This window comes from Euprymna scolopes, chromosome 24 (assembly GCF_053919585.1).
Source record: "Euprymna scolopes isolate OS-2025 chromosome 24, ASM5391958v1, whole genome shotgun sequence".
Classification (NCBI taxonomy): domain Eukaryota; kingdom Metazoa; phylum Mollusca; class Cephalopoda; order Sepiida; family Sepiolidae; genus Euprymna; species Euprymna scolopes.
Genome location: NC_136505.1, coordinates 64,045,505 through 64,189,683, shown reverse-complemented (window position 1 = coordinate 64,189,683; position 144,179 = coordinate 64,045,505). Strand labels below are relative to the sequence as shown.

Sequence of the window (144,179 nt, the reverse complement as noted above, 5' to 3'; positions counted from 1 at the left end):
TAAAAGTAGATAATACTATAAAAGTATATAATACTATAAAAGTACATAATACTATAAAAGTATATAATACTATAAAAGTACATAATACTATAAAAGTATATAATACTATAAAAGTAGATAATACTATAAAAGTATATAATACTATAAAAGTACATAATACTATAAAAGTATATAATACTATAAAAGTATATAATACTATAAAAGTATATAATACTATAAAAGTATATAATACTATAAAGGTATATAATACTATAAAAATATATAATACTACAAAAGTATATAATACTATAAAAATATATAATACGATAAAAGTATATAATACTATAAAAGTATATAATACTATAAAAGTATATAATACTATAAAAATATATAATACGATAAAAGTATATAATACTATAAAAGTATATAATACTATAAAAGTATATAATACTATAAAAATATATAATACGATAAAAGTATATAATACGATAAAAGTATATAATACGATGTAGATTTGCTTGCCCATCGGTATGTTCGATAACTTGTCTTAAGATATTAGACGAAGTTGGTAAAGATATTTTACTACATCTGCAGATTATTATTGAATAACAGGCGAATAGAAACTATGGATCTTCTCGAGATGTTTACCCTTATGTGTTGTGTACAGCAGAAATGTTGAGCCTCAAATAGTCCCAGTATGAGGTACATAATTTATGTTGGAAGTATGCAAAATGGTCGAACTTAGCTGACACCAGGACCTGAAAAACAAAATAACATTTCAATCTCTTTGTTTTTAATATGTATCTTTCTATCTCGTTGTTTCTTCGTAAATGACTTTGTCACATTTGGTTCAACTTTTTACGTCCTCTGCGGAGGAAGTCCAAATTTCAAATGAACTATCTCTCTTTTTGTGACGTGAGAGAGAGACACACACACACACACATAATACAGGAAAAACTTGTCTCACCTTTTTGTGAGCATTGCTTTAACTAGACAAAGTCATACCATGTGTTTTCATGGCACAATGATCAAATTTAAGAATCTCTTGATCTCTAGTGCAAAAGAACATAATTTTGATTCGTTTCTCTCACTGTTGTCTCTCTGAAAAGAAAGATCATTTAAATCCCGTTCTCCTTTCCCCTCTCCGTCGTTGAAAATCGCAAATTGTTCCTTTTTTATATATTTTTTTAATTTTTTACTTTAATATTTTTTTGTTTCGTTGTATGTTGAAAATCGCAAATTGTTCCTTTTTATATATTTTAAAAGAAAATTTTACTTTAATATTTTATTTTTTTCGTTTTTTTTTTTTTGTATGTTGAAAATCGTAAATTGTTCCTTTTTTATATAGTTTTTAAATTTTTTTACTTTAATAGTTTATTGGTTTTTATTTAATAAAAACGTTAATTCTCTGTACTTTTTATAGTCAATTAATTTTCAAGCTTTAAAATTTCATCATTATTTTTTTATAAAAACACTAATTTTCCTGAATTTGTTATGTTTTGATAGTGGGTGGTGACTATTCCTCTCTGCCTCTTGCGCATTTCCAAGGAGTTATTTTTTTTTAATTTTTTTTTATTGTCAGCTACTATTAATTCTATGTTTTGGGAGGGAAGTAACTTCACAATCAGAGTGTTCCTAAATATTTATTTCGGGTCCTGAAATGCGTGAGGAGGAATTGGTTATTTTAAGTCCTCCTTAGCCTGAAAGTCCGGTGAAAAGCTGACAGTGTTTTTGAGGCCTCTGCGCTATGTGTAAGTAGGTGGGCCACCTTAATTGTTTTTGTTACTTGCTTACGCTTTTGGACTGAAGTTCGATATTGTTGGGTGGATTCCTTTTTTCTTTTTTCTTTTTTTTTTTTTTTTTTGACCGTTGGAAACCGTCTTAACAGTATAAGCGGCAACTCTGTAACTGTAATAAAAACGTTTTGTTAAAGAAAATGCAGACCTGGATTTTATTTACTTATTTCCGCTTGTTTGTATGCATTGGCAATGTTACATGTATAGAGTGTGTATTGAACTTTATTTTGTGTGCGTGTATGTGTGTACTGAACTTTATTTTGTGTGTGTGTATTAAACTTTATTTTCTGTGTATGTGTACTGAAATTTATTTGGTGTGTGTGTACTGAACTTTATTTTCTGTGTGTGTGTGTGTGTGTACTGAACTTTATTTTCTGTGTGTGTACTGAACTTTATTTTGTGTGTGTGTGTGTGCGTGCGTGTACTGAACTTTATTTTGTGTGTGGGTGTGTGTGTATTGAACTTTATTTGTGTGTGTGTGTGTGTGTAATGAACTTCATTTTGTGTTAAGTTAGAATTTCCAGTTCCACTTTGTGTGTTTTAGCTCCTCAAAGACTAACGTCTTGAGGAGTGGGACCTGTGTGTGCATTCATATGTGTATCTACATATATATGTGAATGTGCATATACATTAGTGTTCTTGTATGCATGTGTATGCCTGCATATAAGCTTATGTATATATGTGTATACATATGCATGTACGTGTATGTGTATATGTGTGTCCATAAGTTAGTATAGATTCTAACATTTTATGAAAGATTTCATTTGATCGTGTTTTTCAGGGGCGGCGAACTTTAAATTAAAATATATCAAAGAAAAATATTTTTACGCTACAAATATGTGGTTTATGCTAAAGATTAATTTTTGGCGTTTTTAATGTAAATACAATTACGAACATATGGTCCGCGCGGCTCGCGCGTATATGGCGATTTTTAATTTTCACAACTCTATTCATTAAATTAGGCTGTATTTTAGCTACAACGTGTCGAATAGTGTCTTTTGGTTTATCAGCGTCGATATGGAACTTTGCATATCCCCCTAAAAAATCTAATTGAGTTAGGTCGCACGAATAAGGTGACCAGCCAGTTCACGGATCCATTTCGTAAAATTATTCATTCATCAAAGTAAATTGATCGCGTCACGCGCCATGTGGCATGTGTATCTGTTATGCTGAAACCACATGATGAATTACCAAACCAGGCTGAACTCAAAATAACCGATAATTGCCAAATTTGCAAATAAAGAAAATAAAGTTCACTGCCTCCTGGCTTGATGTAGTTGCTTGTCTAGCCGCACTGATGAGCTGTGAAACAGCGAAACAGTAGTGTATGTGGATGACTATATATATATATATATATATATATATATATATATATATATATATATATATAGTCATCCACATTACTGTTTCACAGCTCATCACTGTAGATAGACAAGCAACTGCCTCAAGCCAGGATCGATTAAACGACAGTAAAGACCTCTCACCATTACGCTATACGGCTGCTGCTGTACGGGTAGTGAATTAACACTCTTTTGACATCGTCCAAATGCCTAAGCTCGATTTGTTTACACAAAGAGCATCAATTAATACGCTGATGGCAATTTGTATATCACTTCCCAATATGCTCAACCCAAGATAGAGAGCATTATAGTCATCCACATACAGTATGTTTCGCTGTATCACAGCTCATCAGTGCGGCTAGACAAAAATTGTACGCTTCGCTAATGTTCGAACCAAAATTCATAATGGAGGAGTAATAATAGCAGTGAAACAGGTAATGGTGAGGTGGATACTAGGAATAAGAGAAACTGACGCAAGAAACGGATTTGGTTTAATCCGCCGTTTAGCGGGCATATCCAAAAAGTATCCCTAATGAATTTGACACAATAAATGATAATAATTTCCCGCCTGAGAATAGATTAAGCAAAATAATTAATAGGAACTCAGTAAAACTATCTTTATCCACCTCTGCCAACTTAGCCAACACTATAATAAGCTCTAATAACAGGAAAATAAGCAAAATAAGGAATAATAATAAGTCAGTATCGGATGAGCGGGTTTTAGAGAGAAACTGTAACTGCAGAATACCGGGAAATTGTCGGTTGGGTGGTAAATGCTTAACCTCGGAAATAGTGTACAAGTGTGAGATTAAAGCTGATAATATTAAGAAGGTATATCTTGGAGCCACGTGATGCGTCTTTAAGGAAAGGTTCAGAAACCATGTTGCATCCTTCAAAAATGAACCGGGAAATGAAACTAATAGAGAAGGTGTTAATGATAGTACAAGAACACTATCAAGTACAGGGATGGTACAAGAACACACATTAGAAATAAAAAGAGGAACACAACTGCATTAGGGAACTTCATAAAAACAAAAAAGGATTTTGAATTCAAATGGTCAATAGTAGATAAGGGTAGGAAGTGTAGGCCTGGTAAATCAAAAATATGCAATTTGTGTTTACTGGAAGCCTCCTACATAGTGAATTCTAAAGAAGAAATATTAAATAAAAGGCTGGATGCCATACAAAGATGTTTTCATACGAATAGATTTTTACTATCACGTCTAAAACTTAGTTGGGGGAAAAAAGGTTCTAGAAAAGTGCTTGAGTGTAAGGTCAGAGTTAAAATAGAGTTAAGTATCTAATAATGGAGTAAATTAGATGTAATAAATGATTTAAATTTAGCAAGCAAATCAGGAATCTAATATTCTACACCAGTAACCCATTAATAGAAATAAAGACAATGGATTATTATATACTAAATTTAGATCTATAAAAAGACTTAACGAAGATTAGCAATATTGTTTCAAAACTAGGAACACAATTTTAGTTATATTTATGGTTTTTAGTTATATTTATGGTTAAACTGTTTCTGGATCAATTAAATAGCTTAACAAAGATTAGAAATATAAATTTAAAAAAAAACAATATTATTAATTAAAGAATGGGGATTAATTGATATTGTTTTTAGATAAGTAAAACTTGAAAAATCCAAGCTTATTAAATAATATTCTTGTTTTGAACGACTAATTCCAAAAACCAAGAACCAAGGTGGACTTCCACTTTCATTAGAGTAAAACGTACATGGTGCTAAATTATATATTTATTAATAGAATATGTATTATAATTAGATAAATATTAAAGAACTTAATTCCTGAATTGATATTATTTGAAATAAAGCCATATATAACCTAAGAAAATTATGGCTGGATGGCAAACGTAGGTTAAATCTTTGGTAATAAAATCAGTATCACGATTAGGGTATGCATTATAAACTTATAATTTGAATAGGCTAGATTTAATTTGTTTTTTGTTTGTTTGCTTGTTTGTTTTTTAATTGATAAATACATCGTAAATGCATATAAGGAATTTGCCAAACTTAGAATTATGCAAAAACATTAAAATATCGAACGTATTGAGTTACCTCCCTTTCAACGTTATGAATACATATTAGGATTTTGGTAACTTATAATTCAACAAAAACATTAAATTTTCGAACGTACAGGGTTACTTTCCTTTCACCGTCTAAAACATCCGCTAATCGTAAATCTTAAGAGATAGGAACGAAAGAAAATTAAAAATTAATTTAGATCCTTAAATTTTAAATGAAGGATGAGACTGCACTGAATATGGAGTAATGTTAGACGCTTTTTCCTTATGGAATAAGTTTTAAAGAAACCCCTCTTTTTGAAATTACAAAAATAGGTTAGCCGATATTTTTGTAAATAAACAAAGCAGATTCCAGATACGAAACTAACATAGAATCGAAACAATATAGTTGAAGACTTAGTTTATTAGTCCGTATTAAAAAATAGTTTAAATTAAATAAAGAAATAAAGAAATTTAATTTAAGAAATTAATGAATAGTATTGTTATATACTGCTGTTATTTTTGAAGTGATGATGCGTTTATTTCTTCCTCGACCGGTCGGACATGATTTTGTATTTCAGGGATTCAAAGTTGTTACATGATTATTTCTAAAAACCTCTCGCTTCCAGAGGGTGCCTTGACAGAGAATCGGTCTGATTTCCTCTCCTTCTCTCTGATCTGACAGATCTCACTCCCTCTAACTAACTTCGAACTCTTTCCTATATTGAGAAATCACACGTATGTCTGGCACTCACAGTCGCACGCATGATACTATATATCAAAATCTACCAGCTCTACTCGCACTAATACTCACACAGCCCTCCTCAGGATGTCTTCTTCGACAGACGAAAAGCAACATCGTAACCAACTTCGAACTACACACGGAACTTATATTAATTCTTTCGATCCACACACTAAAAACATTATCAGAAAATCTTTTTTTTTTTAAGTCTAAACGGAAGCTCTCTGTTGTCTTCATTTATTAAAATTAAGAATACAAGAATACTGCTTAAATATACACAATTTAAATTACATGTATGTATATACATGTGCATGTATATAATCATTAAGGCTGTGACAACAACATATTCTTTACATTCTTTTGACTCTCGAGTATATATCCGACACAGTTAGACTAATCAACCGAGAACTACATCAATCTATATAAAAGCATATAAGATATTAACGAATAAATACTCAAGAGTCAAAACAATGAAAAGAATATTCTGTTGTCACAGCCCTAATGATCATATTGAAGAGTACTTCAGTTATATATATGTGTGTGTGTATGTATGTGTGTGTGTTTGTGTGTGTGCTCGCGCGTACATCGTTTTCTTTTGTTGTTTGCTTTACTTTCTTAGTTTCCTAACATTCTAATATGAAAATTGATGTATGTACTTTTTAGAAAAACGGAAAGACAGATGGACATCTTCCGAAATTACTGTGACGCTTCTTTGTTAGTCATTGTCAATTTTATTCCCGTCTGACCCATAACTGCACGGTGACTCAATGGGAAATAATAGCAAATAAGAACTCAGATAAGCGAATCGGGAGACAAATTACTTGAAGCTGAAAAATGTCGTCTACAATCCAGACAATGACACTTCATTCGTAGCAATGAGGTTTATGAAAATGAAGGTACTTTCCCTATATATATATATATATATATATATATATATATATATATATATATATATATATATAAATATATATATATGCATAGAGTGAGAAAAATGGAAAAACAGACAGAAAAACAGACATACAAGAGGGAGAGAGAATTTCGATCAAACTGCAATAATCGACTAAAGTAAAATAAAATATTCTTTATTTTAACATCCGTCTCATCTTCAGTGATTACACAATCAAAAAGGATTCGAATATTACAGTAAAAAAAAAATCTTAAAATAAACGAAACAAATGTGTTTTTCATATACACACCTTGCAATACACAAACTCAATAATTAGCGATCATACTTTCAATACGCGTGTTAACAATTTGGCTATTTTTATTTTCTATCTCCCGTGATCAATTAATCTGAAATCAAAATCTCGAAAAATTATTATTCAGAATCTCAAAATTATATTACTCAGAATCTCAAAATTATATTATTCAGAATCTCAAAACTATATTATTCAGAATCTCAAAATTATATTATTCAGAATCTCAAAATTATATTATTCAGAATCTCAAAATCATATTATTCAGAATCTCAAAATTATATTATTGAGAATCTCAAAATTATATTATTCAGAATCTATAAAATTATATTATTCAGAATCTCAAAATTATTATTCAGAATCTCAAAACTATATTATTCAGAATCTCGAAATTATTATTCAGAATCTCAGTATGATATTATTCAGAATCTCAGTATGTTATTAATTCCTGGTCAAAGGTACGTAATTCTATATAATTTATTATGTACTTATCTCTCTTGGAACGTTTTTTAATCAGAGGGATTTTTAATAATTTTAAACCTATAAAATGTCATAGAACAAATAAAAAACAAAAAGTATTTCCATATTGGAATATTTCTTCCTGAATTCATTTCAGATGGCGGTGTATGGCTGGGGTAATTGTCCTAATTTTATTTGCTATCTCGCTTTAACCCATAGCCTGAAATGTTGCATATGAGGGGGGGGGCAAGAAAAAGGTTAGTGTTTTACTCACTATCCTTAACGTGACAGAATAAAAGTGTGTATATATATATATATATATATATATATATATATATATATATATTATCTTTCGCTCTATAAGAAAGACACATATGTATTCATTTGTATATTATGTATGTATGCATGTATATATATATATATATATATATATATATATATATATATATATATGAATCTGTATGTATAAATATGTATGTGTGTATACTTCGATTTGATCACGTAAAATTTTGCAAGTCCTTTTTTTTTGCCTCCAGACAAAACCATTTCAAGTCGTGAAGAGAAGCGAGGAAGCATATTGCAAGTCACTTTAGACTTACATAGCTGCCTTAAATAAAGTCGGAAGGAAATACTGCATTCTATAATAATAAAAAAAACGTCAACGATGTTTATTTCTTTACGTAATCACAAATTATGATAATTTGTAAATGAAGATTGTAGTCAAATATCTAGATAAATATCGAGTGTAAAGACTGGTTTAACATATCTTCGTTTTCGTCATTTTTACGTTGAGTGTACACACTTACACACACACACACACACACACACACACACATATATATATATATATATATATATATAATATATACATATCTATATATATATTGCAATAGAAAAAATCGAGCATGAAAAGTAATATGGTTAAGCTTAAACATGGAAAAGAAAAGGACAAGATATTTTAGTAAAAAAATATAAATTTATAAATTAAAATATTGCAGCATTAAGAATTTTTTTAAATTCAATTTAATATTATATAATCAATTCTTAATGCTATAATATTTTTATTTATAAATTTATCATATTTTTTACTAAAATATATTGTCCTTTTCTTTTCCATGTTTAAGCTTAACCATATTACTTTTCATGCTCACATTTTTCTATTGTAATCCATGATTTTTGTAGGCTTCCAATAAATTCACTTTTTCTTTGTTAAAATTCAGTCTTATTTTTTTACACCCATAAACATAACATACACATATGTAAAACAATGTAGGGCATTCGTTTTCTTTCATTCTCTCTGTTTCACTTGTTACTTCTCTTTTCGCGAGAGCGGTGAATTAGTAGCAGCACTAGTCACTGAAGCTACATGGTTGCTATGGAAAACAGTCAGAAAAAAACGCCGCTCACCTCCTTACGTTTCTTACGATTTTGAACACCAGTAAATTCATCATAACTTTTGTTTTACTGAAAGAAAATTGAAAAATTAATCGTCACAATACAGTGGAGAACGTTATCTATAAACTGTAATGATTGCTTGAAATTTGGTCGGAAAATGAGTGAGCGATGAAGCTTTAAAGTAGTTCTAAATGACTAAAACTGCCACTTAACCATATATTCAAGCAATACCGTGTTTAAATGATAAATATACACACACACACACATACATATATATATATATATATATATATATATATATATATATATATATATACAGCACCTATCTAATTATACGATGCTATTTCTCACAGAAGCAAATGGCAAGTCACTTTAGTCTTATCTTGATTTATTAAATGATGTCAAAAAGAAATCCTGCGTTTTATAATAAAAATTCGACGGTATTTTTTTTCCTTTAAACAATCACAAATTAAAATTTATGTATGAAAATTTAAATTATGGACGTCATTCGATATTATATGAAGATTTTAGTGATATATATATATATATATATATATATATATATATATATATATATATAGCGAGTGAAGAGACTGGCTTAACATAATCTTCATTTTTACAGAGAGTGCGCAATACCTCCGTTCAGCTATGCGTGTAATCGTGAGCTAAGGATTGCACAATCCTCAACCACACTTCTGTTCTTCTAAATCGGCACTGCTTGGGTCCAGTGGCAAGAAGAACCCCAAGACTGGCTGTAAACAATGGCGAGATAAGCGTAGAATACATACGGCACTTGGAATACTCAAATGTTGCCAAGGCCGCTGGAAAAATGGTGGGATCTTTCTATCGATCAAGTAGATATCTCACTGCTGATGCAATTCTCTATCTATATAAGAGCCAGGTACGTCCAAGGATGGAATACTGTTGCCACATCTGGGCAGGAGCTGCTAGAAAGGACTTGTCCTGCCTTGATATAGTTCAAAATAGACTTCATAGCCTCGTAGGAGATGTCTTTTTCTCTTCCCTGCAACCTCTATCTCACAGAGAAGATGCTGCGAGTTTGTCTCTGATGTATCGTTATTTTCATGGAAAGTGTCATGACTGAGCTTCAGTCTATGGTCCCCCCTCGCCAAAATTTCACAAGAAACACTCGTCTAGCTGAAAACACTATCAATAATTCCCACCACTCTTTATCTGTGCCTAAACCTAAACATAGATTCCATGAACAAAGCTTCTTTCTTAGAACTGCACGCCTGTGGAATTGTCTTCCATTTTCCTGCTTTCCGGCTGACTACAATATGGTTGTCTTCAGTCTAACGTAAATAAGTTCTTGATGAGCATTTCCATATAAGTTAACAAATTTATCGAATTTCCATTACTAATGATTACTATATTGTCCAATTTCTACTGTACACTCTTTAACCCTTATCCTCGAGTGGCCTCTTGGCCTTGATAATGTGGTGATGCCTGTATAAAAAAAAATTCAGTACTGACCAGGTTCAACGTTGCTTAACTTCAGTGATCTGATGGCAATCGGTGCGTCACCGTGATTATGCCATATATACAGAGAGTGTACACACTAATTTGTGCAGATTTCGTGCTTATTATTATTATAATTCTCTATTGATATCTTATGTACCCAATATATAGTAGCGATTTCAAAAGTTTTTTTATATATATATGATTTGGGTGTCGTCAACTAGAATCGAAACCAAAACATATAGCTCTCCAGCCTTATTCCTCACCGTATGACTTAAATCCACACAAAAACCAAATCTTTATAAAATAACGCTGTTATGTATATTCGCGCATGCGTAGAAATTGCATGTTTAGTGAATTTACGCCTGCCAAATTCCATCTTTTTTATTTGAACCCCTTAGCTATTTGTGTTTTTATGTTTCTGTTTGCTTTTTTATTTTTCTTTCTTTTTTTTTTTTTGCAGTTGTGAATCGTTTTTTACTTTTGATCAGAGAGATTTTTAAGCCTAAAATATAACAGAAAAAAGTGTTTTCTTATCGTGGAGGGCTTCTTCCTGAATTCATTTATTGGGGTAGTTCTCTCTCTCTCTCTCTCTCTCTCTCTCTCTCTCTCTCTCTCTCTTTCTCTCTCTCTCTCTCTCTCTCACTATCCTTCTCACTGCAATGCTACTAAGTCCCAGGAGATTATCATCTCTTTGTATTTATCTCCCTAGCAGCTTCCTACAATGCAATGAAGTGAGGAGCATTTTCTCCGTCTTTCGTTTCTTTCATTTCAACATGGGCCACGGTCAGTAGATTTTTATATTTTCTTCATATCCAAATTTTCAAAGCATAACCATAGTAAACGGAGAGGTTTTCCATAGACAAACTTAACGACGCCAAAGAAGTCGTTTCTTGTTTAGTGTATGTTTGCCATGATTTCTTAGCTCCCATGTGTACCTTTTATCCGTCAATAAATAATAAGTCGCAAAGTGCAAACAGTCATTCCATTAGAAGAGAATGCATTGATGTAACATTATACTGTGAAGATCCCCACTTTTGTTCTTTCTTTTTCTTTCTTTTTTATTTATTTTGAAAGGCGTCAGTAATATGAAGTCCTTTGTGAATCTCAATTCAGCAAGCAGAGAGCAAACGAAAATAAACTGAAACTTCAATTATTTCTCCACAGATTTTCTGCGAGCAACACATCTTTATTTTCACATACGCCAACAAACCCCCTATAAGAAACGTCGTCTATCCGTCACGGTTCACTCGAATGGCAATTCAACAGTTAAACCGCGTTTTCAAAGAAAAGGGAAATACTCCTGTACTAACAGTTATCGCCTATAATCAATTAAATTTAAACTAGCGGGACCTGTGGAAATTCCACAGAGGACTCGTTCATATCTAATATATTGATGTTGGCATTCTGTAGATGTTCAGTATAAATAGAGACGCGCCAATATTACTGCAGCTTTTTTGTTAAAATTGCAAGAGTATTTATCTAAGCTAGCACAAGCGCCTGGAAAAGCTCGGTCGTAAAGTACGCTTAAATATGATATTTTAATTCTTGCAGATTTCGTATATATTATTATAGAGTTAATGTTCTATCGATTTTTATATTTTATAAAGTTGTGATTTCAAAAATAAAAATACATATCCATATGAACTGGGTTCGTTAGCTTGAATCGAAATCGAAATAAATTTTTATGAATATATATATATATATATATATATTATAATATAAAGCTGAATGTGTGTGTGTGTGTGTGTGTGTGAATGTGTGTGTGTGTGTGCCTGGTCCCGAATAGGCTCCTATATGGCTGACTATTTTTAAAAACTGATTACATATAATGATAGAAGATGTATCGAGACACAGGAATGTGTATGTTTGATCTGGCAGAACAGTGGTTCATAAAAATTGTGGGGTCTACGTTCGCGCTTGGTCCACAAAGTATGGAAATAAAAAAATTAAAAATTAATAAAAAAACGTTTACAAGGGTTTTTGATATAATGTGCATAATAATACTTTGATAAGTATGTTTTATCTTAAATAGGGATGGTATAATAAAATTGTGGGGTCTGCGTTCGCGCCTGGCCCCCATAGAATGGAAATTTTAATAAAGAATTTTCATATCTATCTGCGTAGGTATACTTTGTTTCAGTTTGAAGAAATATGATATAATAAAATTATGGGTTGTTCGTTCGCGCCTGACCTTCATAGAATGGAAATATGTCACAAAGTTTAACAAGGTTTTTTTTTAATATAGATCCACAGAATATTGTGATAAGTGTTTCAGTGTGAACAGGTATGGTATAATAAATTATGGGGTTTATCTATTTTATTTTTACTTTCATCATATTTTGCTTTAGTTCTGATACCCCCAAATTCGAAGCTATCTCTTTACAACCCTTCCTTTTCATAACCTATAATACTTTCATAAATCAGAATCCATTTTCTGTACACTGTTTTTGAACCCAGTCAACAACGGGTACTTTTGCTAGTATATATATATATATATATATATATATATATATATATATATATATATATATATAACAAAAATGGTAATTAGTAAAAACCTGAAGAAAGTGTTCAATATTATTGCAGAGCAAATATATGTTTTATTTTTTTATTACCGTTTTATCTGCTTAGTGACACATATTGTGGTTACTGAATCGTATTTAAAAAAAAAGGTTTCTGTAATGTCTGATGAAGATAATGGATCGTTAATACGATTCACTAACCGAAACATGTGAAACTAAGCGGATAAAACGGCATATATATATATATATATATATATATATATAACTACTTCATTTACTCACATAAAATTAATATACGAAAGTATAGATTTATGCGTAAACTTTAAGTATTTACTTCAAAAGTGCTCAATACGTAGATAGAGCTAGTTAGTAATTTATAAAATATATATGGCGATTAAGCTACACTGAATATTCGGCGTTTAATCCACTCTAGGATTCCTCAGGCTTATGCGCGAATTCTGTGGTTGTTTATCGTTTCTATATGGTCCTCTTCTATTGAGGATTTAGTTAGCCAATCAGCTTTCTAGTATCCACCGCGCCCCTTCCTATCAGCCATTGGGCATGCATTTTATCGGACAAAGGATCTGTTTTAAAACTAGGTTAGTGTTTTTTTTATTGTTAGTTTATATATAAATATATATATATATGTGTGTACACACATTTATGCACGTATATATACATATATATATACATACATATATGTGTGATCATTTATGTATATTCATGTTTATTTAATTTATTTATTTGTTTATTTTCTATTGCTTTTGTTAGTTTTAAAACTATTTTGTATCGCTATCCTAGAGTAAATTTTATTTTGTGAACACAGTTATTTGCTATTTCTCTTCTACAGTTTAATAGATGCTGGGGTTCTTTAAAGTACAGGATAGCAAATTTTTCATGAAGGCATAATCTACATGGGTCGTCTAGGTCCCTAGACGTGGTAGCTTGTCTTATTATTTTCCATTCGACTACCGGCGAATGTCCGCTTTCTTTGAGTTTCCAGTATTTATTCGCTAGTGTTGTTTTTATACGGTGTTTTTTATTGTTGAATGTACTTTTGTGGTCATAGTATCGGGTTTTGAAATCTAAAGAAGTCATGCCTACGTAATATTTCTTGTTATTCGGGTTTTCTTTCGCAAATATTGTTGCCTGATAAACTACGCTTTTAGTTAGACATTTCTTTTGAATTGGGCAAAGTGTGCGGTGTTTACAGTTGCATTTATCTTGTTCGTTATTCGTATTTTTATTTATAGTATGGTTGTTCTTGTCCGGGGTTGGTTTATTATTATTATTATTATTATTATTATTATTATTATTATTATTATTATTATTATTATTATTTCTGCTAGTGTTAGTTTTATTTTTGTCATGGTGTTTACTTTTTTTATTGTTTATTTTGTTGTTGTTTACATTGTTTTTATTTAGTATTTTGTTATTATGTGCTTTAATTATCACCTCTAAATTTTCGCAACAATTGTAGGATACCTTTAAGGTATTTTTATTGAAGATTTTGTGTAAGGGGATGGTTGCGGGAAAGTCTTTTTCAATAAGATCTAGAAATTTTTTGCCAAGTTTTGTTTTTAACATTTGATTGTGTGGGGTCGTATACCAAATTATAGTTCTTTTTCTTCTATTTTTAATTTTATTATAGTTATTGGTGCTTTGTTGCTTATATTTGATATCGATATTTTTGTATTCACTATTTTTTAGGGCTGTTTCGCAGATATTGGTTGACCTGTTAAATGCTTTTTCATCGCTTGAGTTATTACTGAGTCTACTTACGATCGAGTTAGGAATTTGTTTTATAATTGATGGTGGGTGATTGGACTTGGGGTTTACATAAATTGGAGTAGCGTTATCTTTTAAGTAGGGTTCATGTGTGTTTTTATCTAAATTTAACGTGACGTCCAGGAAGTTTATTATTTTTATACTAGCTGATTCGTCTGCTTTTAGGCCTAATTTTTTCATTTCCTTGTGTATGATTTTCTTAAAGTCATCTCCCTTGACTTTGTTGGAGTTTTTTATTATAGCTAGTCCGTCATCTCTATATAGGCCGATATTCGTATTATCGAATATGCTTGTGAGGGTATATAGAATGAATAATCCCACAAGATATGATGTCTCTGCAGAATCCCTGGCACCCATCGCCAATTCAAACGAATTTTTCATTTTAGTTTTTATCTATTGGTTATTGTTATTTATTAGAACTGATTTTCTACATTTTTTAATGATGTTGATTTCTTCCGAGGATATATCAGTGTATGCCTCGGCAAATTCTAGGGCAATGTTAAAAAGTTCTTCGGATATCGAGGGATAAAAGTCTATGATGTCAAACTGTATAAACGTACATTTATCTTTGTTTTCTATATTTTTAAACCAGGTGATTGCTTCGGTAGTAATTGCCCACTGGTTTAATTCTAGGTCTTGTTAGATTTGTTAGTTTACTCTAGAAAGTATCGTTTTGCTAATTCTACCTATTTCTGGTTTAGTTGGGTTTATCAGGCGGTTGCTGGGATTATTATTAAAGTCCCATTTGTGGTCTTTAAGCAGAATGTATGCTTCTCTAGGTTTCAATTTGCCAACTTTTTCGCTAATTTTGAATTCATCGGTAATTTGTTTACTTTCAGTATTTATTATATCTATGTAGTCGCATTCGTTTGTGTCTAGTTTTTTGTAGGTTTTTGTAATATTTTCTGTGATTATTTTGTTATATTCTTGCTTATCTATTTTATAAAAGTTTCTAGTTTTATCTGCTTTTACAAAGATTTTAGTAGAGTTGTTTATGTTTCTAACGATTTTGTGTAGTTTCCGTTGGAAATTGTTAGGTTGATTGTGGAATTCTAAGTTTTTAATTACGTTTAAAAGGGCATTTTCAAAGTTTATCAAAAGGTCTACTGTTTTCGCATTTTTAAGGATTTTAAAATCATAGGATTCTTTTTTGTTTACGTTTTCATTTTTAAGGAAGAAATTTGCTCGCCATCGCATTCGGCGTATTAGTTAATCTGTTTTTTTGATTAATTTAATAATATAGCTACGCTTGCTGGGTGTGGGGATGTTTTTTAGCGATGTTTCGAAATTAACTCTTTCCATATCTATTTTTAATGTGGTGAAATAAATTATATATATATATATATATATATATATATTCCTTCAGCCATAATCGAAACCAAAATTTATGAAGAATTCTTCATAGAATTATTTATAAAAAAAATAGATGACTAGAGTACCATCAATTATAATCGAAACCGAAACCAAAACTTATGGAGAATTCTTGATAAAATTATTTATAAAAACAATAGGTGACTTAAGTGCTATCAGCTATAATCGAAACCGAAACCAAAACTTATGACAAGAAATGGAAGTACAATTAAACGACCCGGATGTAAGCGTGACACAGAAAATAACACACATGCTATCGTATTAATATATAGATTGTTCTATTATGAGCAAGCATAGAAAATGTATGTATAATCTCGCTTGGTGTGTTTTTCGTGCGTGCGAATGTATACTTGTTTATCGGTCAGTTTTATTTGTACTTTACAATTGTCGAGAATACGTTGTGTTTTCAATACCAACTTACAATTTCGGTTTATTTTGACAATCAACTCGTAGCTTGTGGTTATGGAGCGAGAGAGGAAGACGAGGATGACGGGTTGTAGAGACGGCGAAAGAATGTGGACAAGCCTGTTCACTGCTTCGGGTTCTCTTCGTTCACCCTGTTCTGTTTGTTAACCCCCAAATAATCCGTGTTTATTGGCATTCCATAAATCGGAATCCACATTGTTTCCTTTGACGTAGGTCATCTGGTCAGCAAATGGTAAACGACTACTACCTCAATATATATATATATATATATATATATATATATATATATATCCTCTATTCTATAATAAAGAGTCATTTGTATTTGAGTGTGTGTGTGTGTGTGTGTGTGTGTGTGTGTGTGTGTGTGTGTGTGTGTGTGTGTGTGTGTGTGTGTGTGCGTGCGTGTCTGTGTGTGTCTGTGTGAGTGTGTGCATGTCCTTCTATGTTAGATGGACAGATTTTATTTTAAACGCGCCAAACTATCTCTTTAAGACGATCTGCCGTCAGTTGGTTTGTCACAGTTCAGTTTGGAATAAAATGTCCATCGTTAAACAAAGATTGGGTGCCTCTAATTTATCATACGCCCAAGTATCAGTATAAGGTGTTTTGTCTGTCATTCGGTCTCTCATCACGTTTCATTTGAAATATCATGCTGGTCAGTTTGTCACACTCAGGATTTTTTATGTAACAATTCCCGTCGTTAAACAGGCTGATTGAATTGGTGCATCATGTTAGCTTCTTCATCACTTCCGCATCCTCCGTCCCCGCTTTTATCCCTACGTACTTGAAATGCGGAACCGAATTGCTGTGCAGCGCCCCCTTGAGACAGAATGATCAGACCGCAAACGCCGCCGCGTTAACTCCTGCGTGTAATTAACTTTCGTCGTTGTCTGCACTATTTTCTTTCAGATATGTCATCGCATTTCTGTGAGAATTTTTTGCTGCGTTCGGTCAATCGATCCTTTACGATTAAGTTTGTTCAAAACTCTTAAGACTTTTAGAGTTGCGCAGTCAAGCTTTAAATAAATTGCTTGTCAATTGCAACAATGTGAATTTTGTCTGTAACGCTGAAGTTGGAAATAGTATTTTCTTTTGCTGTCACGTATAAGTTTTGAAAATATTCTATTTTGTCTGTCACGCTTTAATCTAAAATAAATTTTTTGTGCATCAAATTTTAAGTAGTTTTTGTTGTGTTTTACGCACAATTTTTTAAATTGTCTGTCACACTAAAATTTAAAATAGTTTTTGTTGTCTGCAATGTTTAAATTTAAAGTAGTTTTTGTTACCTGTGCTACTTAGATTTGAAATATTTGTTGTTGTTTGTGGTGTTTAAATTTGAAATAGCTTTTGTTGCCTGTTATACTTAAATTTGAAATAGTTTTTGTTGTCTGTGATGTTTAAATTTAGAATAGTTTTTATTATCTGTTATGTTTAAATTTGAAATAATTTTTGTTGTTGTCTATGATGATTAAGTTTGAAATAGTTTTTGTTGTCTGTGATGTTCAAATTTGAAAATAGGTTTTGTTTTCTGTGGTGTTTAAATTTGAAATAGGTTTTGTTTTCTGTGATGTTTAAATTTGAAATAGTTTTGTTGTTGTCTTTGATGCTTAAATTTGAAATAGTTTTTTATTGTCTGTGATGTTTAAATTTGAAAATAGGTTTGTTGTCTGTGATGTTTAAATTTGAAATAATTTTTGTTTTCTGTGATATTTAAATTTGAAATAATCTTGTTGGCTGTGATGTTTAAATTTGAAATTATCTTCTGTCGACGGTCACGTTTACACTTTTAAACATTTTTGTTGTCTGTTACAGATAAATTTTAAACAGTTTATTTTCTTCTGTTATTTTTTAATTGCACATAACTTTTTCTGGTTTGTTTTGATCAAATTTGAAATAGTTGCTCGGCTGAACTTCAATATTTGGTCTTCCCTCTGCAATACATTATTAACAAACACTCATCTGGATACAAACACTGTCAATAAATTCCCTTACTCGCTATATGTACATAAAACTAAACGAAAATTCTATCGACCAAAATATCGCTGAAGATAACATGATCGTTTTCAATATAAACTACTTCTTATTGAGCCGCCCTCCTAAATAAAAAAAAATCCTACTAATTTCAACCACTAATGATAATCACATATGATAGGGCACACATACACACACATACATACATACATATATATATACTAGCATAGGTGCCCGGCGTTGCCCGCCGACAGACACACAGACACGCTCACTTTCATAGATATACTACCAGTTCCGCCCGGCTTTGCTCGGGCCCTTTGTACCGTTCATAAGGTTATGTGCAAATGTATATATTAAAAAGAGTGAATATGTAAAGTAATGCTTTTCTGCATAATAGTCTTCCTTAACTGCCATAGAGAAAAGACAGACAGACATTTTCACTTCTATAGATATAGATAGATAGATAGACAGATAGATAGATTGGATGCAATATATAGTAATGATTTAAAAAGTATAAAAAAAAGACTCAAGTGCCCCCACCGAGAATCGAAACCAAGATGATAAGCTCACGATTTATTTTGCCTCTGCCGTAAATGAGTGGGCTATGAAAATTAAAACATGAACCAATAGCTACTACGTTGTGCATTCATAATGCCGGCGTTCGACCTCCACCTGGCAAATTTCAAAATTTGATATACAGGGTACTGAGATTTGGGAAAATCTTTGTGATCGGTTTTCTGTCAGAAATGTGGCTGTTAAGGGGTCAAAGTTCAACGATTTGACCTTTGAGAACTCTACCAAACGCCTCCGAAATTTTGGATATAAACAATTGAAATTTTAGACATAGATTCCTTGGACATGGATCTAACTTAATAACAATCTTGCGGTCTCTACCAAATTACTTAGACAGTTTCTCGTTCAAACATTTGAAATTTTACATAAAGGGTATTTAGAGATAGGGCAAGCTTTTTCATCGGTTTCGGTCGAAAATTTTCAGTTACCAATATATAAATGTATGTATGTATGTTTGCATGTGTGACTAATACTTTCGACAAAGTCGACGGATTTTACCAAGATCAGTAGCATTTTAAAGTTCGACCTTTCAGACTATAAATATCGAAAAATTGGCTAAAAACATTGATATCTTCACCTTTAACTGGGAACTTTTCTACAAGGGGGTCGCTTTTTTCGCCTATATTTTGTAAAGGTATCCTCTCCTTTCGATTGTCTAGCCTTAATTTAAACATGAGTCAATTCAGATTTGGCGGTGGTCGTAACCGCAACGGTGACAGGTTTTCCCCCCGTTCTTTTCCTCCTTAGCGGTACGGGTTCGAGCCTGCCTTCCTACTACCACTTTTTTTTTTTTTTTTTTGCTCAACATACACATCCAAATACCCGGGCAACGCCGGACTGAAATGCTAATATATATATATATATATATATATATATATATATATATATATATATATATATATATAAGTGAGCGTGTCTGTGTGTCTGTGTTTGTACATTTCCCTACGCAATAACTCTGTCAATTTAAAATTTACAGACTCGAAATTCGATATACAGGGTACTGATATTTGGGAACATCTTTGTGATCGGTTTTCGGCCAGAAATTTGGCTGTTAACGGGTCAAAGTTCAACGATTTGACTTTTGAGAACTCTACCAAACTTCTCCGATAATTTTGGGGCTAAACACTTGCAATTTTAGATTTCATAGGTTCATTGGGCATGGATCTAACTTAATAACTTTATTGTAGCTCAAACCAATAAATTTTAAGGGGTCATAATAGGGGTCAAAGTTTAAAAAAATTGACAGTTTTTTTTTTTTTTTTTTTTTTTTTTTTGCTCAACATACACCTCCAAACATTCAGACAAGGCCGGGATGAAATGCTAGTATATATATAAAAGTGAACGTGTCTGTGTGTCTGTGTGTCGGTCTGTGTGTCTGTGTACATTTTTCAACGCAATAAAATCTGTCAATTTTAAGTCTACATACGCAAAATTTGATATACAGAGTACTGAGATTTGGGAAAATCTTTTTAACTCGTTTTCGGCCAGAAATGTGGCTGTTAAGGAGTCAAAGTTTACCGATTTGACATTTGAGAACTCTACCAATCTTCTCTGACAATTTTGGCTCTAAACACTTGAAATTTTAGATATAGATTCCTTGGACAGGGATCTCACATGAGAACATAATTTGAGCCCAAAAAATAAATGTTAAAGGCCATAATAAGGGATAAAGTTAAAAAATAAATTGACCTCTGCGGTCCCTACCAAATTACTCAGACAATTTCTGGTCTAAACATTTGAAATTTTACATAAAGTGTGCCCAGAGATAGGGCAAACTTTTTAGTCGGTTTGGGTCGAAAACTTTTAATTACCAATATATAAATATATGTTTGTATGTATGTATATTTGCATGTCTGCATAAAACTTTCGACAAAGGTGACGGATTTTATCAAAATCAGTATCGTTTTGTAGGTCGACCTTTCAGAAGACAAATATCGAAAAATTTGCTAAAAACAATTATATCTTCACCTTCAATTGGGCAGTTTCCTGAAGGGGGTCGCTCTTTCGCCGATATTTTTTTAAGTAATCCTCCCCTTTCGATTGTCTAGCCTTAATTTAAACATAAGTCACTTCCGGTTCTGCGGTGGTCGTAACAGCAAAGACGTCACGTTTTTCCCCCGTTCTTTTCCTCCTTCGCGGTACGGGTTCAAACCTGTCTCCTACTACTTATTTTTGTTTTTTTGCTCAACAGATACATCCAATCACCGGGGCAACGTCGGGCTGAAATGCTAGTCTATATATCTATAAAACTGAAAGTGTCTGTCTGTCTGTGTGTGTATCTGTGTTCCTCTGTGTCTTTGTGTGTACATTTAACTCTGTCAATTTTTAGTCTACAGACTCGAAATTTAATATACAGGGTACTGATATTTGGGAACATCTTTATGATCGGTTTTCGGCTAGAAATTTGTGCGATTAAGAGGTCAAAGTTCAACGATTTGACCTTTGAGAACTCTACCAAATTCCTCCGACAATTTTGGGGCTAAGCAATTGCAATTTTAGATATAGGTTCGTTGGACGTGGATCTAACTTAATAACTTGATTTGAGCCCAAAACAATACATTTTAAAGGGTCATAATAGGGGTCAAAGTTAAAATAAATTGACCGCTTTTTTTTTTGTTCAACATACATCTCCAAATACCCGTCAACGCCGGGCACCCATGCTAGGTTATATATATATATATATATATATATATATATATATATATATATATATATATATATATATATATATATAAGTGAACGTGCTTGTGTGTGTGTCTGTGTGTGTACGTTTCCCTACGCAATAACTCTGTCAATTTTAAGTCTACAGACTCGAAATTTGATATACAGGGTACTGAGATTTGGGAACATCTTTGTAACCCGTTTCCAGACAGAAATCTTACTGTTAAGGGGTTAAAGTTCAACGATTTGACCTTTGAGAACTCTACCAAACTCATCCGATAATTTTGGGGCTAAAAACTTGAAATTTTAGATATAGGTTCAAAACAATAAATTTTAAGGGGTCATAATAGGGGTCAAAGTTAAAAAAAATTGACCGCATGTTTTTTTTTTGTTTTTTTTTTTTTGTTTTTTTGCTCAACATATACCTCCAAACATTCGGGCAACGCCGGGCTGAAATGCTAATATATTTATAAAAGTGAAGGTGTCTATGTGTGTGTGTGTGTGTGTGTGTGTGTGTGTGTGTGTGTGTGTGTGTGTGTGTGTACATTTCCTTATGCAATAACTGTCAATTGTAAGTCTACAGACTCGAAATTTGATATACAGGGTATGGAGATTTGGGGAAAATCTTTGTAATCTGTCTTCGGACAGAAATTTGGCTGTTAAGTTCACCGATTTGACCTTTGAGAACTCTACCAAACTCCTCCGACAATTTTGAGTATACACATTTGAAATTTTAGATATTTAAATATAGGTTCCTTGGGCATGGATCTGGCCTAATAACTTGATTTGAGCCTAAAACAATAAATGTTAAGGGATCATAATAGGGGACAAAGTTAAAAAAAAACAAAAATTGACCACTCTGGTCTCTACCAAATTACTCAGACAATTTCTGGTCAAAACATTTGAAATTTTACATAAACGGTATTAAGAGATAGGGCAAGCATTTTAATTGGTTTAGGTCGAAAATTTGAGTTATCAATATATAAATGTATGTATGTATCTATGTTTGCATGTCTGCCTAAAACTTTCGACAAAGGCGACGGATTTTTACAAGATCAGTATCGTTTTGAAGTTTGACCTTTCAGACTATAAATATCGAAAAATTGGCTAAAAACATTAATTTCTTCATCCTTCACTGGGCACTTTTCTACAGTGGGGAGTTGCTTTTTTCATCGATATTTTCGAAAATCATACTCTCCTTTCGATTGTTTAGCCTTAATTAAAATCTACGTCATTTCCGGTTTGGCGGTGGTCGTAACAGCAAAGGCGTCAGGTTTTTTCCCCCGTTGTTTTCTTCCTTTGCGGTACGGGTTCGAGCCTGCCTTCCTACTACCACATTTTTTTTTTATTTTTGCTCAACATACACCTCCAAACACCCGGGCAACGCCGGGCTGAAATACTACTATATATATATATATATATATATATATATATATATATATATATATATATATATATATATATATATATATATAATATTAAGTAAGATGATTGATAATTTATAATTAAAATTAAAAATTAAAAATCGGTTTCCTAAGGAAGAACAAACAAAATCAATAAATTGCACGATCGTTTCGAAAACGATGTTTTTATTGTGATAGACAATGAGTCTTGGACAATGATTTTATCATATAGTGTTTTGAAACAAAGTCTCTTGAATTTAAAAGACGAACTTTTTTCAAATGCATTACGTTAATTTAGATTCGACAAATGTAAGCCGCCATAAATCATAAAATTGTCTTATGACTAATCTATCTTAAAATGTATAATTTATAAATTAATAGCTATTGTTATTTTTTCTTCATTATTATTATTATTATTATTATTATTATTATTATTATATTTGATATTTTCCATTATTTTCTATTTTATTTTATTATCTATTTCACTTTGAATTTATATGTTACTATTTTTATTAATGTAAGTTCTATAAATATTATAATTACTAATTTAAAAAATATTATTTTTATTTAATCACTTCCAATAGGATTCATTTATTATAAAAAAAATTCAACTATTAACTAATTAGTGGTTATCTCCCTTTGAACAGTTAAATCCTTTATTTTTCTATTTGAATAAAATTAGCTCCTTTTGTAATTGAAATATCTCCGCTAATTTTAGATTTAACTTCACTAACGATTTTAACTGTTAATATTATTTCATTGGCGTCTCCTTTGAAAGTTTGTATATATCAACATTTTCAAGCATTTATAAACTGCATTTACCATCCCAATATATGCATTGACGATGATACGTACGACTTTTAGAAGGCGAACCATTAAAAGGTATTTATATTTTTGTTAAAAATATTTAAAATTTACACTCTCTGTTACCTTTCAACCAGATTTTATTTTATTTTTATTTTATTTTCATTTAATCTTACTTTGTTTATCAACATCAAAAAAGTGACTATTTTTCTTTATATTTCAAATATTTTCCAGATACATCTGCCTTACTCAAAAAAATGCTAGGTTTATTTTTGGTGTCTTTAGAAAAAAAAACACCCAATATTTTTGCTGATGAGGAGACTTTGTTTCAAAAAACTATATGATAAAATTATTGTCCAAGACTCATTGTCTATCACAATAAAAACATCGTTTCCGAAACGATCGTACAATTTATTTTGTTTGTTCTTCCTTATGAAACAGATTTTTAATTTTTAATTTTAATTATAAATTATCAATCATCTTACTTAATATTAAAATAGCTCTAAGATATATCTGCCTATCGAGCTTATTATATATCTACATTAAAACAAGCACTGTTTTCTTTCCTTTTATTTTATTGTATTAATGAATTTACTAATACATTAAAATATACTCTGCTCGGTAGACTCTTTTTTCTAATCCCCTATATATATATATATATATATATATATATATATATATATATATATATATATATATATATATATATATATATATACATTTAAATAAAAGGGGCGGAAATCTCTCAAAAGCTCTTTCGACTATCATCTCGTCAGGAGAGAATCGATAGTATAAAATTAAATAACATAATGCCGAAATAAAGAGCAAAAGGGGGGAACGAGTAAACGAGTACTAAAAGTGCCAGAAAGACGATTAAAAGTAAATTTAATTGGTGAAGAGAAAAAAGCGTTTAAAATGGCACCGCGAGGGAAGGACAAAAAAAAAAAAAAAAGGGTTATCAAATTTCCCCGAAGAGATTCAACGCCTTCACCGTATCCTTCTGCCGGCATAAAGATGGTTTACGAAAGGCAATAAAGACAGATTCCAAAATTCTTAAATGATTTTTGGAGTCCGCTCTATGCAGTACCTCAAACCACTCTATTTTATACTGATTGGCACAACATGGATTATCAACCAAATGTTGGCCAATAGCAGAGTCCAAAGTTGTAGAGCAAGGGAGATTCATAGATCCTACTCTACCCTGTCTAATTTTAGAAGGAACGTGTTGGTTTATACGAGTCCTTAAATGCAAGGAGGTCCGCCCCACGTAACCAGCGTCACACTGGCATGAAAAACTGTATACAATGTTACCATTGAGGACGTAAGGCAAACTATCCTTGCAAAAAGGAGGAAACGCAGGTCTAACAGTATACACTAACCGCAAGGAAACAGCATGAAAGCAATTAGTAATGCTTTTAACAATCTGTTTGGTTATTTTCGTGGCATTATCCCCTATCCACAGTAATTTTAAGTAAACAGGGCATTTTAAAGGCCCGAATGGTTTAAGGGATTTGAAGTCAGCAACCTTTTTGTTTATACAATCATCAATGAGGTCTAAAGGATAACCATTATTGATGAAAATATCCCTGATCTTGTCCAGTTGAACTGTACCATTGTTTCGCGTTTATTAGATTGGGTAGATATGAGAATATTCTGAGTCTACGGAAATCTAAGTATTCTATTCTTGATACTCGATATTTTAGGCACGTACCGCAGTGCACAGTTAACAAAACATTGAATGAAAAACTTTTAAATTAGCATTGAATTCTAATGTTTAAGTTTTCTGTAGTTTTTCTTACCGTTTTAAAGGTGTCTTAAGAGCATTAAAGTCTTTTAAAGGGTTTAAAGTTTTTTTTAGGTTTTCTACAGAAATTAAGTTTAGGACTTTTGATTCTGAGTATTTTAGGTTTTTAAAATTAAGATAAATAGGTAAGAAGATAAAGGTTATATATATATATATATATATATATATATATATATATATATATATATATATATATATATATATATATATATATATATATATATATATATATAATTTTTTTTCTTTTAACTTTTCATAAAAAACATTAATCTTCACTTTTTCCATGATCTGGTGATTTTTTCAGGATTATACCCTGGACATTTATATTTATATTTCTGTTTCCTTATGGATTACCAATGGATTTTCAACGAACCTACTTTCCTGTTTTGAATTTACCGTCTTTCTCATTGGATTTATATCATATCATTTTACTTCCTTTTTCCTGTTTTCTGCTTTTATAATCTGGTTGAATCCCTGCAAAGTGTCCTTAACTGTTAAATGACTTTTTATGTATATATATGATGAATTTCATATTGTTTGTTTTCTCTAATACATTATCTTGCAAAATTTATTGTATATTTAGCAAACTTCTTTCTTCTGATGAGAAGAATTGCATTCTTTGAAACTCCATGGAATAGGAGTCTTTTAGTTTATTTGTACTCTTTGTCAAATAATTCAAATTTTGTATACTCTCCCTACAGGTTTTATTTATTATTTATTTTATTTAGCTTTTATTTAAAAATTTAAATAAATTTTCAATAACTAGATTTTTATTTTATATCATACATATATATATATATATATATATATATATATATATATATATATATATATATATATATATATATATGAATTATGAGATGAATTAGATCACAGATTAATAAATCTTGTGATTTCAAGTCTTACAAAATATTTTTGGAAGGTAATATTTTTATATAACACGATCTATGTATCTCTCTCTCTCTCTCTCTCTCTCTATATATATATATATATATATATATATATATATATATATATATATATATATATACGCACCCTCACACACGAAACAAATGAAGCGCAATAAGGCACGCGCACACTTTCGCGGGTGCGCACATCAATATCCAGTATAATACAATTTCCCTAAACTAAACAAACAATTAGAAATTATATGTATGTATGTGTATGTACACACATATGTGTGCATATATATATGTGTGCATGTGTACGTCTGCGTGTATGTGTGTGATTGTGTATACGTGTGTGTGTGTGTGTGTATATATCATCTGTTATCTATCCTCCATCTTGTTTGTGTGTGTACGTGCACTTATGTTTGGGTGACTGAATACATGTATGCTTATGTGCTTGGATTAGGAAAGAAAGAAAACTTCAACCAATATATATGTAAGGTAAGGGTGTATGAATATGTATGTGTGTGTGTGTGTGTGTGTGTGTGTGATTGTGCGTGTGTCCATATATATATGGGTGGGTAAATGTATACGCATCTGTATATGTGTGTATATATATATGTGTGCATATATATGGGTGGGTAAATGTATTCGTGTGTGTACGTGTGTATATGGATGTATGCGTATGTGTGAGCTCCTGCATATCTCTCTATATATATGCATGTGTGTGTATGTATGTATGTGTGCCTGCATACGTATGCAGATGTATGTGAATATGTATGTGCATACATGTATGTATATATATGTGTGTATGCATGTATATGTATGTGTATATATATATATATATATATATATATATCTTCTCCTACCTATTCTCCATCTTACTTGTGTGTGTGTGCATGTACTTATATTTGAATGATTAAGTACATGTATGCATGCGTGTTTTGATTGGAAAAAAAATTAATCAATATGTGTGTGATATGTTAGTGGGTGGATGTGTTTCAAACTCCCATTTAAAAAAAAAACTTTTTACGAAAATATCTGAAGAGAGCGAACCTAAGCTTGAAACGCGTTATAAAAATCTTTTAAAATAAAAATATGATAAAAGGCTAAAAAAGACACAATTGTTGATGGCTACACATTTTTAAATATATATATATATATATATATATATATATATATATATATATATATATATATATATAAAGACAGAGAGGAGAAGAGAGAGAGAGAGATAATTCCAAAGAATTTTCAAGGTTGCAAATTGAATAATCCTGTATACTTTAAACAAGTTTATTAATATTCTTTTCTCCCTCCAACTTTATTAATATTTACATGACAATTCTAACCAGATAAAAATACATTTTTTGGATTATTATCAACTTTCATGACTTCTTGCATATTTTATAGTTTTCAATTTATGTGTTAACCAGCAAGATGTATAGCCTACCTATGAATATCACTTTGCAAACTACTGAGAATAAGACCCATTCTTTGAAACAACTTCATAGAATAATTGAGTAAGGAAAATGTTAAGGTTTTGTATTCCTTGTCGAATAATAAACTCTAATTTCTAATTTACAAAGTTTTTATGGAATTCCTCATATATATATATATATATATATATATATATATATATATATATATATATCTTAAAGTTAAATTGTCTGTGTGTGTACATTTCGCTACCAAACTACTCTGTCAATTTTCAGTTTACAGGCTCGAGATTTGACATAAGGGATATTGGGATTTGGGAAAATTTGTTTAATTCGTTTTTGGCCAGAAATTTGGCTGTCAAAGGGTCAAAGTTCAACGATGTGACCTTTGAAAACTCTTCCAGGGTTCTCCGCCAATTTTAAGTCTAAACACTTGAAATTTTACATAAAGTGCATTCAGGATTAGGGCAAGCTTTTTAATTGGTATTTGGCCGAAATTTGGCTGCTAAGGGGTCAAAGTTCATAAGATTTTTACCTTTGCGGTTTCTAGCAAACTTTTAAGACAATTTTGGATCTAAACATTTGAAATTTTATATAAAGGTTATTTACAACACGTACATGAAATAATTTTCCCTTTCCTAGAACAGGTAATGTACAATACATATTTTAAATAATCTTACCTAGCGTTGGACTGGTAATGTAAATGCATGTATGAAACAATTTAACGTACTCTTGACAAGTATTGTACAACATATATGAACTAATTTCTCTTCTCATCAACGCCACCATAATTGTAAGAAAAATGAAGTCATTTTTGGAAAATGGATCATTAGATTTCCACTCTTTAAAATATATATAAAATGATGTAATTTTGAGGTATTTAACTGTTTCAGCCATTTCCAGGACTGACTCCATATTCTCCTTGCCACTCTTTAAAATATATATGAAATATAGCAATTTTGTGATTAGAAACTGCTTCCGCCACTTCCGGGACGGACTTCATATTCCATTATCCTCTCTTAAAAATATATATAAAATAAAGTAATTTGGAGATCGTAAACTGCTTTTGAAATTTTCTTAACCTACTCTACATCCCTCTTCCACTCTTTAAACTATATGTGAAATAAAGTGATTCTGAGATCGTAAACTGCTTCAGCCATTTCCAGGACTGATCCATATTTTAAAAATATATATGAAATAAAGCAATTTTGTGATTGTAATTGCTTCAGTCATTTCTATAACGAACTTCATATTCAACCCTCTCCTCTTAAAAATATATATGAAATAAAGTAATTTTGAGACCGTAAACTGCTTCCACTATCTCCGTGATTGACTCCATATAATCTCCCCCATCCCTTGTTCTTTTTTTTAACTTTATGTGAAATAAAGTAATTTTGAGATCGTAAACTCCTTAAGCCATTTCCGGGATTGACTCTATATCCCTCTTTTTAAAATATTCTCTAAAATGTAATTTTCAGATCATAAACTGCTTCAACCATTTCCGGGACCGACTCCATCTACCCCACTCATCTTAAAAATATATATAAAATAAAGTAATTCCAAGATCGTAAACTGCTTCGGCGTTTTTTCAGAACTGATTCCGTATACCACAGTCTTGAAAATATATTTGCAAAAATAATTTTTAGACAGTAAATTGCTTCAGACATTTCCGGCACTGACTCCATACACCCCCCCCATCTCTAAGTATATACGAAATCAGGTAAATTATAATGCTTGGGGTGTGGATTTGTGACAACAAAACAAACATTACTTCCCCTACCGCCGCCTAAATACAGAAGGTTTAATCAATTTCCGTGATTTTTGGAATATGACAAATATCATCAAAAACTATTTGATATTTGTACGTGATTTTTAGAATATAAACAATGAGGACGATAAACAGTTTTAGTACGTCACACAGAAAATTATCTTTGTATTTTCATACAAGTACTTAATTTCTTGAGTAAGATATTCTACAAATACCTTCTTTCTAATTTAAAAATTAACTACTCGATTATTTTACGTAATTTTCTTTTGTGCTAAATTTTCCGTGCGTCTAATGTAAGTGTTTGTTTGGTTTTTCATCTAGATACTAAAGTGAAGAAGCACCTTGTTTCTTATATTAATGTAATACTACTCGAATATATAACGTGATTTTCGATTTTAATAACTTTTATGTGCGTCACAGGTAGGATTTACTTTGTTTTATTTTTCATATGAATACTATACTGCACAAGTACCGTATTTCTTGGGTAGACTACTGTACAAGTGCCTTATTTCTAATTTAAAAAGAATACTACTCAGTGACTTTGCATAATGTTCTGTTGTGCTAACTTTTCTCTAAGTCACATGTAAGAGTTTGTTTGCTTTGACGTCAGAGTGCTATGGTGAAGAGGCACCTTATTTCTTATATAAATGTAATGCTACACAATTATATTAGATGATTTTTCGGTTTTGATAACTTTTATGTACGTCATAGGTAAGATTTTCTTTGTTTTTCATATAGGTACTATAGTGCACAAGTGCCTTATTTCCTGAGTAGACTACTGTTCAAGTACCTCATTTCTAATTTAAAAATGAAACTACTCGATACTTTTATATAATTTTCTGTTGTGCTAACTTGTCTGTATGTCACGGGTAAGAGTTTGTTTTTACATCACAGTGCTATGGTGAAAAAGCACCTGTTTCTTAAAGGTAATGCTACTGTGTTATATCATGTGATTTTCGGTTTTGATCATTTTTATGTACGTCACAAATAAGATTTTCTTTGTTTTTCATATGGATGCTATACTGTACAATTGGGAGTAGGATACTGTATAAGTACCTTATTTCTAAATTTAAGATGAAACTACACGATACTTTTATATAATTTTCTTTTGTGTGTAAGAATGTGCTTGTTTTTTATTCTGCGTGCTATAGTGAAGAAGCGCCTTATTTCTCATTCAAAAGTTATACCACTCGAATATATAACGTGATTTTCGGTTTGATAACTTTTATGTACGTCACAGGTAAGATTTCTTTGTTTTTTTATGAGTACTATACTGTACAAGTACCTTATTTCTTGTATACATAAATACATTTAAAAAGTAAGTAATCATTGTATGTGAATTTCGGAATATGACACCTATACAAATATACAAACATATACACACACTTAAAATTCATAATGATCGGTTAATTAGTTTAGGAATGAATCCAATACATACAAATATATAAATATATATACATACTTAAAATTCATAATGATGGGTTAATTAGTTTTGGGGTTAATACAATGCATATATATATATATATATATATATATATATATATATATATATATATACATACATACTTCAGAATAAAATTATCTAACAACTGGTATGGAAACCTATGATTATAAGTCTTACAAGATATTACTGGCAGTAATATTCTATTATAAGTACTATCCCACCTAAATAAGAATTGTTCAATATACAAGATAGAGCAAATAAATAAAATTTTAGTCATTCAATGAATTTAAATATTTATGACGTGAAATGTTTGAATTTCAAATCAAAAGATTTTTATTATTCTATGTAAGACAAAGAATACATTTGAAATATTATAACTCCTTATACTATAGGATTCGATGTCTACCATTTCTTCAAAGGAGAAAATATTAGCAAATAGTTATAATGGTTTACACCTTATTTGCTAAAGTCAGTGAGACATGGAAAATCACAATTAAAAGTTTTTTTAAGTATTTAAATGTCATAGACCAAGGGAAGTTAATGAAAAGGATATAAAAATTCACATCCAAATTGCATGGTAAATTTTAATTCTAATTTATTAACCATTTGAAGTTATTTTGGAGTGGAATTTGAAACTAATATTCTATAATAATAATAAATATAATAAATATATGAACTTATATGTTTATTAATAAACAGATCCACCGGATATATATATATATATATATATATATATATATATATATATATATATATATATATATATATATATATATATATGCATAAAATCTTTACCGGGCCCATTATATAAACAAAGGAAATTGCTTCAAGGAAATGCCTACATCGGACAATTGTGATGTGGATTACTCAAAATACAGTTTAGATCATTTTACAACACTATTATCAAAGACATTCACTTCGGATTTTACCATGCAATTTTTTGATGTGAATTTTTATATCCTTTTCATTAACTTCCCTTACTCTATGACATTTAAATACTTAAAAAAAACTTTTAATTGTGATTTTCCATGTCTCACTGACTTTAGCAAATAAGGTATAAATCATTATAACTATTTGCTAATATTTTCTCCTTTGAAGAGATGGTAGACATCGAAATCCTATAGGATAAGGAGTTATATTTCAAATGTATTCTTTGTCTTACAGAGAATAATAAAAATCTTTTGATTTGAAATTCAAACATTTCACGTCATAAATTTTAAATTCATTGAATGACTAAAATTTGAGATATATATATATATATATATATATATATATATATATATATATAAGGACAAAATGTAGTATTTGTTCGTATTGTTTGTTTCTAATATGGGTACTATACTGTAGAAGCACCTTGTTTAAAAATCATACTACTAAAACAAATATTTCAAAGTGCTGTTAAGGATTAGGCAACACTTACTTTACTGTATATAAATGAGAAATTGGATTGCGTAACGGATACTTAATATTAACTAATACTAAAAAAAATGGAGATATTGCATGGGGGAAACCTACTTGGCTTTTGGTCTAAGATCAAAGTGTGGTATCTGTTCTTAGCATTCCAGCGACCTCATCTTCCGCCTTTTACCATAAACAGAGTACGGATATCATATTTTAACTAATACTACTTGATCAATGTACGTGATTTTTAGAATGTGACAAAGAAGCACTCAGCATTACTTGATCAATTTAGGTGATTTTTGGAATCTGACAAGTAAGCAGTCAGCATCACTTCATCAATTTAACTGCTTTTGGAATGTGATATATAAGAAATAATAACTTCATCAATGTATGTGATTTTTGGAATGTGACAATTAAGCACTCGGTATTACTTGATCAGTTTACGTGATTTTCGGAATGTGACAGATAACAATTCAACATTAATTCATCTATTTACGTAATTTTTGGAATGTGAAAACAAGCACTCGCCATTATTTGACCCATTTACCTGCTATTTGGAACCAGCAGTTTTTCCATGTGATTTTTGGAATATGACATTTCCTGTCAGTGTCGTACATCGTAGAGATTTTTATGCATTTTTTAATAGAAAATAATATTTAGGAGAAAACTGCGCTATATAATACAGTTGCTTGGTCTTTTGTCGAAGATCAAAGTGTAGTATCTGTTTTTTTTTTGTGTTTTTTTTTGTTTTGTTTTTTTTGTTTTTTTTTTTTGCACTTAAGCAATCTCATTTTACGCACCCCTCCCATAAACAAAGTTAAGCTATCATATTTTCAATAATACTAAAGAAAATAGCCAGTCAAATTTAAGGGAAAATACGTCAATTCCGTTATAATGACTCCACTGTTTTCAATTCATATTAAAATACATTGTTTCCTTTTTAAAACATAGCAACTGTTTTGCGTAATTCTCTCCGATACATATTTTCATTCATATTTTTTTCTATGTTATCGTTTCTCGTGGTTCTTGGATATTTCACTATTTGACACGCGATAATTGCGTAGCTACCATTTCTTTACTTGAAAATCAGTATTTCTTTCAGTGTGATAGTGTAAAACCACTTTGTATCAGTTTCTGCTCAAAGTAATAAAAAACACCATTACACAGAGATGACGTCATTTCCGGTAGCATGAGTCAGCATATTTTTCTTTTCTTTTTTTTTTTTTTTTTCAAATGTACATGAAATAAATTGAATTCTGTTAAAATCACGTAATAATGACATTAGAATTCACGGAAAATAGGTACCCCTACTTGCAAAAAAAACAAAAAAAAACGATCAGTTGCCCCCACACAGAATTAATCTTTTGGGCCAATTTTTACATATTTTTCACGCAAGAGATTGCTTTTTCCAACGATACTAATTTCATGATGGTCCAGTACCAATGACAAAACGTTTAAATGAGACATACAAACATACATACGCACTAAGAAAGGTGATATATATATATATATATATATATATATATATATATATATATATATATATCCTATCAGCTATTATGTATACGCACATTAGATTGACAAATAATTTTGTCGAGAATCTGCTTCTTAAATAGCTCTCTTGCTTGTCCTCTTCTTTCTTTTTATCTTCTTCCTCTCCCTCTCCCTCTTCTGTTTCCACCAATATCAATTTTCTTCGGCTCGTTTCGCTTGTCAACCCGTTTTAACACCTCTTAAAACACTCGGCTCTCAGATCTTGCAAACGATCCAATCACGCTTACGAAATTCCTCGTCTGTTCGATCAACTTTCATTCAAAACGACAGGTTCGACTCTTAAACATTTTTAATAACGAAAACAATAACCACATTTGACAGGCGAAAAGGCATTTATCTTACCCTGTCATATTTTATTTTCGTTGAAACATTTTATTTTTCTAGTTCTTTCATGCTTTAAAAACCGTTTTCTATGAGTGATTGATACTGTCGCTTGCTCATAATTCACTTATTAAAAACTATTCCGTTCGTTATTAAATTTAAATATTTAATATCATTTTCAAAATTAACTTATAAAGCAAAACTAATATTCAGAAACAGATATACACGGGCAAACTCTTTCTGAAAACTTGTTTAGCTACAACCACTGTCAATAATGTTTCTCCCTCTGTGTTCATAGAATTAATCCACACTTTCATAAGCAAAGTTTTTTTTTCTTCTTAGAACTGCTCGTCTAAGGAACTGTTTCCCGGCTAACTATATTTTTGTTTTCAAGTTCAATGTAAACAAATTCTTCGTAAACCGTCCTTGTAAATAATAGCTTTTTGACCAGTTACAACTATTCGTACAAACTAATCGATGTCCTACCATCTAAAAAACGAGAGCAAAAATACTATTAATGTTATAGAAAGCCGTTGTGGAGTAAATACCGACGTAACCCGGTGATATATGTGTGCGAGGTTCGAGTCCTATCAAAGTTTCTGACGGCCCCCAAACGACCAATCTAATGCTGGATTCCAAACAGGTAAGCCCTTCAAGAGACCAATAGCGAAAGCAGGGTTTATAAAACTAGCCAACAAAATGTCTACCCTTAAACTAGTTATATGGCTAACAAAGGCTAAAGGCAAATGAGGGAGACATTTATATCTGACTGGGATGATTCTTGTTAACACCTATAGAGGGGAGCAGATGCATTATTGTTGACGGTGGAAGCACATAATACTTGGAAGGGTTTATATAAAGTTCGTTACAAGATGATGATAAAAACACATTTACCTTTTCGTTGTAAGGAATGACGACACGAGACAACAGTTACGAACATAGTTGTTGTTTTATTATTCTTCAATCGACCGATCGGTGATGTCAGGAATTCAAACTTTTATTTACATGGTCTATTTTCCTCCCTTCACTTCTAAGCGGCTCTCCTCTCCAACTGACTCTCTCTCATCAACTCTTGACTGACTCTAACTTCGAACCCTCAGATTCCTATATTGAGAAATCTCCCTTGTTTATGACGTCATAAGTGTGGTTTTCCAAACTGACTAATTTTCACGTGGCTTTACATATCTTTGTCCAAACACACTTTTGGCAAACAATCCTCAAATCTAATTCTAACCTAATAATATATTTTAATTCGCATTGTGCATTCATTTAACTGACATATTTAACATCCACATTTCTAAAAGAATGGACAATCGACTCTTTTCCCGATATAAACAATATTTAACTATTTCTAATAGAATTAACGATGGACTTAATTTCTAACATTTCATTTTCCATTATCTTTAACACTTGCTTACAGGGTTCGATTCTAGCCTTATCCTAATATAATTTTCACTTATCTAGTATCTCTTCTTACTTACACGCGAAGGGAAGAGCCCTTTCATGTAACATTGTTTTTATTATTATCGTTGTCCCCATCATTATCATCATCGGTAGCAGTATCATTATCATCCTTGTCATTATCATAATCATCATTTAGTAGTAGTAGTAGTAGTAGTAGTAGTAGTAGTAGTAGTAGTATCATTATTATTATCATCATGTCCATCACCATCATCATCATCATAATCACCGCCACCACCACCATTATTATTATTATCATTATTATTATCATCATCTCCATCACTATCATCAGCGGCAGCATTACAATTATTATTATTATTATTATTATTATTATTATTATTATTATTATTATTATTAAAAGCAAATAGCGAATTCTGTTTTCATGTATAAGTTTATGACATTCTCAATCCGTGATGATTGGTGCTGTTTCTCCAATATTGACTTTCCAATCTGTGCTGAGGTTTTGAATACAGCACAGCAGGAGAAAGGAGGAAATCATCTTCAGAATTGAATTTGATTCTCAAGATCGATTTAATGAGAAGGTGATCTGCAAAGGTTACTTCACACCTAGGTAGTCGATGGAAAGGATGTGAAAATTGTAAGACCCGCTTCCGGCAAAATTGGATATTGAGGGAGCTGCTTTATCCAAAATTGACTAAGTGGCTGACTTACATTAACTTGATTATTTTCATGACTCTTAAGAGTAATCGCTTGTCGATCCCCGTGGGGGGGGGGTCGGAACCCCAGGGTTGTGGATCTCGGCTTTAAAGAATTCGAATCTAGACGCAATGTCTACCAATATTTAACAATATCGTTGAAGATAGGACATTATCAAAAGAAAGAAGTTTATCCATACAAACTAGTTCATTCATGTCAGCAACTTTGTTGAGAAAATGTAAGTTAAACAATTCTTGAGGAGTGAAGTTCATGAATGTTCTGAATGAAAAAAAAAATTTATTAAAGGTGGAAGGTCACCGCTTCTCAAGGGCCTAGGGGCCACATTGCCACATTAGGATAAGGGTTAATGAGTATCAGACGGCTGATCATACAACACCGTGATGATCGGTAATGGTGAAACTTGGATAGAAATTTATTATTTTAGAGCACAAATCAACAAGAACGTTGGACTTGAAGACATTGTTTATATTGGGTTGAGAAATAACCATGAGGTATTGTGTTCCACAATCAGGTATTTCTAGGAAAGGAATTTTGTTCATGAAATTTTCATTTAGTCTTACGCACAGATGTAAACGAGCGCGGACGCACGTATGGCAGATGTATGTAAATAACCGAGCCGTGTGCGATGTGACGTCACGACAAGGAAGAAGGAAACAGATTATAAAAAAAATAATGTGTGCGCAGAGAGATGATCACATTAGAGAGAGGACGGAGATAGACGTGTTACACACCTAGGCCGAGAGCGACAGGTTTGGATATTGAGGGAGCTGCTTTATCGCAAATTGACTAAGTGTCTGACTTACATTAACTTGATTATTTTCATGACGCTTGTCGATCTCCGTGGGAGGTCGGAACCCCAGGGTTGTGGATCTCGGCTTTAAAGAATTCGAATCTGTCTCGTCAGACGTAGTGTCTACCAATATTTAACAAGATCGAAACAAAAGACAAGGCGTTATTTTGGAAAGTATCTGGGAATAAATATTTGTTGTTTAAACTGGAAAAAAAAGAGTTGAATTGTTTCTTTGTTGGCTGTCTCCTTGCGACGGGGTTTACACGTTTACACATGTGTAAACGTGTACTACGTTACACAGATAGATAATAAATTAAATTGCTGACAATTGTTGTAGCTAGACGAGTGCCTGTTGTAACTGTTCTACAAGTGAAGAGACCATAGATAGAACCTCAGTCGAGCACTTGTCATAAAAATAACGATAGGGCAGATATAGACTCACTACGTCTTTACTGTGAGAAAGAGAAAGTAGGGAGGCGAAAAGCTCCTCGTCCACTAGATTTCGAAGACAGTTTTGTACAGTTCTGATGTTGCAGTTACAGACAATCAAAGGAAACAAATAAATAAAAATCTGGGTCGGCATCTTTTCCTTTTAAGCAAAAGCATTTATTATACTTTACGCGTCCATTTCCTTTAACGTCGCTTTGTTTTTTCTTTCCTCCGACCGCATGCCGGTCACAGCCGGTCTATTCTCGCCCTCGACCTTACACGTCTATTTTCTTCGACCTGCACTTTGCTTCTGCCGACTACTTGGTGCATCTTTTTTCCTTTTTTTCCTTGTTCTTCTCGCGCCAACTCACGCATACTTCCTAATTTATCGATGCGCGTTTTTTGGCTACTGCTGTTGCTAATCTCTTCGCAAGCCAGTCATCCTTTGCTGTTGATGATATCTTCCCACGCACTCATATACTCAATGTTACACCGTGTCAGGGCAGAAAATGGGTGCTCTTAGCGGATTCTCCCCAGATGTGGCAACAGTGCTCCATCGTTTGACGTATTTGGCGCTTGTATATGTAGAAGATACAAAATGAGGGAACTTGTTGACAGTTATTGCAGCTAGAAGAGTGTCTGTTGTAGGTGTTCAACAGGAAAACTATAAACAATTCAGTCTAGTACCTGGCATAACGATAGAGCAGATAGAGTCTCGCTATGTCTCTTCAGTATGAAAGAAGAAATACGGAGAAAAGTGCTTCGCTTACTAGATATTGAAACCGGTTTTGTTTGGCCTGCAGAGAAATCGGGTACACATGTTAATTTCAGCTGTCGTCGTGCGCGTTTGCATGTGTATAAATGGGATAGTCATGAGGATGTGTGTATACATTAGCGTGCCTTTTTATTCTGTTAATGAGAGAATTTATGAACGGACTTATATGTAGGTATGTTCGGTGAATGGTGTGTGCGCGCGTACTTTGCTAGGCGCATAGTTGTTTGTGAATGTTTCTAGTTGCGTGCATTACTTACTGAGACCCTTTCGAACCCGTGAAGCGGGCATAGTTATATTGTGCGCACGTGTGTTGTCTCCGGAAGAAAATAGGTAAACGGCAGAATACCCCTGTGTTTAAGTTTTTATACTATGTGCGAGATTTGACAGTTTCGTTTTGATTAATTGAAAAAGCTTATTTGAGCTTTTGTCCAATCGAGAGTCAATACCAACATTCGCTGCCGCTGCTGCTTTGGACAAGATCATTATGTTGATTTTAACTGTGTTTGAGACTAATCAAGCACAAGGAACGCTAACTAATTATGATTAAATTTCTCCAACATGATTGTTTCTATCGCAATAAACACTCGACTTTATGAAACATATAATTAGTCAAAGGAAGTTTGTTTCTTTAAAGAAAAGAAAAAAAAACGTTTTCAAATATTCGATGTTTTCATATGCATCCACGCATCTCTATTAAGGCTCTGTCCGTCGGTCCATCTGTCACGTGTATGTACATAAAATAGTATCTCCAACGTTAAAAATGTATATATGTATATTGAATGGACGCATCTAAAATAAGATGCATCGACGCACTTCAGTAAGAAATTTTGTCAGTCAATCATCGGCCGAATCGTTACATTTCAATTTAAAATAACATGGTTGTCGTTTGTTTGTTTTTTGTTTTTGTTTTTTTTTGTTTGTTTTTTTAATTAAGTTTCATATAGCATTTTGTTAGTCTTTACGGTGTAAGTTTGAAATGTCATTCTGTCGATTTGTTAGGATTAAGTTTGAAATAACGCTTCGTCGGTTCGTAAGGCTTATGATTTAGAATTACAATCCGTTGTTGTATTAAACTTAAGCTTTGAATAACATTTATCGGTCTGCCAAGCTTAAGTTTGTAATAACATTTCGTTGGTCTGGACAGCTTAAATTTGAAATAACATTCCGTTGGTCTGTAAGGTTTAAATTTGGAATAACATTCCGTTGGTCTGTAAGGTTTAAATTTGGAATAACATTCCGTTGGTCTGTAAGGCTTAAATTGAAAATGAGATTACATGGCTGTAAGGCTTCAGTTTGGAATAACATTCCGTTGATCTGTCAGGCTTAAGTTTGGAACAGCATTCCGTTGGTCTGTCAGGTTTTAGTTTTAAATAATGTTTCGTCAATCTGTTAGGCTTAAGTTTCGAATAACATACCGTCTGTCTGTTAAGTTTAATTTTGGAATAACATTCTGACGGTCTGTCAGGCTTAAGTTTTAAATAACGTTTTGCTGGTCTGTCAGGCTTAAGTTTGAAATAACATTCCCTTGATCTGTCGGGCTTAAGTTTTAAATGGCATTTCGTCAGTTTGTTTGAAATAGAATTTTCATCGATAAACGCGCAGATTAAAAATTTTTAATAATAGTCGTTCTTGTTGAGTTAAATGTTAGTAAGTTCGAAGTATTTGAAACAAATAACATTTGCCTAATTAAAAGTTTGTTTGTCTTCATTGCTTATTTATTTGTATGTTTGTTCACGCGAAAGTTTTCTAGTTTCATTAATTACGCAGTACTTTTTTTCCTTATAAACTGGTACATTTTTATAAAAATAATTGTATTGAAACATTATTGACTATTTGGAAAGCATTCAAGTAATCAACCTAGAAGAAATAGTGTGTGTGTGTGTGTGTGTGTGTGTGTGTGTGTGTGTGTGCGTGCGTGCGTGCGTGCGTGCGTGTGTGTGCGTGCGTGCGTGTGTGGGGGGGGGGTGAGAGAGAGAGAGAGATGGTTGGATCGATTGGTTTCCTAGATGTAAATCCAATGAAACTCACGTGGTTTTTAAAGAGTGCTTAATGCTGGGCAAAGCTGATATATAGTCTGTTCATTATACAAACATCATTGGTTATACATGTGTCGGTGTAATTCTAATTCAAGGATAACACCTCATCAGACCAAAAAAGAATCGATATCGATTCTTTTTTGGTTTGATGAGGTGTAATCCTTGAATTAGGATTCCACTGAAACATGCATACACATATGTCACCAATTATGTTTGTATAATATACAGACTACACACACACACACACACACACATATGTATATATATAGATAGATAGATAGATAGATAGATAGATAGATAGATAGATAGATATAGATGTATATATCAGAATCCTGAGGGAAATACCCTTATTCTAGAGTGGCCCTTGGGCCTTGATAAGTGGTGACCCCCCCCCACCATGTAAAAAAAAAATAGAAACACAATTTAATTACTCGTGTGGTATCGAGTTTTACAGAATATGTTTTTTTTAGGAGGCAATATTATATAAGACAATCCAAGCCAAAAAGAGAATAGCTCAATATACTTGATAGCGCAAATGGAATTTATAGTTTGTTTTTTGTTTGTTTGTTTGTTTAAATCCCATTTAGAAAAACATAATTTTTGCGAACAGAAATTTATTGTTTGTATAAGTTCAGATTTTTTTTTCCTTACCCCATGAATTTTCGATGTAGGCTCATCTCCTTAGGGGAAAAGTAATTTGCAAATGTTAGATCAAATTAGAAATAAGTTTGCTATTTAGTACATACAAAGAAAATATATTTAAAAATTAATTACATCTTTTTAGGGGTAATAGATAAAGAAAAAAATAGATGAAAGATGAGTAGATACAATGAAAGGATATGAATTTCTGTTTCGCATATCACATTATGTGTGGCGAAACGAGATAAGGTTTTCAAGCTGAGATTGCAAACCCAACTATTTGGTCGGCAGTCCGGATGTTTTACCGTTACGCTATTACTCATACTATGAAGTAAGGGAATTTATGACGCTATGTTTGATTACATTCACACATACACACACAGAAACACATACGCATACACACACACACACTATATATATATATATATATATATATATATATATATATATATATATATATATATATATATATATATAAACACCCGTCTAGCTGAATCCACTGAAAAATTTCCCCCACTCTTTATCTGTGCCTAAATCAAAACGTAGATTCCATGAACAAAGCTTCTTTCTTAGAACTGCACGCCTGTGGAACTCTGTTCCGTCTGCCTGCTTCCCACCTGACTACAACTTGGATGTGTTCAAGTCCAACGTTAACAAATTCCTAATGAACCGCCCCCTTAAGTAAACACTTCATCAAATCTCCACACTAACGTACTGTACTTGCAAAAACCCTTATCCCTGAGTGGCTTCCGGGCCTTGATAAGTGGTGACCAACGTGTAAAAAAAAAAAATTAATAATATACAAGCATGGTGCCCGGAGTTGCTCGGTGCTTGTAGGTGTATGTTGAGCAAAAAAGAAAGTGGTAGTAGGAAGGCAGTCTCGAACCCGTACCGCAAAGGACAAAACGAACAGGAAAAAATCTGACATCTTTGCTGTTACGAACATCGCCAAATCGGAAGTGACGTAGGTTTTAATAAAGGCTAGACAATCGAAAGTAGAGGGTGACTTTCCCCCCTGTAGAAAAGTGCCCAGTTGAAGGTGAAGATATTAATGTTTTAGCCAATTTTTCGATATTTGTCGTCTGAAAGTTCGAACTTCAAAACGATACTGATCTTGTGGAAATCAGTCGCCTCTGTCGATAGTTTTAGGAAGACATGCAAACATAAATACATTTATATATTGGTAACACAAATTTTCGACCCAAACCGATTAAAAAAGCTTGCCCTATCTCTGAATACCCTTTATGTAAAATTTCATATGTTTAGACCAGAAATTGTCTGAGTAATTTGGTAGAGACCGAAGAGGTCAAATTTTTTTTATCTTTGACCCCTATTATGACCTCTTAACATTTATTGTTTTGGGCTCCAATCAAGTTATTAAGTTAGACCCATATCGAAGGAACCTATCTCTAAAAAATTTATCGGAGGAGTTTGGTAGAGTTCTCAAAGGTCAAATCGTTAAACTTTGACCCCTTAACAGCCAAATCTCTGGCTGAAAACCGATTACAAAGATTTTCCCAAATCTCAATCAATCAAATTTCGAATCTGTAGGCTGAAAATTGACAGAGTTATTGTATAGGGAAATGTACACATATAGACAGACAGACAAATAGACAAGTTTCACTTTTATATATATATATATATATTTCAGCCCGGCGTTTCCCGGGTGTTTGGATGTGTATGTTGAGCAAATAAAAAAAAAAGTGGTAGTAGGAAGGCAGCCTCGAACCCGTACCGCAAAGGAGGAAAAGAACGGGGTAAAACCTAACGTTTATGCTGTTACGACCACCGCCAAACCGGAAGCGACATTTATCCCCCCCCCTTGTAGAAAAGTGCCTAGTTGAAGGGGAAGATATTAATGTTTTTAGCCAATTTTTCGATATTTGTCGTATGAAAGGTCGAACATAAAAACGATACTGATCTTGGTAAAATCCATCGCCTCTATTGAAAGTTTAAGGCAGACATGCAAACAAACATACATACATACATTTATATATTGGTAACTAAAATTTTTCGACCCAAACTGATGAAATCGTTGAACTTTGACCCCTTAATCGCCAAATTTCTGGCCAAAAACCGATCACATCGATTTTCCCAAATCGCAGTAACCTGTATATCAAATTTCGAGTCTGTAGACTAAAAATTTGACAGAGTTATTGTGTAGGGAAATGTACACAGACACGTTCACTTTTATATCTATCTATCTATCTATCTATCTATCTATATATATATATATATATATATATATATATATATATATATATATATATATATATATATATATATATATATACAAAGTTTTGGAGTGATATTTGGCTATAACATAATCGTTTTCAAGTCTAATGTAAAGTTCTTGCTGGGCCGTTCTTTTAAATAATCAAACGCTGCCCAAGTTCCATCATTATCAATTATCACATCCACCCGACACCCAATAACGTTGATTCTCGAGTGGCCTTTGGGCATTGATAAACAGCGGCCCCATACAAGTGTGTATATATATATATATATATATATATATATATATATATATATATATATATATGCGTTCTGACTGCGTGGAAAAAGATTTGAGATGCCATGCGATGCCTACTGAAGTTGGTTGTCGTGGATTTCTAGGACATTCAGTCATTTCGTTTCTTAAAAAAATAGGAATCATGGGCCGCAATCTGTTTTTTTAATACCCTTCCTGGGAGAAAAAGCTGCTTGGTAGCATCAGGATTGGTAGTATCGCCTTGAATTACTGAAACTGTATTTTCACCCTGGTTGGCGGCTGATGAGGGCAGAGTATCGCACATGTTTTTACATGTTTTATGATGGAATATATATATATATATATATATATATATATATATATATACATATATATATATATATATTTGTGTGTGTGTGTGTGTGTGTGCGCGTGTGTGCTGACATGCCGTGACCAGGATTCGAACCCGGGTTACTACTGCCACAACGGTGTCCTAACCATTAGACGATCACAGAAATGGAACTTAGATGTTTGGACAATGTTTGAAGATTGTTAATTCACATGCCTGTCTTAGCAGCAGTATAATAGAGTAACGATTTGAAACACCGACTGTCGTCTACGCGATCGAGTTTCCAACCTGGCTTGAAGTAGTTGTTTGTCTAGCCGTACTGATGAACTGTGATATGGCGAAACAGTTATATATATATATATATATATATATATATATATATATATTGTTTTAACGAAAACCAAGACTTCAAAGAATGCGTTGATAACAATAAATAGTGTATTTCATCGTTAGTTACAATTATTTCAAGACTATTCGGACAAATCCAAACATTATGTCGTTTGAAAATTTTCACAAGAACAGCGTTTCTTCAGACTGATTGAATAAAAAACACTTTAACAATAAAACATTATGGAAACCATTTCCCTTATAAGGAAAAGAAAACAAGCTAAAATATTTTACCTATCTCGCATCCTTGCAAAGTATTTTTTAAAGATTTCTAATTATGTTTTATTAATACTATTCATTGATTACTTAAATTAAATTTCTTTATTTCTTTATTTAATTTAAATTATTTTTTTAATCCGGACTAATAAACTAAGTTAAATTGTTGCGATTCTATGTTAGTTTCGTATCTGGAATTTGTTTTGTTTATTTACAAAAATATCGGCTAACCTATTTATGTGATTTAAGAAAAGTTTTTGTTTAAAACTTATTTAATAGGGAAAGAGAGTTTAACATTACTTTATACTTAGTTCATTCTCATTCTTCATTTAAAATAAAGGATCTCAATCTATTTTTTATTTTCTTTCGTTCTTTCCTATTAAGATTTACGATTATCGGATATTTTATATGTAGAAAGGGAGATAACTCTGTACTTCGAAATTTTAAAGGTTTAGTTGAAATTATAAGTCACCAAAATCCTAATATGGATTCATAACGATGAAAGGGAAGTAACTCAAGCCGTTCTATGTTTCTAGGTTTGGTAGATTTCTAATATGCATTTATGATTTATTTATTAATCAAACAAATCCAATTAAAACTAGTCTAACCTATTCAAAATATAAGTTTGTAATGCATATCTTAGCCATGATACTAATTTTATTGACAAAGATTTGACCTACGTTTGCCATCCAACCATAATTTTCTGAGGTTATACGTGGCTTTAATACAAAATAACAATTCGGGAATTAAGTTCTTAAATACTTATCTAATAATGGCTTAAAATTTTTTGGTATATGAACGATTACTGAATTATATAAACATAAACCCAGTAAAATTCGGAATGCTACAACTAAGACAATATATATATATATATATATATATATATATATATAGTTACATTCCAAGATACAAATATTTATTTTTTCATGCAAAACAATCCCCCCCAGCTCGTTAAAATTTCGGTACATTTTTACCGATCTGTTTTGCTATATAGAAACAATCGATTATGTCAATACCGTCTCTTTTCGTGCATATACTCTTCAGAAAAATTAGAAATTCTTTGCTTAGACAGGAAAAAGTGTATGACAATATAATGCTACAAGAATAACAGTAAAGCAAAACAAGAATTTCTAATTTTTCTGAGGTGTATATGCACGAAAAGTTACGGTATTGGCATAATAACTTTTTTTCCTGCATAACGAAGTGGATCTGTAAAAAATCTGCCGAAAATTTAACATGCCAGAGGAGCTGTTTTGCATGAAAAATAAATATTTGAACCTTAAAATATAACTATACTGCTATTCTTTTATATTCGCTCCGTTGTTATATTTAACATACATTAAGCTTCTAAGCAAAAAGAATTGGTATATAGAAAGAGTGAAATATAATTGAAAACCAAAATAACCCAGTTTACTTTCAATTTATACCTGTACTGTACTGTACTTCATATCAAAAATGACATTACTTGTATCTGACAGCATAGACGCAGCACTTAACCCTCATGCCATCTAAAATACCTAGAGCTTGAGCAACCACATTTTTAACTAAATCTTAATATTAAGCCATTCTGTAAAGCGTTATCCTATTCCTAAGCCAACATATAAATGAGAAAAAAAAATTCAAAATTTAAAGGAAAAATATTAAACCATATCTTAACTCATTCCAACTAACCTGTTGCAAATATAGCTGCTTCCACTGCATGAACTTTTACTCACCCCCTCTTCCAGTAACAATGAAATAGCAATGACCCTTAATCACTTTGAGGAGTGTAATATTGCAGTAGACATATAACATTTACATACTAACCCAGTAACATTAACTACCCACGCGGGGTCGCAGAAATACCTGGATTAGGACCCAGGCATGGGGCAACCCCTCTCGGTGCTGATGGGCCCGTAGATCTTCCCAGGTCATCCGTCTAGGAGAAGGAAAACTCTGAAGCTAAACCCAAGTTGAGGGGGGAACTCCAGTCTTGGATGACATCCTTCCTAGGGCTGGTGACTCAAACAAATTACCGGTCTGCAAACCTAAACTGCTTAAGGAGTAGATAGGCACTGTCTATCGCCCGGCTTCCATACTCCTTCTTTGCCTATTAGCCAGGCGTAGAGGTCGAAGCACAGGAATTCGACAGAAACACTCAGTGGTCGATCTTGTTTCCTGACTAGGGCAATGAACGCCGTTTTCCCCCTCTCCCGACACATTCCATCCCCTCTGGGCACTTTGGAGTGCTTGAACGCCATAATGCCAGTACAAGTAGATTGGGTTGACCATCGTCTGATGGGTCGAGGGTACCGGATTGACAGTTCCTGGCTGCTGTTCCCGACTGGTAGTACAGGTGCCCTAACTCTTTGGTAGCGCTTAGAGCGGCCGCTCCATCAACAGTTGAATAATATCGGGATGTTTGTAGTGACATGTCGCGCATGGAAAGGTACCCTGTACTCATCCCCGGTGGGGTTTCCTGAGGCCACAGTCCTAGTAGATGGAAGGTCAGCTGATGGTCTACTTGTGTTGCACGCCTGGTATTCTGCATAACCACTTGTTCAGCACTCCTTACCTAAACTGAAACTCTTAAAAAAATATGCCAGTACAATCTAAAATTACGCTTAAACCAGGACAAAATCAAATTGAGGCTTGCATTTACGAACATTCGTGAGCTTAGAACTAATTTAAATGTTGTTGAAGCATTTCTCCTAACAAACACCCCGGATATCTTAGCACTAAGTGAGACTAACCTACACTCCTCCATCCCCTCTAACTACTTTAACATGCCCGGATATCTCCCACTCTGCCGTAAAGAGTCTGACAGACATATGCACGGGCTTGGAATCTATATTCGAAACACCCTTCCCTTGACTAGAGAAACAAAACTAGAATCAGATGATCAAGTCTTTATGTGCTTTAGACTTAACATGCAATATAACATTAGTTACTTTTATTTTCTCTGCCACTCTCCCTCGACTCAGGACTGTACCCTAATAAACAAAGTCTCTGACAGCATAGATACAGCACTTTCCCTCGACACTAGCGCACAAGTGCATGTATTTGGTGACTTCAATGTCCACCACAACAACTGGCTTGGATCTTCTACTTACACAGACGCAGCTGGTAGCACAACACATAGCTTCTCTATAACCCATTCCCTATCACAGATGGTTACGTTTCCAACCTGTTTCCCTGACAAGCAAGTACAACACGCATCACTTCTAGATATGTTTCTGACCACAATTCCTGATGATTGTGTTACGAACGCCCACAACACACTTGGGAATGTTGATCATGTAGTGATAATAGTTGAAATCACCTTAAACTCTAGAGCCAAAACGGAAGGGCCAGTGCTCAAAACCATGAGATATTATAAAGAGGCTGTCTGGGAAGCCATCAGGGATCTCATCAGAGACGCTCCATGGCGAAATATCTTTTCACTTCCTGCTGAACAGTGCACAAATGAGACAACTGAATGGTTCAAAACAGCAATTGAAGTACATGTTCCCACGAGGAAATTTTATAGCAAGCCCCACTCTCCCCAATGGTTTACTTCCACATGTACAGCTGCCATCGCGCAAAGGCAGCACGTGTACCGCATATTTAACCAACATAAATCCAGTTCAAACAGACAGAAGTATATAGAAGCTAGAAGTAACTGTAAGAAAGAAATAGAGACAGCTAAGAGAGAATTTACTGAGACCACCAAAAAACGCATTGAAGCACAGAAATAAGGAACCCGTGACTTCTGGAAAATCTACAACAGTGTAGTAAATAGTGAGCAATCAATAATTCCCCCACTATCCAACAATTATGAGGTTGTTTGCTCAGCAACCGAGAAGGCTAACATGCTTGCCAGTCGGTTTGCCTCCAATTCCACACTGGACCCTGCTAACCACCCTTTCTCGGACTTTCCTTTGTTGACTGACGCCATACTAGACGATCTTCTCAGGTGCATGCTATCATAAAAAATCTCATCCTGGCTGTGCTATTAAAAAAGTGCTCTGCCGAAGTAGCTCCAATCCTCTCCAAACTTTACAACAAATGCCTTAATGAATCTTGCTTTCCTGACTGCTGACAAACTGTTTCTGTGGTACCAGTTTTCAAGAATTCTGGCGAAAGAACTGACCAAATAAATTACCGCCCCATTGGCCTCCCCCCACTTTTTGCCAAAATATTTGAATCCATAATTAACCATGCTCTAGTCCAGCACCTTACAGATGCTAAACTTCTGACGGACCATCAATATGGATTTAGGCAAGCCCGTTCCACAGCAGACATCCTAACTGTAATCTCTGAGCATATATACCATTCACTTGACAAAGCAGGGGAGGGTAGAGCGGTAGCTCTAGATATATCTAAGGCTTTTGACACGGTATGGCATGAAAGTCTTCTCAGGAAAATCAGATCATATGGTATCACTGGAAGAATACTTAACATAATTAAATCCTTCTTAGATAAGAGAAAAATCCAGGTTGTCCTCGATGTTCGTACATCTAAACAATATTATATAAATGCGGGAGTGCCTCAGGGGTCTATCCTTGGACCTCTATTATTCCTAATATTCATAAATGACCTCCCTGACAAAATTGCCTGTGAGATGGGTATAAATGCTGATGTCACCACACTCTATAACAGATGCAACAGGAAAACAAATGAACACATATCTAAAGAAATGGCAGAAACACTAGAGGATGACCTCCAATCTGTAGTGGAATGGGGACAAAAATGGATGGTCACATTCAATGCAAAAATTATATTGAGAGCATTGTCAGAACCGCTGCGAAAAAGGTAGGCTCTCTCTACCATGCTAGAAAGCTACTAACGCCCGAAATTATCCTGTACCTCTACAAGGCCACCATTCGCCCATGTATGGAGTATTGTTGTCATATTTGGGACGGTGCATCTGCTACTAGTCTCTCACTCCTAGACAAGGTTCAAAAGAGAGTCGCCAACCTAATCCTCCTGAACTGTCATACGAGCTTCAGCTTCTGTCCCATCGACGAAATGTAGCATCCCTTTGCCTGTTCTACAAGTACTTTAATGGTGAATGTTCCGACGAACCTTCTCTACGTAAATATTCTCGACAAACCCGACAAGCAGTAAAATCCCACCCCTTCACAGTAGAGATCACTAGATGTAAGAAGGCCTTCTTACTCCAGTAGTTTGTTCGCCAGAACCGCTAGACTTTGGAATTCCCTTCCGGATTCCTGCTTCCCCAACTGTACTGACATGCAGAAGCTCAAGTGTAACGTGAACCAACATCTTGCTGCCCAACTCCCCACCTAGTACCACTGTAGCCTGTGTCCCTAATAGTAGCCCCCCTGCATCAAAGTGGCAATGTGCCTTGTCTGGGGTGAAAATGTAATAAAATATATATATATATATCCTTTATTTCTTCCTTTGCTTATACATAACCCAATTTATATTGAATGTTAGCATGGTTCCTGGCATTATTCATCGTCAGAAATGGTTCTACCCAGGTCAGAGCCCACAGTTTTGGTTTTTACAAGATTTACCTTGCATATGAGAACAGTAGGAAATCAATTCTTATTGAGAAAAATACTACTCCCTCGGGCAACGCTGGATTGACCCATTAGTTTTAAATAGCATTCAAATATGCTTTTTTTTTTAAGTAGCATATTTAAATATACCAGAAAATAATCAATAATTTCGTTTAAATGTTTTTAGCATTTCATGACGAATACGTTTCTGATTAATTTTCTGAAAGCGATCAAGTAACGCCACCTGTCAAAATTGATGGAAACATAGAGTTATCGAACTTGACTGAATCAATGAACAGATACAATTGCTTTCTTAGTTTCCATTTTTTTTTTTTTTTTTTTCGTTTAGTTTATCCTGGCAAACTATCCTTTTTCAGGAATGGGAACAAAATGAGGAAATAATTAGTGATTATTTTTTTTTAATTAAAATTTTAAAAGTTGGCCTTTCTTATTGTATTTAGTTCATTTATAAAAACATCTTTCCATTTTATTCTTATTTTTTTGTTGAAACAATATTGCCTGTGCGGATCGTCTTTCAGATTCCATACTGCCAAGTTTTCTCTTTATGGAAGATGAAAATCATCTCTGTGTGCCTGTTATTCGCTTTTCGGGCTTTCATTATTTTTGTAAATTTCAAATCTATACAAACAATAATCTGCCTTACTGCAAAAATGGTTTATATTGTCACAGTCTCATTAGATTCGCTAGCTGGACATATAGAAACTGCCACAGAGATAAAACACAAAGAAACATATATATATATATATTATTTTGAAAAAAGAAAAACTGAATGAATTTATAAAATGGTGATCAACGTTTCGCCCCTCAGGATATTAAAAGGAAAAATACTGATGAAGAAACCGATCATAGACCATACAAAAATGAAAAGGAACAGTGTTAGAATCCTACCCATATCGGGAAGGAAACTATAAATGTGTGTGTATGAGAAGGTTGGTTTGTTATATATATATATATATATATATATATATATATATATATATATATATATATATATATATATATATATATATATATATATATATATATATATTAGTGTTGTGCCGATGAATCGGAATCGGCATCGGGAATCGGTTAAATCGGTAATTTTCGGGGAATCGGAATCGGCATCGGAATCGGAAAAATTTGTGTATGATTTCCGATTCCAAAATCGATTCTTTGAATATTTTTCAAAAGTTAATTTTCAATTGCTTGTACCGATTATAAATATTTATTTCTTTTTAACTATTAGTAAAACTAAGCTCTATAGATCTACGTACTCGTTATAGAATGAAGTTCTCATAACAAAATCACGTAATTTCATTAAATAGTTTTTGTTTTACGCTCCCTTGACTAATTATCGCAGTTTTTTTAGGAAGATTCCGAATTTCCCAAATCGTTTTTACGGCATAAAATAAAAACTATTTGATGAAATTACGTGATTTTTTTATGAGAACTTCATTCCATAACGAGTACGTAGAATATATATATATTTTTTTATTTTTCGTTTTTTAACATAGTGTAAACTGCACAAGCACCCTTTTTTAATACGTGAAGACAGTTTAGAGCTTCATCCTAGATCTAAAAATAATTTGGTTTTTAGTGGGTTTACAAATATCGTCCAAAAGTAGAATTTCAATGAGGGGGGACTTTTAAATGTAAATATAATTTCTTTTTCAATCTGAAAAATTTCTAAATGTTTTCTCTTTATCTATTTTATCCAGACTTTGATAAATTCATTGTGAGATATTCATGTATATTTTTAACTTTTCCGAAACCCGAGAAAAATGCGACGGTGTCAGACAATGTGGCTCCAGGAAAATAAAATAAAACTCTATTCGTTTGAAATCTTTTCATATTAAACTCCTTGAGAAATTTGGCAAGTGGGTGTGAAAAAGTATTGTTGTCAAAACCAACGGCATCGAAGGTGTTAATTACCCCATAATACTTTCAACTCAACTTTTGAGTGAGATTGGCGGGCTTCAGCGAGGTCTCCATGATATATATATATATATATATATATATATATATATATATATATATATATATATATATATATATATATATATATATATATATATATCATGGAGGCCTCGGCTTCAGACGGCATTGGCGCCGTCGTAGCAATCCTTAAGTATAAACATAAACAATACCGGCAGAATCAAAGAAAATCACACTGGAAGCATATTTCAAATTAAATCAAAGGCCAAGCCTTTTCACAATTTTGCCCATTCCTTGTTGGTCCCCCCGATTTATCGGAGAGGGACTATAGTTTTCAGTGGCGTTCGTCCGTTCGTCCGTTCGTTCGTCCGTTCGTCCGGATGATTCCCGGATAACCGTCCATTACTTTTATCTGAAACTTTGCCACAAGTTGTACTCCAATACGTAGATGTGCACAACATCGAGTTTTTTTTTTAAGAAAACTCTCGTTGCTCCCCCAGGGGCTGAAAAGGGGTCAAAAATGCTCAAAATGGCAAAAATGACACTTTTGGCCCCATAACTTTTTTCCCGTCCATTAGATTTTACTGAAACTTGTCCAAAATGTGAAGGCAATTGTTGCAAATGTAAATTCAGTATCGCTGACCCTGGCAAAACTCTGGTTTGCGCCCCCGGGAACTTTTAGGGCTAAAAACCACCCCTTTTTTAGGCTCTTTTTTCATATTTGTCTAAAATGTGATTATGTATCTCTATTTAGTGTTTTTTTTTATGGTGCTGAACTCAAATTTACATGTCTTAAGGCCTGAAACATAGCCGTTTGTCCAGTTTTACAAGTAATCAGCTCCCCCATGGGGCAAAAGAGGTAAAAAAATACCTCAAAATGACTCTAAATAGACAAAATTGACATATTTTTCAGAATAACTTTTCATCCATTCATTAGATTTTTCTGAAACTTGGCAAAACCATGGGCATACCTGATATACACCTGATGGAAGTATCACTGACCCTGGAAAAAATCAGAGTCACAAGCCCTGGAGGTTTTAGGGCTAATATTGGGTGTGGAGCAAAAGTTGAACTTAGTCATTTTTCTGAAAACTTTTGAAAATTTTTTTTTCACTCAAAATTGTTTTTTTATCAGTTATGTATCACTTTTTTATCACTTTATTCGATCCCCCCTCCTCACATAGAGGGGGACCATGCATGCACGGCTTGTTATATTTGTCAATACCGATTGCCGAGTGAGGGAGCAGCAAACATACCGACAAAACCCAACACTTTTATATTCTACTTTTAATTTAATTAGCAATAATGTTTGATATTATTTTTCTGGGCAAAATATTTCTTTAATTTTAGACAATTCTTTCGCTACTTTGAAAATAAACTGCATTCTTCTAAAGGTAACCTAGCGAATTTTCGCAAAGTTTCAATTTTTGTTTTGTTTATTTTACGTATATAAAATAAGTTTAGATCTTCTTTAGTTTTACTAATAGTTTAAAAGAAAGAAATATTTATAATCGGTACAAACAATTGAAAATGAACTTTTTAAAAATATTAAAAGAATCGATTTTGGAATCGGAAATTAGGCACAAATTTTTCCGATTCCAATACCGATTCCGATACCCCCAAAATTACCGATTTATCCGATTCCCGATTCCGATTAATCGACACAACACTAATATAAAACGATTGGGAATTTAAAATAGACGGTCAGTTTCACAAATAAATATAACGTAACATGAGCTGTAGTGTGTTACCAATTTTAAATTATGTGCGCTTATAGGGGATAGGGTGTCTACTTTTTAAGCGATTACACATGGTTTTACAACGTTGCAAACCGAACTTAATTTAGTGGGAAACACTTTAGTTAATATCCATAAAGAATTAGTATGGCCAGAAATGATGATCATTTTACGTTAAATTTATATTCGAAACTGATCTTACACTCTAAATTCTAAATGATCGCTTTTCTTTCCGCCAATTAAAAAAATGTTCTAACACGTAATCTATAAAAGTAATATTTCATTTTGGAATAGGGATTTAGCTGCGAGAGAAAGCACAGAAAGCTCACGCAATCTCACGTTAAAAATGGTTTTCATAATAGTAATATTATTATTTAGAAATTCGTTCGTAACAATGAGATGTGGCTTTGCTAAGTGGCGTTGTTAAATATATTGTTCTTACATCGTTTTCTTATTTTGCCTACCAATCTTCGAATATTTTCCACTATTCATGTAAGTAGCATGTTATGCAGTAAATACGAACTGGTACAATATAGCTTTGTTTTAAAATCAAAATAAATGTTTTGTTGTGTTACAATTTTTAATCAATTACAAGGCAAACATTTGAGATAAAATATACGCGGACATTAACCAGGGGTTTATGTAATAATTTGAAAATTTACGAAAAAACAAACAAAAAAAAATCTCTAATTAAATATGTATAAATTTTACAAGAATCGGAATCGGAATCGGGAATCGGATCGGAATCGGAAATTTTGAACGGAATCGGAATCGGAATCGGAATCGGGAAAAATTTTGGCATCGTCCCATCACTAATATATATATATATATAGGCGCATTACTATTCGCCAAATATCCCAAGATGTCAAGATTAGTACAGGGTCTGTGGAAACTATTATTCATGACCATTTGCATATGCATAAGGTGTCTGCCAGATGGATTCCCAGGTTGCTCACACCATTCCAGAAGCGAGAACGCGTCGAGTGCTCGAGGATGAATTTGGAGATGTGCCAAGAAGATGAGTCAAAGTTTTTCAAAAGACTGATTACACAGGATGAAACCTGGGTCCATCACTATGATCTAGAGACCAAAGCCCAGTCAATGCAGTGGAAGCACTTGGACTCACCACCTCCAAAGAAGGCAAGGGTGCATCCCTCCGCTGGCAAGGTCATGCTCACAGTCTTCTGGGACCAGGACGGAGTAGTGATGACAGATTACCTGGCAAAGGGTACTGCAATTACAGGAGCTTATTATGCTTCACTTTTGAGGAAATTAAGGGAAGCTATCAAAATCAAGAGGCGGGGCAAAATCAGCAAAGGTACCCTCCTCCTGCAAGACAAGGATCCGGTCCACAACTCGCATGTCGCCAGATCAGAAGCACGGGTGTGTGGTTATGAAATCCTTCCCCATCCTCCCTACACTCCTGACCTTGCACCCTCTGACTTTCACCTCTTCCCAGCCATGAAGTTCTTTTTGAAAGGAAAGCGTTCCCCAGATAATGTAGCCTTGATTTCTGAAGTCACGTCGTGGTTGGAGGATCAATCTGGGGTGTTCTACAAAAACGGTCCCCAGAGCTGCATCAAATGAGGAGAGAAATGCACTAGGTGGTTCCTATGTAGAGAAAGACTAATAACTGTGCCAAGTTTCGTTGCTCTACTACTATGGGAAGTGGGTCAGGGACATTACTTATTGCACGCCCCTCGTATATATTGGAGATACATATATATATATATTTAAAAGAGTGTAGCCATCAACAATTGTGGGGTTTTTTTTTAAGTTTTTCATCATATTTTTATTTTAAAATATTTTTATAACGCGTTTCGAGCTTAGGGTGCTCTCTCTTCAGATGTCTTCGTAATAAGTTTTTCTTTAAAATGGGAGTTTGAAAAGTTATTTTTACCTCCGCTGATAGTAAATGTGTTTTTCAGAGTGATGTGTGGTCTCAGACATTCTGTCTCCAACCGTAAGTGTTCAAAGTGTCTGGTCAAAGTTAGATTCAAAGAGGGCGCTTTTGGTCCATTTGGTGAAGGTTTTTATGGTTTTTTTAGGGGTTTTTTTAAAGACTTTCTTTCCCCATGTATAGCACACACTCACACACAATCACACACGCATACATATACATACATGTACATGTACACATGCACACGCACGTAGGCACACACACATACACACACGCATATACATAGAAATATATGTAGGAGCATACATATATACATACCCACCTACATATTCACACACACACACATCCACCACTAACACGTTAGGCACATATTGGTTAATTATTTTTATTTTTTATTTTATTTTATTTTTTTTTTTTTTTTTCCCCCAACCAAAACCCGCATGTATATATGCGCTTAATCATTCAGACATAAGTACACGCACACACACACACACAAGTAAGATGGAGAATAGGTAGGAGAAGATACATATACACACATATACACGTAAATACACATATGTATATACATACATGTATGTGCATACACACTCACAAACATCCACATACTATGTAGGCACATACACATACACACATGCACACACATAGAGAGATATATGCAGGGGCTCACGCATACGCGTATATCCATATCCACACAAACACATTTACCCACTCATACATATGCATACATATGTATATATATACACACACACACATACAGATGCGTATACATTCATACACCCATATATATATGGACACATGCACCCACAATCACACATACACATACATATTCATACATCCCACCTTATGTATATATTGGTTGAAGTTTTCTTTCTTTTCTAATCCAAGCACATATGCATACATGTATTTGGTCACCCAAACATAAGTGCACGTACACACACAAACAAGATGGAGCATAGATAACAGATGATATATATATATATATACACACACGCATACACAATCATATGTATACACTCACATACACACACATATATACATGCACACATGTGCGCACATACACATACATATGTATAATTTCTAATTGTTTGTTTAGTTTAGAGAAATGGTACTGTACTGGGTATGGACGCGCTCACCCGTGAAAGTGTGCATGTGCTTTCTTGTGCTTCTTTTGTTACGTGAAAAAAAAAAAAGACAAAACCACAAGCAACGTCACACATAAGCAAAACCACAAGCAACCTCACACATAAGCAAAAACAAGCACTCGAAAAGATCCGTAATAATAATGACATAATAATAAAAGAAGCAGACAAAGGCAGTGCCGTAGTAATCATGGACAAAACGTATTATGAAACAAAAATTACAGAATTACTGGATGACAAACACTACTATAAACCCATTAGTACCAACATAGATAACACCACCATCTCAAAAATCACAAAACTTTGTACAACACACAACAAAATATTAAAAAAGAAAGAAAAGGACTTCCTCACAAATTTCATTACAAAGACCAACAACTGCCTAAAATACATAAATCTGGCATAATAAAACTTGCCATCAATACACAAAACTTAGAATATATTAGCGCTCCGACCCCTAATGACCTTACATTTAGACCCATTGTAGCAGGACCAGCCTGTCCGACAAGCAGACTTAGCAACTTAATAGACATCTTATTACAACCTTTCACAGATCAAGTTAAGAGCTACATAAGGGACGACATCCATTTTCTTACTACCTTACCACATACAGTAGAAAACGGGACACTATTAGTTACATTTGACGTTAGCAGTTTATATAGTAATATACCCCATGAATTAGGAAAAGAAGCAATAATATTTTGGATCAACAGACACGCACAAACACTACATCCTAGATTCACAAAGCAATTCATTATCGATAGTATAGACATAATCCTAAATAATAATTCCTTCGAATTCAACAATGCCAACTACACCCAAACACTAGGTACAGCAATGGGAACGAAAATGGCACCGACTTATGTAACCCTACCTAGAAGAAACCTTCTATGAAAAGGTAGAACAAAAATTTGGCCACAGCACTAAAAAACTGTTTGTAGAATCATGGAAAAGGTACTTAGATGACTGCTTCATCCTATGGAAACCCACATGGGGGGACATCACAGACTTACACACCATACTCCAGAACCTACACACAAAAATTAAATTCACCATAGAACAAAGCTCTACAGAATTACCTTTCCTAGATATTCTGATAAAGATTAAAGACAATAACATTATCACAGACATTTACCGCAAACCTACAGACACCCAACAATACATACACTTTAAAAGTCACCACCCTAAAAGCTGCATAAAATCAATTCCCTACACCCTAGCACGTAGAATCTGCACCATAATCACGGACAATAGCCTTCGGAAAATCCGACTCAAGGAACTACGAATAAATTTAAGAAAAAGAAAATACCCATCACAACTTATAGACAAAGGGATCCAACTTGCGACAAATATACCAGTAGAAGATTTGAGAACCCCTAAAGAACGAAACAAAGAACAAATCCTAACATACGTCTCCACACATAACACAAACAACCCAGAGCTTTTCACAGAGATAACGAAAAACCTCGTCCTACTTAACCAAAATAGCAAACTAAACAACTTCCTTAAAACAACAAAAATAATAAAAAGCAAACGCCAACCCAAAAACCTAAAACGCATTCTTACCTCATCCAAACTCAATCAAGACGCAACAAAAGGAGTCACAAAATGCAACAAACAACGGTGTGGAGTCTGCAACATAATATTAGAGGGAAACACATACACATTTACGAACCCCATACAAACATTCAAAATTTAAAAAAAACTTAGATTGCACCTCAAAAAACGTGATCTATGTAATAAAATGTCCAGCATGCGATAAATCCTACATAGGTGCTACAAAAAACCTTAGTAATAGAGTAGCCCTACACCGATCCAACATCAAAATCGCGGAAAATAGACACATGCATGTATCACAACATATACACACATGCAGTGGAGACAGATTCGAGATAATGTCCATCTTCCAAACTGACAACTACTTCTACTTGCTGACACAAGAAAAAAAACTTCATAGCAAAGTTTAACCCCACCTTAAACATCTTTCCATAATTATACACATAAATAGGCAAAACACAAAATACACTTACACGCATGCATACTGGGGTAAATGTGCACCCTCACACACGTTTTTTTTTTTTAATTTAATTCAATATCTTATAACTTTACTTTACTAATTATCTTTGAAGTAGACCTAGAAAACTAATATTTATCTTTTAAAGGATTTTTTACAATAAATTTATTTAACTTCAAAATTCAGCTGAATTGGATAGCTCGCCGTAAAAAGCATTTTCATAACTTTTTTTTTCACGTGTACAAATATTTTTTTCCTTTTGGAAATTAAGTTTAGTCCTTTATCTTTCAAATACAATCGGAAACCTACAAAAAATGATGATAAATCGGCTTTAAAAACTAGGTCCTCCATTTTTGTCCGCCCATTTTTGCCCGTACCTACCAAATGTTGATTTATTTTCTGATTTTTGCAAATTAAATTGCATTTAAAAAATTATTTTTTTAGCAGTCTTACAGCCCGGCAAACTTGAAAGTAAGTTCGACAACTAGAAGGGTCACATCAGTATTTACACCGTCAAATCACGATATTACGAATTATTAAAGTTTTAAAATATAAAATAAAAAATATTTAATCAATATTTAATAAAAAATATTTAAAAAATTATTTAAATATTTTATTTTTATTTCATTTTATTATGCACAGCAAAGTTTCACGGTTTTAAAAAATATTTTAATATCTTTTTTATTTAATTTTAGGGTAAAACCGTCAAATCACGATATTACGAATTATTAATGTTTTCAAATATATTAAAAAAAAAAATATTTTGATATTTTAAAATATTTTTTTAAAAATATTTTATTTCAAGTTTTACACTTTACACACGGCAAAATTTCAGTTTTTTTTTTAAATATTATATTTTGTTCTTTTAAGACAATAATACACCTTCTAAAAATTGTTTCTTTTTTCAGTTAAATAAATAGTCATTAATATATAAAAATGTATATTTTGTTGGTTTACTTTATTTAATCAAGTGATTACTTCCAATTCATTCGATATAATTTTCTTAACAAAATAACACATGATTTGACAGTGTAGATACTCATGTGACCCTTCTAGAGTTGTCGAACTTAGTTTCGAGTTTGCCGGGCTTAACTGTAAGACTGCCTTTTTTCCCGGCCATTATAATGTTTTTTTTATTTATAACATTTTTCAACTTTTGATCAATGTCAAGTTTCTTTCCAAGGCCCCCCCCCCCAAAAAAAAAAACTTTAAAATGACGACTTATAGAGGTTTTTGGTGGTGCTGAAAATGAATATAATATTTAAATTTGGGGCAAAAAAGTAGTTTTCATGAGCACCCACTTTCTGTTCACCTAGTAATTTTTTCATATCTTAAAACAAATTTAACTGTGATATTCGTTTTCAGCATCCCCGAAAACCGGTGCTGATTTTTACTAAGAGATTCGTTCATTTTTTCGTCTTATAATTTAGGACGCTAACACTGCTGTCAGTACACGAATGGTTTACAAAAACATACTGCGCGCGTCCATACCCAGTACAGTACCATTTCTCTAAACTAAACAAACAATTAGAAATTATACGTATGTATGTGTATGTGCGCACATGTGTGCATGTATATATGTGTGTGTATGTGAGTGTATACATATGATTGTGTATGCGTGTGTGTATATATATATATATCATCTGTTATCTATGCTCCATCTTGTTTGTGTGTGTACGTGCACTTATGTTTGGGTGACCGAATACATGTATGCATATGTGCTTGGATTAGAAAAGAAAGAAAACTTCAACCAATATATACATAAGGTGGGATGTATGAATATGTATGTGTATGTGTGATTGTGGGTGCATGTGTCCATATATATATGGGTGGATGAATGTATATGCATCTGTATGTGTGTGTATATATATACATATGTATGCATATGTATGAGTGGGTAAATGTGTTTGTGTGGATATGGATATGGATATACGCGTATGCGTGAGCCCCTGCATATATCTCTCTATGTGTATGTGCCTACATAGTATGTGGATGTGTGTGAGTGTGTATGCACATACATGTATGTATATATTTATATATATGTGTATGTACATGTATATGTGTGTATATGTATCTTCTCCTACCTATTCTCCATCTTACTTGTGTGTGTGTGTGTGCATGTACTTATGTCTGAATGATTAAGCGCATATGTACATGCGGGTTTTGGTTGAGGTAAAAAAATAAATAAATAAATAAAATAAAATAAAATAAAATAAAAAATAAAAATAAAAATAATTAACCAATATGTGCCTGACGTGTTTTGTCTAATAAATTCTAAAAAAGGGATTAAATTAAAGAAAATAACAAAGTATATTATGTATTTTTAACTGGCCTTTCCGATGCAGCAATCGGATTTTAGAAAAAATAAATAACAAAGGAACAACAAACATCACTGTATATAAATATATATATACTTAATATATATATATATATATACTTAATATATATATATATATATATATATATATATATATATATATATATATATATATATATATATATATATAGACCGAATTGGTAATGGCTCTCATCTCCTCCCTGATGGCTTCCTTGAGTTCCGTGATGGTTCTGGATTTCTTAACGTGGAGAAAAGGTACAAAAATAACAAAAATTGTCTCAGTCGTGAAGGACTGCTCCTCCACCGAAAGAGAACAAGAAATGGAAGTGCAGCATCTGAAGGAGAGATACTACACTTTGATCTTAGCCAAAAGAGACTGTCATCGTATATTTGGAAAAGAAAAAATATCCATGTAAAGGGAGGTTAGTACATATAGTAAAACATGGAGTCGTCTCCCTTCGGTTGTTGAGATTTGAAACTAAATTTGTGATGTTTTCGTGTGAGGAATGTTAAAATAAACAGAAAAAAATGTCATGAAAAATCATCACTTGAACAAATGCCATTCATTAGACGTTTATGAAAAAATGGATGTAGCTCGTAAGGTGAAAAAGCGAAACTGATAAAATTATTTGGTGCTTTTAATTATAATAACGAAAAAATATTGAATTTCACGTTTAAAAAAATGGTGCATTTCTGCATTACTGACTGCATTGCTGTATGCATTGCATTGATGCCTGTCATGTCGCAAATAGTAAAATATCCAAAAATTACGGAAAACAATAAAGTACAAAAGTAATTATCACTGAAAAACGGTCTTCGATAAAGTTTAAATGGAGAATAAAATTTGTCCGACATTTTGAATAATGTTCATCACGTAATATAAAGCAACCGATAGGCATCGCCAAAATTCACCATAGAATTAACCCCCCCCCCTACATGTAACACGATATAACTTTATTATGAATTAATATTATCAATATAAATTTTGTACCGTTTAAAAGAAGAAGGGCAAAATAAACTAGTAAAAAAATTTTTTTTAATTTTTCATCGTACGAAAATAATGAAATTGCGAAACGAAAATCTTGTTTACATAATTGACGCTTTAAAATAACGTTCCATTAAGCATTCCGTGAACGTGAAAACATACGTGTATTTAATAAATCTAGCATAAATCAACTAATGGTCAGATTTTCGTGAAATTTTTTATACTTATCCATTTTAGAATGAAATTACATATGAAATGCAGTTTCTGTAAAATATATGAGGGGATTTTTTTTTTTTTTTAGAAATTTGAACAAAATATATTTAAATCTATCGAAATTTCTATTCATTATGAAACATGATAGTTCAAATAAGTAAAAAAAAAAAAAAGATTTTTTTAAATTTAAATGCACGTATTGAACAAAAACTTACCTTGACGTTGCAATTAAAAATTTTAACATGAATTTAATATTATTATGTTTATTTTTTTAATAGCGTTTTTCTAATTAATATATACCATTATCCGTTGAATTGCCAAGATGCACCAGCCAAGATGTGGCAACAATTGTGGCTTTATAAAGATATAGGATACTCTCTGGTGTGAGTAATTTTCTAGCATGATAGAGGGAGCCTACCTTCTTTGCAGCAGACTTGATAATGTCCTCTTTTATGAAATTTATCTGCTTGCACTTTTTGTCTCAAATTAAAATTATACTTTGCTTTTTTAAATCTACAAATTGGCACTTTTTCATTTTTGGTAGAAGGAGCCCAAGAAACGTCACAAAGAAAGTGTTCTGCACTCATCGATATAAATTGAAGTGCAAAATGAAGTTTCATTTTATTTGTGTGTGTGTGTGTGTGTGTGTGTGTGTGTGTGTGTGTGTGTGTGTGTGTGTGTGTGTGTGTGTGTGTGTGTGTGTTTCGTTAGGCACTTGTTGTTACTGTTGTTGTTGTTGTTGTTGTGTTAGCTGTGGTTATTGTTTTGATGATGCATCATTTTGTATAAATCAGATCATTGGTGTTGGCATTTGTTTCCCTGGTATCTTTCTCATCAGAATGTTTCCTAGAAAGACATTGAGTACTTATGGAAGGAACCACGTGAAAGTTGCCAACATCCCTAAGTCAAAGTGGAAAAACTGAATTCAAATCTGTCACACCCAGGTTGTCAGTCTGTGTTGTTAACCATTTAGCCACCGCCACTATTTTGTGTCAGCCAAATGAATTCTTTGTTAGTCATCTTGAAATCGTTTAGTTCACATGTGTTCACAAAGAAAATTAATTTCAATTCAGTGTGATTCATCCTCATTGGTTGAAAATTTTGAAGTTCACATCTTTATGTTTTTCATGACTTATTGTTGTGTTAGTGCAGACGTCAAAGTAAGCCATTATTTTTTGAGTGCATCCCTTTTCCATCGAAATTCTCAAAAATCAAGGGAAACTATCTTGGGTTAACACTTTATCTCTATATTCAAATATTCCATTGCGGTTCTTTTTTATTACACAAACGTTGAGTTCCTATTTACAATGCTTCCCCGCGGGACAGAGTTAGACACCAGAAAAGGAACAAAAACAAAAATTGTCTCAGTCGTGAAGGATTTCTCCTCCACCAAGAGAGAACAAGAAATTGAAGTGTAGCATCTGAAGAGCAGATACTACACTTTGATGTTGAGTTAGCAAAGAAATTGAGAACATAATTTTCCTCTCACTTATCTACCAGTTAATTACGTTATAATATATCTTTTTTTTAGTCTTTTCGTCTTACTGGATTCCAGGACAAGAATTCATCTAGTTTGTTGGAGTATCAAGCTTAGTGTTGTTACTATATTCAACATCGCTTAGAGTAGGTACACCAATCCTCACATAAGTCGGTGTGGGGTAGCCATAACGAAGGTATTTTATTTGGGTTTTGAATGTTATTTTGAATATTTAGACAGGTTATACTTGTGGGGGAATTTCCCCATGTCAGGTTGTCCTGACAAACCCTGCAAAGAGAGACCTTAGACACTCGATAACGGTGTCTAGTAGGCATTCAAGTTCTCTCTCATTCATTATAGGTATAAACATGCGTGTATGCATTTATTGTAGAAACCAAGATGTGTGCACATTTATTGTAGAAACCAAGATGTCTAGCATCCTGTGACAATCCATTTTTTATTTACTTTAGTCTGTATTGCAATAAAGGAATTCTCCCTCTAAACAAAAAAATCACAACTCTATTTTAAAAACAATAAGGTTTATTTATTTATTTATTGGAGGTTTGCGTTTACTTTCTGCAGCCGCGTACCTCTTGCTTCCTTTATTTTGTCTTTTAGTCCTCACATTCCATGAGCGATGTTCCTGACAAAGAATTGCTGTTTTCTGAATCAAAATCTATCCATCTAACACTTATCTTGTTGGCTAGTTTTCGACGTTGAAGTAGTATTTTTTAGTTTGTTACATCAAGTGGTTTCATGCCTTGTCTTGAGCGATTTCCATTAAAAAAAAAAGAGGAGCTACAAATAGTACTCGTTTTTTCAGGTTGAATAACAGGCTTGTAAAATGAGATTTTGGAATAATCAAAAAATTTTATATTCTGGTCTTTTTCTGTCATATCCATTTGACGACCCAAAAGGACAACTTTATAAGAATCGAATTGACGCTATAATAATATATACAAGCATATTTAAGCATATTTTATGACCGGTCGTCCCTGCTAGCTTAGATAAATACCTTTGAAGTTTTAACAAAAAAGCTATAATAATACCAGGGTGTCTCCATTTACGCTGGACATCCACAGAATGCCAACATCACTATATGAAAGAGTCTGCTGTGGAATTTCCACAGGTCCCACTAATTATTATTATTATTGTTTGCAAACAATCTATGAAGATTATCTTGTCAGTTATCATCTCTTTGCATGAATACCCGTTTAAGGACTCACTTAGTTTTCTTACAAAGGGAATTAAAATTATGGGTGTCCAAACATTTTCAGTTTTTTCTTTGCCTTCTTCTCTTGACCAAACATCTCTCACAGCAAGTCTGTAATTCATATGCAACATAAACATGCAACCGCCTCGTGCATGTTTACACAGAAAGAGGAAGAAGTAAAAAAAAAAAAAAAAGAAAAGAGTAAACTGAATGAACAGAGTTAGGGTTTACATTTGTTCATATTGAAGCTCTACTTACATTATAGCAGGCATGTTAAACTCAGAGTCCGGCGAGGGCCATAGGTATCAGTTTATGTTGTCATAAGGGTCGTACTCCATTATAACTGAAGTTGTTTAATAAAAACTAGTGCAGAACATTTTTCTTTTAATGTAAAGAACATTTAATAGTTTTGTTCTATTCAAGAAAGTACAAACGTACATGTCATTGAACAAAAACTTTAACAAAAGAAATTAGCATGAGATATGCATTTGTTTTTTTTTATGGCAATATATAGCATAATATTTTAATTCATGGCTCAATTCTATCTGAATGCAACAGCAACTAATATAATGCACATAAATTACAATGCTTCAAAGTGGACAAATAACCAAACATTTTTTTTGTTTGTCATAAGGCTTAACATCATGTTGTCGACAATCTTTGGTATGTGAAGCTAAAATTTATGTGCAACTCCAAGTTTTATCAAAGATAACAAGTGATGATCAGTTAACCTAATTCTCTGAAAAGTTTTGACATGAAAGATTTGTAAATCCCTCTTGAATTTTCATAATGTAATTGACCGTAACTAATTCTTATCTTGACTTAAATATAATAAAAGAGGCGCAATTTTTCTCCTCTGCACCAAAATACTGTAGGTTTACAATAGATGGCACATACAAATTTATTATGTTTACACTATTAGCCATTAACTTATTTAACTATAGAACGACATATTAAACACATTTATTCATAATATTAAAACACTAGCAGGACCCGTTAACTGGCGTTGCCTGGTAGAAGCATACCCCCTCCTCCTTAAAAATCAAACTACGGTTGTTGGTGGTGGACAATCCCCAACATCCTAATGGCACAACACTACCAGTCACTCCCAATTTTTTTGTGTGGTTTATAGTTTTTGCAGGTGGGTATGCTAACAACATATATAAAGGTTGAACTTTGGTCACATACTTGGACAGTCCCATCCCCTCACAAAATGGGGTGTCTATTCCAAAAGCCATTCTTACCATGGCGAGGTTGGTCGTGTCTATTCCATACAACATTCTTAATATGAGTAGGTTAGGGGTGTCTATTACAAAACCCATTCTTAACATTAGGACGTTGAGGATTGGCCACCAGTAACAACCGTAGTTTAATTTTTAAGGGGCAGGAGGCATGCTTCCACCAGGCAACGCCAGTTAATGGATCCTGCTAGTTGCTAATAAAAATATTGATAACTCGCTTAACGTTGTGACCGTGACGTTCTTAAGTTTTGATCAGGAGATTCAATATAAAAGAAAAAACATTCCTAAAGCAAGGATAGATACAAAATGTTCACTAATTTTCTGACACTTCTGATGTTTTGATATTTGCCCCCCCCCACACACACACACACGTTTTTAAAGTTGCTGTGTGTATGGGCCGCACATAGACTTACAATGAACCAAATGCAGTCCGCGAGTCATATGTTTGGTGTGTCTGGTCTACGCCGTTTGATTAAATAAAAGATTATTTGAAATTCTCAGTAGGTTAGCGACTACAAAAAAAAAAGGCGACTGCAGAAGGCTGGCGAATACAATGGAAGAAGCATTATGAAAATATAAACAATTGATCAGTCAACCTAATTCTCTGAAAAGTTTTGACACGGATGATTGCAAATTCTTCTTGAATTTTCATAATGTAATTCTTTGATAATAAAAGATAATGAAAACTCGAAAAAACGTTGCGTTCGTGACGTTTTAAAGTTTTAATCAGTTGATTGAGATTGTCGGACTGATTTCCTCATCTCAGTTGTTATGATCACAACGTTTCGGCCGTTTTGCCCTCCGCCCTCCATCAGGTGTTTCGTATCGAACTGGGGAACCGTTTGTTAGGAGTCTCAAACCCAACCCTTTATTATTATTACGGGGGTACCGTGTTCAGACTCCAGCTAGGCTCTGGGACAATCAGCAACTATGTCCAGAGCCTAGCTGGAGTCTGAACACGGTACCCCTGTAATAATAATAAAGAGTTGGGTTCGAGACTCCTAACAAACGGTTCCCCAGTTCGATACGAAACACCTGATGAAGGTCGGAGTGCAAAACGGCCGAAACGTTGTGACCATAACAACCAAGATGAGGAAGTCAGTCCGACAATCTCAATCAATGAAAACACCTCCTCTCAAAAATACAGACAATTACTATTTTAATCAGTTGATTCAATGTCAAAACAGATTTTAGACAAAAGATAAGAAATTCTCAGTTTTCTGACACAGCTCGTATCTTTTACTCCTTCACTTTTTAAAAGTTGCTGTTTTTGCAAATAAGCTGGTAATGGGTTGCCTATTTGACATTTAGATTTGAGATTTAGTGATAAAAATAAAATAATTAGTGATTTTTCAGAATTATTAACAAAGCAAAAAACGACTGAAAAAATAAATACACAACAAATAAATGTTACCAAAGGCAAGATAATTCACTCTTCTATATACCTGGATAAGTTTTTGTGTTTTAACTTATTTTAAAGGATTTTTTTTGTTAAAAATAAAGGTAGTGTAAAACTTATTTGAGCCATAGTCAGGACTCGATAATCGCTTAAAAATCCAAAATTAAACAAAATGCCGGTAAAACATTATATTTTCGCATGATTGTTGATATTTATTGGATGTGTTTTTTTACCATTATTTTCAATTTTTGAGCAATTATCGAGGCTTTACTATGACTCAGATTTGACCACCATTTGTTTTTTTGTTCGAACTCGACAGGTTTTACACTACCTTTATTTTTAATTAAAAAACGCCCTAAAATAAGTTAAAACAAAAAAAAATTATCTAGGTAAGTTGGAAGACTAATTTATCTTACTTTTGGTAACATTTATTTGTTGTGTATTTATTTTTTCATGCCATTTTTTTATTTGTTGGCTATTCTGGAAAATTACCAAATAATCTACATATTGGAGACAAGAATTATGACATGTTATTTGAGGATGTGCTTCAATTTGTGGAAGCGAAAGAAGCAAACAAGAGATTAGACTCAAACTACTTGACACATATTCAGTAGACTTTAGTAGAAGCTGCAAGTTCCTCTTATCAACAATCTAAGCAAGCGGTTAACAAAGACAAACAGGAACTATACTCTTATTGTGGGGTAAGTGCGGTTATCACATGAAAAGGACTGACCATATTTTCAGAAGCCAATGCATAGGTTTTGCCCATTGATGTGAACTTTGTTTTTGTGAAAATAATCTTAAAACTGTATGCCATATTAATTGTGTTAATTTATGTGTGTGTAACGGTGAAGCTGTATGGTGTGTGTGTGTGTGTGTGTGTGTGTTTGTGTGTTTTAAATTATTTCATTCTGTATGTTATAAGAATGGTGTGACTGTTAGTTTATATGTGTGTGATCATGAAACTGTGTGTGTGTCAAAATATTTAAATACTGTATGTCATAATAATTGTGTAACTGTGTTAGAATGTGCAGTCAGAGAATTGAATAGTGTGGTGTGTGTGTGTGTGTGTGTGTGTGTGTGTGTGTGTGTGTGTGTGTGTGTGTGTGTTAAATTATTTTAAACTGTGTTATAATAATGATGTTACTATATTAGTTTTCGTTTGTGTTGTCATGAAACTGTATGGTGTTGTGTGTGTTAAATTATTTTAAACCGTATGCTATAATAATCGTGTAACTATTCGTTTATGTGTGTGTGTGATGAAATTGTATGTAAAGGTGTGCGTATATGCATGTTATATGTGTTAACATTCTTATATGAAAAAATAGTTTTTATTCTTAAACGATACCATTCAATTAATTTAATGAGCAAATAATACTTGAATAAAATTAATTTCATTTCATAAAACTCCTATTAAAAACTAATATAAACATTCATAAAAAAACAATATACGTGGATCTAAACTTTAATTTTTGCCAGTATGTGTGTGCGTGTGTGTGTGTGTGTGTGTGTGTGTGCAATTTTTAAATCTTATAGTTTTGTGATTTTAATAGTTTTTATTATTACGAGTATTATTTTTATTTTTATTATTAATGATTTTATTATTTTTTATTTTATTTGTATTATTAATATTATTATTATTATTATTTTTTGTATTATTCCTTTTTCTTTTTCTTTTTTTTCCTTTTCTCCCCTCTTTTTCCTGTCTGTTTTTCTCTCTATTTTGATATACACTTTTTATTCTCACCTTTTTTCTTTTTTTTGTCACATACATTAAATGCCGTTATTTTTTTTATTTTGAATATCACGTGATGTGACCCCCCCCCCCGATGAATTTTGTGCTTGAAACTCCTGTGAAATTTTCATTATGGATTTTACTTTTGTATAAACAACATCGCCTGAAGAGGTCTCTAATTACTTGTAACTGGCTGACCGAAACATGCTCATGAATGTGTAGCGACATATTAATACTTATGTATATATATATATATATATATATATATATATATATATATATATATATATATATATATATATATATATATACCGTACTTTGGTGTAATTGTGCTAAGTCTGGGGTAATTGCACCAACTAGCTGAAAGATTTGGCAACCATGCATATAAAGAGCACTTTTTTTAGTTTGTGCAATTACCCCAAACTATGGTATATATATATATATATATATATATATATATATATATATATATATATATATATATATATATATATATATATACGGTGTGGTTCCTGGCCATTCTCAAATGGTCTATACCAACGCCAGGGATCAAGCCACAATTTAACCTGTGCGTGAGCATAATTATGCTGATGCATATGCAAAATGTGATGATAATGCAGAGGAGACAACTTCATTTTATTTCTAGAAAAGGCAAATGGAAATCGAAAATGAACAAACGGTTTAAAATATCGAACTGTAAAACTGATAAATGAACAAAATGAGCGACAGTTAGTCTTGCAAAGTACAATGGTTTAATCGCTGCTTTAACTGTCTATAACAGAATAAAGTGTTGGATGAGAAAGTTGAAAAGTCAGAAAGAGGTGGCGTGCATACTCACAAACATGGGGGGATGGGGCTAGTGAGCAGAACCCGCTCCTGGGGCAGCTTATCACACCACACAAACACTAATAACTCACTCACTTGTTGTGGTGACAACTAACGTGTGGCAAAGCTGCTGTTGGTGATGTGAGTAGGCAGGGCGGCCAGTCAAAGATTGATAAAGTCATGATTTGCTTCCCTGCACATAATGCCACAACAATCACATCCAACTCTGGTGATGGTGGATGGTTTATCTGTATCAAATTCCTATTTCCACCAGTATACGCACTAGGTGGTCTCGATCAGGTAAAAGACAAAAAATGGGAACCAGAAAGAACAGTTTGCATAATTTGCATAATTCAATTTTTTTTGTAGCCCCCTTTCAGTAACAAATGTTGGGTGGGGGAAGTTGAACAACGACCAGCACCAATTCTGAGTGTTATTACAGCAAATGCTTTATTAAACATGTTCAGGTGGTCCACAGCACTTTGGAGACATCATGTCACCTCACATCTTCGAAGTCGGCTTGAAAGTCAACACCAAAATATACCTGGATGTGCTGAAGAGTGTGATTATCCCCTGGTGCAATCAAGTGGCTTTTGGCAGATCCTGGGTGTGACAACAGGACTCGGCGGCAGAAAGACTCAGGTTTGGCTTCAGAAAGAATGCTATGACTTTGAACCTTTCTCTCACTGGCCCCTTCTTACCCTGACCTAAACCCACTGGACTACGTTGTTTGATCATATGTTGAGAATATCACTAACATGACCTCCTAAAGCCAGCCTATAACATGATCAGCCGGTCACTGAAGTGTGACTGGCTTCACGTGTTACACTAAATGTCTTAAAGCGGTCTCGGGAAGATATGAAGATGGCCGTCATTAGGGTCTATAAGAAGAAAAGCATACCTGAGATGTTGGATGTGCTGTGTGGCTCCTTCTCTTAAGATGATTTCTTCACCCCAGTGGTGTTCTGACTGGAATTTTCTTTCTTCATCCTCCGGACCGCATCGTTGTTTCAATGAAGGCATTCATAGCAGACATTTATGGCCACACAAGAAACACAACACGCGACACAATTGTAATATATATGGAACATAACTAACTATTTTATTATAGACACAATATATATTACAAAAAAAAACTTTTACAATTTAAAACTGGACAATAGGCTTTTCAAAGCTAACTAATCTACCCTAACTAGTTTTGAGGGAGGGGGTGCTCTCCCCCCCCCCCCGCTTGTTTACGGAGAGACAAAAATTATGGTGCTCACTTCATGACAGCCTGAACAGAAAGAGGGAGAGCTCTAGGAAAGGGAATTATGGGAAGGCATTTCTTTGTATCTCTACGCACATGGCTAAATCACCAGTCGGCCATGCTGCAGAGTGTGTTAGAAACGGTGGCACTGAGAAATAGTGCCACAAGCCTAATCGCTGCCATCCACCAAGTATTTGCCAAGCGCTCGCCAGCGCTTGTGTAAAAGTGATGCTCCCAGTTCCGGACCCATATCGAGGCAGTGATTGAGGTTGAAGGCGTCAATATTGTCTATATAGTCAACTCTACTTCATAATCAAGTTACCTAAATTGATTTTTTTTCAATAAAAGTTTTAAAATAAAACTGTAGTGTTATTTTCTTTAGGGCAACAATGTCATTGTTCTACCCTGTACTACATCAGGTAATTGATAAAACAAAAGTACTTGTACCTTTCTTCTCTTTTAAGCTCAGCCAAATACAATCAAAATATAGCACATTTTCAAGGGAGCTTTTAGCAATCTACCTTGCACTCAAACATTCCAAAAGCATGTTCGGACACAGACAATTCATCCTTTACAAAAATCATTAGCATATGCATATATGTGAGCCTTGTCATCGGGAATATATATTGCAGTTCTCAATTGAAATATAACATATAAAAGGTGAGCAAAACATGGTAGTTGATGCGATATTTTGAACAGTTTATTTATTTCCTATGTATTGTAAAGACAGCTTGAAAAATGAAGTAAGACTTAGAAACAGTTGCAGTACACTAAAAGTATACACGTTGGTAGATAATTAAATTCCCCTGCATTTGATATAAGGCATTAGCTGTTTTTTTTTATTTGTTTTTGTTTTTTTATGATTTATCAACTGTTAACTATTCTGTACTTCCACCATTTACTCTGCCGTTCCTATTGAATAAAACTGAGTTAAAAATAAAAAGAAAGAAAGAAGAAGAAGAAGAAGAAGAAGAAATATTCGTTCAAACTCCTTCTTGCCAACTCTCGACTTCAACTATAATCTTCACCGACTGTTCTCACTCTGTCACTCTGTCTGTCTGTTTGTCTGTCTCTCTCTCTCTCTCTCTCATTCTTTATCTCTCTCTCTCTCTCTCTCTCTCTCTCTCTCTCAACTGTCCAAAAACGAAGACTGCCCTATGCTTTCCCTTTCATTCTTTTTCACAGCAGTCATTGTTCTCATATAGCAAATATTTGCCATACGTATATTAATAAACTGTCTATAGATGAAAGTTTTTCTTCTCTCTTTCCTTTCTTGATTCTGCCACATAAGCGGATAAATGGAGGCGCCGTTGCTTGTGTAAGTCACATTTCTAACCCAAACATCTCCCACTTGGTACTGCCCCTGGTCATCTTGCAGGTCAGAGCTGGTTATAGAGTCCACACTTTGTATGCAGACGTCATAGGTTTATATGGTGTTGGACGGCGCCATAGATGTTGAAACATTGTCTTTTGTTGTGACATTATACCAGTAAACCGCTTCTGATATGTAACATTGTTTTCTAGTTGCAAAGGTTTTCACATTTTTGTGATTTCTCTCAATCACACCATTTCGTCCTGGTTCATAGGCACACCGTAATTGGAGATGCATACCCCAGTCTTGCAGGAACTGCCGAAAGTGCTGGCTGGTAAATGCAGTGCCACTGTTCGTTAGTATTTCTAATGATGGGTCTTGCTTGTAAAATATGGACTCCAACTGGCATACAATGCTTGGTGAATCTTGCCGAGGTAGGGACCTTCATATCACAAATCACAAAGGACCCCAATCAATAAGTATAAAATAGTGGTCCCTGCCGTAATGAGTGATGTCCACACCCAACCTGCTTCAATTGTCCCTCACATCAAGCCTCTCTTTGCACTAGTGTACAGGTGCAGGATTGATAGATTGACATGCAGCACATGCTTTAACCACCAATGCTGAATGGACAACTGCAATAAGCTGTAAGTATTGCAAAGTTCACCAACATACCAAGTCCCCCATCAGAGCATTTAATAACCTCAACAGAAGGTTCTCTTATCTGTACATAGACATCATTGAACCCTTTACTACTTTGTCATAATTACTGTTGTTTTGTAATGATGGTTAATCAATTTTCCCGTTGTCTCACTGCCATCCTGTTAAAGAATCGCAGAATTGGCAGAATCAGTAGAAAATGACCTCCAGACTATAGCGGAATGAGGCTGCAAATGGATGGTAACATTTAATGCTAGTAAAACTAAGCTGCTCTCCTTTACCAATTACAAGATGCCTCTCCAACCCCCTATATCCATGACAAATAGCACCCTACCTGAGAATTCTACCTTCGAACTCCTCGGCCTAACATTTGCAGGTAATATGAACTGGAACAAATACATTGCAAAGGCTGCTGCAAAGAAGGTGGGTTCCCTCTATCGAGTTAGAATACTACTCACGCCTGAGAGTATTCTGTATCTACAAGCATGGGGTATTGTTGCCATATCTGGGCTGGTGCATCTGCCACTAGTCTCTCTCTCTCTCTCTCTCTCTCTCTCTCTCTCTCTCTCTCTCTCTCTCTCTCTCTCTCTCTCTCTTAGATAAAGTCCAAAAAAGAGTTGTCAATCTAATCAGTCCCACTTTATCAACTAAGCTCCAGCCCCTGTCCCATCGCCACAATGTTGCATCACTGTGCCTGTTTTACAAATATTTTAATGGAATGTGTTCTGATGAACTCATTTCACTTGTACCCCCTCAACATATATATCCCTGATAAACCCACTTAGCAATAAGATCTCACCCCTTCACTGTTGTTGTCCATAAATATCAGAAAGCTTTCTATTCTAATAGTTTCTTCCCTCGAACAGCTAGACTTTGGAATTCCCTTCCTGCTGCTTGCTTCCCTGGCTGTACTGATATACAGAAGTTAAAATGTAACATAAAAAAAAATATCTTGTTAATCTTTCCTAGACATGGCCCCAAATAGTAGCCCCTTACGTCCAAGTGATGATATGCTTTGTAAGGGGTGAACATGAGTAAAAAAAAAAAAAAAAAAAGAACATCACAACATATACAGTAGGAATGATTATTCTGAAAGAATGGATAGTAACATAGTGTATCCACAGTCATTATGATCAACAGTTATTATGATCAACAGTTATTATGATCAACAGAGACACAGAGTTTCAGTCAAAGTTTTCACTTCTAGGCATCAAACATATACGAATGACTGTGTACCATGTCTACTCTAATGTCATAGTTGAAAGCATAGACTTTTTTCTTCCTTTCCCATAAGACAGGTACTCGAACCAACCCCCAAACGTCTTTCTTGGAATACAAGCGAACCTCTTTCCCCGAATTTCTAACAGAGAAATGTCCCTGCTAGGTGATTTGGCCACACATTGATCAATCAGCTTGCAAGGCACATTGATTCCATTTATCCTCTGAAGAACTACTTCTGCTCTTTTGGGAATTACAGTTGATCAGCAAAAAGAATCCGGGAAGCAATGAGGAAAAACATCACATTCCTCTCTACAGAATGCTCAAAAAAGATGTTAACTTTTATCAAAATCGAACTATTCTTTTTTAATAGATTTTTTTTTGATTATCGGTTATCCAGGCACATAAAGTACATTTGCGTGAGTGAAATCGGCCCAGCCGTTTTGGAATCCTTAAAGAACTCAAACTCTCTCTCTCTCTCTCTCTCTCTCTCTCTCTCTCTCTCTCTCTCTCTCTCTCTCTCTCTCTCTCTCTCTCTCACTCTCTAAATATATATATATATATATATATATATCACACACACACACAGATATATATATATAAAAATATGCGCGCTTGCGCGTACAAAAAATGGTCACCACTTATAACAATGAATTACATTGCTTAATATCTGGAAAACTACATGTTTGCAGAAAATTTAAATGCGATATTCGTTTTCAGCATGTCTGAAAACGTAATATGTCGCCATTTTAAAGGTGATTGTTAAGGTGGAAAGTAAATAAAAATTTACGATACAGTTTTGTCATTTGAGAGCTATGAGGCTTTAATCTTTCACACATAGTCAAAAAGTAATCGTCAACTTTATTATATATATGTGTGTGTGTATGTGTGTGTGTGTGTGTGTGTGTGTGTGTGTGTGTGTGTGTGATAAGACAACTTTCATAACCATGTGCTCTATCAGTTTTCACCATTAAATTCCACATACCTACTTTAGTTGATACACATTAGCAATTTGATTAAAAAAAAAAAAAAAAAAAAACAATACAAATGTTTTTCAAAATTGAAAATGGGGTCGTCATCGTCACGTACTAACCATGGCTCTACGGTGGAGTGGACACGCACGTACGCTCCATTATGTAGTATATATTAGTCTAAAAAAAAAAAAAAAAAGGATAAAAAGAAATACAATAATCGGCCAAGCGTAAGGTTTTTTTTTTGGGGGGGGAGGTCTTATTCTTTTGTCACGTGACGCGCTTTGTAATTTAGAGTGATCTCCCCTTGGTTGAGGTAACAGTCACAATCATGTCTGTTTATCTATGGAAACCGCTCACGCCGCTTCTTGATTCTTATGGTAACAATTTCATTTACATAAATAACGCATTAGTTAACTAATCTTAATTTAGTTAACACAAAAAATAGCTTCATTACTATGTGGCAGCTACCATGGAAACAATGAATTTCTCAATTTTCATAATCATAGCCATTATTATCAGATTTTTTTTTTTTAACAGTTTGGGCGTTCATTTATACAATAGTGGCGCACTCGCACTGGCGCAGTTTAAAATAGTTTTTATTTTGTTTAGAATAAAATAGAACGATAATACTAAATTTTATTTAAAAAAAAAAAAACGTTTTAATGGGTAGTTAAAGAGCATCTGATATCCCAAATTATTTTGAAATTGACGAATAGAAGTTATTTTGACACTTGTGCATTTTAATATCCGGCGGCATTATTAATATTACTTCAGAATGTTTCGTAAACCGCAGAAGTATCGTTAATTAAAATAAACTTTTTTGTTAAAATCGAGTTCCGTTTGTTTTTACACTCTTCGGTACTCTTGCAGAATTTGATCCTGATCCTCGGGATTGTCCGTCAATTATGGCTCGGGCCCAACCGGCAATCACCGGATTACGCCGAGCGTTGTTCAAATGTTAAAACGCTAAATCGACTGGGGTTTTTTTTTTGGGGGGGGGGTAATATATATAAAAAAAATGTAATTTTGAAATTATTTTTGGTGATGGGGGGTACTTTTGTTTACTTTTTAAACGTTTGAACAAATAATTTGTAAATTATTTTGAAAAAACTTCTTTCTGTACTTTCACCGAACAATTTACGATTTTCATAAAAATCATTCATCTTTTTTTTTTAAAAGAAACCATTTTTGATTACAAAAAGTGCTTACGCACGGTACTTCTACAGTTTATCGGCGAAAATGGAGACGCCATATTTTTCGCACACCTGTTGTTAAAATCCGAGGGAGAAATCAGTATTTTTAAGTATGGCCGAAGTATGAAATAAATAACAAAAAAATTAAACTCGACATTAATTACTTCCGGAAAGAACTAAAAAGTAAATAAAGAAAGTGAAAGAGAACATATATCCGTAATTGTTTAATTGAAAATGTTTCGATTTAATTAATGAAAACTAAAGTTTTTCATGAAACATTTTTTTTATTAAAAACAGAAAATGAAAAAGACATTCATAATTGTCTAAACTGGGGAGAGCAATTTGAAAACCAAAACATTTGCTGTATAAAAATTTATCAAAATATAATTGTAAAAACATTTATTGAAAAGTTTGCGTTAGAAAATATAATTTTAATAAAACAGTTGTGTAATGAAAGCAACATTGGATTTTTATAAAATAGTTTTTTTTTTGTTTTTTTTTCGAAAAAATAATTTTAATGAAACATTTTTTTTTTTTTTAATTAAAGCAACTTTGAAGAGTCAACAACAAATTAATTTAAATGAAACCGAAAAATCATTATCTAGTTTAATTTTTTGTCATCGTTTAAAATACTGATTTCTCCCTCGGATTTTAACAACTGTCGTGCGAAAAAAAAATGGCGTCTCCATTTTCGGCGATAAACTGTAGTACGTACGTATTGAACCGCGTTATTTTTAAATAGTATTTTCAAGTTAAATTGAAGTTTTACGAGATTTCATTTTTATTAAATTGTTAGGTGAAAGTCCAGAATAGTTACAAAACACCCTCTCCCCATGGTAAGAATGTCTTTCTAAATAACTTTATATCAGCACGGTTCAATAAATGCACAAGTACCACAAAAAATGTTTACTGAAATTTTTTTTTTTTTTTTTTAATGGAAATTTTCTAGAAAAAAAAAATAAAACTGTACTTTCACCTAACACTTTACGGTTGAAAAAACATTAATCTTTTAAAAAAAAATCGTTGATAAAAAAATACAAAATAATAATAATAAAAGTAAATAAACAATACAAAATTCACTTTTCTTGAAAAAAAAAAAGGGGGGGTAAATGTTTATTTAACTACAACAGAACCTCGATCAATAAAATTTATTTTATTTATTTATTTATTTTATAGTTTCGGGGTTGATGACAACTAATCTGATATTCAAACCCGTCGCAAACTTACCGTTTGGACCCTCGCACTACTTTGCGCCATCTTACCGCCTCCGTTTAAGCTATTCTTACACTATGCGTTCGCACGCGCGTAGTAAAGTGATTTTTCATATCGCGGAGGAATTTTTAGCAAACATTTGAAATAACAAGACAGTTTTCAAAAACAAAGAAAATGTGGTTCATTTTTCTGTGTTGTGTAGTTTTTGATGCTTTTTGATTGGTCTAAAAAATTAGGTTTTCACGAGCGGTATACAAAAACATTTTTATGTTTTTCGTTTTTTTGTTTTTGTTTTTTGAGGGGCGGCGTACATTTCAATAAGAACCGCTCACGCGTATCGTTAACAAATACGGTGATATGGCGTAAAATAGTGCGAGGGTCCAGGGATTAATACCATGCAAACGGTAAATTTGCGACGGGTTTGAATATCAGATTCCTTGTCAGCGACACCGAAAACCTAAATTTTTTTTTTTTTTAAAGGGTACTTCTACACTTTATCGCCGAAACTGGGGACGCTATTTTATTTCATGCACCTGCTGTCCAAATCCAAGGGAGAAATCAGTATTTTAAACTATGGCCGAAGCATGAAGTAAATAACAAAAAAAATTAAACTGGAGAACGGTTGCTTCCGGAAAGAATAAATTAACTTTTATTACTTTATTTAATGTTGAAAATTATTTATTTGTTCGAAAATGTGTGCCAATGTTAAGGTCGAATCACCGGTGTTAGTTGAAATGTGCGCTTGTCACCGCCAGGCGGCGTCGTTTGCTACAGGGTATCTATTCTTTACTTGATCCGGATATAAGTATCCTAATTGATTGAAAATTAACTTCGTCTTCTTTCATTATATTGGTCAAATGTTTTTGACACTCGCTTTTCGCTACATTGAAATTATAAAAAAGAATCTCGGCGAAATTCTACAACCATCACCCCCATGCGTAATTTATATACTGATAGGTTTTTTGAAAATTTTTCACTGGATTATTATTGATTGGACATTAAGTTGAAAGGGTGCTCACTTTTTAGTTACAACGTTCTGGTAAATCGGTCACCCATTTTTTTTTTCTTCTTTCTTTCTAAATACGGAAGTGTCTTCGGGCGATATGAAATGGTCCCCATGTTGACGAAGCAATGTATCAGGAGGCGTACGATATGAAAATTGACAACGGAATGGAAAATTATGACACATTTCTCCAGTATGTTAGTGAAATTTATAATACTTAAAAAAAAAAAAAATTATGCTATATTAAATAAAAACACTAGAAAAGTAACTAATCTTGCCCTTGATAACATTTATTTGTTATATATTTGTTAGTTTTTTTTTTGGGGGGGGTTTTGACAACTTTTTCGAATCTGTGTACAGTAATACAAACCCCAAAAACTAAGTTTAAAAAAAAAAAATCGAAACTTTATTTTCATAAAAAACAATAAAAAAAAGTCATGTTCATTCTATCTTTTTTTTTCTTTGAGAAACAAAATTATTTGACTTACAAATGCGGTAGGCTCATGTCAGTTTTTTTTTTTTTTGGTTACAAAATGGGTGACCGATTTACTAGAACGTTATAACTAAAAATTGAGCACCCCTTTCAAATGTCGAAATAATTTTTTATTTTTCATAACTTGGTTAATTAGTGTCCAATCAATAATAATTCAGTGAAGAAAATTCAAAAAACCTATCAGTATAGAAAGTACGCATGGGGGTGATGGTTGTACAACTCCGTCCGAATCTCCACCCACATTCTTCAAGAAATTTGTAAATAAAAATGTTTAAAAACGGTTTTATTTATTTATAAGAAAAATAGTTGTTTAAATACCTGGCAGTGTAAGGGAGATAACTTTTCGATTTTATGCTTGTATTTTGGGTGCTATTCCACTATAATAATATAAAATTTTGAATTTCAAGACAAACCAGTTTAGTTGTAATGTTAAAGTAATTAATATATCCAAAAATAACAAAAACATTAAGGTAGAAAAAGATTATTTAAAAAGTTTATTTGACGAAAATTAGCGAAAAAAAAAAAAAAAACACCGAAGAGTTCCGGAGGGAGGTAAATAGCGTGTAACTGTTGCCGTGCGTTCATTTGCTTTGTTTTTAACATAACTGAGTATCAAATTAATTATTACGATAATTATGTCATATTCATAAAGAAATATGACGAGCGTTCTTTACGATAGTTTTTTTCTCCCCTTTCATCAAGACCCGAAAGCCAGTGGAGGATAAGGGTTAATGAGTGTACACAGCGACAATAGCGTATAGTTAGTGGTGGAAATGATCGAAAATTCTTCTTTTTTTTTTCGGTAATATTTAAGTATTTCTGACATGTCAGTTAAGTAGATATCACTGTTTGTTTGTTTTTAATGTTGAAATTGACACAAAATGTCAAGTGATACTATTATTTTTATTTTGTTTAATAAGTTGCACCATATTTTGTAACAACTGATTCAATAGGTGTATCAGAAGCGGCCATTAAAATTGCGTGATAAGAACTTTAATAATTCAACTTACTATCTTTCGAAGCTTATAACTCCTTGAAAAATGTAATTCAAACCCTAATTTTTTTTTCCATTAAAGGAGCAAAGGCCAAATTAAAAATTTATTTTAAAGAATTTATCCATATTTATATTTTATATTCCCTGTCCTTTTTAAATAAAATACCTTTTTAAGCAAGTATTTAAAAAAAATGCATGATCTGATGTTTTTCACAGTTGAGATAAAGGGAGACAAATATCTGCTTTTTTTTTTGCGTTGAATCTTCGGTGGCGCTAAGCGTCGCCATTAATGTCTCTTTCTATTGCGTGCTGTAAACCAAAATTAGTATTTTTGTGGCAAATCCACTCTACTGATTTTTTTTTATTATTCTCTTAATGAAATACATGAGTTTTTAAATATAATATTTTATTTCTATTTTATCGAGTGAATTTTTTTTAATATCTAAAAAAAGAAAACATTGAATGAAATAGAAAAAATTGTAGTCATCATCTGATATTTACTTGACTGTGTAAGCGTCACATGAGCTTTCACTTAAAAAAAAATCAACGTGGTTTTAAAAAAAAAAAAGTGTTACACTTCGGACTTTACAGATAAATTTTTAAAAAAACACTTTTTTGTGTGTGTGTTAAATTAGAATATTTTATTTATTGATCTTTTATCTTCAATTTGTGAAGTATAAAACTTTGGTGCGTGAATTAATTATTTACTTTTTAATAGACATTTCAAAATAAGAGGGGTGAATTTTAAAAAAACCTTTGTCTAAAATATTATTCGGTTTGACGCTGAAAATATTGTAAAAATTTAACCCATAGAAAAACTTTGATAGATTTTTAAAGTTTAAAAATTGAAAAAAAATTAACTCGTAAAATTCAGTTGATTTCATTATGTAAAAACCATGACTGCATGAACGCATGTAGGCACTTTGAAAACACTGTTTTTTGGGGGTTTTTTTTTAATAAAAAATAATATTTCTATTATTTTTTAAACAACTTTAATAGTTTATTTTGGAAGTATATTCCATAAAGAAAATAAACAATCCACTTTTAAGAGAAATTACGAGTATTTTATATTTTATTCGCAGTTTTCTGTTAGGGGTGTCAAAAATTCCACAAATTCTGATACACCTACTAAATCAAACATTTGGTAAAATTTTACATTAAGGCCTGTCTCACGTTCGTATATAACAAATATTTTTTTTATTTTATTTATTTATTTTTTTTTTTTTGTAGATTTCGGTGTGCTAAACACGGATCTGCAAACTGTTTCCGTCGCAAAAAAATAGTTTTCATGATATGAAAAAATTACTTTTTCGAAAAATGGGTGATCACTTTTCCATGTAAATTTAACTTTAAATGAGCACCCACTTTCTGGCCACCTGAAAGAGGGGGCATTTTTTTAAATGTTTATTGACGAAAAGATTTTTTCGATTTCTTTTTCTGTTTTCATCTTTGAATGAAGACATGATGAAATTAAAAAATAAAGAAAAATCGGTATTATTTTACTTTAAGGCTCGTCTCACATTCGTATAGAAAAAATAGTTTTTTGTAGTTTTCGGTGTGCTTTAAAAGAATATGGTAACCGTTTCCGTTGCAAATTTACCGTTTGTATGGTATTAACCCCTTAAGTCTGGGACTATTTTCCATTTCACAGCCCAAAGTTCGTTTACGCTCCATGCGAGCATAAAAAAGCTGTTAAATGTGCACTCGCGTACCAAACTACATTGTCACAGTGTAGTATTGCCGAAAAATTAAAATTAGACAAAAAACAAGTAGTTTTACAAATATTAAACCATATAATTCTATACGTTATCACACGTGGCCATTTTGTATGCGCAAGCGCACACATAGACCACATGAAATAAATAACACAAAAATATAAGAAAAGTGAAACATTGTATAAAAAATATAATTTTGATATTTTAACATTTTCTTTTAAATGAGTGATTTATTATTGAAAATAAAATAAATGTAAAAAACATGAAATCTTTATAGATTGTTTTTAGAATTATTTGGGGGTTTTTCCTGTAAGATTGCATAAAATGTAGCAACATATGATAATTTTTTTTTTTTTTTTTCACAATAAGATTGTAAAAAAATAATTTTAGCAAAATGTAGCAAAATATAATTTTAAAAAATGTAAACACAATTTTAGTCTCACATTTTCATTTTCGTACGCTGACAATAAAAATATATATATATATTATCAGTTTATTTTAGATTTCTTTTAAATGCTACAAAAATTATGAGTATAATATTAACTTTTATTAAATTTATATCATGTTACATACAGAGGAGTGTAATTCTGTGATACACTTTGGAGGTACCCTCTGCTTATGTTAAGAAATGGTTAGTTTTCTTCAAATCAATAAGTGAACCAATTTTGTTTCTTTTATTTATTTAGAAAGTTTTTTCTTTTTTTAAACTTTAAGTTGCTCAAAATGATTTAACTCTGACCTATCCCTTTTTATATTTGTATTCTTTAGTGTTGCCTGCATTTTTTAAACATTTTTTTTTCACAGCTTTCAAATCATGAACTGCTTCAGTGATTTCTGATTTGTTCTCTAAATTGCAATTCAAAAGATTCGGATCAATAGGTCCAGTAAAAATTACACAAGTGAATAATAGGAGATCGGGGACAAATTACAATAAAAAAAAAAAAAAATTTTTTAGACGATCAAAATGATTTTTTTTTTTTTTTAATTTATGAAGAAAAACACTTTAAATGAATAAATTAGCTGGTATAATTGAAGGAAGTAGATTATTAACTAAAAATCAGAATGAGGTTCCTATTTACAATGCCTCCTCATGAGACAGAGTTAGACACCAGGGTCATTTTTTAATGTGTAAAAAAGGAACTAAATTAAAATTGTCTCAGTCGTGAAGGATTTCTCCTTCACTGATGGAGAACAAGAAATTGAAGTGTAGCATCTGAAGAACAGATACTGCACTAAGTTATATATTTTTTTATTTACGTTGAAAAGTTTACAACAAAACAGTAACAAACAAAAAATTAGGCACAACACCACTCCAAAATTGGGAGGGGGTATCTATGGTCATCCTCGTCACTGTATCTTTGCTAGTCTATGCTTGATCCTAGTTAAAGTTCCCATTCACCACAATACCTTAAGCACACCGGGGGGGGGGGGGTCATCCTATCTAAAATTCCCAAATCATATCGTGTGTGTGTGTTTTTTCTTTGATCTTGGTCCGAATGAGGTTATGTTAACTGAAACAAAGTAAACACTTTTATTGATTTATAAAAAAAAAAAACAATAATGTACAAGCGCAATTTAGCATAGCAAGATCATTTTTTTTTTCATTTTTAGAAGAGTACCATTCAGATAAAAGTTAGTTTTTATTTCATAAAAAGCTTGTTTTATTTATTTTTATTTTTTGTTTCAATTGGAGGGGGGTATATATGCAAAACTGATTTTCTATTCTAAATTCTAATTGTTTTTGTCTTGTTTTTATTTTTTTCACAAGTTTTTCAATGTGTGTTCATACATAATCGCCTAAAAAGTAAAATCTCATATTTAGTGGGGAGGGAGCATTTAGCTGAACGTCCTCATCTACTTATAAATGTAAATATAATTTTCTTTTTAATTCGATAAACTTATATTTTTTCCTTTATAAACTCATGAAATTTTATCTTTTTTTTTTTCTTTTGCAATGTTTTTTCTACTTATCCACTTATGCCATTTTTAATGATATCATTTTTACCTAGTTTCGGCATCTGCCCATAAGGTTATCCAGTTAATTTTAAATGAATCTTTTTTTAAAATACTGCTCGACCATAGCCGTCTATTTCAAAATAACTCATAGGATTAAACTGTTAATAATTATTTTTGACAAAAACTGCAATTATTTTTAATAACAAGTTTGACTAAAATTAACCAAATGCAATAATCTAATTTGAGTATGTGCAGTAAAGATTATATATTATTTTTTTTCTAAAATAAAGATTTGGCAAAAGTGTAATATAGTTAACTGTGATAAAAAATTGGAGAAAAAAATCAAATATACAACAAATAGCTAAAATAAATACAACAAATAAATGTTACCAAATGCAAAAAAAAAATAAATAATTTTCTTTTAACCTGCATAGTTTGCAGTTCTAAGACTTTTTTTTAAGTGTTATTTATTTCAGAATTTGTTTTGTAGCCTCAAAAGCTTACAAAACAAAACAAAAAAAGTGGGCGATCATGTTAGGCCAAAATCTTCAATATACTGCAACTGTTTTTAGGTTTGATCCAGAACCTTACCCAAAGCCACTATGGCATCTTCTGGCAGTTTACAGAAAGCTGCCGGAGAAAGCCAACATAAACACGGAAAATAAAACTTTAACACAAGAAGATAAGACTTATTGTAAGTTTAATTATATGAAAAAATCTTTATTTCTCAGAAAAGTATATTAAATATTTTTTTCAACAAATGTTTCAAAGGAATTATTTTTTTTTTTTTTTTACAAAAAAAATGTTCAATAAAATAAGGATTTGTTTTTTCATCTTTTTATGAGACTTAAAACAATTTTTTCTTTCAAAGTATCAAAAAGTGTTTTTTTTTGTTTTGTATTTTTTTTTTTCTAGAAAAGTTTCAAATCATTTTTTTGAGGGATTTTAAAACAAATTTTTTCTTGTTGCACTACATGGATTTCATTGAAATTTGTCTTCTGATAGCTGATTGGCTAATCGGATCAGCTTTTTGTCTGCTTTTCGAGCAACTTAGCAGAAAGTGCACACACGACCATCGGTCAGGTTCTGGATCAGTACCCTTATTTAAGAGTTTCGACAAGTTAAACAAATATACATATCGGTCGAAATTAAATTTCAATGTTTTGGGGATATTTGTTTTTAATTGTTGCTTTGTCAATTGTTAAACATGAAAAGAAACTAAAAATCAAGAAAATACCATCGGCCATCTTGGATCCATTTTTTATAAGCCTTAAAGACTTGAAAACAAATTTTGAAAAAAAAAAACACTTCCAAAAAGTTGCTATGCAAGTTAATAAACAATTGAATTTTCTTCCATTTAGTAAATATTTGTTTGTTACATGCAAGCAAAAGAAAGAGAGCTAAGGTAAGGCAATTACAGCATATCATTATTAGGTGCTCCTTCTGCTTCTTTCTCTGTTTTTCTCTTTACAACATAACCAGACAGATGAGAAACGTAGACCAGTATTGATCCAGACCTGATCTTGGGTCAAGTTCTGGATCAGTACCACAGTTGCAGTCTATCGAAGCTTTTGGCCCAACATGATGGTGTACTTTTATTTATTTTTATTTTACAAATTTTTCAAGGCTATGAAACAAATTCTGAAATAACACTTAGAAAAAAGTTTCAGAACTGAAAACCATGCAGGTTGATATTAAATTAAATTAACTTGCATTTGGTAAATGTTATTTCACTCTTTTTCATATAGTCAAGTTAATGAAGTGCATGCTTTTTGTTTTACGAACCATACTTTTTCAGTGTTCTTTAAAAAAAGACGCAAACATTAACCAATCTGGAGGGAAGAAATTATACAAAAAAGACATTTGTAAATGAAAGCAATGTTGTTCCTACCAATCCAAACTTTGTGCATGCACTTTATCAAATCGCTTAATTGTCTTTGGTTCATGACTTTTGTCCTTTGACAACACAAAATTGCATTCAAAATAAAAATGAGAAAAATTTGTCAGTAAAAATAAAATGCATATTTTAGGATTTAGAGTTGGAGATCACTTATGCCCACTTAGGAAGATTAAAATCAAGAATTCTACCTATATCAAAAAACAAAAATAAATAAAAATCTGTATTATGTACATACCCGTGATGGAATGAAAATGTCATGTTCCAAAAAATCATGTAAATTGATCTAGTAGTTTTATTTTTAGATAAAAAAATCAAATTTTATGAGTAAGAGAGGAGTGGCTATCTTGCCTGCCATTTTGAAAAAAATATCAAGAAACAAAAAGGAGATAACTCAATGATAATTCAAACCCAGAGATTTATCTTACCTACGAATTTCCTTTATTTACTTCAAAATGATTTTCTTAATAGAAAAAATAAGACTACTAGATTTTTTTTTTATTGGGCCTTTATAAGTGGTGACTCCCGTGTAAAAAAAAAAAAAAAAAAAAAAAAAATCAAGATCAAAAACTAGCCAATAAGTGTTAGATGGATAGATGCCAACAGAGAAAACAGCAATTCTTCCTCTTTTGTCAGGAGTTCATGGAATGTGAGGACCAAAGGACAATATAAGGGAAGTGAGACTTATGAGGCTGATGAAACGAACATCCATTTTGTACTTTGGTTTTGCCTGTTCACCAGAAAAGTTTTCATGTCCATTGTTTTTTGCAAAATCACACTTTTCATAAACTGAAAATGCAACCATAAAAACTGTATTTCTATTACGTTTTATTTTTAACAGTACATAAAGTCGCTTTGGTTGTATTGAACCAAAGTTTGGAGACGCAGACGAAACTATTCAAGACATTATGGAAAAAAGGTATGGCATATGCATACATACAAGCACATTCTTTTCTAGTATAGAAAGAAAAGTTATGTCTGTTTGTCCTACTAAAACTCAGAAACTACCAAAGATACATTTACGAACCTTACATATTTCACCCCAAATTGGTTATGTTAAAAATGTTCTAATATTCATTTGTTCAGGGAGTGTTTGTGCAGAATGGAATTTCAAATAAATGCATTTTAGGTAAAAAAATATTTATGTACTTGTGTATTATCTCAAAATTAGTAAAAATTACAAAAATTGATCCAATAGAAGATGTGCTAGACCTATTTGTCACACACAAAAAAAAAACAGTTTAGATCCCAGAAGATAGCCAAAAAATAGAAAAAGAAACATTTTATTTTTCTCTATTTTAACGGCTACTCTTATCACACTGACACAATTACCAGAGACTTTTTTTTGTTATTAATTTTTTTTGTAATGTTAAAACTTTGTTAAATAAAATTAAGTAGTTGAAAAAGAAAATCTTTTTCTTACAGTTGATCACAAGTGACTTTTCCAGGGCATTCATTGTCAAGCCCAAATATCATCTTTTTTGTTGTTGTTTTTTTGGTGTTTTTGTAATGTTAAATGTTTTGCATTGGCTTTAGTGTCTCAAATTCTCGTATGAAAAATGGATTTCTTAGTAAAATGAAGTTATCTCCCTGAGACTAGTGATGAATTATCCAAAAGCGCCCAGAGTGGGCCCAAAGACTGAAATAGGCCAAACTATGTTCAGAAATCATATCTCTTGAAAATTTCTGAAACAACAACAAAACAATCAAGCATGTCTAGAAAATGTTTCAGGATAATTTGAATATCAGAACACTTAGTCGTTTGTGGCCCATCAAGGGAAGCTATTATTCCAATCTCCGAAAAATACCCTTGTACTTTGATAGACTAACAATTATGATGAAAATGAAAGGATAATGTCAATTAACATTATTTTTGTCTTATTTGTTAATGAAATGATTCTTTAACCACAAAAACTTTTGTTTATAGTAAAAGACTTTGAAATTTTACCCATAAAAGTTCAAAATCATAAAAAATGTCTATCAAATTTTTGCAGTTTTTCTGCAAAATCAGACCAATTTTTTTTGTCTTAACCATAAATCATCTTGAAAAACTGCTAAGATTCATACACTTAATGCATATATGTTTTGAAAAATTTTGGCTTAACCCATTTTAAATATTTTAAGTTCATTTTATGACTCTTAGCAACTTGAATTTTATTTCATGACAAAAATTTACTCGTCCAGCTGATTTTTTTTTTTTTGTCAAATTGAGCAATTTCAACAATTTGTTGCTGTCAACAGAATTGATACATCACATCTAACTTGAATGGATGGGCAGATAAATGTCCCATTGGGATGATTTCTATGGACATTACTAGCTAGAAGACATTTTGAATGTCAATATCACACATGGAAATTGCAATATTGCAGGAATTTTTCAATATTTTTTAAAGAAAAAAATGATTAGAATTGTTCAAAATTGTCAATAAAAACTTCTAAATATCAATTACAGCCTTAGGAAGCTATGCTAATATAAAAGATAATTTATGTTGTTTCTGATTAGATCTAACGTAACTGAAAAACAGTCTGTAAGCAAGATATCTCAGTTGAGTCCATTGGAAATTCCCACTGCAGTAGTAGATTCCAGAATGTCTTTTGGGGAAATTCTCAAAGTTATGTTTGGTGATGAAAACAAGCAGCACACCATCTAAAGTAGCTGCAGAACCAATGAAGAAACAGAAAAGGTTTCATTGACTTGGGTGAAAAAAGGTAGAAGTAAAGAACTGAATTCTCAAAATTACATTTGGTGATGAAAATAATATAGAAGAATTTGTTGCCCAAGAATGTTGTGAACTATCAGTAACTCAGTTGCTTGGGTATCTCATTTATCATGTGAATATTCAATCACTTGAGTTTGATACAATATGTTTGCTTCATCGATTACAGACACTCGCTCGTTTGAAGTTGAAGTAATTTCGCTGATGCACTTGTTAACTTTGAGCAGAGGACAAATGAGAAAGAGGAGACACATAATGGCTGCAAAGGATATCTACTTTCCTACTGTCAATGACTTATCGGAAGGACGAAATAAGCTCAGGCCTGTGATCGCCCCAGAGGAATTCATGTCCAATACAAGGAGCTAGTGAAGATGACAATTGAGTCTGTTAACGGTAATCCCTGAGAAAGTTTGAAAGGAAAAAGATGGTGGTGTTCTTGAAATGGTGTTTTTTTTTTATATGGGAGTCACTACTTATCAAGGCCTGGAGGTTTACAGTAGTCAATGGGATAACATCATAGTAATTGTTAGTAGTGGAAGTTTGGTAAATTGTATTACCTAAGGGGTTCAACAAGAATTTTACATTGGACTTGAAGATGATCAAATTGTAGTCAGCTGGAAAGCAGCCAAATGGAAAAGAGTACCACAGGTGTGCAGGTCTAATAAAGAAGCTTTGTTCATGGAATCTACATTTAGGTTTAGGCACAGATAAAGAGTGGTGGAAATTATTGATAGTGGTTTCAGTTAGACGAGTGTTTAAGGGTGGAGGTGATAGTGCTGGTCAACAAGTTGTTTGGAATTATGCAAGAGAACATGTTTCAATACATCATCACTCCACTTAAACTACTCCAACGATTTGATGATGAGTCTATTGTTTGCCTAGCAAAATCACACGGCAATTAACTGTAGAACTCTATGGACACTGTTTCTCATCTGGGAGAAAGAAACTGATGAAGACCTTAGTATGGTCATTCCCACCACATAATTAGTTGTTTGGCATGCTCAAGAGGTGGTACGCAAGCATCATTAAAAACATTCTTAATTAATTTATCTTTATTTTGAGTAATGATAAAGTTAAATAATACACCCATGATACTTAAGCATTTTTCTCTCATATTTCTATCATTACATGTGCAATTTTCTATAGAAATTAGCAATTTTGGACCATTTTATGGCTGTTACAAAAGTTCAAATATTGTCTGATACCTTAACCCCTGATAAATTTTCATGCTTTCATTGTATTCTCCTTGATCATATGCTTCTAATGAGTTCTCAACGAATTTCTTATCTCAATCCAAACTGAAGTTGAGCCTATTTTAGTATTTCTCTGAATTTAGTGAATTTTGGCAAATCTACAACATTTGGCAAGAGAGCCAAAATAGGTAAGTTTGGTCCAAACAACCGTTTTCACAGACTAATATTGGTCAAAATCTGATTAAACTGTATCCAAGCTGACCTCAGAAAACTTTTAGAAAATCCATTTGTGACAGTGCTTCGCCTCTGTTTCCAAACATTGACCGTCTGGGCACACTGTGATTCAACTATTTAATTCACATTCAAGTTTATAGCTTCTTTATTCTCCCCATACACTTTTGCTCCCTCTCCATCCTCACTTAGAGCTTATGCATACTTAATTCCACCACAAACAAATGATGCATACTCACAGACATAAATTATACTGATATACATTTACTGTTATATATACACAAACACATTACCATATACACATAAAGCTAGCATAATTTCACAACTACACAAAAAGAAGGGGAACGGTTACATTGAGATAGTGATCTCTAACGTGCATATTGCCAGAGTTCTACTATTTCCTAAAGGCTTACTTCAGAGGTCAAGGGGATCAATGGTCAAACCAGTTTAGTGCCAGTTAAGTAGATGTACTTAGTCAGCATATAGGTGGTTACAGTATAGACATAGAAGCACATAACTATACTACATATCTACACACACATTATACAATAATATATATATATAATTTACAAATGCATACATACACATATGCAGAGCAAATTAATATAAGAGGGTTGCTTACTCCAGTTCTAGGCCATTTCAATCTGGTAAAATCCTAATGGATCTGGTTCATCATTTCTATTATGGTTACTTGACATAAAATGGTACAACGCTGCCTCACTTTTGCTCACCATGTTAAGAGTTAGTTTGCTACATTACACTTCAGTTTCAAATGAAGTAAAAGTGAAGAATGTATATACTATGTTAGCATTTTTAATTTTTTATTCTTAATTGTCCGTCAAAATTTGCTGTCAGTTTTTTTCATTATATAAAATTTTATTTAAAATAACATAAAGAGAATACCAAATAAGAATAAAAAATATTTTAACAATAAATTGAAATAAGGATAGAAGTAAAAAAAAAAAAAAAGGAAGAAAAGATAGGATGGATACTGTATCATTTGTGAGCAACAAACAATAATTGTTTAAAATGGTCCTAATGTGTATATTTTAATATTTCTGTCATAGAAGTCTCATTTGCTTTAAGTAATTCACCTCTGTTATATTTTTCTTATTTTTTTGGTCCAACAAAAGGAGGGTGGACCTGTAAATTCACCCTTGTTCGTTCACACTTTTCTCACTTGGAATTTTTCGAAATTTTGCACAAACATTAAACATATGAGTAAAAAAAAAAGTAACTGAACAGATTTTCCGGGAAAATTCCAGAGTTTTCTTTCAGTACCATGGTTGTAGCCGAAACATGTATGCATATATGTAGCCAGAATGTTTGTATAAATAAACTTTTATACTTAAATATAACTCTACTTATTATTGAGCATTATTATAGTAGTTTCATTGGATTAACCCTTTTTAAGAAAAACTCACAAACATCTATATGTATTAGGGATGTATGGATTAGCAAATTGGCTGATTACTGATTAATCAGGTTTTCTAATGCTGATTTATCAGCAAATTTTGTTGTCATAAATGATACTAATACAAGAGCCCAACAATATTTTTCAGACACTTTGAAAAAAGTACTTCAAGGTGGTTACTAGTGCCAAAAACTTTGAAGATTGTAAGTATGTAGTTGAGGAGTGAAAATCCACTACTAATGTAATCATTTTTTTAGTTTGGCTTTGATAATTTTAGTTTTTTGTGATTTTTGCGAAAACTTGCGTGACACTATTTTTCAGACATGACAAAAAATCCTATTTTAAGAGCTATGTTCATGTATATGTTGCTGTGTGCAAATTTTCTGCTTGTACACTTAGCTGTCATCATTAGAATCAATTATCTGTTCTATTCTACTGGCAAAAGAATCAAGTTTAATAAGGTAAAATGCATTCAAAAGAAATCATTTGTTTGGCACAGAAGTGGAAAGATGGCCTCAGCATCAGAAGGATCACCATGGTCAAATACATGCTGAAGACAAATTCCGAGCAGAAAAAGAAAAGTGAAGGAGAAATGTGAATTGGATGTAGAGAGTGCTAAAAGGTGGTTAACAAAGTATGTTGACTTTAAGAAGGTTATATTTACTGATGAAAAGCATTTCAAGTTTGATGGGCCTGATAGATGGTGTACTTGGTCGAGAAGGGATGAGCCTGTTGTACTGAATAAACGACAGATGGGAGGAGTTATGGTTTGGGGTATGATCTTAGCTAATGGAAATATATGGTTGGAGTGGCTGAAAGGACAACAGAACTGCGAAAGCTATAAACAGTTGCTAGATGTGAAAGTCCTACCAAGGATAAGAATAGATGGGGAATGATTTCGTTCTACAGCAAGACAATTGCAGCATCCATGTGTCAAAACTCATGAAAGAATGGATGGCTAAAGTGAATATAACTACTTTAGAATAGCCTGCAAAAGGCTCAGATCTAAATTTAATTGAAAATGTTTGGGAAATGCTTGCGCAACTTGTCTATGATGGACCTGAAATAACGAAAGAGGCTCAACTATGGGAACAAATACTAGATGCTAAAAAACAACTAATAGAAACACGTAGAGATGTTATTGTGCATATGTTTGATCATTATGAAGAGAGATTGATAAAAGTTATTGAGAAGAAACGTGATATTACAGACTATTAAGTTTTTCAACAATGTCCGAAAAATAATGTTGCATGTGTTTTGTAAAAAATGATAAAAAAATTAAATATTTTTCCTTACCTAATCGATTTTCTTCCATTTTTATTACAGGTATTGTCTTTATATGTTTATGCTACTCTATTGAAGAATTTCGCCACTCTATGGTACTCGGAAAGTCGAATACTAAAGTGTCCGAAAAATATTATCGAGCCCTTGTATTAATTAAATTATATTGTAAATGAAGAGAAGTTAACTCCCTGTTTTGCTTGCCAGTGAAAATTTATTGAAGAGACATGTATCGTCTACACCAGGGGTTCTCAACTGGGATCCACATGGACCCTAGGGGTCCATGGAATATTTCTGGGAGTCCACAGGCAAAACATAATAAAATGGGGGTCCACAACGATATTTTGGTGGCCCATGAAGAAAACCAACTCAGAATAGTTTTTATTAGTTTTTTTTTTTTTTTTTTTCAATCATTCAAGTTATTTTAACTATAATATTTCTATTTTCCAGGTTTACCCCATTAAATTAGTTTTCATTCAAAAATAAAGCTTAATTATATATTTCTTTGATTATTAAAACCTCAAAATTTATATTAGTGAAAAATAGAAGATTGTCTTATGACCAATAGTTATGAAGGGGTCCACCAAAATAAAAAGGGAAAAGGGGTCCATGAGTGAAAAAAGGTTGAGAACCACTGGTCTACACCGTATTATCAAATAACAGGCATGATACGATGTCAACATGTAGACTTTTATAACTGCACTGAATTTGAGGCAAATAGATGTAAGCATATGGAAAATTTCCCTTCTTTCTCTTCCCATCGAATTAACATTATTTTGTGTTTGAAATCATTGTCAAAAAAAATGATTACTTCATCATTCAGTTTTCATGTTGAGGAATTGTACAGTAAATTGCGATGATGTGTGAACCGAAAATAAAGCATTTTTTAACAGTGATACTCTTGTTCCTCATTTTGGACTTGTGATACCATTACATATATGTTTTTTTATTATTCTGTCAGATACTGCATATTTCATTGAGGTAAATAACTAATTAAATATCAGTCATAAATAATTTAAATATGTAAAATTAAATATTAACAACCTTCAACCATTTTTGGCAACCAATTTCTGCTGGAAGTATTTTGATGTCAATCCCAAGATTGTCTGCAAGTTATGTCAAACCACAATATCAAAGGGTGGCAATTCAGCAAAAACTTTTACAATGACTAATATGTTAAACCATCTTCGAAATGTTCATCCAGAAGAAGGAAAAGTTGTAGATAAGAAAAGGAAGCACAGTAAATATTGAAGAACAGACATTCCAGGAACAAGTGGCAGCAACTACAAACCGCCAGTAAAACACCAAACTACTATAAAATCAATATTTACCAAGAAGAAAATTTGAGGTATTAATGATCACAGGTCTCAAGAGATAAATTAAATAGAATAAAACATTGCTGTTGATATTCAACCATATTCTGTAACATCTGGATTTAAAAGGCTTATTGCAAAACTTTGTCCAAATTACAGTATTCCATCAAAAAGTGCTTCATTGATAAAATAATTCCCAATATATTTACAAAAGTAAAAACAAAAATTCAATCATCTCTTGCTGAAATTAGCAGCATTTCTTTCACTAGACATGGGACAGCTGCTACGAATAATGCTTCCTTTCTAAGTTTGAATGGTCATTGGCTTTCAAATGACTGAACAGTGCAGAGCTGTGCTTGGAGTTGTTCGATTCTCTGGTACACACACAGGTGCAATAATAAGTGAAGAATTGCACAAGGTTCTGGATGAGTATAAAATGTTCAAAGTTTTCTTAGTTTTGCAGGATTCAGGAACAAATATGGTTGCTGGTGTCAGGGAATGTAGTTTAGAATCACTATCATGCTTCATACATACATTGCACCTTTCAATGAATTACTCATTATTTTCCCAACAGGATGTGAGAACAACCAATACATCTAATAGAAATACAGTCTCTCACTTAAATCGCTTTCTATTAGCAATTAGCAAATTAATTGAAATACAGGATCAGTTTAATTTGGAAAAACAAACTCATTCAAGATGTGATCACACAGTGGAATTCACCATATTATATGCTAAAATGAAATTTAGAACAATAAAAATGCTCTTGTAATGTATACTGTTAAGATTCCTACCTTAACAACTTATTAACAGGGATTTGTTAAAAAAAATTGTCCAGTTATTGAGTCCATTTGAAGAAATCACCAAAGAAGCAAGTCACAGAACTTTAACTATATCGATGATAGTATCTATAATTTTAGCTTTAAGGTTATTTCTTTCAAAAGTTGTCCAATCTAATTCTCATATTTCTGATTTTAGTGGAATCTTTACCACTGTTGAACAATTCAATGAATCAATGGAAACACGATTTTCATCCTATCTAAATGATAAAACTTTCCTAGAATCAAGATTCAAATTTGAATTTCAAAAGAATGACTTGGAAAACACTATTAAAATTTGGATTCTACTTTCTACTGCTGATAACGAAGTAGAATCAGCAGGATCCACTTCTCCAAGCTTTGTTGAGGGTCAAGAAGATAAAAGTGAAAGTAAAACTGTATCTCTTTCAAGCCTGTTTGATAAATTAGTTTCAAATAAGCCGACAGTAACAAATCAAAACTGAGAGCAGGTAGAAGCAGTTAAACCTGGAGACTGCAACTACAACAGAAATACAAGAATCACAATGTAAACTCAAAAGGAGAAAATCCCTTATGCTTAAGTGCACAAAAAAAATTGATCATTATGTAGCTTTACCACTACTCACAAAAGATGATCCATTTCAGTGGTGGAAGAAGACACAGGAGACCTTACCACTACTGAGTAGTCTACTTCAAAATATGTAAATACACCACCTTCATCTGTGGAGTGTGAGAGGCTCTTTAGTACAGGTGGTAATGTGTATGAACCTATGAGGAACAGGCTGTGTCCTTGTTTCTACATTACAACTTAAAAGTATTCAACTTTAAATACTGAGGAGACTATGAATGCAGAGGAGGCAGGCAGCAAAAATAAAAGCGGAAGCAGAGCAGCAGTAGATGCAGAAATTCAGCTTATAGTTATTCACTTAAAGAATTACAATTTGTACTTTGTAGCCGGTTTGTATTTTTTTTTCTTATCTAATTGTTTAATTATATTCATTTAAGAATTGGAAATTGTACTTTGCATTTAGTAATTTTATTTAAAAAAAGGCAAAAAGCTATAATAGTGGTCAGATACTTAACAAATGTTAAGTTAAATTAGCAGTTACTATGTTAATGCATTAAAGCAAGCTGGTGGGTCACTTGGCAGTGATAAAATGGTTTAAATTTAATAGAAAAGAGAAAAGTAATTAATCGGCAAATTGACTGATTAGGCTGATTATTGATTACTTGCTGATTAATGGGTACATCTCTAATATGTATGTATATATTCAGCATTGTTATTAATTAGTTTTTCTCAGTATTTACGAAAATTCTCATCTGGTTAAATGATCCAATATTTCGAAAATTTTGACGACTGTTCTCATCTTAGATGTTATTCTCATAATGATGATGCAACTGCTCACCTTCTTCATCTGCATCTTGGGAGTGTGTACAGAATTTAAAACAGAACTTTTTGAATCATAAGCCATTTTAGTTTTAAGAGAAGAGTTTTCTGTCATAACCAATCTGTAGAAGTCCTGAATTGTAAAGGTTTGCAGACAAAGAGCAAAATTCCTTCTCGTATGGACACAAAAAATTATGTGTGGGAATTCTAAAAGATCCAGTATGTTTGATGAAGTGATTCTGGTTTCTGATTGGTTGATAGCAGAGCATCATTCCATTTGATATGTCAGTTCCTATCACCTTGTTTATAAATAGAATCTTCCAAACTTTTGTACTCATAATTATACCAAAAATATTGCAACACACGTTTAACTCTTTGGCTGAATATTCTAATTCTAATTATCTAATTAATCCTTATTTTTTGTTTTTATATTTTTTATTATATTATTTCTGTTTATATTTGTGTGTGAGATATGTACATACAGACAGAGCTCTGTGAACAAATTTATCTTTAGTTGATCTTTGACAATTATTTTCGTTTAGTAACCAAATAGAAAAGTTATTAGCCAAACCCACATGATTTTTGGAATATGACATCTTCATTCTGTGACGGGTACGTACATGATAGAAATTTCTTTCTATTTTATTTTTTAAATATGTGTAATTTTAAATATTCACTGAATTTTATGTTAAGATTTGAAGGTACAAATATTCAAATTTCTTCAGGTGTTTTTTTAACAGGCTTCGTTAAAAAAGAACATATTGTTCTATTAAACTTTTTATTGCTTAAATAATCTGACTTAACTCATTTTATTAAAACACAAAAAAATAGGTTGAAAAGACATTTTTTTACTCGGTAATGAGCTTTGAAAGGTTGTTGATGAAAAAAACACAATTGCCAAAAGATAAGCGGTTTATTATTTTTTAATTTATTTTTTTATATGGGCATCACCACTTATCAAGGCCTTCAGGCCACTCGAGGATAAGGGTTAAAGAGTGTACAGTAGAAATTGGACAACATAGTAATCGTTAGTAATGGAAATTTGGTGAATTTGTTAACTTATATGGAACGGCTCATCAAAAAGACAACCATATTATAATTAGCTGGAAAGCAGGAAAACGGAAGACACTTCCATAGGTGTGTAGTTCTAATAAAGAGGCTTTGTTCATGGAATCTACGTTTAGGTTTAGGTACAGATAAAGAGTGGAGGAAGTTATTGATAATGATTTCTGCTAGACGGGTGTTTCTTGTGAAAGTTTGGCAAGGGAGAACCATAGATTGGAGCTCAGTTGAGCACTTGCCATGAAAAAAAACGATAAAGCAGAGACAAACTCGCAACATCTCTTCTGTTAGAAAGAGGTTGCAGGGAAGAGAAAAGGACATCCCCTACGAGGCTATGAAGTCTATTTTGAACTCTATCAAGGCAGGATAAGTCCTTTCTACCAGCTCCTGCCCAGATGTGGCAACAGTACTCCATCTTTGGACATACCCAGCTCTTATATAGATAGAGAATTGCATCAGCAGTGAGATATCTACTGGATCGATAGAAGGATCCTACCATTTTTCCAGCGGTCTTAGCAACAGATTTAATGTATGTATTCCACTTAAGATCAGGAGTAAAAGTCAAGCCCAGAAGCTTGTCAAAACATGAGGCCTCCCCAAGACGAGAGCCATTCATTCAATTAATGCCAGATGGGGATCAGAGCGTTGATGATGTAAAGATAAAAGCTTGGTTTTAGATGCATTAAAAATAACCAGCCATTCCTTTCCCCATTATACCACATGCTCAAGATCAGAGGAGAGAGAATCAGAGAGAACTTGGTCGTTTACGGTCTTAGATGTGCTACCATAGATAGTAGTGTCATCAGCATAAATGTCTACGAATGATGTAAGGATGTGATTTGGAAGATCATTAATGTAGATCAGGAAGAGAGTTGGGCCCAGGATAGACCCCTGAGTGACTCCAGCATTAATACTGAGAGCTTCTGATTTCCGCCCATCCACCACTACTCTTATGAACCTATCAGAGAGAAATGATTTAATAATTGAGAAGACATTTCCAGCTATACCGTAGCTGGAGATCTTGTGAAGTAAACCTTTATGCCATACCCTATCAAAGGTCTTTGATATGTCAAAAGCAATTGCCCTAGAAAGGAAGCCTCTGTCGAGAGATTCGCTAATCCTATGAGATATAACTGTAAGCACATCTGCTGTAGATCTAGCAGAACGGAAACCATATTGAGTGTCACTAAGTAGGTTATTTTTGCTGAGATGGTTGATTACTTCTATATTTAATACAGATTCCAGCAACTTACTCATGACGCACAGGAGACTTATTGGTCTGTACTGAGAGGGAGATGAGCGATCACCTGAATTCTTAAATACAGGGCATACTGATGAGTAGGGTGATGGGAAGCAATTCTCCTTAAGGCAGCGTTTAAACGCTAGTTCTGGTTGAAGTCTTTTGAGTACTATAACTGGAATACCATCAGGGCCGGTTGCTTTACTGGAATCAAGGTTTTTAATTAGCTTGGCAACATCACGTACAGATATTTGTATATCACATAGCATGTTTTCTGATACAGGAGGAAATATTGGAGGTTGGCAGCCTTGGTCGCAAAGGGTAGAATTAGCTGCAAAGTTCTTGGCCAAGAGTTTGGCTTTGTCTGATGCTGATGAGATTACCTCAGGTCCATTGATGATAGTTGGAATAGAGCACACGCTTCTGTTCAGGATTCTGTTTGCTATTTGCCAAAACTGGTGGGAACCAAGCCACTGCTCAGCTACTTTGGACTTAACGGACTGAGCATATAACTCTCTTGCGTTCTTTATAACTTTTTTACAATGGTTGCTGGCAGTCCTGAAAGCAGCTTTAGTCTCAGTGCATCTATTACGTTGGAAGCAATGGAAAAAGTGATTTCTGTGTGCAATGGCAGTAGCACATTCTGGAGAGAACCACAGCTGGCTGTTAGGTGTTTGCTGGAATTTTTTCGAGGGTATGAAACGGTCTATACCTACAATTAACCATTCCGTTAGGTCTGATACTATAGAGGACACATCCTTTTTAAACATGGAATGCAGAGGTAGATCAGATATAAATGTGCAGAAGCTATACCAGTCATCCATAGAGTATCGATATACTGTACGATGGAGATGTACATCTGAGGATTTATTACATTTCATTTTTATCTTAACTGATACAACAGAGTGGTCGAAAGATTTTTAGTCGCTACTTGGAAAAATCACTCACAACTGTGTTTCATTTGCAACATGAAGCCATGGTATATATTAGTTTTCTTATTTGTAATCATAAATATTTAAATTATGGTATTTATTGGCTTGGAAACTGTTGTGATTTTTTGACTCCTAGATGTGACTGTTAATGAATTTACTGAATTTTATCTAATTTAGTCACAACACTATCAGTTAAGCATCAAATATTCAGTTTATAAAAATCAGTCTTGAAAAATGAGGCTCAATTTTTAGCTAGGGTTTCATTTATCTATATAAATCTAACAAAAAATGATCTTCCAATTTTTTCATTAGCTTTGAAATTTTTGGTATTTATTTTTTGTGTGTATAGTTTATATCGGGGTGTATAAATAATATATATATATATATATATATATATATATATATATATATATATATATTTACTTATTTATTTATTTAAATTATTCCATTGGCTCTAAATTTAGAAAAAGTATTTGTAAACATGTTTTGGGGCTGAAGGTAAAAAAAAAAAAATCAAGTAGAAAAAACATTTTAATGTTAAACTTTCATAAAAAACTGAACTGCCGTGCCTCAAAGATCTAATCGGGGGTTGGGGAGCTACACTGATTTTCATACGCGATCTGCAAAATCATCTTCTAAGATCATTTAACATCTACCATGCTAGAAAATTACTCATGCCAGAGAGTATCCTATACCTTTATAAAGCCACAATTCACTCATGCATGGAGTATTGTTGCCACATCTGAACTGATGCATCTACCACTAGTCTCTCTTGCTCTTAAACCAGATCTGAAAAAGAGTCTTAAAATCTAATAGGCCCCGCACTATCAGCCAAGCTCCAACCTCTGTCCCATCATTGCAATGCCACATCCCTGTGTTTGTTTTACAAATACTTTAATAGAATGTGCTGGGATGAAATCTTAGCACTTGTGTCCCCCTCAACGTACATACTCTTGACTAATCTGACAAGCAACAGAATTTCACCTCTTCACTGTTGAGTTCAATGATACTGGAAAACTTTCTACTCTAATAGTTTTTCCCTCTGAACAACTAGGCATGGAATTCCCAACTGGTTTTCTGTTTCCCTGCAAAAGTTTAAATGTATGTGAACAGATATGTAGCTGGTGAACTCCCTACAGCCCCCTGTTAGACATAATCCCAAATAGTAGCCCGTTACATTCAAGTGGCAATACGTCTTGTTTAAAATGAAGGAAAAAAACACAACTGTCTATGGCTGCACATCAAAGGACATTGGTGACCAAGATATGGCTGATTCTTTCTCTTCAGACCTGGAGCATGTAGTGCATGGGGGGAGGTTAAGTGGCTTGTTACTTTTAACACTTCTAAAACCTCTCCTTTCATGACCAATGCTCGGATCTCTATTTTGTTTGAGTTGAAACGAATGGCTCTCTACTTGTTTTGATAAGCTCTTAGGGCTGACTTTCACTCCAAACCTGAAATGGAAGACATATATCTGGTCTGTTGCTAAGGCCACTCAGAAAAATAGTTGAACAATTCTATCCCAAAAGTACTTAACTCTAGATGCAATCCTCTATCGATATAAGAGTAACATACATCTTTTGATGAAAAACTACTGCCGCACAGAGGACTCTTTCAGCCTTGACAGAATACAAAATCAACTACAAAATTTAGTTGAGGGATGAACTCTACTTCTCCCTACAGCTCCTTTTTCACAGTCTCTTTTTTTTTTAGTCTCTACTCTACCGTTATTCCCATGGAAGATGCTTGACTGAGCTCCCATTAATGGTTCTTCCTTGTACAGCATTCACTGTAAGAACTCGTATTGCTAACACAATGGAAAAATATTTTCTTTCTTCCTCCATGTACTTATCATCAGGCAGAACTTCCATAGACAGAGCTTCTTTGCAAAAGCTTCCTACCTATTGAACACATTACTGCAAAACTACTTCCCTGCTGATTACAGCTCGGATATCTTAAAATTCAATGCCAACAGATTCCTGTCCTAAACTGCCCATTATATAATTAAATTCAGTTCCTCATCGTTTGGCTGATGATATTCCTGTCTCATTAACCATTATCTTCAAATAGTTCTTAGTCTTGATAACTGATCAACTGTAGATTTGTGGAACTCTCTCTGTTTACTGTTTTTCTCCTATCTATAGTCTTAGGATTTATTTCAAAATTAAAGCTAATAAACATCTATCATTGCGATAATCATCTTTTGTTCTTGTTAGCTACTTACAACAAGTGGCTTCATGTCTTGTCTAGAGCAATTGTTATAAAAAAAATGGTATTAAAATAAACTTGCTAAAAATATAAAGTCATTGTTGTAATAAAGCAAATTTATACAAATCCCAAATGTTGTATACAAATAAAATGGTTTCAGCGATTGGTTTGTGCTGATCACTGAAGTCTACCACCATTATTCTTTGCCATTGATTATTAAAGAAAGAAAACCAATTTTCAAGATATAAAATAGGTCAATGAGTGTAAAATTTCTGATTTAAGCTTAACAGATAATATTGCTGCATGAGCAGTCAATACCATTGACCTACAAAGCATTGTCAACAAGGTCTAAGTTGAAACAGGAAGCATTCGTCTCTATATCAATGCTAATAAAATTCAAAATATGCTCTTTGGGACACATTAGCCACTTACAAAATGTTATCAACCAAAAAAAAAATAACTATAGTTGATAACTTCACCTACCTAGTAAACTCCATAAACAAGGAAGGCAAATTGGACTATGAGTTGCAGTGCAGGATAAGTAAGCCCCAGCAACATTTAACCAGCTTTGCGTGATCTGCAGAAACAAAAATCCACCCTCAGATTTTATAATGGCAACATCTTGTACCTACACTGTTATATGGAAGTGAAACTTGGCATCTCAGAATCAACCAAGGCAGCAAATTAGATGCATATGATTCCAAGTTCCTTAGAATAATTCTAGAAATCAAATGGAGCAATAGAACTACCAACCAAGAAGTCAGAGATTGCACCAACCAACAGGTAGTATCAACAATAATCTGTAAACAATGTCTGGCTCTGTAAAGTAAAGATATAAGAAATAATTTTTATCAAAATTCTTTTTTCATACTCTGAAAAGATGGTGTTTGATCGAATTAAAGAATTAAGCCAAGAATAATTCTGTAAAGAATATCTTTAGAATGTGTGTGTGGGGGGGGGGATATATTACATATGTGCTATTCTAAAATGTCATAATAATGAAATTTTTTTTTTTTTGTTAGCTGCATTCAAGATATTTGTGGATGGTGGCGCAAATCAGGTTTATTCCAGTTTCGATCCAACTTCTTACATCCCAGATTTAATTACAGGCGATTTCGATTCCATCAAACCTAATGTGCGTGACTTTTACAAACAACAGGTAAAACTTTATTTTCTTTTTTTGGTAAAATTAGTAAAACGACTATTATTTAACCTACATTATCGTTCGTTATCATCTTCGGTTTAACATGTTTTTCATGCTGGCAGGCATTATAAACAGATTTAATAAAATTTCTTCCATGTGACGTTCCTCTCTCGGGTAATGCTAAATAACCTGACAATCAATCAAAGATCATCATGTCTAGACTTGCGATGCAGAAGTCTAAAGTATTTTTAGGATTTCAGCACGGCAACGAAACCTCTGTCCAATCAAATTAACTCTTTCGTATTTGATGCATAGGTGTACACGTGTAGGTTGGAGCCACATGTGAAGGATTGTAAAAATTAAAAATCAGTCTTGAGTTAAACTTTAACAGAAGAGGACGGCATAGATTCTGTCCGACCACTAATAGGCATAAAAAAAAATAAATGAAGATAGTAAAGATGAGAATTTTTATTTCTATTAAAATATTCTTGCTGGTAAAGGATGAAAAGCAACAAACTTTCCTTATTGTCTCAATGAGATGTGAAGTGACTCACTTTGTCATTCGAGATTAAAACACTGATTAAAAATCAGATATTGTCGTATCTCTTAATAATATTAACGGGATATATGTGCAACTTTGTCGCAATGTCCATGTCTCCCCACGAGGATAGAATTCAACATAAGATTGTCCATGGAGGATAGTGGATTCGACTTATTATTCGAGCATCATACATCCAATTCATTAAAAGAAGTTACCATGTTGTTATATATGTATATATGTATATATTTCAGAATTGAACATCTGAGGACTTTATTCATCTGAATATACAACCAGGAAAAAGATTGGTGAAGAAATTATCTTTTTTCTTTGTTTGATCGTGATGTTTTTTGTTAGAAGAACTTGTTGAACTGTTCTTTTCTTCTTAAATATAAATTTGTAATTTAAATAACATTAAGTGGTGCACATTAGTCCACATGGTGACTCGTATGCAACCATGAAAACTATGCATTGGCCTTCTGGACAAGATCAAAGTGTAGTATCTGTTCCGGCAGATGCTGCACTTAAGATGATTTGTACCAGTCAATGGAGGGGAAACCCTCTATACTGGGACAATTATTATTTTTGGTAACCAGAGTGACCCCTTTTAGGGGAGCTGGTTTTTACCTCACATTAAAAACGGCCTTGTGCCTAATTTGCTCAGTGGGGGAGCAAATAAATACCATCTGTTCCGGCAGATACTGCACTTAAGATAATTTGTACCAGTCAATGGAGGGGAAACCCTCTATACTGGGACAATTATTATTTTTGGTAACCAGAGTGACCCCTTTTAGGGGAGCTGGTTTTTACCTCACATTAAAAACGGCCTTGTGCCTAATTTGCTCAGTGGGGGAGTAAATAAACACCATCTGTTCTTCAGATGCTGCACTTCTATTTCTTGTTCTCTTTCGGTGGAGGAGAAATCCTTCACGACTGAGACAATTTTTATTTTTGTACCTTTTCTCCACGTTAAAAAACGACCCTGGTGTCTAACTCTGTCCCGTGGGGAGGCATAGTAAATAGGTACAATCAGGAACTTTGAATGACTCTCATTTCTCATCATCATTATTGATTATCTCTTCTTCCTTTTTTATTTATTCGAAGATGATACATAGTGCCACATATTTCTTTTTGCAGCCATGAGAACTTTGTGCCTCACCATTGCATCCTATGATCAAGAATTTTGAGTGACTCATTTTTCCTCGTCATTATCGTAATTTCTGTTATTCATTTCTTTCTTTTTTTCTTCATCAGTTGATTAATTTTTATGCAAAAATTAAAAATAAAAACAAAAAAAGAATATATATTACAAAATATATTTTTTCATTGAATTCGTGTTCTCCTTTTCATTTTCCTCCACCATTGATATGCATGCTTTTATTAACCTGCCACTAATACTTCCAGTCACTACTCAGGAAATATAAGGGTCATTAGCCTATACAAAGCTCGGTATCATATGGATATTTTCCCCCCATAGATTTTCATTAGATGGGATAGAGCATTTTCGCTGATGAATTCTTCTACCCACGTCTGTGCAGGTTTCTGGGTGAAGATGTAATATTCCAAAGTAAACTACATCTGACTAGGTCTTCATACATCTCTCTTTCCCTCATATCTATTTTTATCACTTCTTACAATGTTTTCCTTGGATTCTCCCTGTGAATTAAACTAGCTATCTAAACTATTCTACGTCTACAAACCCAAAAACTCTCATCCATTCTTTCAACATGGCCGTACCTTCTAAACACACGTCTCTATACTATCCAGGTTTAATCTTCCTCTGAAGTCATCAGAACTAAGCCTGTCTTTATGATTTGCATTACACATATCCATCATATTCTGATATACTTCCTCTTCATGCAATGCATGCCCTCTACCTTCACTGGCCAGGTTTCACTTCCATACATCATCACACTGTCCACACATGCCTAATAGACTTTTCTTTAGCTCAAAAGTGGTAAAATTCTGCTGGTTAGTAATGTCAAAAATTCCTTGAACTTAACTCCATCTACTCCTAATTCTTGCAATCATACTAGTACCTGCCAATATTATAACAACTATATGACCCACATAAGCATAATAAAATTTATATGACTCATCTTCATACAAAAATAAGTGTAATATGACTTACATTAGTATAATAAGCACTCTATGACCTACATTATTTTAATCACGATAATGACTTAAAATAGTATAATAACTATATTAGTGAAAACAATTTGTATTAAGTAAACAAAAGTTGAGAGATTATTTCTTACATTGTTAAACGATTCACATAAATCAAGAAAAATATTAGGATTGGAATTGAATAAAAATAACTTACAATGAGAAAAAATAAATCATTTATTTACTATGTTGTAATGTGGGGAACTGCTCGCAGGTTAGGGTTTATTTTTTGTCTTAAAATTTGCTGGAAAAGCTGCTACCTTTAATGGGGGTTTCTCATCTCTTCTCAATCTTTCATTACTATTGAAGAATATAAGAAAACTGTATGTTATTCTTGCTGCTTCTTTAGGGATTTAAAAAGAAAAATTAAACTTTACATTCTGGTGCTGGTATCGTTTCTCTCCATGCAACACATACCCTCAACCGTCATCTGACATGTTTCACTTCCATGCATCTTCATACGACACATACATGATTGATTCACAGCTTATGAGTAATGGCGTAAGTTCCCTGAACTTATGCCATCGACTCCTAACTTTTGTTACATAGTTGGTTCGCACTGAACGATTATTATTATGATCGTTATTGATTTTTGCAAAAATAAAAACAAAAAAATGTTATCAAGATGAAAGGTATTTTTTAGGATAAATATTTATGTTAGAAATGAAAAGAAATATTAGTTTTCATAACTCAAACAGGGATGTTAGTTAGATAAACAAGTATACATGACAGACATCAGCTAATGGTCATGAGTGATACGTGTTGATGACGTCATCAGAAGTGTTTTGTATACATAGTTTTAATTAGTGGTTAGAGCTTGAAAGAGACATCATAATGGCTTAAAGCACCCAGGGGAGCGAGGAGTCCAATGCCTATCAAATGTAAAGAATGTAGAACCATCGTGAAGCTTTCCAATGGGGAAACTGTGATGTTCATCAAAGAAGTAAGTGGCCACGTGTTTGTGCTTTGTGTGGCTGTACAAACGGTAAATAAACAATCGACACTCACATCGGAGACGTTCTTCTGTCCTGCAGGCTGAGAAGAAAGAAAAATCAAATGATCGAAGATGGCGTCCGTGGTCTTTTAAAGCCCTCGATCTTGCACAGTTCTCACACCTGCTAATGAGGCATGCCCGGACACTATAAAAGCAGGTTGCTGGGAGGAGTTGGAGAGCGTTCAGACCTGCGCGCCGTAAACAGTGCTCTGCGTGTCATCAGACTTTTTGATATAACCCGTGGAGTGAAATTTGCTTTGCGTCTTGTTAGACCTTTTCTTTTTTGTTTTGCTACAGAAACATCATAAATAAAGTTTCTGAAAAGACAAACCTGAGACTTGTTCGTCCCTTGAAGTGACTCTTCTTAGCAGCTTTCCATCAAACAAGACCAAAGATGGATCAGGTTAGCCCTATGTAAATCCCCAGAAGACTGTTATTCATTCCTTTTTGTTGTAAATGTTATATGTCTGTTGTTGAACTATGTCTGTGAATATATTGACATATACAAACATGAGAACAGTAAATGATCATAGATGCACTCATACGTTACATACATTCAAGACACATAAACACATGAACGTTTATTTATCCATTATATATATAAAAGTGAATGTGCCTGTGTGTGTGTGTGTGTGTGTGTGTCTGTGTACATTTTCCTACGCAATAACTCTGTCAATTTTCAGTCTACAGACTCGAAATTGGATATATAGGGTACTGAGATTTGGGAAAATCTTTGTAATCCCTTTTCAGCCAGAAATTTGGCTGTTAAGGGGTCAAAGTTCAACTTTAAGAACTCTACCAAACTCCTCTGCCAATTTTGGGTGTAAACACTTGAAATTTTAAATATAGGTTCCTTGGACATGGATCTCACTTAATAACTTGATTTGAGCCCAAAACAAATGTTAAGGGGTCATAATAGGAGTCAAAGTTAAAAAAATTGACCGTTTTTTTTTTTTTTGCTCAACATACACCTCCAAACACTCGGGCAATGCCGGGCTGAAATGCTAGTATATATATATATATATATATATATATATATATATATATATATATACACACAAGTAAACTGTTATACATACTCGTTTATATAGCTCTCCTGAGAATACAACACATTTGCAATCATACCAACACCTGTTTCCCCTGTGCCTGAATAGTATCACCAAGGCAGCAAAACTTCTGAACAACCTCAATAGCCTTGTTACCCAAATATACTTTCTCTACAGGTCTTGGATATGACCTTAAACTATATTCGATGGTGAGGCCCCAGCTTGCGGGCTCTGGGGAGTGTGGAGCCACCCTTTAATTGCCATTGCTCCCAGGCCCACTCTGACCCCGAGTGGTAGTACCTGTTAGGGTCCCAACTATGGGTTAAATAGAAAGTGACTTGCAAAAAACAAATATATTCTATTAAAAAATTTTATTCAAAAAAGATTCGGCATTAAATAACCTGAAAAGGGTTGATATGCCGTAAAACAAAACAACCAACCAACTTTCTCTACATCTGAGTTTTCATCTGTCTCTGTTGTCTTATACTTTTTGCACATTATAATATACCAGTAATTCCACGGCATGTTTTGCTTACAAGTACTATAAAATCTCCAGGTAAAAGTCACAAATATAAAACCATGGAAAAAGAAAAAAACCTTATTGCCACATCTGGGCAGAAGCACCCTATCTTGTCTTGACATAGTTCAAAACTGGCTTCAAAACCTAGTAAGTGATGCCCTTTTCTTTTCCCTGCAACCTCTTTCCCACAGAACAGATATTATGAGCCTATCTCAGCTCTATCATTATTTTCATGGCAAGTGCTTATCTGAGCTCCAATCTATGGTCTTCCTTGCAAAACTTTCACAAAAAAAATACTCGACTAACTACAACCACTATCAACAATTTTCACCACTCTATCTGTGTCTAAATATAAATGCAGATTCTATTAACAAAGCTTCTTTCCTCGAATTGCCTGCCTGTGGAACACTGTTCCACTGACCTACTTTCTGGCCAATTACAATATGATAACCTTCAAGTCCAATGCAAACAAGTTCTTGTTGAGCTGTCCCCTAAAATAATCCAAATTCTACCCAATTTACACCATTAACGATTACTACACTACCACCTTATATTCATTAACCCTTATCCTCAAGTGGCCTTTGGTTCCTGATAAGTGGTGACTCCTTTGTAAAAAAACAAAAAAAGACAAAAATTAATTGCTAAAAGTCACAATATAAGAATAAAGCACTATTTCTTAGGTTTATTATGTTTAGTTTTTATTCAAATAATCCTTTGTTGATCCAAAATAAAATGTAAAAAATAACAGTAAAATTGAAAGTACATTTGGACTTTCCATTGTAAAATGGTTTTAAAATAACACATATTTGAAACTTTTAAAATTAGTATGAAAAAAAAAACACTTCTATTTAGTAAGATTTCTTCAATAAATTACATACTTTATAAAGTCTGTTTAAAAGTTAAAAATAATAATCAAAACAAAATTAAAAAAAAAAAAGTTTCTTATAATTAAAAAAAAAAAAGCAAATGTCCAGGATTTCTTTTTTGTTTCCCTCAAAACTTAGATGTTTCAAGATAACATAATAATAGACACTAGCACGGATGCTCGGCATAGCCTGGTTGTAAAATACGCTTAAATATGATATTTTAATTTATGCAGATTTCGTATATATTATTATAGAGTCAATTTTTTATTGATTCTTAAAATTGTGATTTCAAAAATAAAAAAAATATATCCATATGATCTGGGTCCATCAGCTTGAATCGAAACCGAAAGCAAAACTTATGAAGAAAAAAAATATGTGTATGTATATATATATATATATATATAACTATTTCATTTACTCAACATAAAATTAATATACGAAAGTATAGATTTATGCGTAAACTTTAAGTATTTACTTGAAAGTGCTCAATACGTAGGTAGAGCTAGTTAGTAATTTATAAAATATATATGGCGATTAAGCTACACTGAATATTCAGCGTTTCATCCACTATAGAATTCGTCATGCTTATGCGCATAAGCATGACGAATCCTATAGAGGATGAAACACTGAATATTCAGTGTAGCTTAATCGCCATATATATTTTATAAATTACTATATATATATATATATATATATATATATATATATATATATATATATATATATATAAGAAATTTACTACTGTGAGTCCAGAATGAGTTTACATATTGTTTCAACTAGAGGAAGACCCTCAAAGAGAGGAAATATCCAACTAGCATCGTCAGAATTCATAGATGGACTAAGTTATAAAATCAAATAAGAATGGAAAAATCGTAGATGAAGGGGAGTTAGAAAAGAATAATATAATAATTATCATATTTTTTAACACGAAGCTTATTTACATATATTTACGTATTTGCGTATGTACATATACTCAAGCACATGCTCCTCCCCCATTGATGTGTGTACATATTTTGTACATGTGTATTCATGTGTATGTATTTGTTTGTTTTTGTTATTTACTTATTATTAACATTTTCTTTATAATTATATTAATTCTGATTTATTATTTAATTAACTTACTGATATTCTTACTTATTTTTATTTTATCAAAATAAACCTATAACAAATAATTCACCTATTTACCCTCCTATTTTCCCCTTCTTTCTTTCAACTAAACGCCCGACAATTAAAAAAATTATAAATAATAAATAAAAAACAAAAAATAATTTTTTCAATCTCTCCCTGCTCGGCTAATTTTTATATATATATATATGTATATATATATATATATGTATATGTGTGTTGTATATGTATGTATATGTATATATGTATATATATCTATGTATATATGTATATGTATATATATATATGTGTGTATGTATGTATATATATATGTGTATGTGTGTATGTATATATGTATATGTGTGTGTATATATATATATATGTATTTGTACTTGTGTGCTTATCTTCCACATTATTTTTTTATGTGTATGTGTGTGTACTTTTGTGTGTATGTGTTTTATTCACTTATCACAAACATCTCCCTAATAATTTTATTAATTTATTATTTGATTAACTTACTGATATTCCTACCTCCTCTATATTATTAAAATAAACCTGTAACTTATAATTCATTAATTCATCCTACTATTTTCCTTCTCTCTTTCTTTCAACTACAACGCCCGAAAATTAAATTAATAAATATAAATAATTTATAAAATATTTTTCAATCCCCCCTCCCAGCTAATTTATATATATATATATATATATATATATGTATGTATGTATATGTGTGTATTTGTATGTATGTGTATTTGTATTTATATATATGTTTATATATGTATATATGTATGTATATTTACGTATTTGTGTATATATATTTATATATACTTAGACATGTGCTTTTCCCCCATTGACGTATGTGCATATGCTGTACATATGTATGCGTGTATTTGTATCTGTGTATGTGTGTTATTTATTATCATAATTTTTCCTTAATTTTATTTATCTATTATTTAAGTTACTTACTGAAATTTTCACCTATTTTATTTTATTAATATAAACCTGTAACGTATAATTTCTACCTGCCCGGCTAATTTATTTATTTATACATATATATATATATGTATATATATATATATATGTATGTATGTTTGTGCGTGTATGTATGTGTATTTTATATATATATATATATATATATATATATATATATATATATATATATATGTGTATGCATGTATATGTATATATGTATATTTATATTTTTATGTTTACGTATCTGTTTTTTTTTTATATACTTAGGCATATGTTCTCCCCCCATTGATGTGCCTCCGTACGTTGTACAGGTGTACGCGTGTATGTGTATTTATGTGTGTGTGTGTGTGTGTGTGTGTGTGTTTTATTTACTTATCATAAACAATTATTTATTAATATTTTAATTTTTAATTTATTTTATTTACTTACTGATACTCTTACCTATCATTATACTATCAAAATAAACCTGTAACGTATAATTCATTAATTTATCATTATATTTTTCCGTTTCTTTTTCTTTCCTTTTTTATAAACAATAAATATCTTTCAATCTCTCCCCGCCCGGCTAAATCAATTTAAACCCCATTTTCAACCCGTTCCTTCCTCCTCCCACCATGCCCACTAACATTAACTCTCCAACCTGTTGCCATGGTGATCCTTTAAACTAACTGTTACTTATGCCGTTATAGATATGAATAGCGTCTTTTAATTTTAAACCGTTATAAACTAAAAAAAAAAGTTTATAAGTATTAATATTTAATTATAAACCACTCTCTTATCATATACACTCCTACTACTTTAAATTCCAACGTCCTCTCCCCTCCACTCCCCCTTCTTTTCTAACTCCTCTTCATCTACGATTTTTCCATTCTTATTTGATTTTATAACTTAGTCCATCTATGAATTCTTACGATGCTAGTTGGATATTTCCTCTCTTTGAGGATCTTCCTCTAGTTGAAACAATATGTAAACTCATTCTTGACTCACAGTAATAAATTTCTTATATACTGCTCTGGCTACACATTGAGCACTCTAGTCCGGTTTTTTCACCACTGGTAAATATATATATATATATATATATATATATATATATATATATATAAACTTAAGTTCCTTCAGTTATGATTCAAACTAAAACCAAAACTTATGAAGAATTCTTGGTAAAATTATTTATTACAAGAAATGGAATGTCAGAACAATTAAAAGACAGTCACTCGGAAGAAAAAAGATGTAAGCGTGACACACAAAATAGCACACACACTATCGTATTAATATATAGATACCATTGTCTTGGATCATAACAAGGATAATCAGCTGGAACATTTAGGTGGTATAAGTGATTTTATTACAGGCTGCTATAAATTAAATATGTTTTGTTTGGCAAAAAATGAAATATTTTTTGGTGTTTTTTTTTCTTTTTTATGACATTTTTCTTGTTACTTTATTTATGGGATGAACAAATTTCTATAACATTTTATAATTGTAAAATATATGTACAAAAACAAAAAAACTGGTACTTATGCGATATAAATAGATATCTCACTGCTGATGCAATTCTCTATCAATATAAAAGCCAAGTATGTCCTAAGATCGAGTACTGCTGCCACATCTGGGCAGGAGCTGCTAAAAACAGCCTATCCTGCCTTGATAGAGTACAAAATAGACTTTGTGGCTTAATGGGGATGCCCTTTTCTCTTTCCTGCAACCTCTCTCCCACAGAAGAGATGTTGCAAGCCTGTCTTAGTTTTATCGTTACTTCCATGGCAAGTGTTCGTCTGAGTTCCAATCTCTGGTCCCGCCTCGCCAATCTTTCATGATAAACACCCGTCTAGCTGAAACCACTGTCAAAAATTTTCCCCACTCTTTATCTGTGCCAAAACCAAAATGTAGATTTCATGAACAAAGCTTCTTTCTTAGAAGTGCACGCCTGTGGAACTCTGTTCCATTTGGCTGTTTCCCACCTGACTACAATTTGGATATCTTCAAGTCCAACATAAACAAATTCCTAATGAACCGCCCCCTTAAGTAAGATATATCAAATCTCCAATACTAAAATTACTACGATACAGTTCCATTGATTACTTTACATGCAATAAGCATTATCCTCGAGTGGCTTCCAGGCCTTGATAAGTGGTGACAACCATGTAAAAAAATAAAAAATATATATATATATAAGGACTGTGTTATCATCGAAATTGTCCGGGCAGTTTATGGAAATCACTGGAAGGTGTTGAACAAAATTTTCATGACTGGCCAACTTTTTCAATAAAAATATATTATTTTTGTCAGTACAAAGCTAATTCAATGAAAAATTAGTTGAAAAATGAAAACGTTATTCTTGAATAATTATTGGATAATTTCTACCAAAGTTTAAGAAAAAATTTTAATCGATGAAAACATTCATTGTAGGTAATTTTTATAAATAAATATTTATTTTTAAATAATGAACAACTGATAACAAATTTTTTTTTAGTTTTTAATGATTTTTTTCTTTTTTATCAAATCAAAATAAATATTTAGACTAAAAAAATTTAACCAATGATAGTATGATTTTTGTATTAGAGTTAAGGTTACTCAGTATTTCGGCACTTTCTAGCATTTTCCATAAACTGTCCAGATGATTCCAACAATAGCATGGTCCTTATACTGGATAAATACCAAAAAACTTATCTAGCATATGTCAAAATAGCCTGTATTCCGATTATGAACCTTTTAAATTTCATTAAAATTGAATGTGAATTCCATTTGAATCTTTATAATTTATTTTGTCACATTATTTTCAGAATGTTGAAATTATAGAAACTCCAGATCAAAATTTTACTGATTTTACAAAATGTTTGAAAATACTTTTCAGTCGGATGGATTCAAGTCAGGTAAGATGAATAATCTTTTGTAAGTCTGTAATTATTTCTGTTTTAGCATTTATAGGGATAAGAAGTTTATAGTTAGAATGAAACTTCGACTTTTTTGTGTACTTAATAAATAATTATGTTTTGTAGGCCATATAATAGTTATTATTATACTATTTTAAGTCATTACCACGAGTAAAATAATGTAGGTCATAGAGTGCATATTATACTAATGTAAGTCATAGTACACTTATTTTTGTATGAACATGAGTCATAACTGTTATTATATTTATGTGGGTAATATAGTTGTTATAATACTAGCAGGTACTAGTGTGATTGCAAGAATTAGGAGTAGATGGAGTTAAGTTCAAGGAATTTTTGCCATTACTAACCAGCAGAATCTTACTAAAAGAAAAATCTACCAGGCATGTGTGCACAGTGTGATGATTAGTGCTATGACAACAGCATATTCTTTTCAGCATTTTGACTCTCGAGTGTGTATCTGTTGATATCTTATATGCTGTTATATAGAGTAATGTGATTCTCAGTTGATTAACTGTGTCTGTGTCGGTTATATACTCGAGAGTCAAAACAATGAAAAGAATATGCTGTTGTCATAACCCTAGTGATGATGTATGGAAGTGAAACCTGGCCAGTGAGGGTAGAGGGCATGCATTGCATGAAGAGGAAGTATATCAGAATATGATGGATATGTGTAATGCAAATCATAAAGACAGGCTTAGTTCTGATGACTTCAGAGGAAGATTAAACCTGGATAGTATAGAGACGTGTGTTTAGAAGGTACGGCCATGTTGAAAGAATAGATGAGAGTTTTTGAGTTTGTAGATGTAAAATAGTTGAGATAGCTAGTTTAATTCAGTTTGTAATTTTTTTTGGTTTTAGCATTTATAAGGATCAGCATTAAGTTTATAATTTGAATGTAACTTTGAATTTTTTGTGTACTTAATAAGTACTAATTGTTTGTACTAAGATAGGTCATATAATGGTTATTATTATACTATTTTAAGTCATTATCGTGATTAAAATTATGTAGGTCATAGAGTGCTTATTATACTAATGTAAGTCATATTACACTTATTTTTGTATGAAGATGAGTCATATAAATGTTATTATACTTATGTGGGTCATATAGTTGTTATAATATTGGCAGGCACTAGTGTGATTGCAAGAATTAGGAGTAGATAGAGTTCAAGGAATTTTTTATATTACTAACCAGCATAATGTGAATCGTTTAACAATGTAAGAAATAATCTCTCAACTTTTGTTTACTTAATACAAATTATTTGCACTAATGTAGATCATATAATGGTTATTATTATACTATTTTAAGTCATTATCGTGATTAAAATAATGTAGGTCATAGAGTGCTTATTATACTAATGTAAGTCATATTACACCTATTTTTGTATGACTATCGGTCATATAGTCGTTATTATTCTATATAAATAAAACTGTAGATGTATGTATGTGTGTGTAAATTTTTAATCAATAAACTCTTAAACTACTGGTCACGTAACACTGAATTTAACAGGAAATAGTAATCATGCACCAAGGATTGTTTATAACGAGTAAAATATTTGTTTGGATGGATGAATAACACATACAAAAATATGTTAGCAAGTTGAAGTGCAAAATGTTCGTTTCAGTTTGCCGACATATTTCTATTAGTTTTACGCATGCGCAGATTCAACCATAGCTAAAAGTGGTTTAATTTTAAATCTTTCTAATCTATTTGTAAGGTTAGCTCAAATAGTAGGAAATGCTGCTGAAGCACTAAATGTTTTGGTTTTGATTCCAGCTGATAGCACCGAAGTCATTCTTTTATTTTTTAACTTTTGAAATCAATGATATATATATATATATATATATATATATATATATATATATTCAATAGAGAATTGGCTCTGTAATAACAAATACAAAGTCTGCATGAATTAAAATATATTTAAGTGTATTTTATGACTGGACAAGGCCGAGCACCCCTCACTAGTATACTAATACAGTAGATCACGAATAAGATGGAAGGTCTCATGATCACCACATCTTTCAACTGGTCTTTCTCGGTTTCCTTCCATGCCTACGTTGCTTTAAGATCTATAGAAAGAAGAGATGAGTACAGTCCAGTCAATGAAGGTCGGATTTGTTGCTGTAGGAGAGAAAAGTTGCCAAGCAATCAAAAGAAAATGTCGGACAGCATTTGTTATAAACAATAACAACGTTTATTAGCACAATCTTCAATAAACACCACGGAATGAGAGTGATTGTGGTTGACTGGCGGAATAAAGTTTTCTTAGAAAAACTTAACTGCAATTAGGCAGGAAGGAAACAGAGAAAGACTAGTCGAAACATATGGTGATCACAAGACCATCTGCTAACTCAGTGTTGTGAAGATATTGTACCACACTAAGGTTAAGGTTATATCTGAAAAATTGAACAACAGAGTTGTGGAGTTACACAGTTGAAGTCAAAGCAATTAATTGGAGTCAGTCGGACCTTTCAAAATTTTAGAAGTTTGAAAATAATCCTCAAGCTACTGATACTGCAGCCTCAGTAAACAGTACACAAACAGTTAAATGAGGCCAATATAAGCCGGCTCTTATAAAACGGTATTAACTCCTTATTAATGACTGAAACACATTACACTCATTTACTGATACTTTGCAGTATCAAAGAGGATTATTATTATTATGAATTAATTTAAGTGATAGGCAGGTTGTTTTCCATATCCATAGGTTACATGAATTCTTGCTTTTTGATGAGTTCTGAGGGTTTAGTCGGGTCTTATAAATAATGCTGCACTGTTTGTAAAATGCATATTTGTCTTATAATCTGAAATATTTTCTAAATATTTTTTTATAGGTTGAACGAATTGTTGTCTTGGGAGCATTAGGTGGACGACTAGATCACCAATTTAGTAATATCAACACTTTGTACAAAATGAAAAGCAGTAAATCTGATGCACATCTTCAAATTTATTTAATCTCACAGACATCTCTTGTGTTTCTTTTGCCTGAGGTAAGAATTCATAAGATACTTTAGTCCTTTATGAACATATTAAACAGTGAGATTTTAAATTTTCCAAACAAAATTTATTAACAAAATTGGTATAAATATGAATTGAAACGAATACATTGATGTAATTGCCAAAGCTGTTATGGAAAAGATGGGCTTTTTCTACCGTGCTAGAAAATTACTCACACCTAAAAGTATCCTGTAACTCTACAAAGCCACCATTCACCTATCCATCAAGTATTGTTGGCACATCTGAGCTGGTGCATCTGCCGCTAGTCTCTCGATCCTAGATACAGTTAAAAAAATAGTCGTCAACCTAATAACTTCCACACTAGCAATCAAACTCCAACCTCTGTCCCATTGCCAAAATGTGGCATCTCTGTGCCTGTTTTACAAGTATTTTAATGAAATGTGCTCTGACAAACTCAATTCACTTGTATATTGCTCGACATACATTACAATGACCAACCAATCAAGCAGCAAAATCTTACCCCACACTGTAAAGATCCTTAGATGTCATAAAGCCTTCTACTCAAATAGTTTCTTCCCTTGAACTGCTAGACTTTGGAATTCTCTCTCAAGTCCCTGCTTCCCTGCTTCCCCAACTGTACTGACATCCAAAGTTCAAGTGCAATGTAAACAAATATCTTGCTGCTCAATTCCCAAATAGTAGCCATTTACAACAAAGTGACACTATACCTTGTTCAGGGTGAAATAATAGTAAGAAATAAATTTCATTGTAAAAAAAAAAAAATGTTTTAGAATTTTCCTGTAACTATTCTAATAGTTAGCCTCTCTCTTAGAATTTCTAAGCATTTCTATTAAAAAACAGGTTTATTTTACTTTCTATATGACAACAAGATACAATTAATGTGTGTAGACATGTTGGTGATTTTTTTTTTTTTTAATGTTTATTGTAACTTGTAAACTCTTAGCATCTGCCTTTGGAATTCACTTCTTGCTCCCTGTTTCCGGCTGTTCGAACATACACCTATGAATTTTAAAGTTTACTTTTTATCTGAAAAAAAGAATGAAAACATAACTGTTTTTTAAATCATCCATCTTGAATCAAAATGAAAGGAAAAAAAGGGGGGGGGGAATACATGCTTTGAAAATGTTATAGTTATCAAAACCCTTATCCTAAAAAAAAATAAATGATTTCATTCATTTAAAAATTGCATCATTATTTTAATTTTCAATTATATAAAATATTCATACACATAGATGCCTCATAAGATGTGACCAATTCGTATATATGTATTAGCTGAACTATCATAACATTGAAGAGCTGTGATACAGCAAAACAGACTATATAAATAACTCCCCTTTTTGAGTAGAGCACTTCTGTTAAATTATATCGCCTACTTATTTAGCATAATGCAAAGCTCTTTGTTTATAAATAAACAAATGGTGCACTTCAAAAGTGGTGGTCAGTGTTAATATAAAGATGTTGGACACATGATTTATGAATGCCGATCCCATGGTTACAGGGTAGAGCTGCCAACTATCAACTAGATGGTTGTAGATTCAACTCTTAAGTTGGGATGAATGCTCGGCTAGCTGCACTGAAGAGCTGTGATACAACGAAACAGCCTGTCTGCACGCGACTACATATATGCTCTGTTATATTTAACAAATAGGGTTTCTAATTTAAAACAGGATTGGTGTATACAAAGCATAAAAAATAATCACAAATGTGTACTTTTTCACAAAACTCACACACACACATATATATATATATATAATTAATTTTTTGGAAAAAGAAATTCAGCAAAGTGCTCAATTGTAAGGAAAATCCGAAAATAAGAGTGTATTATTTATTTTTTGTTTACATAAAGTTTAAGATGAGATAAGTCATTGGTACCTTCGGTTTCAAGCACGATAATTAGGAACCATATTAGACTACACATGAGATGAGTATTGGCTGAAGAGAGCTTGATATGGGTATCTAAAACAGTCCCTAACTATCGGGTTTGAAACTGACGGTACTAATGACTCATCTAAAACTTTCTGTAAACAAAATATAAATATATATATATATATACTAGCATTTCAGCCCAGCGTTGCTCGGGTGTTTGGAGGTGTATGCTGAGCAAAAACAAAAAAAAAACAGTCAATTTTTTTTAATTTGACCTCTATTATGACCCCTTAACATTTATTGTTTTGGGCTCAAATCAAGTTATTAAGTTAGATCCATATCCAAGGAACCTATATCTAAAATTTCAAGTATTTAGACCCAAAATTGTCGGAGGAAGTTTGGTAGAGTTCTCAAAGGTCAAATCGCTTAAAAGCCAAATTTCTGGCCGAAAACTGATCACAGAGATTTTCCCAAATCTCGGTACCCTGTATATCAAATTTCGAGTCTGTAGACTTAAAATTGACAGAGTTATTGTGTAGGGAAATGTACACAGACACACAGACAGACATGCAGACATGTTCACTTATATATATATATATATATATATATATATATATATATATATATATATATATATATATATATATATAAGTAAATTCTTGGTACAGAAAAATGGAAGGAGAAATTTCAGAGGAAACATAATTTAATTTATATCAAAGAAACAAAAAAAACGGGCTGGTGGAATTGTTAAAATTTCCTTAAGGCCTTATCGTCTGACCCTCTAAGAGGAAACGTCAGAATGATAAATTAAAAACTAAGAATCGAATGAGGAAAGAGGGAAATTGGTTTCAGTTGGAAAACCAGTGAGAGAAAAAAAATATATATATAATTCTCACTGTTCAGGTGGTTTTAAATCAGTAAATATTTCCAACTGATGTTTCAAAATCTTTTGTCTACATATATATATATATATATATATATATATATATATATATATATATATATATATATATTAATTTTTATTTTTGAAATATTGTTAATTTCAATGTATACCGTTTTCATTTAATGGGTTGAGACGGTTATGATGAAAACTGAATTCTGAATCACTGTTAATTTTGAGTAAAGCTCAATGTGTCTATTTTATAGGTGTAGAGAATATATAGTACAAAATTTTGTTGAAATTCAAAGACTTACATTTTGGTAGAGACCGCAGAGGTCTTTTTTTTTTAATTTGACCTCTATTATGACCCCTAAACATTTGTTGTTTTGGGCTAAAATTCAGTTATTAAGCTAGATTCATGTCCAAGGAACCTATCCCTAAAATTTCAAGTGTTTATACTTAAAATTGTCGGAGGAGTTTGGTAGAGTTCTCAAAGGTCAAATCGTTGAAATTTGACCCCTTAACAGCCAAATTTCTGGCCGAAAACGGATTAAAATGATTTTTTTCCAAATCTCCATACCCTGCATATCAAATTTCGATTCTGTAGACTGAAAATTGACAGAGTTATTGTGTCAGGAAATGTACACAGACAGGCAGACAGACAGACAGACACTTTCACTTTTATAGATATATAGACTAGCATGAGTGCCCGGTGTTGGCCGTATGTTTGGAGGTGTGTGTTGAGCAAAAAAAAAAGTGGTTGTTAATGGGATGACAATTTTATGATTTTATGTTTTCATAGAAATTTTCCTTCTCATCAACTTGTCAGATGTGATTCCCATCCGATATATATATATGAACTCTCTGGATTAAGAGAGTCTACTATATTACTAAAAATTCATAAATGTTTTTGTTATCCTGATTGCTTTTCACCATACACACTTTATCTGTACATAAATATTTTAGGTGATGAAAGAAAAGACAAATAACATAAAGGATGGATGATGAAAGAAATGGTGAGAGCAATGGGGTGATATAAATTAATAATAAAGAGACAAAGAGAGGTAGAAGTATCTATTATAACACAAGACTGTATTCTGACTTTGCACTCCTTGTAAAAACATGTTTATCAACCAGCGTCTAAAAAATTCTATATTTTACTAGCAGGGCTACTCTATGTCGTCTGGAGCAAAAGTGTAATCAAGACTTCTATCTCTCTGCCCCTCTCTATCCATTTATCTATTTCCCCCCCCTCTATTCTTCTTTCACCTCTGCCCAGCCAATTCCTCTCTATTGAAAATAATAATGTAACTGATTCACCTCTTGTTCATATAACAATGAAAATAATTGGAAAATCGATCTTTTCCTCTTACGAATCCTGACCCAGATTTCCCCCAATAAATAAATCTTTTTTAGTTTTAATTTTAACTATTATTCATCCAGAGCAACACTAATCAAGAATATATCAACTTTGTGGGTGTTTGGTTTGTAGTTTTTTACTTTTAACTGAACATACACCTGCACACAGACAACTGCTCTCTATATAATAGATGTATATTAAAAATACTGAACCAGCAATTCACATGTGGTCTAGTATTTTATTAAAAATGGGCATTTTGGGGGCTAATTGAAGCCGACATAATTTTTCCACCTCTTTTCCAGGGGAAAAAAAATATGATTGAAATAAACACAGGATTTGAGGATGAAATGTGTGGTTTAATTCCGGTCGGAAGTTTGTGTGAACATGTGACAACATCTGGCCTCAAGTATAATTTACGTAAGTACATTTCTATGCAAAGTCTTTTTGAGTTAAAAATACCAAGTTGTAACGACAGTTCTGTCCGTTTTTCACCATCATATCCATTTAATCGTTAATGTAGTCCCTCATTGATATAATCTTCAAACTGATTAGACATTGTCTACACTTGCACTACTGTTGGATAAAAGAACTTGAAGATCGTGCACACACACAAATTCCAGGTTAGCAGAGAACAAAGAAAATATCATGCCGAACTGTTGTAAAAAAAATAAATAAATAAATAAAAATAATAAATTTGGTCATATTTTTTAATCCTGATTTTAATTTTAAGTTTCCGAAAATTGCTGAAAATCAAGAAATGGATTAACATTTTACATTTAATTTATAGAGAAAAGTGATCCCTCACTCTAAAATCTAAAATATTAGATAAGTGTAGACAGAAAAAAAAGTAGTTTCTAAAAATGCCAAAACGATTGGTGAGTTCCGAAAAAACATCCAATTTTCATTAAAAGTTTTTTTTATACGATAGCAGTTTCAAAACGAAAGTTGGAAACATACCACATGTGTTGGGGGAGGAGTCGTCTACATAACAAATAAGACGGTTCTGAAATTTTTAGATGAGAATTGATTATTTGGATTATTTAGATTCTTTGGACTACTGTTCTTGTCGTGAGTGTTATTTGCACGTTTCAGTCAATGTAACATTAAATCTTTAAGTGTATCTCTGCAAGGGCCTGTGGCACAGTAGATAGAGTACTTGGTAAAATTGAGTTTAAAGGGTTTCATTTAAAATTCTGTGCAGATTCCCGAATTTGACAGAAAACACCTTATAAAGGTTGGAGGTTACATCGAGCAAAGTGTTGTGCAATTAACACTCAAGATGTTCTAATGTTATTGCTTTTTCTGATGGATCATCATTATCAAGTCTCAAAGACATCATCGGCTGGACAATGATCGCTGCTATGAGAGGATCAGAGATAATGGGTGGAAAAAGCAGAAAATTACTTGAGAGAAATTTGATTATCCAAGAGGATGGTGCAACAAGTATTTGTTTACATTAGACTTGAAAACAATCATGTAAGTTAGAAAGCAGACTTGTGGCATCTTATTCCACAAATTGGATGTTCTAGAAAAAAACTTTATTCATTCAAGTTCTGTTGGAATTTTTGTATTGAGAGAGAAAAGTGGGAGTTCTTTGTTGTGGTTGTAGCTGAACGAGTTCTTGCTGTGAATGTTTTACAGGGGCAGGTGGGGGGAGCAGGGATTAAAGCTTGGTTGGGCACCTACCATGAACATAATGATACAGTAGAGAGGATGGCAACATCTCTTTTGTGTGAAAGAGGCTGTAGGGACAAGAAGAGACTCCCTCCCTTACTAGATTGTGAAGTCGATTTTGTACTTTTTTAAAAAAAGAAAGAGTGCCCCAAGCAGCACCTCCTCAGTTATGACTGCAGTATTTTATCTCCGATCTGACTCTTATACAGGTAGAAGATTGTGTCAGAAATGAGGTACTTTCTTGAGTGATAGAACGATCCAACCATTTTCCCAGCAACCTTAGCAACAGATTTAATGTGTCTTCCATTTTAGGCATGAGGTGAAACTCAGTTCTAGAAGTTTTTCAAAGTATTTAGAGAGAGAGTGAGAGAGAGACAGACAGACAGACATTCATTTCAATTGGGGCAAAGTGGGGATCAGTGTCAATCGTGAAATAAGAGAAGTTTGGTTCTAGACGTATTAAAAGGAACCAGATACATTTTCCCCATTGCACTATGTGTTGCAGAAGAGTGTAATAAAAAAAAGAAAATTTTAGAACTTCTTTTCACAAATGTTGCAAGTCATACCAATTCCTCTTAACTTAAACTGTAATTCACAACACTAACTCTCGATATTTATGTTCTCTCTTGGTTGTCAAAATCTCGACTCCCTGTCCTCCAATTTGTCCTTCTTATAGCTGCTATTCCTCTCATATGCAAATTAGTGCCACAGGTATATAAAGTTCTATCTAAAAACTTGAGTTTTTCTTTTTTTCTTTTTCCTTCCTCGATCCTGTTACCTGACGGGCTAAACAGAGGCACTACCACTTGTGTGAGCAGTATCTTCTATTACAGATGGATAGCTAAAAACAGAGGTCCTGGATATGACCTTAAACTATATCCGATGGTGAGGCCCCAGCTTGCAGGCTTTGGGGAGTGTGGAACCACCCTTTAATTGCTATTGCTCTCTGACTCTGAGTGGTAGTACCTGTTAGGGTTCCAACTATGGGTTAAATAGATACCGACTAGAAAAAAAAATATTTTATTAAAAAAAATTTTCTTCAAAAGAACTGGATTCGGCATTAAATAACCTGAGAAGGGTTAATATGTTGTAAAACAAAAACAACCAACCAACTAAAAACAGGTCATCATAATTGATGCTCTTACTACTATCATTATAATATTATTTCATCCCCATTTGAAATCATAAAATTACACAGATGCATAATAAAGTAATCTAATATTTATCTGATGTCACTCAAGTTTGTTTTTTTATTTGTTTCTTAGTTTTAAATTTTGTTCTTAATATTTCATGAAATTAGTATGTTTACCATTTAAAAATGTCTTTTTAAATGTTTATGTTAAAATACATCGCAGAAAAAAATTAAAATATATATAAAGAGAGAAAATATCTTTTAACTCTCTTCCATAAACTATAGCTCTGTCTACAATCATCAAAGATATTATTAATAGACTAGAATGGGCAAAAGTTATAACCCGTTGACTTAGAATGAGTGCTTTATGCCAAACTTCTAGAGTAGATGTAGTATTGTGGTGACTAATCCTTACCTGCGCACCACAAACGGATACCATAATACTTAGTTTGCTGCACCTTATAACAAAGTTCATACAAATCCAGATTGGGCCAGTATTTTCTGAGAAAAAGTGGCTAGACAGACAGATTAAGAGAAATGTAATATAGATTGACAATATACTACAGAAGACAATATACAAATGAAAGTAAAACAAAATAGAGCTGTGTAATTTACTCTGGTTTAAGTAGTTTTTAATACAATAGGGGGAGGTAACTGAACTCCAATTTATGGTTCCTCCTTGCCAAACTTCCACAAAAAATTCACTTGACTAGTAGCTAGATAAGATAAACGACTTCCCCCACTCTCTATCTGTGCCTAAATCTAAATACAGATTCCACAAACAAAGAATTGTCCGCCTGTGGAACACTGTTCTGTTGTCCTGCTTTCTGATTGAATACAACATGGTAGCCTTCAAATCTAACGTAAACAAGTTCTTGTTAAGTCGTCCCCATAAACAATCAAATTCTACCCAATTTATACCATTAACGATTACTACACTACCATTTTACATTCATTAATCTTTATCCTTGAGTGGCGTTCAGGCTTTGATAAGTGGTGACTCCTTAGTAAAAAAAAAAAAAGGTGGCAGTGGTTAAGGACACTGACTGATGATCTGAGTGTCCCAAGTTCAAATCCAGTTTATTCTAGAAAATCACTTTCACTTCGGATCTCGGCAACCCTTCTGTAAGTAGCCAATGTCTTTCTAGAAAGAATTCTGACTAGAAAAATTTGTGTGTGTGTGGGGGGGGGTCAATACCAACAGTAGAATCATTAGATTCATATGATATGATGATGATAGTTACTTAATGTAAAACAAGTGTTCAACTAATATAAAAACATGAAATTCCAATTTATTTCTTCTAATTGTAAAATTCTATTTTGTTTTCAGATGATCAGTCAATGGAATTTGGTCAGCTGATTAGTACCAGCAATTCCTATGATGGATCAAAGGAACCCGTTTGTGTTGAGGCTAGCAAGCCTTTATTGTGGACAATGGAAATTAAATATTAAAATCTGATGATTATAAAAATATCATTTTTTTTTTGGAAACTTTTTATTAATGCAGAAAATAATAATAATAATGATATTAATTAATAATAATAATTGTAATATTAATTAATGATAATAATTGTAATATTAATTAATAATAATAATTGTAATATTAATTAATAATAATAATTGTAATATTAATTAATGATAATAATTGTAATATTAATTAATGATAATAATTGTAATATTAATTAATGATAATAATTGTAATATTAGTTAATGAAAATCATAATATAATTTAAAAAATCATAATATTAATAATAATTGTAATATTATTGATAATCATAATATTAGTAAAAATAATAATCATATTAATAATAATTGTAATAATTATGATAATAATAAGCGTAATATTAATAATAATAATCGTAGCATTAATTAATAATAGTCATTATAATTATTAATAATAATAATAATATTAATAATAATTGTAATATTAATAATAATAATTGTAATATTAATTAATAATAATAATCATAATAATCGTAATAATAATCATAATATCGTAATAATAAGAATTATAATAGTAATCGTAATATTAATTAATAATAATAATTGTAATATTAATAATAATAATGGTAATATATATTTGGACCTTATACCAATAAGTAGCAATTATACTAACTAGTATGAATTTTGGCGAGTGTTACATAAGTACATTTCAGGATAACCTGGCATCAAGCAGAAATGGATGCAGTGGCAGGGAGCGTGATTGAAGCAAAAGGAGGCCAAAGGTTAGTTTCTAGACAAAACACGCTAGAAATGCAGGAGAACGAGAAAGTGTCACGTGTTCATAGAAGAACAGAAACTTTCTTGTCAGTTCATCGTTGTCAGCAGTACAGATGAGATGCATCTGACAATGTAGAAATTTAAGTGAAGGTTACCTCAAGACTGCTCATGTGTTATCATCATTAAGATTAAGAAAAACAAGTTAAGAAGTAATTAATGAATTAGATATTGCTCTGTCCTTCCATGGGTGAACTCTCTCTCTCTCTCTCTAAATAAAACTTCTGAAACCTCAATGAGTTTCCATTGTGCTTCCACGCGCAAGTAACTTTGTTTGTCTAGCTAAACAGATGAGGCCAAGGGTCACCAATCACGAGGGGATCGTGGTCGGTTGCGAATAACGATGGAATTTACAATGAAATAAAGAGTAGTACATATAAACATCCTCTGCGCAATGTATGTATAAAAAGATTTTGTTTTGTTGATTTCTGTTTTGATCACTCGCTGGCGAAAATTCAGACGTACAAAAGTGTATGCTTACGTAAATGACAATGTTCAAACTGTTTAACGTCAAAATGTTACAATAATAATAGTAAATAATGATAAACAAATACCAGATGAAAAAAAGATTGGAAATCCAAGAAACAAACTACAACCAGAACATAATCTCCAAAGAAAGCAAAATGAGGAAAGAGGCAAAATATGTCTAACAAAGAAGAAAGACTAAACAAGAAACATGAAGAACTAATAAAAAGGATACAAGCAAAGAAAGGACGATTGAGAAGATAGATACAAATCCGAACAATACAGACAGCACAGGACTTTTTACCACAATGAAAGCCAATTTTATGAAAATGTAAAGAAAACTTATCAATCAGATTAAACAAAACAACTCTGGGGCAATTTGTGAGGAAGGGGGGGATAAAGACCCCAACAGAAATGTTGAATCGCTCAATAATGTGTAAGAGCTTCAGGAGATTAAAGAAAGAACAGAAACCGAAATCAATAAAGAAACATTCAGGACAACACTAAGTAAAAATTGAAGCACCAAACCATGACGAAATAATTTTTGCAATATTTTGAATCACAATTAAAAAAGTTTAAATATGTCAATGGTTAATTTATATCCTTTAATGATGGCTACCATATGCATTAATACATTTGTTTGCTTTTTACAGCTTTGTTGTCTTTTATTATTTATTGAATTTTACCTGTCGAATTAATTCTAAAAAACTATTAATATAAACATTGATAGGATGAATACCTTATATTTATTTAGCAGTACAAAGCCTGAACTCTAAGGTGCCTTTTTACCTTGGTGATCTTTTAAATCAACACATTTCAGGTATGTACATTAGTATGTACTTACATGTCATGACAAAATTAGTATACATTTCAAAAATTATGAAAAATGATTAAGTAGAAAAATAATTACGATTAAAAATAGAATTTATCGAATTAAGTTTTAATGTGAAAGCATTCTGCAACCAATTCACTATGACAAACAAGGGAGATGATCCTTGATTTAAATCGACAAATTCAAATTAAGGGTCCACCATTTTTAAACCAATGCATTTCAGAACGTGATTGTGGATGATTTTTTTTTTTTATATTATTCAGAATATGTCTAGCATATCTTTTACTGGATCATTTTTTAGAATTTTTGGAATTTATATTAATTTTGCCATGACACTTGAGTATGTAATGTTTTCACCTGAAATGCATTGGTTCAAAAGATCACCAATGTAAATCAGCACCATATTTAGAAATCAATTTGGATTTGCTTGTTGCACTTGCTGATTGGAATGTGTTCTGCCTATGATTCAATTCAATTTATTTGGCAAAAAGTAAAATCATCATGCGTTGATTGCCACATAGGAAAAGAGTAGTAAAAATTTACACAGAAGAAAACACAGTAACCCAGCACTTGGTGCTGTTTTACAATTTGTCATTTTTCTAAGGGAGACAACTCTCTTTTACTAAGATTCGTTCATTTTTTCATCTCATAATTTAGTAAGTTAATAATGCTGTCAGTAAGTTTACATGAGCCATTTACAAAAACATACTTTGATGTTTTCCGGATTTTTTTGTTTTTTTGGAGGGGGTATTCGATTATAGAATTTGTATAGTTTTTATCAGGTGTTTCTGCAGTTTAATTAACTGTTTTTCCATAAGTAGCGTGCAACATTAACTGAGCAAAAGAACCGTTTAATATTTCACAAACATTCTGTTTATATTGGGGGGGGAGGGGTAGTGTGGCGGTCGTGGTCAATGACAAATTGTAAAACGGCATCCAGCACCTTTCAAAATTCATCTTGAATTGTTGTGTTATTGGTGTACTTGTTACCTCACTTGGAAGTCTATTCTAAAGTCCAAGGATTCTGATTAAGAAAGCGGCCTCCTGGAGTTCAATCAAAATCAGCAATGAAATAGTTTCTTTCGGTGTCAATGTAGACGTTTTTCTGGCACAGGAGTGAATAATAGATCCTGAGATATATCATAAAGCCAATTGAAGAGATTATGGGTCAAAAGGAGATCACCATGTAATTGTTGGCACTCGAGAAAGAAAAGGTTAAGCCTTTGAATCTGCTTTCATAGGGCATATCTGATAGACCCGGAATTGATTCTACAAGACTATTAATATAAACATGGACACCATATATTTATTTAGCAGCACAAAGACTAAACTTTTATTACATCTAGAAAACAATGCTTGTTTCTGCCAATGAGTTTAATATAAACTCACCATATTTTTTATAACCATTGTCTGGTGATTTGCGCTGGATTATCTTTTAAAATGTTATTGTCAAATTAAATCTTTAATACAATTTCCTTTTTTTTTTACATGGGCGTCACTACTTATCCAGACCTGAAGTCTGCTCGAGGATAAGAGTTACTGAGTGTAAAGTGATTTGTGAGACAATACTGTAATGATTGATAGTGGTGAAAATTGGATAGAATTTTATTATTCAAGAGAATGGCTCAACAAGAACTTGTTTAGATTGGACTTGAAAAAACAATGTTCTTTTCTCCTCCTTGCAACCCCTTTCACACACAAGAGACATGGATAGTCTCTGCTTTACCATTATTTTCATGGCAAGTGCTCAATTGAGTTTCAATATATAATCCCTCCTGCAAAGCATTTGCAACAAACACTTGTCTAGCTACAACCACTAAATTTTACTAAGGTTGCTCCTTTCTCCTTTTTGTCCCATATCACTATATCAGGTTTTATAGCTCCGTTTTCTAGGTATGTAGCTGTAGGGATTGCAGAGTTATGATGAAGGATGTATGATTTATTTCCGACTGTTCTTATTGGTATATGTTCCTTACCTGATTGGCCAATCTCTTTAGTGGTTGTCCTCTTGATCTTCCTTAGAATTTAAATCTTCTTCTTAATATGATTTCTTTACGTAGCTGGAGTTTAGTAGTCAGAAAACATGTGCATTAATTTATTCATTCATTTTGTATCTATCAAATGATTCTATTGTTGGCATTAGTTTTCCTGATATCGTTCTAGTTGGAATTCTTTTCTAGAAAGACATTTGTGTACTTATGGGAGGAACCATGTAAAAGTTGCCAACATTCTAAGTGAAAGAATTTTTACATAATAAAATGGATTCAAACTTAACCAACCCAGCTGCTATTAACCACTTAATTACCATCACTTCCCAACATGTACGAACAATGCTAATCTTACTTTATTCAGATAATGTCATCAATGGATATGTTAATATTAAGTTGCATTTCTTATCATGCTCTGATAGTATGGTCCATATTTTACACACATATGCAACAATAGAAACTATTAATAGTTCCAACAGATTCTACATCTAAATAAACTAGTTATTTTCATATCCAACTAAATTCTTATGTAATATGTCCCAGAAAGTTAATAATATGCTTAAGTTTTAGGCTATCAGCATATCTTTTAATGTTTTCCCCAGGCTGTTAGAGCTATCCGTATTTATGGTTTACACCAGCCAATCTTATTCTTGTGGGGAGGAATATAGACATATTCATCTTCATTGCATCATCATGTCAATCTTCTTTGTTTATTGTCCAGTGTCTAAACAGTTCTGTAAAAAAAAAATGTTCATTATTTGGCCATTTTTATATTTGTACAATGGAGAGTTGATGTGAGTTTGGCAAGATGGGAGGTAACCATTAAAGTTGTTTGTGTCTGTATTTATTAGGCAGAGTTATCGTCTGATCCAAAGCAGCATGCACCCTAGTTGAGTTGAACTGGCTTCCTCTGAAAGAGGAAGTTTCATGAAATATCAAATTCACAAACAGTCCCCAGTTGCTTGTATATTCTCGTCAGGGGAGATAAGTGTTAGTGTTTTGCAGCTCTTGCAAGGTGTCGATGTCCTCCCACACCAGTGCCTAATATTCTCAAATGTTCACTCATCTGGTGCTGATCAGACTCAACATTACTTAATTTCAGTGATCTAATGAGAACTGATGTGTCAACATTCATTATGCTGACTTAGCTAGGTAAAAATGGGTAAAAATGGAGAGGAAAAGATTTTTATTCCTATTGTTCTTATCTTGAATGTTATTTTCACAATGTTTCAGCCGATCTAACCTCTGACTTTCTTCAGATATATCTTTTTGAACTCGGGAATCTGCATGGAATTTTGAACAAAACCCTTTATTTAATCCACGGTATAGCATGTAATCGTTTCGTCAGCCATGATATAATAAATAAAGTACTTGGGTAAAATTCAGTTGTAAGTGCAAATTATGTAGGAATTCTACTCGATCATGGCTGATGGAACAAGAGCATGCTACCCTCATGAATTAAATAAAGGATTCCATTCATAATTGTGCAGATTCCCAAGCCCAACAAGAATACACGTGAAGAAAGTCGGAAGTTATATTGAGAAAAATGTAAAAAATAACACTCAAGATGAGAACAGTAATCTGAATAATCCAAATAATATAAATTATCGATCCTCACCTAAAAAGTTCAGAAATATAATAAAAATTTTTTGGTGTATTAGAAGAACAAGTGACTTAAAGTCTGCAACAAACAGTATCAGGTAAAAATGATTCTATTTAAAAAAAAAATAAAATAAAATAATCAATAAATATTTCATAAAGTAATATATGTTATAATACTAAAAACAAATTCAGGATAGTGAAACAATAACTATTTATTATTTTATGCCAAAAATCAATTCGGTATAATGCCAATTTATTTTTAATTCACACTGTTTATCATTTGTTCTGTGGCCTTGACCTAGATAGCCCTAAGTAAATCAGTTCTAAGTTAGACCATGATTGATATTTTGACCAAGTTTGGTGATGATTGGTCCAATGATGTGTATGCTAGGCTGAACACAAACCAACAAATTTGACCAAAATCAAAACTAACTTGGTGAAGGTAACTATTAACTTCAATTCGCCTGTTTTTCTAATTCACTAAAATTTCTAATATTCATTCACTTTGAATCAACAGGGACTTAATTAGTACATTTTTAGTTAATTTTATTTCAAGGAAAAAATGACTTGCTTTTAAAATAAAAGAACACTGGAAGTAGGTCAAGCAGTTGGTTGCTCATAACTCTCTATTATATTGCCAAAAAGAGTGAGAGAGGTGGGCTGGACTTAACAGAAAGATGTTACTAACACTTTTTAAAACTGTTTTGTTATCTATGCCACCGGACAATTCTGGACAGCACTTCTAGTCTTTTATGTTTCTACTGTTCGTCTCCTCAAATTTTCTTTTATTTTGAAACCCCAATTAGAAATGGACACTTCTTTTTTGCTTACTTTCTCGCATCACAACTTTGTAATTGTTTTAAATCTCACACATGTTGCATGCCGGATGCCACCACCTGGCTCGACAAGAACAATGGGCTTCATATTTGTTGCTCCTTCCTCGCATGGCGTGTCATCATCATTTTTACTTTTCTTATAGAAATTGTAATGTTATTAGGTTGGTGCAAAAATAATGTCATTTTTTGACATGAAGTTTGACGTCAAAAAACGTTTAAAGTTTGTTTTTTTTTTGAAAAATATGTAATAAATAAAATAGCTGCCAAATTTTTACGTTAATTTCTATAAACTTTCTTGATATGACAGAGTGTGAAATTGGCTTCGCAATCTAATGATGGATGTGTGGCATGGCCCCTTGACTAAGTAAAGGCAATTTTGGATTACAATAGCATCTTTGTATACAACAAAGAACCACATATATGAATACAGGTATAAAGTTATTGTTTTAGCAAAGGAAAACAATGGACACACACACACACACACACACACACACACACATATATATATACACTTTTTATTTGTTTTACATAAGCATTTATATGTCGCTACACATCCATAAGCATGTTCCAGTTAGTCAGTTACAAGTAACTAGAGACACCTTCAGGCTATATTGCTTATGCAAAAGTAAAGTTTGTAATGTAAATTGTACAGAAGTTTACTTTTTGTTACAGAGTTTACTTTTGTATAAGCAATATCGCCTGAAGAGGTCTCTAATTACTTGTAACTGACTGATCGACACATGCTCATGAATGTGTAGTGATATATAAATGTTTATGTGAAACAAATAAAAAGTATATCTTGCCCTATTTCGGTATTGAGCACTCTTGTATGAACTTTGTTAAAACTTCAATAGTTTCTTCACCTTTGGAAAATATTAATCTGGAATTATATATATATATATATATATATATGTATGTATATATATATGTATGTATATATATATGTATGTATATATATATGTATGTATATATATATATGTATGTATATATATGTATGTATATATATATGTATGTATATATATGTATGTATATATATATGTATGTATATATATATATGTATGTATATACATATATGTATGTATATATATATATGTATGTATATATATGTATGTATATATATATGTATGTATATATATGTATGTATATATATATGTATGTATATATATATATGTATGTATATACATATATGTATGTATATATATATATGTATGTATATATATATGTATGTATATATATGTATGTATGTATATATATGTATGTATATATATATATGTATGTATATATATATGTATGTATATATATGTATGTATATATATGTATGTATATATATATGTATGTATATATATATATATATGTATGTATATATATATATACACACAGGCACACACACATACACACACGCACATACATAGAAATATATGTAGGAGCATACATATATACATACCCACCTACACACTCACACACGTACTCGCACACACCCACCGCTAACAATTATTTTTATTTTTTTATTTTTTATATATATACGTATATATATATATATATATATATATATATACTTTTTTTTTCCCCCCAACCAAAACACGCATGTATATATGCGCTTAATCATTCAGACATACGTACACGCACCCACACACACACAAGTAAGATGGAGAATAGGTAGGAGAAGATATATATACACACATATACACGCACATACACACATATATATACACACATACATGTATGTGCATATACACTCACAAACATCCACATACTATGTAGGCACATACACATACACACATGCACACACACAGACATATGCAGGGGCTCACACATACGCGTATATCCATATCCACACGACACATTTACCCACTCATACATGTGCATACATATGTATATATATACACGCACATACATACGGATGTGTATACATTCATCCACCCATATATATATATATGGGCACATGCACTCACAATCACACATACACATACATATTCATACATCCCACCTTATGTATATATTGGTTGAGGTTTCCTTTCTAATCCAAGCACATATGCATACATGGATTCGGTCACCCAAATATAAGTGCACGTATACACACAAACAAGATGTAGCATAGATAACAGATGATATATATATATATACACACACGCATACACAATAATATGTGCACACCCACACACACATATATACACATACATACGTATAATTTCTAATTGTTTGTTTAGTTTAGAGAAATGGTACTGTACTGGGTATGGACGCGCGCACCCGTGAAAGTGTGCGTGTGCTTTATTGTGCTTTTTTTGTTTCGTGTGTGAGGGTGCACATTTACCCCAGTATGCATGCGTGTAAGTGTATTTTGTGTTTTGCCTATTTATGTGTATAATTATGGAGAGATGTTTAAGGCGGGGTTAAACTTTGCTACAAAGTTTTTTTCTTGTGTTAGCAAGTAGAAGTAGTTGTCAGTTTGGAAGATGGGCATTATCTCGAATCTGCCTCCACTGCATGTGTGTATATGTTGTGATACATGCAGGTGTCTATATTCCGCGATTTTGATGTTGGATCGGTGTAGGGCTACTCTATTACTAAGGTTTTTTGTAGCGCCTATGTAGGATTTATCGCATGCTGGACGTTTTATTGCATAGATCACGTTTTTTGAGGTGCAATCTAGGTTTTTTTTAATTTTGAATGTTTGTATGGGGTTCATAAATGTGTATGTGTTTCCCTCTAATATTATGTTGCAGACTCCACATCGTTGTTTGTTGCATTTTGTGACTCCTTTTGTTGCGTCTTAATTGAGTTTGGATGAGGTAAGAATGCGTTTTAGGTTTTTGGGTTGGCGCTTTGAAACAAAAATGTAGTAGGCAAAAAAAAAATAAATGTTCTGTCAGCAACAGTACAACTTCAAAATAGTCAATATCGCCCACCTCCAGAAGAGAGGGAATTCCTGTCCTTGATAACCGTGGTAAAAGAAGACACACTCCAATCGCCAGAAACACCCACGCACACAATTTGCAGGACACTGCCGACTCGTCTCTAGCCTCCTGCTTTTATAGTGGCCGGGAATTATCTATTTGCATAATCACGTGAGAAAGAAACGTGATTTTCCGAGAGTTGCATGGGGTAAACGCTAATAAAAACCCCCGGACGCCATCTTGGAATTCTCTTTTCCCCCCAACCGGTGACACAACAGACGTACCCGAGGTAAGCTCTTTTTCCCCTCATTTTAGTTATTGCTACTTCTGCTACACTCCCCCCTGATCTCATGATCACAAATGGGGCAGGGGGGCAGTCGTCTCTGTTTGGTACTTCTCCGAAGAACCGGAGGCAGCACTTCCTCCCTGCCATCCTCCTCATCGCCATTATTGCCACCAGTCTGCTCCATAGGCGGTGTTTCACAATCAGGGCAGGGGGCCAGTATTCGTCTCTGTCGGGTACTCCTTCGTAAAGGCAAGACGGGTGGTCCTTCCTCCGCTTCTTCAGTATGTACATTATATGGCTCAAAATCCTCTCCGTCGTCCTGCATCATACTCTCTGTCTTTTCAGAAGACATCATACTGTCTGAGTCTCCCTCTTCCTCCGATGTAACAACATAATGGCGAGGGCGCAAATCCTTCACGTGACGAGGCACACCGTCCACCAAAATCGACTGAGGGCTGATCACCTTGGTCACCTCACCCTTGCCGAACCTCGGGGTACATCGATTTTGCGGTCTTTTGACCCATACGCGATCTCCAACCTGGTAAAAGCTGTTCTTGGGACTTGGGGACGCAGTTGCGAGATTGGTCTCCTTTACTCGAACTTCGTATTGATAAATCCTGTTGGCAGGCGCAGTGGAGGGAGATGTGTCGTCTCTTGGTGTGATGTTATACCAGTAGACAGCCTCCTGTATGGGACAACACATTCTAGCCGCTATTCGTTTCACTGTACGGTGACATCGCTCCGCTATGCCATTCCCGGCTGGAGCGTATGCACAACGGAATCACAAGTGAACTCCCCATTTACATGCAAATGCTTGGAACATATTGCTGCAGAAAGCTGTGTCATTGTCTAAAAGGAGTTCATGCGGCACGCCACGCTCGAGGAACACTGCCTCCAACTGATGAATCATGCTTGCCAAGTCCTGCCTTGCCAATTTCCTCCAAATGGAGAAACGCGATGGACCACAGTCTGTTAAAGTTAAAAAATGGAAGGTGCCATAATGCGTGATATCCATTCCAATTCTCGTTAACTTCCAGCTTTCCCTTTTCCCACCTGACTGGCGCTGGGTCAATGGACTGACATTCCTCGCATTTCTGTACGACCGTTCTGACAGTTGCTTTTGTCGTGGTTGGACATCTTCTCCTGACAAAGTAGGTAGTGCGTCGCACCCCCGGATGTCCACTATCTTTGTGAATAGCCATGATTTGACTCTCATCCAGCTCGTCTGTGTGGACCGCGTCTATCACTGGGTTAAGACCGTTTTTCTTTTTCATTGCCTCAAACCACCGCTGTGGCACTCGTGTCAGTCAGTCAGCAATGTTTCGTGCTGATGGAACCAGCGTCACATCCACTGTCAGCCCGTACTCTTTCACGAGCTCCTTAAGAGTGCTTAATCGCCTCCTAATAAGCATCTCGCTTGCTGCTTTGGTGCGTACTCGCGCCTTTCCAGTTAGCGTGTCCAAGACCCAATGGTATACGCAAACAGAATCTGTCTTTATGTGTAGCACCTTGCTCTGCCACTGGAGAGCCAAATTGATGCCTTTCAATACGGCATCCAGTTCAGCCAAGTTGATATGTTGAGAGTCATCTTCAGGTCGCAGCCAACATGCATCTTCCAACAGTTTCACACATCTCCAAGGCTGCCCCAATTGCTAGGGAGCTAGCATCGACCCATACATTCAGCTCTTTGCCGTCCACACACCAATTTCCCTGTGCCGGATCGTTCTGCTGCGCAGATTTTAAGGTTTCGAACATCATACGATGTAGTACGGCGTCCCTTGCTTCATCATCCCAGCCCTTCGTTACCGAACTTACTCTCCTTCTGAGTATTCCGCAAGCCACACGAAGCCAACCGCACACCGGAAAGTGCCCGACAAGTCGACCACACAGGGAAAAGATTGTTCGTCGCGTAACAATACTGAGAGCCTCCGGAATTGCATTTCCTCGCTTCCACCGCAGTTCATTGCGTTCCATCCTGACTGCCAATCCCAGCACCCGTGCACCGCCCTTCAACTGCTCCGGGTTCTTGCACTCCAACCCGAACTGCGCGAGGTGTTCTCTCACACGGGTCGCGGGCACCACGTCTTCATTGACAAAAATGTCATCAATGTAAGCAGATGCTGCGCGGCTTATAACTTCTTCCTGAGATAGTACTTCGCTGACAATTGCTCTCATTATCAAGAGAGCCACATTCAAACCAAACCCCAGACGGGTCAGACAGTATTTTTTCCCATCGATTTCCACAGTCTGGTATGGCCACAGTGTCTCATGGACCCAGACTTGTAGGTATGCTCTTCTGAGGTCCAGTAGAGACACGTTAGCACCTTTTTGTCTCCACTCACGCAGCTTAGCCGCACAAACATCTGCGTTGGCCGTAAATGCATCTACGTAATGATTTAGCTCCCGGTAGTCCATCACCGGGCGCACTTTGGCTTTGTTCTGCTGTATCACAGCCATCAGGGGAATTAGACCTTTGGGGGGGTCCCAATTTATCCTCTGGGTATGGCACGAGCCAACCATTATCTATCCAGGTGTGGAGCTCCTGCGTGTATTCTTCACGAATTTCTGCTGGCACTGGGTACTCTGACACTCGATTATGCAGCCTTTCAGGGGGGTAGTCCACAGACCATTTCCACAATGCGGTCCACGTTCGGTTTTGATGGTCAAAGGTAGCAGTGAAATCTGGTTCATCGATAGAAATGGCTGCGCATTTAATACTTTTCCTGGCGCCCAGCCGCACTGATCCTGTAGGCTTGACAACGACACCTCCTAGAGCTTTTATGGCGTCGATCCCTAGAAGCAAGTCAAATCCCAGTGGCTTGCCATGCACCACCAACACATCGACTCTGGCAGACACACCTTCATCAGTGGATACAGAGACCGTTCCAACACCGCAGCACGCATGGGACATTCCACCAATTGTGTTGACATTTACATTTGTTTTTCTCCAAGACCGGCACCGGTCTGCATGTAAAATTGTCCTGGAGCATCCTGTATCAATAAGCGCCAAAGATCGCGTCCCGTCAACATGGATGCTTATCACCGGGAGCGTCGTGTTCACATCTTGGTTGGGAAGGAGACTGGCGCTTATGCGTCCTCCCCTTGCTCGTTTCCCGAGCAGTTCCAAGCCCAGTGTCCACTCTCACCGCAACGGTAACACCGTGTTCCACGTTTTCGACAGTCCCTTGCAAGGTGGCCTTTAACATTGCATTTGAAACAGGTCACGTTAACAGGATTATTCTGGGCCCTGTTGTTGGGTGAGCGTGTGGCCGCAATCACATCCTGATTTTGTTCGCCAGTCGTCGTCAAAATTCTCGCTCCCCCATGGTCAGGGCTTTGATGTTCGGCACCTGTTGAAGAGCAATTGAGATGGTGTCAGGGAATCCAGCGACAAAAATTAATTTTGTGAGTCTCTCTAAGCTTTCTCCTGTGAATCTGGCCAATCCAACCAACTGCCTGATTTTGTTGGCGTACACATCCACACGTTCACCAGCCCATCTAACCATAGTTATTTTTCTATATGCTGCAAACGCATCATCAGTAAATGCCTCCTTTAATCGATCCTCAATCTGGTATATTTTCTTTTGATCGCCCTCCTCCATTTCCATGTAGAGGGCCAAGCGCATCGCCTTCCAGGTATAAAGGTAGCAGACTCGCTACGTCATCCACCTGCTGAAGTTGTGCGACAAGTCTCACTTTTTTCAGCCACGCTACAACATCTCCCTCGCCAGAGAACGGCTTGATAATATCACTGCTTATCCGCACCTTCGCCATATTCGGGCCGAAATAGCTTGAAACAAAAATGTAGTAGGCAAAAAAAAAATAAATGTTCTGTCAGCAACAGTACAACTTCAAAATAGTCAATATCGCCCACCTCCAGAAGAGAGGGAATTCCTGTCCGTGATAACCGTGGTAAAAGAAGACACACTCCAATCGCCAGAAACACCCACACACAATTTGCAGGACACTGCCGACTCGTCTCTAGCCTCCTGCTTTTATAGTGGCCGGGAATTATCTATTTGCATAATCACGTGAGAAAGAAACGTGATTTTCCGAGAGTTGCATGGGGTAAACGCTAATAAAAACCCCCGGACGCCATCTTGGAATTCTCTTTTCCCCCCAACCGGTGACACAACAGACGTACCCGAGGTAAGCTCTTTTTCCCCTCATTTTAGTTATTGCTACTTCTGCTACACGTTTGCTTTTTATTATTTTTGTTGTTTTAAGGAAGTTGTTTAGTTTGCTGTTTTGGTTAAGTAGGACGAGGTTTTTCGTTATCTCTGTGAAAAGCTCTGGGTTGTTTGTGTTGTGTGTGGAGACATATGTTAGGATTTGTTCTTTGTTTCGTTCTTTAGGGGTTCTCAAATCTTCTACTGGTATATTTGTCGCAAGTTGGATCCCTTTGTCTATAAGTTGTGATGGGTATTTTCTTTTTCTTAAATTTATTCGTAGTTCCTTGAGTCGGATTTTCCAAAGGTTATTGTCCGTGATTATGGTGCAGATTCTACGTGCTAGGGTGTAGGGAATCGATTTTATGCAGCTTTTAGGGTGGTGAATTTTAAAGTGTAGGTATTGTTGGGTGTCTGTAGGTTTGCGGTAAATGTCTGTGATAATGTTATTGTCTTTAATCTTTATCTGTATATCTAGGAAAGGTAATTCTGTAGAGCTTTGTTCTATGGTGAATTTAATTTTTGGGTGTAGGTTCTGGAGTATGGTGTGTAAGTCTGTGATGTCCCCCCATGTGGGTTTCCATAGGATGAAGCAGTCATCTAAGTACCTTTTCCATGATTCTACAAACAGTTTTTTAGTGCTGTGGCCAAATTTTTGTTCTATCTTTTTATATAAGGTTTCTTCTAGGTAGGCTAATGTAAGGGTTGCGTAAGTCGGTGCCATTTTCGTTCCCATTGCTGTACCTAGTGTTTGGATGTAGTTGGTATTGTTGACTTCGAAGGAATTATTATTTAGAATTATGTCTATACTATCGATAATGAATTGCTTTGTGAATCTGGGATGTAGTGTTTGTGCGTGTCTGTTGATCCAAATAAGATCCTGAACAGAAGTGTGCGTTCTATACCAACCATTATCAATGGACCAGAGGTCATCTCGTCAGCGTCATACAAGGCCAAACTATTTGCAAAGAACTTTGCAGCTAATTCTACCCTATGCGACGAAGGCCATCAACTCCTCATATTTCCTCCTATAACACAGAACAAGCTGGGTAGCATACAAATATCCGTGCATGAGGTCGCCAAGCTAATAAAGAACCTAGATTCCAGTAAAGCAACTGGTCCTGATGGCATCCCAATTATAGTGTTAAAAAAGCTTCAACCAGAACTTGCTCCCATACTTACGAAACTATTTAAGCGCTGCCTTAAGGAGAAGTGCTTTCCGACTCCCTGGAAGACCTCATCAGTTTGCCCTGTATTTAAGAATTCAGGTGATAAGTCATCTCCCTCTCAGTACAGACCAATAAGTCTCCTGTGTGTTATGAGTAAGTTGCTGGAATCCATATTAAATAGAGAAATAGTCAACCACCTCAGCAGGAATAACCTTCTTAGTGACACACAATATGGTTTCCGCTCTGCAAGATCCACCGCAGATGTGCTGACGGTTATATCCCACAGGATAAGTGAATCTCTTGACAAAGGCTTTCTTTCTAGGGCAATTGCTCTTGACATATCAAAGGCCTTATGGCATAAGGGTCTACTTCACAAGATTTCCAGCTACGGTATAACGGGAAATGTTTTCTCAATCATTAAATCATTTCTCTCCGATAGGTTCATAAGAGTAGTGGTCGATGGACAAAAATCGGAGGCCTGCAATATAAATGCTGGAGTCCCCCAGGGGTCAATCCTGGGCCCAACTCTCTTCCTGATCTACATCAATGACCTCCCTAAACACATACTTAAATCATTCGTTGACATCTATGCTGATGACACAACCATCTACGGCAACACATCAAAGGCTGTAAATGACAAAGTTCTCTCTGATTCTCTCTCCTCTGATCTCGAGCGCGTGGTTCAGTGGGGGAAGATGTGGCTGGTTACCTTTAATGCATCCAAAACCAAACTCCTATCCTTACATCATCAACGCTCTGATCCCCAGCTGGCATCAATTGTGATGGATGGCTCTCGTCTGGGTGAGGCTCCGTGTTTTGACAAGCTTCTGGGTTTAACCTTTACTCCTGATCTGAAATGGAACACGTACATCAAGTCTGTTGCCAAGGTCGCTGGAAAGATGGTGGGATCCTTCTACCGCTCAAGAAGATATCTCACTACTGATGCAATTCTCTATCTATATAAAAGCCAAGTACGTCCAAGGATGGAATACTGTTGCCATATCTGGGCTGGAGCTGCTAAAAACAGCCTATCCTGCCTTGACAGAGTACAAAATAGACTTCGTGGTTTAGTGGGATATGCCCTTTTTTCTACCCTGCAACTTCTCTCCCACAGAAGAGACGTTGCGAGCCTGTCCTTGTTTTATCGTTATTTCCATGGCAGATGCTCGTCTGAACTCCAATCTCTGGTCCCCCCTCGCCAATCTTTCACGAAAAACACCCGTCTAGCTGAATCCACTGTGAACAATTTCCCCCACTCTATATCTGTGCCTAAATCAAAACGTGGATTCCATGAACAAAGCTTCTTTCTTAGAACTGCACGCCTGTGGAACTCTGTTCCGTCTGCCTGCTTCCCTCAGGACTACAATTTGGATGTCTTCAAGTCCAATGTTAACAAATTCCTAATGAACCGCCCCCTTAAGTAAACACTTCAGCAAATCTCCTCACTAACTTTATGTACTTGCAATAACCCTTATCCCTGAGTGGCTTCCGGGCCTTGATAAGTGGTGATCACTGTGTAAAAAAAAAAAAAAAAAAAAAAAAAATATTCCAGTGACCTTACATTTAGACCCATTGTAGCAGAACCGGCCTGTCCGACAAGCAGACTTAGCAACTTAATAAACATCTTATTACAACCTTTCACAGATCAAGTTAAGAGCTACATAAGGGACGACATCCATTTTCTTACTACCTTACCACATACAGTAGAAAACGGGACACTATTAGTTACATTTGACGTTAGCAGTTTATATAGTAATATACCCCATGAATTAGGAAAAGAAGCAATAATATTTTGGATCAACAGACACTCACAAACACTACATCCCAGATTCACAAAGCAATTCATTATCGATAGTATAGACATAATTCTGAATAATAATTCCTTCGAAGTCAACAATACCAACTACATCCAAACACTAGGTACAGTAATGGGAACGAAAATGGCACCGACTTACGCAACCCTTACATTAGCCTACCTAGAAGAAACCTTATATAAAAAGATAGAACAAAAATTTGGCCACAGCACTAAAAAACTGTTTGTAGAATCATGGAAAAGGTACTTAGATGACTGCTTCATCCTATGGAAACCCACATGGGGGGACATCACAGACTTACACACCATACTCCAGAACCTACACCCAAAAATTAAATTCACCATAGAACAAAGCTCTACAGAATTACCTTTCCTAGATATACAGATAAAGATTAAAGACAATAACATTATCACAGACATTTACCGCAAACCTACAGACACCCAACAATACCTACACTTTAAAATTCACCACCCTAAAAGCTGCATAAAATCAATTCCCTACACCCTAGCACGTAGAATCTGCACCATAATCACGGACAATAACCTTTGGAAAATCCGACTCAAGGAACTACGAATAAATTTAAGAAAAAGAAAATACCCATCACAACTTATAGACAAAGGGATCCAACTTGCGACAAATATACTAGTAGAAGATTTGAGAACCCCTAAAGAACGAAACAAAGAACAAATCCTAACATATGTCTCCACACACAACACAAACAACCCAGAGCTTTTCACAGAGATAACGAAAAACCTCGTACTACTTAACCAAAACAGCAAACTAAACAACTTCCTTAAAACAACAAAAATAATAAAAAGCAAACGCCAACCCAAAAACCTAAAACGCATTCTTACCTCATCTAAACTCAATCAAGACGCAACAAAAGGAGTCACAAAATGCAACAAACAACGATGTGGAGTCTGCAACATAATATTAGAGGGAAACACATACACATTTATGAACCCCATACAAACATTCAAAATTAAAAAAAACCTAGATTGCACCTCAAAAAACGTGATCTATGTAATAAAATGTCCAGCATGCGATAAATCCTACATAGGCGCTACAAAAAACCTTAGTAATAGAGTAGCCCTACACCGATCCAACATCAAAATCGCGGAAAATAGACACCTGCATGTATCACAACATATACACACATGCAGTGGAGGCAGATTCGAGATAATGCCCATCTTCCAAACTGACAACTACTTCTACTTGCTAACACAAGAAAAAAACTTTGTAGCAAAGTTTAACCCCGCCTTAAACATCTCTCCATAATTATACACATAAATAGGCAAAACACAAAATACACTTACACGCATGCATACTGGGGTAAATGTGCACCTTCACACACGAAACAAAAAAAGCACAATAAAGCACACGCATACTTTCACGGGTGCGCACGTCCATACCCAGTACAGTACCATTTCTCTAAACTAAACAAACAATTAGAAATTATATGTATGTATGTGTATGTACGCGCGTGTGTGCGTGTGTATATATGTGTGTGTGTGTGTGTGGGTGTGTACATATTATTGTGTATGCGTGTGTGTATATATATATATATCATCTGTTATCTATGCTACATCTTGTTTGTGTGTATACGTGCACTTATATTTGGGTGACCGAATCCATGTATG

The 144,179-nt window shown here is 33.3% G+C and overlaps 1 protein-coding gene across 4 annotated transcripts; it reads left to right on the top strand.

Annotated features, from left to right (window-relative positions):
- Window positions 1–76,076: 76,076 nt before the first annotated feature.
- On the top strand, window positions 76,077–127,599 carry LOC145246753 (thiamine pyrophosphokinase 1-like). Of its 4 annotated transcripts, XM_080108522.1 has the most exons (7): window positions 76,078–76,210; window positions 87,138–87,215; window positions 103,094–103,230; window positions 114,205–114,294; window positions 117,151–117,306; window positions 121,704–121,818; window positions 125,538–127,599. In XM_080108522.1, the coding sequence occupies exons 1-7, from the start codon at window positions 76,162–76,164 to the stop codon at window positions 125,657–125,659; spliced, it is 747 nt and encodes a 248-aa protein (XP_079964648.1). In that variant the 5' UTR covers window positions 76,078–76,161; the 3' UTR covers window positions 125,660–127,599. The 4 variants fall into 4 exon arrangements, with proteins under 4 accessions (XP_079964650.1, XP_079964651.1, XP_079964648.1 ...); XM_080108524.1 differs by lacking the exon at window positions 114,205–114,294 and having other exon boundaries at window positions 76,077–76,210; XM_080108525.1 differs by lacking the exon at window positions 117,151–117,306 and having other exon boundaries at window positions 76,077–76,210.
- Window positions 127,600–144,179: the final 16,580 nt, after the last annotated feature.

Coding starts and splice junctions, on each gene's coding strand:
- LOC145246753 (XM_080108522.1), top strand. CDS start 76,162: ATGTCTGTTTATCTATGGAAACCGCTCACGCCGCTTCTTGATTCTTAT. Junction 76,211..87,137: donor GCCGCTTCTTGATTCTTATG/GTAACAATTTCA, acceptor TATTTTTAACAG/TACATAAAGTCGCTTTGGTT. Junction 87,216..103,093: donor CAAGACATTATGGAAAAAAG/GTATGGCATATG, acceptor TTTTTTTGTTAG/CTGCATTCAAGATATTTGTG.